The sequence below is a fragment of the Anopheles nili genome, chromosome 2 (assembly GCF_943737925.1).
Source record: "Anopheles nili chromosome 2, idAnoNiliSN_F5_01, whole genome shotgun sequence".
NCBI lineage: Eukaryota > Metazoa > Arthropoda > Insecta > Diptera > Culicidae > Anopheles > Anopheles nili.
The window spans coordinates 23104628-23240822 of NC_071291.1; the positions used below are offsets into that span (position 1 = coordinate 23104628).

General features: G+C 46.0%; 21 protein-coding genes across 22 annotated transcripts in view; 14 read left to right on the top strand and 7 right to left on the bottom strand.

The window, feature by feature from the left end:
* Positions 1-40751, bottom strand: part of LOC128732224 (histone-lysine N-methyltransferase Suv4-20) — a 53604-nt gene extending 12853 nt beyond the window's left edge. The window contains exons 1-6 of the mRNA XM_053825399.1: positions 40607-40751; positions 39881-39921; positions 30904-30979; positions 12336-12395; positions 10716-10745; positions 538-631 (exon numbers count right to left, since the gene is read on the bottom strand). Of these exons, the coding sequence (XP_053681374.1) occupies positions 538-631; positions 10716-10745; positions 12336-12395; positions 30904-30979; positions 39881-39921; positions 40607-40751 (446 nt within the window). The remainder of the gene's footprint in view (positions 1-537; positions 632-10715; positions 10746-12335; positions 12396-30903; positions 30980-39880; positions 39922-40606) is intronic.
* A 16789-nt stretch (positions 40752-57540) lies between these two features.
* LOC128730340 (opsin-1-like) lies at positions 57541-67723 on the top strand. 2 transcript variants are annotated; one of them, XM_053823385.1, is made up of 3 exons: positions 57541-58254; positions 58337-58712; positions 67692-67723. In XM_053823385.1, exons 1-3 carry the CDS (start codon positions 57541-57543, stop codon positions 67721-67723), a joined length of 1122 nt encoding a protein of 373 aa, XP_053679360.1. The 2 variants fall into 2 exon arrangements, with proteins under 2 accessions (XP_053679360.1, XP_053679359.1); XM_053823384.1 differs by lacking the exon at positions 67692-67723 and having other exon boundaries at positions 58337-58744.
* LOC128730339 (protein UBASH3A homolog) lies at positions 60669-64927 on the top strand. Its single transcript, XM_053823383.1, has 7 exons — positions 60669-60775; positions 60842-61278; positions 61426-61524; positions 61750-62253; positions 63056-63434; positions 63509-63915; positions 63974-64927. Exons 1-7 carry the CDS (start codon positions 60669-60671, stop codon positions 64246-64248), a joined length of 2208 nt encoding a protein of 735 aa, XP_053679358.1. The 3' UTR covers positions 64249-64927.
* On the bottom strand, positions 66164-67300 carry LOC128730342 (soma ferritin). The gene is made up of 3 exons (XM_053823387.1): positions 67267-67300; positions 66968-67180; positions 66164-66885 (listed from the first exon to the last, which is right to left on the bottom strand). The coding sequence occupies exons 2-3, from the start codon at positions 67062-67064 to the stop codon at positions 66284-66286; spliced, it is 699 nt and encodes a 232-aa protein (XP_053679362.1). The 5' UTR covers positions 67065-67180; positions 67267-67300; the 3' UTR covers positions 66164-66283.
* LOC128730344 (ferritin subunit-like) lies at positions 67684-69550 on the top strand. The gene is made up of 4 exons (XM_053823388.1): positions 67684-67872; positions 67993-68130; positions 68660-68916; positions 68984-69550. The coding sequence occupies exons 2-4, from the start codon at positions 68025-68027 to the stop codon at positions 69269-69271; spliced, it is 651 nt and encodes a 216-aa protein (XP_053679363.1). The 5' UTR covers positions 67684-67872; positions 67993-68024; the 3' UTR covers positions 69272-69550.
* Positions 69551-69688: 138 nt separating this feature from the next.
* On the bottom strand, positions 69689-71552 carry LOC128730345 (ferritin subunit-like). The gene is made up of 4 exons (XM_053823389.1): positions 71431-71552; positions 71179-71316; positions 70270-70526; positions 69689-70202 (listed from the first exon to the last, which is right to left on the bottom strand). The coding sequence occupies exons 2-4, from the start codon at positions 71282-71284 to the stop codon at positions 69915-69917; spliced, it is 651 nt and encodes a 216-aa protein (XP_053679364.1). The 5' UTR covers positions 71285-71316; positions 71431-71552; the 3' UTR covers positions 69689-69914.
* Positions 71553-72099: 547 nt separating this feature from the next.
* On the top strand, positions 72100-73551 carry LOC128730341 (potassium channel subfamily K member 9). Its single transcript, XM_053823386.1, has 3 exons — positions 72100-72226; positions 72287-72905; positions 72981-73551. Exons 1-3 carry the CDS (start codon positions 72100-72102, stop codon positions 73252-73254), a joined length of 1020 nt encoding a protein of 339 aa, XP_053679361.1. The 3' UTR covers positions 73255-73551.
* Positions 73552-74127: 576 nt separating this feature from the next.
* On the top strand, positions 74128-74403 carry LOC128732235 (BBSome-interacting protein 1). The gene has a single exon (XM_053825410.1). It carries the CDS (start codon positions 74128-74130, stop codon positions 74401-74403), a length of 276 nt encoding a protein of 91 aa, XP_053681385.1.
* A 29-nt stretch (positions 74404-74432) lies between these two features.
* LOC128730338 (LMBR1 domain-containing protein 2 homolog) lies at positions 74433-77174 on the top strand. Its single transcript, XM_053823382.1, has 2 exons — positions 74433-74603; positions 74680-77174. The coding sequence occupies exons 1-2, from the start codon at positions 74433-74435 to the stop codon at positions 76639-76641; spliced, it is 2133 nt and encodes a 710-aa protein (XP_053679357.1). The 3' UTR covers positions 76642-77174.
* A 313-nt stretch (positions 77175-77487) lies between these two features.
* LOC128721831 (60S ribosomal protein L26) lies at positions 77488-78226 on the top strand. The gene is made up of 2 exons (XM_053815628.1): positions 77488-77534; positions 77634-78226. The coding sequence occupies exon 2, from the start codon at positions 77646-77648 to the stop codon at positions 78099-78101; it is 456 nt and encodes a 151-aa protein (XP_053671603.1). The 5' UTR covers positions 77488-77534; positions 77634-77645; the 3' UTR covers positions 78102-78226.
* Positions 78227-78244: 18 nt separating this feature from the next.
* LOC128721833 (uncharacterized) lies at positions 78245-79559 on the bottom strand. The gene is made up of 2 exons (XM_053815629.1): positions 79430-79559; positions 78245-79347 (listed from the first exon to the last, which is right to left on the bottom strand). The coding sequence occupies exons 1-2, from the start codon at positions 79557-79559 to the stop codon at positions 78245-78247; spliced, it is 1233 nt and encodes a 410-aa protein (XP_053671604.1).
* Positions 79560-80567: 1008 nt separating this feature from the next.
* Positions 80568-83879, top strand: LOC128731711 (AP2-associated protein kinase 1). Its single transcript, XM_053824843.1, has one exon. The coding sequence runs from the start codon at positions 80568-80570 to the stop codon at positions 83877-83879; it is 3312 nt and encodes a 1103-aa protein (XP_053680818.1).
* Positions 83880-85537: 1658 nt separating this feature from the next.
* On the bottom strand, positions 85538-86237 carry LOC128730980 (39S ribosomal protein L27, mitochondrial). Its single transcript, XM_053824075.1, has 3 exons — positions 86140-86237; positions 85912-86075; positions 85538-85850 (listed from the first exon to the last, which is right to left on the bottom strand). The coding sequence occupies exons 1-3, from the start codon at positions 86195-86197 to the stop codon at positions 85647-85649; spliced, it is 426 nt and encodes a 141-aa protein (XP_053680050.1). The 5' UTR covers positions 86198-86237; the 3' UTR covers positions 85538-85646.
* Positions 86238-86416: 179 nt separating this feature from the next.
* Positions 86417-87054, top strand: LOC128720822 (ADP-ribosylation factor-like protein 16). The gene is made up of 2 exons (XM_053814519.1): positions 86417-86745; positions 86825-87054. The coding sequence occupies exons 1-2, from the start codon at positions 86421-86423 to the stop codon at positions 87052-87054; spliced, it is 555 nt and encodes a 184-aa protein (XP_053670494.1). The 5' UTR covers positions 86417-86420.
* A 356-nt stretch (positions 87055-87410) lies between these two features.
* LOC128732283 (DNA damage-binding protein 1) lies at positions 87411-91246 on the top strand. Its single transcript, XM_053825469.1, has 4 exons — positions 87411-87471; positions 87711-87859; positions 87927-90465; positions 90552-91246. The coding sequence occupies exons 1-4, from the start codon at positions 87411-87413 to the stop codon at positions 91217-91219; spliced, it is 3417 nt and encodes a 1138-aa protein (XP_053681444.1). The 3' UTR covers positions 91220-91246.
* An 80-nt stretch (positions 91247-91326) lies between these two features.
* On the bottom strand, positions 91327-92870 carry LOC128732285 (V-type proton ATPase subunit F). The gene is made up of 5 exons (XM_053825472.1): positions 92850-92870; positions 92288-92350; positions 92035-92116; positions 91755-91960; positions 91327-91697 (listed from the first exon to the last, which is right to left on the bottom strand). The coding sequence occupies exons 2-5, from the start codon at positions 92339-92341 to the stop codon at positions 91656-91658; spliced, it is 384 nt and encodes a 127-aa protein (XP_053681447.1). The 5' UTR covers positions 92342-92350; positions 92850-92870; the 3' UTR covers positions 91327-91655.
* LOC128732284 (probable cleavage and polyadenylation specificity factor subunit 2) lies at positions 92866-95381 on the top strand. Its single transcript, XM_053825471.1, has 3 exons — positions 92866-93014; positions 93113-94910; positions 95031-95381. The coding sequence occupies exons 1-3, from the start codon at positions 92866-92868 to the stop codon at positions 95304-95306; spliced, it is 2223 nt and encodes a 740-aa protein (XP_053681446.1). The 3' UTR covers positions 95307-95381.
* LOC128732246 (tudor domain-containing protein 1) lies at positions 95311-97310 on the bottom strand. Its single transcript, XM_053825421.1, has 5 exons — positions 97209-97310; positions 96904-97141; positions 95948-96847; positions 95581-95863; positions 95311-95514 (listed from the first exon to the last, which is right to left on the bottom strand). Exons 1-5 carry the CDS (start codon positions 97308-97310, stop codon positions 95379-95381), a joined length of 1659 nt encoding a protein of 552 aa, XP_053681396.1. The 3' UTR covers positions 95311-95378.
* Positions 97311-99102: 1792 nt separating this feature from the next.
* On the top strand, positions 99103-103198 carry LOC128732253 (claspin). Its single transcript, XM_053825434.1, has 6 exons — positions 99103-99717; positions 99794-99928; positions 99997-101407; positions 101452-102788; positions 102855-103010; positions 103076-103198. The coding sequence occupies exons 1-6, from the start codon at positions 99103-99105 to the stop codon at positions 103196-103198; spliced, it is 3777 nt and encodes a 1258-aa protein (XP_053681409.1).
* Positions 103199-103525: 327 nt separating this feature from the next.
* On the top strand, positions 103526-104328 carry LOC128731021 (single-stranded DNA-binding protein, mitochondrial). Its single transcript, XM_053824116.1, has 4 exons — positions 103526-103563; positions 103635-103704; positions 103843-103951; positions 104024-104328. The coding sequence occupies exons 1-4, from the start codon at positions 103549-103551 to the stop codon at positions 104235-104237; spliced, it is 408 nt and encodes a 135-aa protein (XP_053680091.1). The 5' UTR covers positions 103526-103548; the 3' UTR covers positions 104238-104328.
* Positions 104329-105281: 953 nt separating this feature from the next.
* LOC128721543 (enolase-phosphatase E1) lies at positions 105282-113585 on the top strand. Its single transcript, XM_053815305.1, has 6 exons — positions 105282-105380; positions 108004-108159; positions 108286-108422; positions 108512-108768; positions 108917-109131; positions 110551-113585. The coding sequence occupies exons 1-6, from the start codon at positions 105288-105290 to the stop codon at positions 111733-111735; spliced, it is 2043 nt and encodes a 680-aa protein (XP_053671280.1). The 5' UTR covers positions 105282-105287; the 3' UTR covers positions 111736-113585.
* The last annotated feature ends 22610 nt before the right edge of the window (positions 113586-136195 follow it).

The window sequence follows — 136195 nt, forward strand, 5'->3', positions numbered from 1 at the left end:
TAAAAGGGTATTTAACCGGAATAGGCAGCCCGTCGAAGTGGCCGCTCGATGACTGCCGTAAACATTCGCTTAAAATAGCCTTCACGGGCGGTGTTTGTAAACTATTGGTTGTAGCAGGCGTAGAAGCGAAGGCAATAGGGGCAAAAAATACCCTCAGTCTCTACATCATCAAAATCTAGCACACGCTGGGGTTGATATTTACATGAGCTGAGCAAGCGTAAAATCCCCGTCGCTTTACCTCGAACAGGCGTAACCGATGCCGTAAGATAATCGTCTGAGATGACGCTTGTTGGGGCTTTTTTTTTGTTGTTTGATGACGAATAATGAACAAGGATCCCGATCCAGTGGGGTTCGTGGTGTCTAGAGCAACAAACATACAAAACAAAAAAAAAACGTCGCCACGTAAACCTTTAACAGGTTCCGGTGCAGAGGCGAACTCGCGTCCTTGACGCGAATCATGACGAAGAGAGTGGGGAGAAGAGAAGGACTGGGGAAGGGAGGGAAGCATTAAAAAAAAACCCACCCTCGAAAACTCACCTGATCGTAACGGCGACTAAAACTATGATGAGGCCCACGAGGACCATGGCGATGACGACTCCACATATCATATACAGGACATCATTGGGAGCATCTGCAAGGAGTAAGAAATGGAGAACTAGCATGAGAACGTGGCGCTTTTTGGGGTGTGGCATATTCTCTCTCTCTCTCTCTCACTCTCCTGCTCTCTGCCCAACGGTGGGGCACTATTTTCGAGCCCAGCGAGTGATTAAATTTAGTATACGTTCGGTTCTATTTCTGCAGTTTTTGCGGTTGCAATGGACATGGGAAAAATCAGCGCAGCCTGCCGGGTAGCCGGTAAGTCGCCCCCGCGAAACACACACACACACACACACGGCCAGAGGGCGCGAAAGACGAGGATTGACTTTCTGTGTGTCTTTTATGTAAGTCCCTGCATCGCCGTTTTACGATCATGCGACCACTCGATCAGTCGGTGCAACGTCGAAGTCTCGAAGATCTCGCGCGATCGTTGTGATCCGCCTTCCAAATGTGCGGACTGATTCATCGGCCCCCAACGTCTAGGAAGCGAAATCGTAAATCCCTCTCGGTCGTGGGTGTTTCGTGGGGCCCTTCTTCGAGTACAACCCACTCGAGGCTGGCCGACACGAGGTTCACCAGGTGCAAATTGGGGGGCCGTTAAGTCGACTCGGCTAGCAAATACGGGAAGTGTGCGCAAGAAACCGGGCCCATTGGTGGGTTGTGATTGACTGGCACGATCACCTGAAGGCGGGTTGACCACTGGTCGAGCATTCCAAAGGGTGCTTGAGCGGTTCAAAATATCGCTCCCGAGGTTTGATTTTTCTCGAACTCTTCTTCCATCGCGCATAATTGTTCAATTTTTGCGCTCTACTCGATCGCGTAACAGTTGCCCTGGGTTTGCTCTAACTGCACCACATTTTACGTAACACCTTCAAATAAAATACTCCCACCCCGAAAGTGCTCCATCGCAATTTAGGGCGGTCGTTTTCTGTTTTCCATTTCATTGCGTGACGTGGGATGGAGCCACCGTACGACGATAGGGACGTGGATAGTGGAAAGTGAAAAATCTACCCTACTATTGATCCACCCACTCCAGGAGGCTGTTCAATCATTTTCATTATTTGTGAGCGATTGTCTTAGCAACGCCATTTGCCACGTTTAAAGACGTTCGGCAAAACGGTTGTTTTTTCTTCCGAAGAACAAAACGAAACCGTGTTTTTTTTTTCGCATATACGCGCCGCTGGTTGGAAATCGGCTGGGCAAACAAATGTACAAGAACAAACGCATTGTTTGTCGCCGGCTTTCTTGTCGCTGGCGTTGGTAGAAGAACAACACGCAAGCTGTTTTGAACTTCAAAACACATGTCGTTCTTGTGGGCTGAGTGGGTCATAATTCCTGTCGATCGTGACACACACACACAAACACACGCGCGTGCTACAGTAGATGCAAAGAACGGCATTCATTGCACACGAGCACGTGTCCTGCTCGTCAATAAAACCGCACATCATAGTCATCGATACGGGATGGTTAAATCCGCTCGTCATCAAAGACACGATCATCGAGAGCAAAAGTGAGCGAACACTTCCTACCATCGGGTGGGTGTTGGAAGAGATCACCCCCGGTGGATGCGCGTGTGTGCAACGAACTGCAGGAAAAATCCTCCCTCACTGTTCACTTTCGCGTAGAGTTCGCACTTACGCCACCAGCCGAGACGCCATTCATAAACGTGCGCGACGACGCAGACGGTCGCCTTGTGTGGCCGCAGACAAAAAAAAAGGACACACAAAGATCCTCACGAACCCGGTAGCGCGGGAAGAGCTGATGCACCCACACGAGCTGGCATTTGGCGCGGTTTGAGTGGACATCTGCCCCCCCACCCCCCCCCCAAACGGGGGTGGACAAACGGACTTCCCGGTTCGATGGCTTACGGCGCTGCCCGGCCAAGGATCCCTTGGGAGGTTGCGTGAATCCTTGCCACAACGTAACACATGCGAAAAGCGAACCGATCGCTGGGGGACGATTTTTTGGCGGCGCAAAGAACACCTGTGTTGTCCTTCAATGGCTCTGCTCACCGTTTGGATCATCGCACTGCGAGTAATTTGAAGGAGAAAGCGAAGGGCTTGAAAGGATGGTGTTCGCTGGGAGGAAAAGTCCCTGCTAGGGTGGGAAACTCCGCCCAAGGCTCGCGACATTTCTTGGACTACATTTCGCGGGAACGGCGCGATAGTTTTTTTGTTTTGGGTGGTGGCTAAAATTAGTTGCATCGAAGAGTAAAAATAGACCACGTGGCCCACTGCAAAGTCACTCCACTGCAGCCACTCGCATGCAGCAATGCATCGCAAAATCCACATCGAAACAAGTGGAAACGCATTTTTCTTGCATCGTGTCGGCATGATTGCAGAATAAGACAAGATTTCGGCACGTTTCGGTGTCTGCTACCCCATCTGTGAGATGTTTCGATACTTTTTCCCCTCAAATAGCTCATCACTCAAAGAGAGCGCGTTGAAGGACTATCGAGACTTTGGGTGTCGGTGTTTTACATCGAGGCGTGAAGCAGTCGTCACCAAATGGGGAGCATAATTACTTCAGCCCCGGCGTCATGTGGCCACGCGAGCTGCCACGCAATCAAGACGGACGAACCAGAGCCGAAAATAAACCACCATTTGGTGCCACGAAAAAGACAATCGGTGACGAAATCGCACCACTAAGCGATGGTAGTTAGGGGAGGTTTTTCTTTGCCCGCGTGCTTCATCTGTAACGTCGGCTTTGCTCGGCTAGCGCAAGGGGGAAAATCCTTGAGCCAAGCAGCTGACAGATAAATCATACGCGCATGCTGGACCGGGTCCGATGCACAACTGTAAGCGGGAAAACCTTCGCCATGCGCGGGAACTATTTTCGGAAAAGTCTCCCCCCGGCGCTAGCGCGTGCAGAAAAACGAGCGACACACGCGAGCGCTCGGGGGGGTGGCATTTTGAGTTGGTGGAAAATCGGGCAGACACACACGCACACACACGCACACACGTGTCCTTGTGGATCCGTTGTCGCGTTGCGCGTTGGATCGATTTACCGATTCCGTGCACCATTCCGACTGGGGGGGGGGAGAGAAAATCGATCGACTTGGGTGTTCCTTAAACACGAAAGGGCATTTGTCACGTGGCTTGTCCGCTTTTTTGATCGTCCTTGACATTCACTAACGGCAAAGCATCATCCATTATGCACCACTATGAGCTATGTTGCTTCGAAAGCACATTGGTTGGCTTTGGGTTGGCAGTTGGTGGATGGCAAAATCGAACAATTTAATCAATCGAGCTTAAAAGATGGACTCTCGTTGGGACCCGTGACGCCGGATGCAATCAGAAGCAATTACGCAGACGCACGAGGCTCTACGCCGCTGCCCAATTCGACCCAACCAATCGACCAGCAAAACGCCAATTAAAACCAATCGTCCACAATCGTGCTCCGTTCCAGCACTCGTGGCCGATTCCCACGGAATTTGGAACGTCACCTTCTGATTAAAGGACCATAAATGCACGCAGCGTTCGTATCAAACCAAGGGTGATAATGTTCGCTGCACAGCCAGCAACGGTGGAGTTTATTAATGAAAAACGCGTTGTGCCGCGATGGGGCCTGATAAGCGCGAGTCCCCTTTACAACGAATCCAAATATAGCGCTCTGTGGCGCGGTAAAAATAGTCCTGCAACAGAAAAAAAACAACGAGCCCTCGAAGGCGCCTCCCTACGCCCTATAGCACACATATGGCGGCTCAAGCCCCCTGCCTGGGTCGTAGTTGATAACCTTTTGGGAGGTTTTCCACCACCCACTTTGTGTGTGCACGGTTTTTTACACTGTTCGCGTTGGCAACCGATCGTTATCATCCCGGATTTGATTTCACGCCAGTGCCCACTCGCGCCTACTGGGATGGTAAGCGTTTGTTGCTAGGGCTAGAGTTTGAGCCCGGAGTTGGAACCCAACGATTGGCCCCGCTGGCCAGGTCAGTGTCTTTTCCTTGCGAATGGGCCAAACTTTGAGGATCGATGGTTGGGGAGAAATTCGACACTTCCCTCCCTGGGCAGGAGTGGGACACGATCGAGGGTGAGGGATTTTCTGTTTTTGCTTACCGATGAGGAACAGAACGACCCGGCGGTCACTATGTTCTAGACCCCCCGCACCCCCTTCCCAAACCTCCTCCCATCCCATCCTACACCCATCGGTGGTGTTGATGTAACGCGATCGATGTGCTTGCCGAAGCTGCCGTTCTGTTTTGCGCCGATCCGGTAAGCAAAGGGCCGCCCGTACCAAAGTCCAACCCACCTTCCTTCTCTTGCGCTCTCTCTCTCTCTCTCTCACTCCCCTCTCCACCCCCTACTCCCTGTTGCGAACAACATCGGGCGGAAGAGAAAGTGTTTCAGCAATTTCTGATTATTACCGCTATTTTTTTGTTTTTTGCATGCCCCTTTACCAAATGGCGCCCCTTTTGTAGCCCGTTGTGTGAATTGTTTGTTCTGTTGTTTAAGGTCCCCTCCCCCTCCACCCTCCCCCCTTCCTCTCCCTCCTTCCTCCACCCCTTGCAGTCGCGTTAAACACACCGTTCGATCGAGGTCGAACGCCGCTGACGCCGACGATTTTGTTGTGGGATTTTATTTTGTTTTAGTTTTCTTCTTTTTTTTCCCCCCGTCAAGCACCCCACCACCCATTTGGGGTGGCGCCCCGAGGCGGGAATGCGTTTCTTTTTCGTTGCGCCTACCCTTGAAATGGGGTACGGAGCCCCCACCCACTTGGCGCCACCAACAAGGGTGTGGCGAGGGAACACCGTCTTGGGGTAGGTTCCGATAATGAGGGCTTGAATGGCGTGCGTGTGTGTGTGTGGCTCGTGATGCAACACCTGCATGTCGTCGGAAGTCGTCAAGGTACTGCATCAGTTGCAACCGGGCTTAGAAACATAGAAACCCGTCATCATCGTCATCATCATCATCATTCGGCGTCACCATTCGGTGCCCATGTTGGTTTGCAAACGAGCCGCGTAGTTCGAAGATTGCTCAAGTAATTATGTCAATTTGTCGCAAGGCAAGGCCCTTCCCCTCTACCCCCGTACTCGTAGTGATGCACCACCGGAGTGTCGCATAACGCGATCGAGACGAATCCCCCCCCCCCCCCCCCCGGGGGGTTCCACCATTTCCACTGCCCCGCGTGCTCACAATTTCCACGATCACAATGTGCATGTGGGTTCGTATTAATAGCGCTCGAGCTGTGTGTTTGCGTTCGAGCTAGTTTGCCCAGCAAAGGGTCTCTTGGGGGCCCAGTCATCAGGCGGCAGGGTAACATAGAGCGCAAGCAGAGAGATATTTAAAACTAGGTTGCCCCTTCGCCGGCACGACAACGGTTCGAGGAGGTCACACGCAGGGTTTTCATTCGCAGGGTTTTTTTTTGCGGACGTGGCATCGCGAGAAGGGATGCAATCGCGAGAATTGAGACGAATGGCGCCAGGCTGAGTTAGCTTTGGTGGGAATGAGACAAAAACAACCCCTACGTAAAAGTACACCACTCGTCACGGACAGACGATCGACAAAACTAGAACGCATCGCACGAGCCAACGTCGACTGAGAGAAGGGCGCACACACACACACGCACACACGCGCGCGCAAGGGAGCCCTTTAGCGGGTCCTTCGGTTGTAGCCGCGTCGATTAATGCTTTGTTTTTGAAACGTCATCCGGGAGGCAAGCAACTTCGCAAATTCAGCCAGATCGAGCAGAAGGCGATAGTTTGCACCAAAACCGATCGCCACACGCACACACACCTGGAAGGGTTTTATCACACGCTCGATATCGCGATCGACAGCGCGTGATAGAGCCCTGCCCTCTTTTGCAAGCTGATTTCGCTGCGTTTGGATTAGGTTTTTATTGCAGTGCAAAAAATAGGCACATGCAAGCTGGCAAATATCATCATGCTTTAAAATCCCAACCGCTGACCTTCGCAACAACGATTACCTCACACAGCGCGCAGGCTGTATCGCGGGCACCCGTATCATCATATCGTGGGTTAAAGTGTAAATTGTAACGTTATCAGGCTCACGAACGCTCCATTGCACGCGCGCGAGATCATTTTACAAAGCGCACGACATGATGGATTCCGTGTTCCTGTTTTCGCATGGCCACCCTCCGCGAAAGGGATGCTGGAGTTGGTCCGTGCGGTGGGTGAAAGCCAAAGCCTCGTTTAGGCTTCGAAACGAGCCAGAAAAAAAAATATGGCCCCGGAGGCGAACGATCAGCTGTTTGCTGTCGGTGTGTTTGTTGTGCGCATTATCGCGAACGCGCGTTCGCACAGCCACAAACACTCGGGCTGGCGGACTTTTGCCATCGAGCCCGCGTGCTCGTTCACTCGTAAGGCGAATCACGAAATGGTGCCATCTCGTTCCCACTAACGAGCCCATCGTCAGACGGCCGCTTTTGCATGGGAAAACCAAATGTGCGCGCGCTGTTGCTAGGCGCGATCGAGCCCCACTCGCGTCGCGATCACCGAGTGATCGTGAGAGTACCGCGGACGCTAACAAACACTAACGCGCGAACTCAGCTTTGCAGCAGCTCGCACGCCGACGGCGCTACAGTGCGTACGATAATTAGCCGACACATCGTGGGGCGGCATAAGCGGGAGGGCCATAATTTATCCTCCCATCTGCGGACAAAGCGGTGCGCGCGTTATCGCGCACGGAGATGATAATCGAATTCACCTGGCGAAAGCGGCCTTGTCACTAGGCGCACTAGGTGCTGTTTACACGGCCCGGTTGACAGGCCAGCGTGTGTGTGTGTTTTTTTTTTCTTTGCTTCTGCCGGTGCCCATTGGGGCGCATCCTTGCGAGCTGGTTTTTCGCAAAGCCACCTACGCGTTCGCCATTGCGTTCGTGCGTCATTCGGGCGGTAGAACGAAGGACAAAAGGGGGGCGAAATGGGGAAGGGGGAGGCAAATAGGCAAATAAATCGATCCCGATCGCCAGTTGGAAAATTGATTCCTCACGTCTACTTTGAAGTTTTCGGAACCCATTTCAAGAGCAAAATATTTGCACCAACCGCAAACCAGGCTTCCTTATCGTCGTTGCCACCCTCGTTCGGTGTGGAATTTGGAACAATATTTGTCTTTGGCATTTAACCACACCACCGGCATGATCCATTGCGCGAATTCCTTTCCACCAGCGATTAGCGGTGGAGGCGCGGCCGTATTACAAATTTGGCTAATTTGTTCGTGCGGGGCGCTTTTTTTTCTCTCTCATATTATTCAACCCACCATCAAACGAACAGTCCGGTGGCGTACCTGACGGCAGCTCGGAAAAACGAACGGGTATACATAATTATCATCATTCCACATTGGTTTCGCGCTAACGCAGACAAAATCCGACCACAAACCGTCCAGGAATTGGCTCCCGCACCAGATGGAACCGGCGTGTTTGTTTGTAATGCTGCGTTCCACGACTGTTTACGCGCAACCGGTGCAAAAATGAGTTGTGGCATCACGTTTGGGTCCATCCGTCTCACGTCGGCAGGCCAGCTTTACGAGCGCAATTAAATGCAACTGGCAGAGACGCCCCGACGAACGACCGCGACCGTTGGCCATTTTTTTTTGTTTTGTACAATCTTTAATTTCCCTTTCCGTTTAGTGGTGTTTTTTTTATTCGTTCACGCTTTCCTCGAAGGTTAGGCCGACTTGTAGTCCTATTTTTAATCCTTCTACTATTCTGGCACGCGCTCAAACAACCACCTGAAACTGGCGCGAATGCGAGTACTTTCGCTTCCCGGTGTCGTCGGGTTCATGACACCCCCGTAGGGCACGGTACCGTCACTGTGAGCAGAGAACGCATTAATCGATTCACGCCACCCTTCGAGCGGTTTTCCATACTCTCACCCTCGCAACCCCGATGTGGGGAGTAGATAATAATTACGCCAGTGCCATTGGTGTCGCCGCCGACGTGTCTACCGGACAGACGAAATGAGTGGTTCTATTTCTGTACATCGCTTCCCACACATGTCCCCAACGTTAAGGGTGTGCGGATGTGAAATCAAACGCCACCCCTCGTTTGCGTTCGCTTTTCCGCTCGTAAACACCGTTCCAGATTCAACACCAAACCCGTCGGTTCATCCTATTCGCGAGACGAGTAATATGACGTCAATTATTAACCGGGAGTTTCGGGCGTTTGAATGTTCTACGTTGCTGGCTGCACACGAGTGGATGGTGTAATATTTTCCCCAGGATTAGATTGCTTAACGAGCAAAATGTACGCACCCCTGTGATGAGGGCCAATGCATTCGGATTTCGGCCCATCCTGAGGTGGAAATTTTCAAGAGGTCGTCCGAGGGCTGATAACTGACAAATCGCCTGTCTATTGTGGGTATTACTGACCACTTTCGCTTTCGATGGTTTGCTTCGAGGTCACGCTTCCGGATCGATCGATAAGAGCAAACCGCTTCGGTTTACGCTCTCATGCGATAAGCCCGCGATTCGAAGCCGTAACGCAGCATTTAGTGCGTCCGGTTCGGTCCGCTCCAATTATCACGGGTCGGTTTTCGAATCCCTCCTGAAACGTGTGGCCCGTGTTCCATTGGGGTTAAAAATAAAACCTCTCATGTCGCTAGCGCGTCTCTTCCTCGCTCGTACGCAACATTGTGTGCAACGCAAAAAGGGGGAAATTAAAATGCGTGTGAAAAACAAAAACAAAAAGAGCTGGCCCCGAAAGTGGTTCTTGGAAGAGACCAGCAGCAGAGCTGCATCATCCGAAGCTAGAAACTCTAGATGATACTCTTAGTACGCTCGCTAGTAATTGATTCCATCCGTATCTGGAGCGTGAATCAGGGATCTGCGGCTTCTCCGGTGATTCATACAATTAACCGTTTTTTCGCGGGTGCTCTTGCATCATAGTTATACTTTGAGGTCGTTCCGTTTGCTAACACTATTGAGTTTATCTTCTCCAGACCGTGGAGTGCGCATTTGCGTCGTGTTGCTTGCCACATTGCTCGTTCCAAAAGGTCCCTGGTGTTCGTTGACATCGTAACGATGCGTCCTTGATTGGTACCACATTTCAGGGCCAATCACCGCGCGGTTTCTGATAATCAGCCAAGTTATAGGGCACTTTTGAAAAACTATATGACAGATAACAATCTCTTGAACCCGAAATACATCATTTGAAATGGTTCCGCTTACTTCCAAGGTTTTAGGGATAACGTAAAATCATGAGTGTCATTTTTTCTGCGCTGCACATTAGCTCATCGATTCATGCTACGTAAGAAAATTTCTTTTTTTCGTTCGCATGCATAACAGCGACAGTGTTGAAGTAAACAAACGCAACCGCCTCCAACTCACTAAATGTGTCACATTTGTTTACTCCATGGCTCTTCGATTGCAGCTCGCAATCACGTGATTCCGTCGTGGTTCCGGAAGCCGACAAAATTTAATGCAATCGCGCCAGCTGGCTAATCAATTAAAGTTTTGTTCTCCAAGGGCGGTTGTCTTGTGGTTTTCTTATGCTACTTCACACTGTCACTTTCTTCATTTCCAGTGTACAATCAACGAACGAGTTTTATCTTACGATTTTCTAATATAAGTCCTTTGTATCTGGATTTATATTTGCAAAGCTGCTATCCCTCTCAAAAGGAAACCGTAAATCATTTAATTCCCAAAACCGGCTTATCGATTAGCTCCTCAAGTCGGTGGACACTTGTGGCAAAGTTTGCATTGTATTTATAGAACATCGCATACCCTCCGCTAATTCCTTAGTACAATAAAATATTTCAAACACCTGATTTCCGTTGTGCGATATTTATCAGCTCGTTGGTACAAAAATACTGTAAGCCTCCAATCAAAGATAATGCTTTGTATAAATTCCATGTTGATCCGCTCTTATCCGCTCTTGTAGACTTTCAAACATATTAACTCAAGTGCGACTCAAATAGACTAGACACGCTTTTTGTAGAGCGTGGATCAATTTTACCAACCGAGTAGCTCTTCAAAACTTCTCTCACTAACGACAAACTGTAGAATGTAATTTTTTTGTCTCATATTCCCCACAACCGAAGTAACGTTGTATTTCTAACATTTAGAAAACATTTAAATTCCAAAGACAAAGCGTTTTCTGACAAATGAAAAACATTACAATGCAATATTGCAAGCCTATTAAGCCGAAATATATCAAACTTACCAAGATGGGACAGAGAAGAAAGCTCGGAATCTGCAACGAATGATGGAAAAAACCATGATGAGTGCGATAGTGATAATGAATGATAATTTATGCTATACGTAAGCGTTGCAAAAAGCCTTATATGAAATGACAAATGATAAACAATGACTAATGACTAACATTAATGACTAACAAACAAAAACTTTTCTAGAATAACGTATTCTTTTTCATACAGTCAGGGGATAATTTTCCAAAGTCACTTTATGGCTACGGCTAAATATTCCGATATTCTAAATCAATAAACCGGTCACGGAAATTTGCACGTGAAGAATTCAAGAAGCATGCCAATGCACGCACGAACCAATGTATTTATTGACCACAATTAACTCGTCGGTGCATGTGCATTGCATTGCATTGTATGGAGCATTCATTGAGGAAAAACAATCGCGTTTGGTATGCACCACAACTCAATTAATCCTTTTAATACACAAGCAAAGATCAATGTAACTACAACTTTTAAACCATTGTGCATTGACCATGAGATGAATGAGTGGTATTTTATGAAAGTGGCTGCGGAATTTGGATTATCGTTATCAGTATTAAAGAATCAATATTATTGCCCCAATTCCAACAATTATTCTATAAGTCGATGAAAGAGTGTTGAAAAAGATAGTAATGAAGTATATTGTAATCTTATTATAATATGAATGACCAGAAATTATATCGCGGATGCTATACAAAATTTACAATTAGTTAATATAGCCATCTTATTAAATTATCTTCCTGTAAATGATAACTGTTGCAATTTAGTGCACAACTTCTTGATAAATTTTAACACCATGCATTTTCATAAAATAAAAATATATCAAAGTTTTAAAACATCAAATTAATTATTCTGCGTATTAGTAGATATGACTATTTTTCTTTGATATTTTTTAGTAAACTTTCATTTCGTAAATCGTACACTGCACGTAGGTTGACGATAGCTGGAAAAAAGCGTTTACATCAACTTTGCTATGAGAGCTTTCAACCGAAAAGCTTGAAATGAAATCGAAAGCTTCGTACAGTCCGTTTGACTCAGTGATCCATACTATAGCACTTCATAGAGAGAGCTTTGGGTCGTTGAAAAGCTTCATTTATGAGAGCTTTTAAGCTTCCAAGACAGCATAAAAGTATGAATTAAGCTTTTTCCATGTTGCTGACAGCATATTCGTATGTAACGGCAAAAATGATTTAAGAAATCAGTTTTGATCAAATAAATATCAATTTTACTTTGGAATGTTGAATTAAGTGCTTGTTACTTTACATATCGATGTCGAACAATCTCATCGATTTTCAGTTCATGAGTTGCACATTAGATTTGAATATCATTTAAGCCGGTTGAGCGAGTTAGCTCTCAACTATATCAAGCCCGAAATACATTCCTAGTTTTTTTTTAAATTTTCATGCATTTTTCAATCATGCTTCCATGCTGGTTTATGTTAATAGCTAAGCTAAATGAGCTAAGCAACTTTAATACGCATAGCAATAAAAATAGATGCCTTGATAACCTTTTAAAACAGCAAGCACCATATGTTATCGATTTAGTTCAATCGGAATCCAAAAGATCTGAGAATGTAACTGAATTTGAACAGTACTCACCGGTATCGTTAAGCAAATCTTGAATGTTTCCATTGTCTACGTCACTCCCTTCTCCAGCGGCTGTAATTAAAGAAAAGCAAACAGAAAATTACGAACGTGTTACAGCTTTCAGATATACTTTTTAATTCATCATAGCGTTTAAAATATCTCATCCCTTGAAACGGTATCAATTACACTCCGGAACTAGCTTCAACTCGTAATCAACATCCATCTTCACGCTGTCCTGTTAACCAATCGCTAATGATAATTGCAAATAATGACCAAATGTCGCTTTCAACAGCATTGTAAACTTTCCGGACGAGCGCATCGACGAGAGATTGCCTGTTTGCCGCTCATCAACACATCCCACAACTCACAGCCCTCACACCAAAGGGCTCTTCACATTTTCCCGATGAATTATCCATCGGCGAATTTATTTACCAGCTCACCGATCGGACGGCAAGGGCTCGCGAGTAGTACGTAAAGCAACGATCATCAGCTTTATCCAGCACGCCCCCAGAGGTTCGTCAACTTGAGCGATCGTTTGCATCCGTCGAACGGAACCGCGACTCGCTTGATCGCGATCTCGTGCAGTCACTGATTTATGCATTGTCGTGCCCCGCAGTGGAACGGTTGGCCAGTCCCCTTTTGCCGTATCTATGACTAAGCGATCGGGCCAAATATTGCGAATCCAGATGCGATTATGCAATATCCACCCTCCTTTTTCGCGCTTCCCATCAAGGAGTCCCACCCTCCCGTGTGCCCATCCATGGCTCCCTGTGGCCTTTTTTCCATGCATCGGATGTGACGAACCGCTCCGATTGTTTGCGTTCCATCTCGCTTACTCCATCAAGCGCCACCTGACGTAAACTTTCTCGATTTTCCTCCTCACGAGTCGTCGCAATATTCACACACACGCGTTCACGACCGCCGGGACAATGTCGCGGGAAAGCCGGTAACCGAGCAAAAGCCTTTCGAAATCGAAACCATGTGCTCATGTTTCGATTACTACCGCACCGTTACACCATCCACCGAACCACCACGTGCCCTGGTGGCGGTCTCCATCCAACGATCTACCGTGTGAAAGTGTGAAGCACGCGAACGAAAACCTACAGCCGCGTAACGCGTGGGCTTCCTTACTATACCCCTGGTGGTGGCCGCCATGGTGTCTCGTCCGATAGTTTGGGGCCACTTTTAGGGGCGGAAGCGACATTGCTGACCAACTGACTGAGCAACCGGCTGAGGGTGTGACTTATGCAACTTGCCGTCAATGTTCGATCGTACTAAAGCGAGCTGAATGTCAACCATTGTTGGTGGAACCATTGAGTGCACTAACGCTTCCGATGCTCGATCGGAACGGATCGTTGAAGTGAAAGAAAGCGACTTTCCTCGGATCGGGTGTTGGCCAGAAGTAGCCACAAGAGAGCCGGCCTTACGTAAGGAGCCTTCCGAAATCTTCCTGTCTGAATGTCGTAAAGCTACCGAGCAGCGAAACGGAGGATGGATGTTCCTCGTGACGCAATATAGAGGGAAGCATAAACAAAAACCCGAAACCCACCCAGAGTCACGAAATACAACGCCCAGCTGGTGGTTTTCCGAGTTCCCGATCGGCGTCACGCTTACTTCCGGCTAACCTTCACGGGCGAGTCATGACTTTCGGACGTGAATGGAATGCGTGGAATCGTGTGTTCCGAAACAGTCGAACCGCCAGGTTTCGATGGTGAAAACCTTCCGGGCACGTGCGTCGCGCCACCGCGTGGCATTATTACCTGTTAGCAGTTCGGCGTGGGTTCCGTTGTCAACGGACGATGACCGCGGTGACTGGAATAGTGATAGCAATTGTGGCAACTGTTGCTGCTGCTGTTGCTGCTGTTGCTGATGATGATTCGCAGCGGCAAGACTCGGATCGCCAAGGATCGTCATCGTCACGATGGCAGTGGCCTTCCACACGATCACCTGAAGGTTCGCTTCCGCAAGAGGTTTCCAGACGATGGCGGGATGGTCCAACGGACACTTAACGGCGGTTTTGCGTACACTGATGACACTGATTGTCTTTCAACATGGTAAACCAATCATGTCGGCGTCCGCAACTCGTAAGCGGGCTTAGCACGCGCACGAGTAACTGCACTTTGATGCACCGATGCGCGGTTGGTGCATGTTGGTACGGGCTATTTTTATCGCTCGATGGTTTTTTTTAAACCTACCACAGGGATCGGGAAATGGTCATAAATGAACACAACTTCTGACGCTTGGCGCTTGGGGTGAAACAATTGATACACTACTTAACCGAAGCCCGTGTTCGAGTGGACGTTAACAAGCACGATGGTTTGTGTTATCATGTCACGAACGGACTTCGGTTTACGTTGTAAAAGTCCCCAAAGAACGCCAAAAACGCGTACTACAACGCTCCCTTAATAAGCGCTGACTCGCAACAATATCGATCTATCATTGCCATTTCGACGCCTTCTTCGATGAACGCGAAAGTAACAAGGGATGGGGGTTTGGGTCGGTTCAGACGTTTTGCTTCGCTCCGTTAGAGCGCAAATAACCCGCGGTGCTCTTCGGTGGCTTAGCCATGCACTTAGCACGAGGTTCCATCTTCGTGGGACCACTTCACGTCACCGGTAGACCTGCAGACAATCCCCGGTTTACCGAGAATCCTGACTCGTCCAGCCCACGTGAGCAACATCTTGTCGACAGCAATTGACGTAGCAGTATAGAACCGTATCAATGCGCGATACGGCCAACCGTTGTCTGGCCAATTTGTGCCGACATGCTTATCGGGCCCACTCGCGGTGAAGCCTCGTATCATTTCGAGGGAACCAATTTATCGCGATATACGCAGCTCGATGGCTGTCGTGTTCATCTCGCGAAGGGGGTTGCGCTATTTGCGCACTGAATTATCACCATTCCCAGCGGGCCTGACCGATAGTGGGTCTCCCAACCATCACCAGCCCTTCATGTGTTCCACCGTTGTTTACCTATCGGTCACATCACCCTCACCCTCCCTCCGGTAGAACAATGGGTGGGTGTGGGGGTGAACCTTTTGCCAATGTTCAATTAGTCGTTTGCCTCCAGTAGGGCAACCCAAGAGGCAAACGCGCACGTGATCGCAAAACGCGGGGAAGATGTTTGCTTCAACAAATGAGCTTCCGAATTCCGTAGTTGCAGGAGCGAGCACTCCACAACACTGCTGTGCACACAAAAACACCGCTTCCACTAAACCGATCACTTAAATCGTCCGGCAATGACTAGAACTGGAGGCAAGCGAACAAACGTCGTCAGAGTCGTTAAGACGGGTGAAACCGAGTGTTTCGAATTGGTTTCGTTTATTGCATCCGTCACTTCCTGCAGCGCTGGTTGTGAAGAACCCCGGCACCAGATGCCTCCATTCGCCGTGGTTCTGCAGTTCCTCGATCGGGGGCGACATTTTTGCGGGCCTGCTCCTTTGGCGACTCGGTGTGACCGCTTCCGTTCTGCTCGGTCGTTCAGCTCCACAGGTGATTGGTTTCGGGCTCGGTCCGTGCGCGTGATTCCTTGCCATTTGAAGCTCACTCCGGAACGTCCTTGACCGTGGGTGTATTGCTCGTAGAGGACGGCACCGGACCGGAACGATCAGTGGACAGTCCGGGCTTTGAAGCAGGCAAGTTTGTGAGTGAAGGTTGGAAGAAAAAAAAACCCCACCCCACCAAGGAGCGCTGGCTGCGATACCAAACTCAGGCAAAACGTAACATCTATCAAATGCACACGCCGTGTGAGTTAGCCAGAAGTTCCTCAACGATGGAGGCGCGTTCTGTCGTACGGCCGTGAGCTTTTGTGTCACATCGAGCGTTTTTTTTTTGTGAATGTGAACGAGACCCGCGGCCCTGCACCAGTGTCAAGGATGTCGGCCATGGTCAGACGGAAGCCAACGGAACTGAACCAATCGATAGGCCACCGCACCCTCGGAGACAACGCAACACCGATTCGATTCGTTGACGATAGTTGTGGAACCGATGTTGGTCTATGTATAGGTCTCGGGTAGGTGTAATGCCGGTAGATTGCTGTACGGCAGTTCATCATTTCTCGATCAAACTGTACAGCGCGTCTGGTAGGTTTGGGCTTCCCACCAGTAACAGCAAAGCTGGAGTGGAACGCCCTATCTATCGCTACCGGAATGTGGGGAAGGTCTCAAAAGCCGCAAACAAACACATTGTGCTACACACGCTGGCCAACACAAATTACAAGTGTTGTGTCAAGAGGATCCGTTGGTGGTAATATTTGACCAATGATATGCAGGTTTGGCCTTTGCAACTGCAACCGAAACGGACTACACCGACCCATAAGGGTTGATTTTGCAGCACACATTTGGGCGCGTCCTGACATTAGCCGACGACGGAGCCACCTGAGGCAGACAGCTCGTTTGCCATCATTAGCCGGAAAAGCATTCCTTCCGTGCCATCACGGTTGGTTTGAAATGGACGAAACTGGCGCTGCATCACGTTCGTTCTGCGTCGCTATGCACCATGTTGATGGCGTAACAGGCGCACGGTGGCTTTTAGAAGAGAGAGAGAGAGAGAGAGCGACAGAGAGAGAGAGAGAGAGAGCGAGAAAAAGCGACTGAACAAAAAAAGCACAGTTTCCTTCGATCGTCACATTTGAATCACACGATCGATCGCACAGTGAAATAGCTTAACTGCAGCATGGCACTCTACGATGGCACTCGATCAAAAGAAACGTTTTGGAATTTTGCTCGATTGTTTCACTGAAAAGCACCCTCAAAAGCACACGAACTACACTTCACTTGGGACGTCTTCCTACAAAAAAAACCCAAATTCAGCTGGCACTCACAATCGAATCGACAACTTCGCGATCACGCACTCAGCGCAAAGCCCGGCTTAGCCAAACAAAAACAACCGCACAACTGCACCGTTCACCGATGGCGAATCAACTCGCAACCGGAGCGAATCAACAAAACCGGCCGTTTCGCAAGGACTCTCGCTCCAGAACTGATTCCACGGTACCGAGCGGCACTCGTTCTGGGTTCACGTTCGCTCGCAAACGATGCGCGATTGTCGCTCACCGATCCGGTCATCGTTTGGCGGCTGGGGAGATTACAATCGAAACGTCCGTCACCACCAACACCGGTACCGCGGTACGCATCCGTATCGAACGGAAAAACGTGGTGTGGGTTTCTGGGCGCCAACAACAACGGCGCTGGCGTCGTCGATGCGCTTCGCGAGCTCCCCTTTGCGCACCTGGTAATCAACGGCGGCGCGACAACACCGTCATCATCATCATCATCGCCGCTCATTCGCGTGCGGTAGCTCTCTTCTTTGGTCTGGCTTATGCTGCAACGTATGAGCACGCACTGGATCCCTGCGGCACACCGGAAATCGGTACGTGCGTTGCCGTGTGTCCCTGGATGTGGCTGATTCCGATAACGTGAAGCGTAGCGTCACGAACTCACAACCCCATGCGAGCCAGCTGCCTTTATCAGCTGGATACGATGCAAATCAACATGCGGTTCTGCAGCCACTGGATCACGAATGAACGGATGGTCGGTTTGATGGATGTTGGAGTTTTGGAACTTCACGCCATCGGTACTCAACTTCCAGAGTTCATGAAGATGGCAGCGATAAGCCAGCACGTGGATAGACGATTACGTGCTGCACGTGTGATGGCAAAAGGATAACTGACACTGCACGGGACCAACCCATTACCCTCATTCGAGATGTAATTTTGCGTGCAATTTTGTTCTCAAATCGACGCCACGTAGTTGTGCCCCATTGTCACGATGATCGCATTCCATCGATGATGACGTGCCGTGCGGCAACCGGCACATAAACACCTGCAGGAGTGGTACTCCACCACAAGCGGAATTCGGAAACTCACCCCCAATTTACGCGGCCTATTGTTCACTGCAAATTTGTCAACAAAACGGTCCGTCACAGAGCGGTTAGGTGAGACGGTTCCAACCCAACCTACTTGTTGGTTTGGAATTTTATTTGCGTGCATTACTCACGCTTGTTTCGCTTTCAGCTCGAGCTTGGCTTTCAGAACGGGGCTCGTTTTTGTTGCACAGCCCGGGCCACAACCCGTGTTCAGCATCCGTACCCCGTGCGTTCTTTTACATTGTGACTTTACAAATAATAAAAATCGAAATGATGAAGGAAAAAAAAAACAACATATTGAAAGGACCCCATTATACAATTTTATTGTTGTTGATCGTGTGTCGGAAGGTTTTTCCAGATTTGTTTTTTTTTATTTCGGTTCGCGTCCCGACAAATTGACCCAACCGAATGGCAAAAACAACTTAGCGACCGATTAGCGGTCGTTTCGACAATTCGATTCTAATTTGTTTTCGTCGTGACTCACGTTCACGCTGGCGGCGAGCAGGTCTACTAGTAAAGGCAAGTGAATCATTCCGAGGCGGAAATCAATTTCAAGGCAACTCCTTCCTGTACTCGATAAGCCCCAGAGTGACGCAGACGCAGATAGGGCGCTGGTAGGTTTTTCGGGTGTCAGGACAGCAACACCTCCTGACAAAAGTCATCAAAATAGAGCAATCTTTTTTCGGTGTTGGCACGATATGAGCTGCTGCACCTGCGATTCCACAGAGCCAACATTTTCGGCGATGCATTCAACGTAACGAGCGAACGTCATCGAAAGCCACGAAATTAAATGGTAGTGCCGTTTCTTCACCACGACAATGTGCCTCCAATAGATTGGCCCACTATCGACCCTGGTGAAATCGGCAGCGTGTGAGGATGCAATCCTACGCAAAAAGGGGGTTTGGCTAATGGCGGTGGGAGGCGTACATCTTGCTCAAGCCCACACGGTGCATTTATCGAGGCCCGTACGAGAAGGCCTGCCGTACTTAGAGGAGAAGGTATGATCGAGATCGAGAAATGAAACCCGCAATCACGCTGGCAGTGTTGAGAAAAAAATGCCCCCACTGTGAGGGCGACCCCTGGCGGATCAATACCGAATCGTTGGGCGATCACGTGAGGCTGGTGGAAGGGTCCAATTATCGCCTTGCACCAGCTCGATCGTTTCGTAATTAGTCAAGACGCTTAGGAAAAGCGACCGACCAGCAGGAGGTCCCTTGACGAAGACAAACGGTGGGAAAGCTCGAGAGTAACGTCAAGAAAAGCGTAGCCGGCGATCGTCAACGGTGTCGACGGAGCAGCAAAGAAAGAGATGGCTGAAAAAGAGTACATTTTCTCCTGAGCTACATATGTTACCACATCGTTGTCGTGACAACTTGCACAATGCCCTGTGAAGGAGGCTTTCGTGAGCTGTAAGAATTCCTACCATGTGAACAACTATTGGAGAAACAAATATAGTTTTCTATCCATTCTTGCCAATGCTTATTTGATGAAGTATGTATTTCAATTTCAATATAAGTGATAATATGATAATAAGAAATAGAAACGATATCGATTCATAACATGTATTACATTTCATAAAAAGCATTATTTTTTTAGGGTTCCCCGCATCAGACTCCAGTGTTTTGTTGATCGCGTTTACGAAACTCGAATCCCGCCACAACGACGGTGTCACAACATCAACGAAAAACGTGAGCCTCAAATGCTCATTAAAGACGGGGTTTTCCCCGTTTCACACATACCACAGGTCGAGTTTGTCTGCCGCTGTTGGTAAACAAGATTTATAATATTTCTTTGCACAACGCAACCCAATATTCGCGAACGTCCTCCCTCCGTTTTTGGCCGAAAAATCAACAAGCCGATCCCCATCGACATTCCAAAGTCTGCGTCAAAGTGAAGGCGGAAGATAAACAACGCCACAACGATGGAACTAAATAACGAAAATAAAAAAAAAACACCCGTATCGATGTAGAAAAAGCGGGTTTTTACGGGGCAACGGCGAGCAATGGTACTGTATTGCGATATCCAGGATGGCGATATCCACGGACTAGAGGAAAAAAATGAAACCCCAAGTCTGCGACGGGGTTTTGCGTTTGTTTGGTTTTCTTTCCACAATGCCCGCTCGTTCGAGCCACTCCTGACCGCCTCGCTGTCCACGCTTCGACTCTTTCACGAGACACCCTGTGCCGGAGGCTCCACTTTCCAGCCGGTCCATGCGTTCCGTGGCGAAGATCATGAACCCCGCTGGCAGATAATAGCATTATTAATGATTTGCTTTGATTGGGAGCGTACGTGGTGCGATTCCCCAAAGAACTCCACCGGTCCCGGTATGGTTGACGTACGCCCGGGTTGCACGGATCAATTGAATTTGCTTCAATTAACATGGCGCAACTCTTCGTTCCACGCCAATGACGACCATTATGATCGACCATGTGACGCTATTGAGTTGACTCCTGATGTTACGGATCGTGAGAAGTGCTGCGACCGAATGTGCGACCCATGAACGTGCTTTATTTATGCACCCACACCACTCTGTAGAAGAAAACAAAACCAACCATCGGCCATCGTCGTATCTTTGATGACAGTTTGACACCGCAGACGTCACAGAATGGCGCTGATAAAGGACACCGGGACAGATACGGGCGCCATTTGCACGGTGTTGTGAAATTACTTAACCTTCAATCCCTGTCGCTCCGGAACCGATCTGTAAATGGAGTCCGGTGTGACCTTGAGCGATGAAGGCACGTACGCGATCGCGTATTAGAAGCCACACTTAGAACTGGCCGTTTTGCACGTCGAGAATGAAGTTGTGTTCGGTGGTTGATGAGCTGACGGACAAAAATTTACCAAAGTTTACTGCAAACGAAGCCGCACCCGATAATGAAACAATGAATTATTAATGAAAAACGTCCGCTCGTCCGCTAGTCAAATCGTAACTGAACCGCGAAAAAACCCATCGATCAATCGTGATCCGCTCGATCATCGCCAATTTCGCTTTGTGAGTTTTTTCTTCTTCCTCCATCCACGTTCATTAGTCTTATCCATCTGGATAAGGACCCACGAGGCGAAGCCGTACAGGATGGTTGATGATTTTCTTTCGATAAAATATTCATTCAACCCTTAATCGGGCGTTAAACTTGATTCGTTTTCTTCGCCCCGTTTGGGCTCGACCGGTTTTGGGCATGTTTGGCTTTTCTGAAGCAAAATCCGCTTCGTCGTCGTGCCGAGGAGATGCAAATCAAGCGAACCGAATTGTATGCTTGTTTTCGAGATGCTTCTCTAGTCACCGGTTGCGAGGCAAATATTTACCGTACCTATCGGGGCTAAATTTGAGCAAACACCCATCTACGTGGGTCACAAAATTGCGTATTGGCAGCAGCACATTCGGTGCAATCCTCCCCCCTGGGTCCGGAATGAAGGTGCACCCAGCCCAGCCTACGTGCTTGGGTTCGGAATATCAATTGTCAAGTGGCCTAGTTTTGGAAGTGCCACGTTTTGGGGCCACCAGCCGGTCATTGCCAACCTGACGTGAGGACCAGGGTCACTCTGCGTGGGTCCCATTTCGCTCGTAAAGGCGCTGAGCCTGAAAGTGAACAACAGAAGAATAATGGGGAATCGAAAAAAAACGTCTCGTGTGCATCTTCCAACCTCTTCATTGCCGCACGGTGGAGGTTGTTGCTCAAGGAAAATGGCACCCGAAATTACACTTTCTAATTGGATGCCACGAGTGGCCGCAAGAGTCGCAGTTTCTGCTAGCACCGAGAACGAGCGACTGTTGATGCGCCATTAAATCATACATTCGCTCGGCTTAACCAAATTGGGGCCGTGCTTGATCACACCGGTTCGGAGTAAGCCATCAACAGCAAAAAAAAGCACCCAATAAAAGCGCTTCATCAGCAACACAGACGAAGGCGAAGGACTTCGGGCACCCACGCGACCGGTGGCGAATGTTGAAGATGGGCCTGTTGTGATTTTGGACCCCCGCGGATCCGCGGTTTGGAGCTTGAAAATAGACGTCCTTGAGGGGAGTTTGTGGTTTTTTTTCCTGGCTTTTAATGTCAATGTCGGCCATCTAGACAGCAGATTGACCGCGTAGAAGGTCCTTCAGAAAGCGCCCGCGAGATACAGTTCCTGGTGCGTGGATCTTCCATCCTGATAGCCCAAACAGAGGCCTCGGAAGTGTCGATCCCGTGCGTGATCGTCTTATCGCACTCACGGGGAAAACACGGACACGATCGTGGAATTGAGATCCTCATCAACCACCAGACACCAGAACAGGTGCAACAGTTCCTAATGCCGTGGGACCATATCAACACCGGCATCAACAGTCCTGTTCCGAGTGGCGTTGGCGCGATCCCGTGCGCTCCTGACCAGTTCGCGATCGAGATTAATCGAGGTCAGGCACGAGTCGATCGGTTGCATAATGCATGATCGCACACGGCACGATTTGCCGGCTTCTAATGCCGTACGTTCGAACTCGAGCCAGACAGGGTTGAGGTGGCATGGTTCTACTTTTTTTTGCGACATCCACCGGAATGACGTGTGCGTCTTCCACAGCTGGCTAAATGACTCACACAACCGGGCTAATCGGGAATTGCATCTAAGTGGTATCGCGACATGCAGTGGCAACATCTGGCGGCTCTAATCCGAGCGATCGTGGTGTAATATAGATTGCATAAATTAATCACTTCTCGGGCATGCCACCATTTAACCTTGCTACGAGGGTCACGCCAATGAATCGCTACCCCGTTTTGTGTGAGTGTGTGGGTTCACTTCATAAAACAAGTGATTTGCGTCCCTCTACATGATTCATGGTGACGGCGATATGAGAAGAAATTATTCTCGAACATTGGTCATAGACCGCCGCAGCTCACACGTATCTTGGCGAGCAGCAGTTTGATCTAAAAGTAGCATTCAACGACCTCACTCGCGTCGCTATCTTGCATCGTGCCTTTTATTATTAACCTCGATCTCGTTCTAGGATTTTCCCAATCACACCAGCACCCCACGAAGCATACCGGCCACCGGCCACATGGAACCGGTACCGGTTCTGCTCCTTTTAGCAATCCTGCTGCGTCCCTCGAAATCGGCTCCAATGGCCTGTTTTACTGCGCCTCTCGAAGCATCGCTCAAAACCTGCTCCATGCGATCGATCGGTACAAAGAACCTGCCATTGGGGCAACGCTTCTTACGCTGCGTGGTATGCCACTCGAACGAAACCTGATTGCAGTCTTCGGCTTACCACGGCCTAGCAACAAAATCCCACCATCCCAAGCAGGTCCTCAAACCGCTCCGAAAAGGGATCCCGCTTGCAAAGGGACGCCGTTGGTTGGCACGAAGCTGCAAAACATATGCGCCAGTTCAATGTCGTTGCATCTTCCTTCGGTGGTTCGCGATCGTCACGAAAGTGAAAGGCTGCTAAAGGATACGCCGCCGTTAGGAGTTGCCTTCCGGCTGACGTCTTGCTCCACAGCAAACGGGCAAGGGTTCGTCACCCAAACCCCACGTTCGACACGGTACTTGGTGTGGCCTCAAGGCGATCAGGTTCTCCCTCCAAGTGGCGTTCGATTCCAGCTGCTAAACTGCACGCACTCGACTGCACCGATGACGTCACTAATTACTGCAGTTACTGCACTCGCGCCGGTGTAGTATGACGATGGCGGAAATCGCCCCTCGACAGCTCATTAGCCACCCGGTGGTAGGTGGTTCCGTGGACGGAAGTGCTTTACATCGCATCAATTTAATCAACCACCCGGGTCAGGTTGTCGTCAGCAGTACCGAGAGCGAGACCTTCCAGTAGTTGAGCTGAATAGCAACAGATGAAACGCTGCTGAGCTGCCCGATTCCGTTCTAAGCGATCACGAGATTCGAACGTGACAGTTTGTTCGTATCTCATTTTCCCGGGGGCGCAGGATGCAATTGCAACAGTGCACCTGATCGCTGTTTCCAGCGACCGAGCGAGTCAACAAACTGTGCCATTTTAATTTGTTATTCTCACCGGTGGCTTGGTGGAGTGTGAGGCGTTCCCGAATTTGCATATTGTTTAGAGCCAATTTGCGTACCGAACTCGTGTTGCAAAACCTCACGCTTGCTCGTGTCAGGCTTTGCGTCAGGCGACAGGTTGATGTGCTCATGTGTGCTGGTCGGCAAATGGGTTCAACAACTTATCGGGGAGCAAACAAGCGCGGGTTGTTTGTCGCATTTCCGTCACGGGATGGATGGCGTCCATTGCACTAACGCTGCCTTTTGTAGATAAACTTAAATAGCACCCATTTTTAGCGGTGCCCGTCACTTCGAACGTTCGGTTTGAGATGTAACGCGATTGTTGGTGGAAACGGCATATTTCTTCGGTTTCTCTAATGCCGCAAATATGGCAGGCTCTGCGCATAAATGCAACTCTGAGTTCGAGCACCCTTCAGACTTCCGAAAAGTCGGCGGCTTCCTTGGCTTACGTTTGTCTGGTGACCTCATTTCGAACAGTGGAGGCGTGGTTCGAAGGGCCGCATTACTACATTAGTTAAACGCTTCCTGTGCCCTTGACAGTGGCAGACACCGTGCATTTTTGGGCGTTGCGTAACATCAGGGCATGCTTTGTCACATGTTTCGGTTCAGCTACGGTTCTAACTGTACATGTTGACTTATATTTTTTGAGTTTCTAAAGCGAAAGCAGGCCCAATTCTATGAATGCCTGTAGTTAATCCAATTAGCAGTACAAGGTGCAATATTGTTTAGTAATAGTAATCATTAGAGACTGTTTCCACTTGTCATATCGAAGGCAAGTACAGACAGGATGGAACGACGAAGGCCACCAATGGAAACGCATTCCGGCGATCCATATTTGTTCAAATGATTTTTACATTCCTCCCGGCAACGCCAGGTGGTGCTATGATGTGACGAGAATTTTCTTTCATATAGCTAAGAAAACCCGTGTACACTTCGTTGGAGCTACAATCGGAAAACCTCTGACATAACCACGCCAAGACCTCAGTCCATTTAGTCTCAAAATGCATCGCCCGCAGCATATCGCACACGGTTAGCCCTCTGAAAGAGACCCTGTCTCGGCACCGATCATGGCGATCGTTAAGTCAACGACTTCTGAAGCTCGCTGCTCAATCGCCCCGACAGGGTTGCGCGATTTTGTGCGCGTACATAAACGGAAATCGTTTAAGTGGTGTGTACCGTTCATACCACTCAACGATGCTAAGGCTTTAATTAGCGGTCCATCAACCCCTAGCGACAATATGCCAGCCGACCTCCGGCCGGAGAAGGATACGATGGTGTGGTGTATTTTGTAGCCGCTTTTTTGAGTGTATTGTTTTCAACACCTCAATCGTCGTCTCCCTTCGACCGCTAACGATGCACCAAAGCCAGCAAGATCATTAAGTTCATGTCTTGTTTGCTGCTCTCCGTCTCAAATGAGGTGCGTTTTTTTTTCGTCAAGCTTCTCCCCAAGCCCCAAACCGTACCACACGCAAAGGTACAGGGCTAAACACAATGGAAAAACATGACCATCTTCCTCTCGATCAGTGGTTTAATCGATCGAAATCATCCTCTCCGAAAAAAAACTTCGACCCGTGCGGCGACCCGAGGGTCCTTGACATCTATTCATGTGGCACCGGTGACTGGGTTGGGGGCAACCATGAAGGGGCAACCATCGCTCGTGCCCGTCGATAGAATATACCCAAATTGGAAAAGGTTAAAGGTCAGCGGAAATGCGAGCCGACGCAAACAGCGAACGACGTTTCACAACGGCTTCGAACGGCTCGAGCGGCTCGATACCTTACGTAGCCTTGTGTTGGATGGGGAATTAGCGAGGATTTTTTTTTCTGTTCCTTGAGATAGATGAAGCAGATTGTCCGTGCTGTTGGCACGTTCGTGTGTTGCGTATCTACCACCAAAACATACTACGTTTCCGTTAAAATCACCCCATCACGAGCAGTGTCGCTTTCATCAACCATCCAGCCACGTTGTGAGCGCAAATAAAACCCACCGATCGTATAATTGCAGCCTGCAAACATAAATGCCAACAGTGACTGCTATTAAATATTTGAACGTCGCTTCGCACAACGACGCTGATCTGATCCACCGATCCGGTACCAGACTTGTTCCCCAGGAAGAGAACGAACGTCCACCGAGAGGACGCATCCCAAACCTATCTCCGGCGCCGAGCAGCACGACGTTTGCATTGCAAATTCCACCCCGTGTAGGCTTCCAGTGGCTCGTTTAAGGCGACGACTTGCGAAATGACAAATGGTCACCCTTTTGGCGCGTCATATCGATCGCGCCACGATACAACGCCACCACGACAGATGACAGATCGCGTTGACTGCGAGCTCGATTACGATCGGCACACGATCGTCTGGGATTTTGACATTTGGACCGATGCGCGCAACCTTGCACGCACGTAATTGAGTTCCCGCGAAATGATCTCGCAGGCGCCACTAGAGTGTTGCAAACGAAACCGCCCCCTTTCCAACAGATGGAGAGAGAGAGAGAAAGTGAAAGTGTACTCGCGCATTTCTCGACGCGCTAAATGTCACTCGTTCGAGTCACTCGCTCAGAACGAAGTGCTTTAACCACCCAGCCAGCCAGCTAGCCTGCATCGGGTGGCATCATTAATCGAGTCACGTTGAGCCGCCATTGCTCGTGTACGTTCTACGCGGTGAAGATCACGTGATGTTCCCCTGTCCACACGCCACCACACACGCCCCGAAACGATTATGCAGCGTACATCGTTTTGGGTTTCAATCGCCCTTTCAGCAGCACGTTCGTCGGTTTTTACTTCTGCCTTATTTTTTTTTTTGGTGTGTGCTTCGCATTTTCGAACGTAAAAAAACACCGTTCCGGCGCGTCCGAGAGACGTCGCGGGACCAACGGTGGGTTCATCGAACGCATTATTCGGCGCGGAGGTCTGTCATTAACGGGCTCGCAACCACCCTGTCCCGTTCCTCGGTCGCCTCGCAAGCCCCACAGGACATGAACACAGATCGCCCCCGGTGCGGTTGCAGTGCGGAAGAAAATGCAACCCCCCTGAACCGGCTTTTGGCGTCCTTAGCGATCCAACCGAGGCGAAGAAGCGATGCAAGGAAGAAGCACCGTTCGATTTGGGAGCCTTCCTCACGGGGCGAGGAGCTGAAGAGGTGCGGCATGTCCTGCGTGGAACCATCCATCCATCCATCGCGCAAGTTCCTCCATTATGGCAGTGGGCTACCTACTGCACTTCATGTAGTCCGGTTGCCGGTGGGACTCGTTCTTCGAGCGCCCGATCCAACCGCTCTCCATCGAGATCCGTACTCGCGGTTCATGGCCGGACCGTCCTGTTTCAAGGATACGCTCGCGAGAGCTCTACCTCAAGCCGGTTTCATTTAGCGACGCACGCAGAACGTTCACGTTTATTCGAGCCAGCATGAATCCTACCGTGACGGGGAAGCTGATCTGATTCCAAGCCTCCATTCCCGCGATCGTCACTAAATTGGTGCTCCCAGAATCCGGCCACTCGACCTGGAGCGGTTCTTCGATCGCAGCTTTCGATGATAAATCACTACACACACGGGACGGCCAGTTGATCCTGATGACGCGCGCGTTCGTCGATCCAACACGGAAGCCTTCATGGGTGTGCTCGAAACAACGCCGGCACGAAACGATGCAGCAAAACCTGCAATTAATACCCGCCTAATTGTTCCGACGTTTGGCTTTGTGCACATCGGGAGCGCACCTTCGTGCCCTGTTCGCCAAGGTCGCCCGTTTCACCTAGGGAGCTCCCTCAGGGCGGCGATAACGATCGATGCAATTAAAAAAGGGAACCGTGAACAGCCGCCCGAAGGGAGACGACTCTGATACCGAGCTGCCAGACCCGGGCGTCGAGTAAAGGATCGTCGTAATGGCTAAACATCGATGGCCCACACGCAAATGGACCAGCAGCAAAGCGGAGCGACTCCGCACGCCACACGAGCCAGAGAACAGGTTCGGTTAGGCGGCAGCAGTTTGGTGGCAAGAATTTGGAGGTCAGGTCCGTCAGGTTTAATATTCGGGTCACGATTTTCGTTCGCTCGCTCGCACGCTGCGTTCTGAAAGTGATTGTTTTGCCCATTTTGGCTGCAGCGATCGGTGGCGTTTTGGAATTGACGCCCGTTTCATGTACCGTAACATGCATCTAGACGGCAGCTCAACATAATGATGCCCTTGTGCGTGTGTATGTCAGTCGCACGTCACCATACGGCCAACAACACCAAACTGTCCACAGTTTGTCCAACTAATTTCGGCCTCGAAAGATGGCCCTCGGCACAGAATGATGGCCAGCAACGTGTGCGGAAGGTTCGAATACGCATCATGTTTGGTTCGTGCCATGGCATGCATCACATTTGGGCTTTAAATCGTTAAACGCACATGGCTCAGCAATCATCGGTAGCAACGTGAACGCATGCAGCGCCCTCTAGCGGCTAATGGAGAGGGTTCCCGGCTTATACCACCGTTGTAGTCTTTCATTTCCCAATCGCTGCAGGCAATGTAAATAAATCTCACCGCACCGTCTCGTGCGCTCGTAAAACTAAGGGCCATTGTGAAATTAAATTAAGCGAAACGTCCCCCTGCCCGTGGCTCGTCCCCGCAACTGCCGAATGCCTCCAAAATACGAGAGTGAAAACTCATTTACGGGCGGCAATTAATTGTGCCTCCCTGTGGCGTGTTCGCGCGAGGGGCAGGGAAAATGGGGTGCCCTCGTGCCGCTGGAGGCGGTCCACGTGCACGGAAAATGTCCGTTTCCGTGACTGTCGCGTTTTCCAACCCCTCTCACTCACCTTCCGCCCCATCCGTCGGTTCGAGTCTATTTGCTTGTTCCGTAAATACACCGCACCAAGCGAACGTTCTGCCACACGTGAACTGTATCGGGCGCAATTTATCTTATCCTCCCTTCCTCCTGAACCCTATCTTCTATTTCCAATCTACCGCACCCCTCACCATCCGGTCCACCCGGTGGACTTTCCTCCCCAGTAACACAGTGCCCGAGTGGATCGAGTGAAAATTGCTTCCATTATTTTGTTTGAAGCACCATTTTATTTTTCCTCTGTCCCTCTCTCTCTCATTCTCTCTCTCTCTCTCTCTCGGTCACCAGCTTTCCTTCCGTCCAGCTCAACCGGTGGCAGGTCGCCTGACCGTCCAGGAGAGCTTCGTCGACGATGACGATGAGTAGCGATTATCCATTTTTAGTACGGTGATTGTTCCGTCGCAATAAATTACCATTGCCATAAGCACACACACACACATCCGCGCGAGTGTACAAAACGTAATTTACATCCCAATCGGGCGGCTACTAAATTGTGCCGGCGGGCACAGGAATCGTTTACCGGACAAAAAGATTGCCTTTGACGACAACGGCTTTGACTCTGCTGAGGTGCTCTTTCGATCGTTCCCATAACGCTGGTTACAAAGCACCGATCATTTCTTTATTCGCACAGCGCTGGTTCGCTGGATTTGGTAGCGCGGTTTGATTGGCTTAATGTCACTCGATGCCAGATTTGGCATATGAAAGGAAATTCCTTCTCCATCGCTCCTCTGCTGCTGATGTAATACCGGAAGCAGAGGCTCATTTCGGTATGCTAATGCGACGGCTCGCGAGCGAGCCGAATCGATCTTGCTATATAAAGTATAAAAAAAAAACAAATCAAAGTACCATGGAAGATGTTGGTTTTTTTTCCTCGCTAAAAGCGAGAGTCGTCCATTTCAAGTGCGTAAGCATTCCAACGTTCGTTATTTCGTTGTAAAGTTCTGGATTACTTGAAGCAGCTTATGAAACGGGTCGAAAAAAAGCGAATTACTAGCTGATAACACATACGAACCACGTCACCACGATTTTGGGTCGGTTTTGTAAATGTCGCAATAAATGCTGCACCAACTCACAGCCACGAGTGAGGTCATACTTTCAATCGTTCTTTCCTCGCAACGACGTTGATTCACGCGTGATAAGTAATCCAAAAAATGAGCCTTTTTAACGTCCACCAAGGAATCAGACGAGATGAGGCACAAAAAAAAACAAAAAAAAGAACAACAAAAGGAAGAAAGAAACCGCCTCTTTTTACGTGCCGCGTACGCGAGATACGTGCCAGCACAATGTTATCAGCAATCTGTGAGCGAATATGCTCCCTTCCCAAGCGCAGTATGATGGATGCTAGCGATCGTTGGCTGGCGCGAAATATGGCTCACGCGTACGCGAGACTCCACCATCGACGAAGGCTGCGCCACCAGGCGGGGTGAAGGTCACGATATTGAAAATGATCAACCAGAAACTGACCCAACCATCTCACCTGGGGCTCGAGCTGGACCAAACAGAAGCGATCGTGCCCGGTGATCGATGCCGGGAATGGGTTGAGGCCGGCCTCAGTTGAGTTTTGAAATTATTTCCTCGTTTTCGCGCACTCGATCGCGCCTTCACGCACCACCCGATAGGGCTCGCCTTCACCCCCACTCCACGACCTCCTCCTACCACCTCCTCCTCCCCCACCTTGTGTGATGCGTAAGCGAGTGCATTAATTGCGCAAAGGTGCAAAGAGCGCAAAGTAGCACACACGGCGCAAGCGCAGCTGTTGCATTTGACCCTGACCGAAGACGCACTGGTTTTGCGTGCGTTGGGGGTTTGGTAGGACGAAAGCACCCTCTCTCTCTCTTTCTCTCTCTCTCTCTCTGTCCTGTGTCACACTAATTGGAGCTCGATCAGAACCGCTTACCTGTGCTCGACGCCACCGCGGGCTGATGGCTGGTGGTGGGCAGCTCGTTGACGACATTATATCCGAAGTAATCCAGCTTGAACTCGTAGCCGTAGCCGCGACGGTTTCACGCACGATCCGCACACCACTACCGGCTAACGCACATCCACACACTTTACTGTCTTTCCTTGTCCCTGCGGCTTCCCTTCCCCTCCCTTGGGGGACGTTTTCCGACGTCGAACAGAGTGGCGATGGCCCGTGAAAACCTGCCTGCCTGATGCGTCTACAGCTGTCAATAAACGTCAAACTTTACCACGCTGGCCAGCGCACAAACTCGGTGAGCTTTTTGCGTCTTGGTCAGTTTCTCCTCCGTGTGTCCTGCACTCGGTCAGACGGAGGATGCACACCCATCCCCCCTCCCTCTCACCACATACACCCTTGGGAGTCGTTTTACGATCGTGCATCGTGCAGTGTAGATCGCGTTGTCACTTTCACGCTCCCGATGCGAGTGGAAAAGCGGGACGAGGATGTAGCGGGAAGCAGCAAGATGGGCAGCAAGAAGGAGAGCGAAAATGAAGAAGTCACAGGGGGTGGGTAGCGTATGGAGGAAGTAAATTCAAAATGGCACACACCCGCGTGGCTATGGTCGCGCCCGCCTGACCGGGCATGCTCTATTAAATTTGGACACATTTTAATTACGCCTCAGCTTTCGTAAGATTTCATACATTTTCATGGACCTCGTGGGTGTACGCGTGCACGATCGGAACTAACCACCTCGGCATTCAGTGAGAGTGAAGAAACGAGTTTTTCGTGTTTTCACAGCTCGCTAGCCGGCATTAAAAATCGGTAAAAAGTGAAAGAGTATCGTTTGATTGGCTTTTGCTTGGGCAAACATAAACGCTTATGCTGTAAAGGAAAGCATTGAGCGTTGGGCGCCCAAGCGAGGGCGAGAATGCTGCTTTTTGTGACCTCCGAAAACCTAAAATCCAAAACAAATCCACCCCACAACCGGGCTGCGGACAACGTGCAGGCGAATATAATGAACTCGAAAAGCGCAGGCGCTAACAAGGTGATCAAACATCCGCCCGACGAGCTTTCCGACATGTGTCGAGCTATGAAATCATCGGCAAACATTTTCTCCCGCATCTTCCCTGCCGGTATTCGGCAGCATCCTCCAGCCTGGCCCAAACCAGGCGACAATACGTGCCTGCGTGAACAAATGTGTTCGTTGTGATTACGCCCCAAAACGGGGCGAAAACGCGACGCCTTTGTTTGTCAGCCGAATGTATCATTCATCAATTACGATTAACACCTCACGTCACGGAGGCCGCTCGTGGGGTTACATTCGACACAAAACACACCCGACGAATCCCCATGACACCGTTTGACGCTCGAAATTCTAAGCAAACCAGTTGAACAAACACCAGAACCTTTTCACACCTTCGCACCGCTTGCCGGCTAGCCGATTGCCCTCCAAATTTGCGGTCCTTTCACGCTTTTACTCGTGATCCTTGCGTGCGGTGAGTTTTGGGAGCTTTAGCTTTCTCAGCAGACCTGAGCGAAATTAAGCACCGTTCTGTTCACTTCTGCCTCAACGCGGGATGTCGACTGAACTCGATCGATCGATCGCACGGAAAGTTGTTGACTGCCGACGTGTGAGCGTTGAGGGCGAGCAAAACGCGCAGTTCGCGCCCGATTGGACGATGACGGTGCACGATCATCCTAATTGCGCACACGAAAACGCTGTCCTGCGCCCGAAAAGCCTTCCAAATTTCCCAAAACACCCCAGTGAGGTCCGGTTAAATCCAGACGGCCGCGCGTCATGCTGCTTATTTTCGATGAAACGACATGTTTTTTCTGTACCGATTGATTGGTTGCATCAATGCAACGCCCGTCTGTACGCTTGTCTGAGGACAGAAAATGGGAACGATCGACACGCACAGGGACACGCCCGTTGACGAGGCTTTTGGTTAAATATCTCTGCTTCGTCTCAGTTTGAGCACTCATTTTCGACGGCCACCAGTACATCTCGAACCCGTGGTTGCCTTCAGATCATCTTCCCTTGTTCACCGGCAAGACATCCGCATCACGTGAGCTTAAACGACCCTGAGCACCCCTAACTAACGTGGCCATCATGGGCATATCACAAAATCACACAACCTTATCACACTGCGGCTCGTTTTATCACGTTTACTCACTTATCCACACCCAGGGGTGACCCAGTCTCCCACAATCACGATGGTTGTCCTTGCACTTGGCAAGGAGCGCGAACTAAACGGGGCTGCTGCCAGCAACAAGGACTCGCACATGTACCACGTGCTACACGTCCCTCAGGAATCTAGCGCTTTCGTATCGATCGTACCAGCGGAACTGCTCGAACAGGCGTCTCTTTAGGTGGGCGAGCTGCGCGAAGTTCAGCGCCACCGTTTCGCGTTACCGTATCGTTGCGCGGTCTGCGTCAACTGATAATCCCGAGCCCGACCGAAACCGTGCGACGAGTACCGCTCCGTGTGCGTACGCGTGTGTTGGCGGTTTAGCCATACCGCCGTCACCGCGATCTGTACCGTCTCGTTGGATCAACCGCTCTCGATCGCGCCACCGGCACTGCACGGTGCGCTGGTGCTGGCTCTCTCACACCACAGGAAGCATCGTTCCGCTCGAGTGGCGCTATCTCTAGCGTGGGGCTTTGATGCCAGCATTCTTATTCGCTTGTACGCGCCTGATCGTGCCCGAAAGCAGCGATACGATCGTTGTCCACCGATTAGCCAGAGCCATGGATGGTGCCCGAGATGACGAGCTAAGAACCCAGAACAGCAGGCCACGGGAACGGCCACTTAATCCGCCGCACATGCTGAGGACGCAAACACGATCGCGATCCTCTCGCACACCTTCGCGGATGTGTCAACGCAAAATGCCACGGCGCTCGGGTGTCCATAAACCAACGGGGACCCAAAATGACAGGTAGATAAATAATAAACAATAACACTTCGTCTTAAATGATACACGGTGCACAGACACACGCGATCGCCCGCATAATCTCGAGAGGGGCTGATAATGAATTCATCCCCACCCGTGGTGGGTGGGATGGAAAGCGAGATGGGCCCCGAAGAAGGCCCTTCGACGACGTGACCGAGGAAAAAGTGACGAAGCGTGCCGTTCGTGATCGCGAGTAAGTCACGCTAGCACACACACACACACGTTTGCACTAGCGCTCGCTTGGTGGCGCTAGTGTTCCGTTGGCGCTCCCTATTGGGCTCGCGTTGTCCGCCCAATTAGCGACCGCTTTTGATGGCCATTGTGTTGGAGCTTCTTTTTTTTGGTTTTTTTGCTCGATCTACGTTTCAACGCTATTTTTGCACCTCACCAGAGAAAATGCTAATCGCGCGTTTCGGACACGTTTCCCGTGCGGTGAAAACCGGTTTCCGTTTTTCTTTTCCACCCTCCAGAACAGAACCGTGCGCCCAAAGATGGAAATATGGAAACACCAAACACTGGTCCAATGGTCCGTTGCAGACCCACCCAAGCGAACCGTGAAGCGTTCGCTCAAGGATTCCGTGAGTGCGTGCCTATCGTGTAGCACGCGCACGTTTCGAACGGCCAAACGAAAGATGCATTTCGTGGATGATGCTCGTGATTGTGTTTCCCAACGGCAACCAATTGCTGGCATACCGCGGTGAAGGAAACCGATTGTTCCACTTTGGCCGCCCAAGACGGGCTGCAATTATGTCACAATGCCCGAATCGAGTGTGAACGAAGCACTTAAAAAGGGATTTCGATTGCCGCTCGTTCGCGCTTTCGCGAGCTCGCTAAATTTAACCAGAAACGGCTTACCATCGGCTGGGCGCAATTTTTCCGCCTCCCGAGGTTGCGAGCCAATGAACTGGAGCACCTTGTAATATATTGCCACCCGTTCGAAGAGCCTTGCATAGCTTCCTCTCGATGTTCTCTTATTTCGTGGGTCCTTCAAGCGCCGCGAAGGCTCTCGCCGTTTAGTAAAAGAATTTATGCGCAACCCGAACCAGTCAGGACATTCGGTAACACCCTCCGCTGGGATAAATGGCACGATCGATAAAGAACGCAATCAACGCTAATGAGAGCTGCGGCATGTTTCGCCTCGCGAAGAATGTAGTCCTTCAACTTACGGCGACATTTTACGGCCACTTTCCAACCACAGGGTGAGCGTTTCGGATCTGATCTCGAGCTTCAACTCCTCAAGCCGGAACGCGGGGATGGCCTTCCCGTGCCCGAAGGCCGTGGAGCATTTTTAATGAAGCTGTAAAGTACATTCCTGAAGAAGGGATCTCCCTTTCGATCGTCAGGCTGTTCCTCTCTATACACAGGGAGGAACAGCACAGCACGCCACCGAACGGTGACTCCAACGTTCGATCTACGAAACGAGGACCGGCTGGACATCCGGACGAAGGTCTTCGCTACCCTAGCCTTCAGCTCACCGTTCTGGAACGTTCCGAACAGGAACTTCAAGGTGCCTTCCTTTGTGAAGGTACAGTTCAACATGCTTTCGCATTCGCTCCCACAACCCGGCACGAACGAGAAGGGCTATCACTCGATCGGTTCTGCTCACACCTGGTGCGCATGGAGCGTCCATTGTGCGGGTTTGTTTTTGATTAATCGTGGCGGCGTTAACGGCAAGCCGGAAGAAAGCAAACCCTATATGCACCAGGGCCCTTCACACGCGGTACATCAGCCTAATGGTGTTGTAAGCTCCCACCGAAGCTCCCACGCGTTACACGACCGCCCATCCCCGGGTGCATTTCGCGTGCTGCGTGTTTTTCAAGGTTACGAAAGCGCTTCCGTTTGATTGATAAACGCGCTGCTACGGTTCACCTCGCGACCTGTGTTCGCGATCTTACTTCCGTTCGCTTCCGCTCCTCGAGGCGGTGTTGCACTTTCTGGCTTACCCAAGCGATCGTATGCACGCGAAAACACCACGAAACTCCACGTGTTCCGTTCTCACCGGCTGTAAGTGCACTGGCAAGCTTACCGATCGGATTGTGCTAGCTTTCGATCGAACCATGGTGTCAGGTCTTTGGTTGCCCACTGCCCACGGCACCTTTGGCGACCTTTTGCGGATGTTCTAGAAATCACACACACACACGCATGCTAGTCCCGGTCCAGCGAACTTCCTGCCCTGGCATGATGTCAGTCGATCTGCGATGCTGCACACACCATCATCGGCCAGGATCAACCCGCGTGACCGATCTTGTACGGGGTACAAACGGACGTTTGACCTACACGCCACCACAACACGCGTAGTACGCAGGAACGGGCGCGACACGCGGCACACCTGCGTACGAATGGCGCAACGCGTACTCCACGCGGTGGTGAACGGCGTAACGAGACATTTGCTCCGACTCGCCGCAGGTCTTGGCAGGTCTCGTGACATCGAGCGTTAATCGCACGTCCCGTAGACCGCTTGGTTGCGCCATTCCAAGCGCGGAGGTGCCTATAGGTGACCGAGTCAACGCTGATGTGATCTTGAACGAGCCCCGCCTCGGTTTCGCACCACACACGCACCACCCATGTCCCTGTGTGGCTAGTAATGGCCGCGCGAGGACGTCCAGTTCCGCTGCCCCGTTGTGGCGAGACGTCACTGGGTGCACTGATTAACATGTGCGTGCCCGATTCTGACAGCGATCAGAAGCGTGAAGGTAAATTTAGAAAGACGCCTAAGCTCGGCTCCAGAGTTGCAGTTCGATTTTTTGAGGGATCTAAAAGGGTCTTACCGTTGCTTCGTACGGCGGTCGAGAACCAAAATGTCGCTCCAGAGTGTCAAAAAACGCTGAGCAGGACCTTCCGAGCCTAGCGCAGCCTTAGGGAGTCCTTCAGGCGCAACAGAGGCGAAAGGACCTTGCAGAGAAATTGCCGTACACAAGCGTGCCAGAGGTCACGTGTAAAGCTTTAACAGCGGCACGCTTTGACAAATGGCACCGTGTCAGCGTAGGCCTGAGGGGGAAAATTTCGAAACCAGCACAATCCACACATTGTGTTGCTGATGAGAGACGCGAAAGCACCATTCTCGATCCGTTTAAACCTTTAAGCCGAGGGCCAGCCTTGGTTGTTCGACGGTGCGATGCAAAAGGATCTGATCCTGATCGTTTCGCGCGCCCCAAGCGCTCATTTGTTTGACTACGCGAAGAGAAACAAACCCGAAATAAAAAAAAAGCGAGTGTCACCGGGGGCGGCAAAACCACAAAGCGGCAGTTGGAAATTAATTGTCTTCTCGAACCGACCGACCGTGCCGTTTTCGTCGTACTGTCTTTTCTGTTTTTTTTTTTGAGACGTTACGCAACCCAGGCGTAACGCCATTTCAATCGCACAAAAGGAATGTCAATTTTGTAATTTCTACAAACTAGTGACCGCCCGAAGGGGAACTTGTCTTTCCTGTTCGGGGCTGCTGCAAGGCTGGTCGATCGTTAATCGAAGCGTTTTGCAATCTAACTAGGTCCTTGATCGATCCTATCACCCTTTCACAGGAGACAGGTGTTGCGGTGTTCCTGAGAAATATGATTAGTTTGTAAATTCCTTTAAACCCTTCCCAGGAGCATACATCTGTCAGCGTGTTGGTTGAGTTGAACTGCGCTTTCCTCTTCACCGATCACATCTCGACGAACGCGTCACGCCCCACATTGCCCATAATTAGACGTTACGCTTCATCCACCTGCGGTTTGTTTGCGTTTCAAGCCCCATTCGGAAGTGTACCGATCTCGTAGGTGCCCGTTCAACCTGTACCACGTCTCCTTGAACCTGCACCGGGATGATGGCCAAAGTCAACGCGGCAGGCGTGATTCGTTTATCGCGATCAGCTAGCCGGTCTAGTCCGGGTGCTGCTATCTGCGGATCACCCTGTACGCTGACATGTTTGCATGCCGTCCAGCAGAGATGAGATAAAAGAGAAGCAACCAACGTGTTTGAAGAAGAGCCACCATGCGTGCGTGTGTGTGTGACTGTACTCGAGCCAACACGGGAGGCTTTTCATTGCCACGTTTTGTTTGCTCCTAATGGTGAACTCGCCAAGGGCAGTCGGTGAGATATCAAGTTCACCGAGCACCACCGTGTATTGTGCGACTGATCGTAGCCTAGTGTTGTGAATGTGCACGTGTCCATTTTGGATTCAAAGCCACCCAGAGGCAAAAACGACCCCTAGGCTCAGGGGTGATCTATAATACGAAGAAAAACGGTCTGGTCTGACACAGTCAAGGTCTCTTTCTTGTGTCGAATGTTAGAAAAACCTGCCTCCCAAAATGTGCTCAGGCACAGAGTATGCCCCATTGTCAAGTCCAGCCGTCCAGAAAAGCCCAAAGCAATCTGAACCTGATCCAATACAAAGTTGCTTCCTTTTCTGAACGCAACATTCCAGCATTTCGGACGCCCCAGATCGAGCACGAGCTACATCCACCATCGACGACGTATTGGTTTTAGTGGTTTGCGACCCCGCTTCTCCCGGAACCAGTCCCCCCTCTCCCCCCGCACTCCCTTACCGAGGGTATCTGCTTTCGATGTCTGCACCGCAGGAGCACACAGTCGCACTTCCGCTTCCCCCAAAACTTCAACCAAAACCGGTGCTGGCGGACGAATTTCGCAACCCGGATGGTGAGGCCGATCGGCGGAACTAATCCCCTGGCAGGGGGGCAGGTTTCAGAACGTAACCGCGTGCGATCGGTTGTTAGGAAACGTGCCGCATAAAAAAAAACGCGATCTCGAAGGCCATTGCAAACTGCGCGAGAATGCCGCAAACCGGCACACATTTGGCAATCTGGCGATCGTGAACGAGATGTGCAAATGGCCTATTGCCTGGTGGCGCATTGCAGCAGTGTTCCGTGTGATGCAAAGTGATCAAGTTCCGGCTTGCTAGCCTAGCGAGCATGCACCGATTATCGTGGTCTCATTTTGGGTGGAAACAACGACCATCCGTGCCTTAAACTGGGCGCGTTTCATTAGACACTGTCTTGCTAAAAAAAAAAAGAAAAAAACCATCGCGATTGGGGACGTGTTACTCAATCGCGAGTGTTCCTCTCTCGCTCGCCTTTTTGCGTTCGCTTTCTTTCTGTCGCTCGCGACCACCCCACGGCCCTACGGGCAAATGCACCATTCGAAACGACAGTTCATCTGGGTCACCGAATGACCGGCTAGTCATTAACCTTATTTCGTTCCGCTTCGCCTGTTCGACGCACGGGTCTGCAACGTTTGCAGATCGTCACAGCTTGCTGGACCACACCCGGTTGGGCTCGGTCTCAGAATTTGACCCCCAACGTGCCCTCGGGCGTTTCATTTCGCTGCTGATAGTGACATTTTGGCACTGGCAGCAGCTAGGGACCGATCGAAACGATCGGCAGGACGTCGCCTTCCAGCTTCCCGAGACCGGTTCGGTTGCGTAATGGTGGTCGCGTTATCGCCCTCCGTTGTGGTTCAAATTTAAGCTGAAACAAAGGAAGCGAGGGAGAGCAAAAAAACACAACACCTAAAGACAACGATCTAGCTCGGATCGGGCAGGTTGCGGACGTTAAAATCGAAAGTCTACCGTTGGTTTCAAGTGCCCAGAGTGGCCGACCACAGATAGGTGAGCCTGGCGCGATGGAATTGGCAGTGTAATCTTGGCAAAACCATGGACCAAGCGGCACCATTTGCTTTGAAACAGTAATACACCGCAATTAAAGCCACAGTGATAGCTTAGGGATGTAACCGAGCCGCGGGCGGAACAAGGGCCCTCGAGGAAGCATTTAGAAACATGCTACATTCCACTCCACAGGAGTAAGCTTATCGGTAATCTAGATAGAGGGACTTTTTCTTTCCGCCACAGGGAAGTAATTAATTTCTAAATTAACCCGCATACAGCAGTTTCCGTTCTAAGAGCGCTTATCTGGTGGGAATGTGCTGCTAGCGACGGTCGTCAGTTGGCAAAAGGTTTAGAAAGCTTAGTCCCCATTAGCCGCACTTAAACTATAAACGGACAATCAGCGGACAATGGAGCCAAACTTACGGCTAATGGGCCTTCAATCTCACCACCTGGCTGATTCCGAACTGCACATGAAGCATCACCGAAGTGAAAATCAAGCTCTCACGCTGTACTTTGCTAGGGTTTCGCTTCGCGCCCGGTGGAATATCTCTTTGTTTCGGCACACATTGACACAATGTGCAGGGCGGTTTTACATAAGCCACACACCACCGTACAATACCGTGCTTCGAGTGCACGACCTGCATCTAGCAGCAGCAACATTTACGGAGCATAAAAACCCCGACCCTGGATGGCATTGTGAGAGCGGCACATACTGGCACAAGTGCATCATAAAATGGTTTGCGTCTACCACAAGCTTCTCGCTGGTTGTTGGCTGTTAAAGCTAATGAAAAACCCTCTAATACCATCCTTAAAGCATAGCCGTAGCAAAGAGACGAGCTCTTGGCGTCCTGTTCGCCATCGTTCACCGTCTTATCAACGTTTAAGTTCCAATTCAGGCGCTATCTTCGCTTAACGGCGGCACCCAGCGACGGCGTACACGGTTGAATGTGAAAATTATTGAAATTTTGCCACACGCGCACAATCGCGATGCTAATTTTCCTAATCCCAAACCACCGCACCAGTCCACTGGCGGCACATTCTCGCAAGAACCCATTAACCTTTGCCGCCATTCATGGACAGGTTTTGTTACTTTATGCGCCTCCCCAGCTGAGGCACGCTGTTGGGAAGCTGACTAAAAATGGCACCTACCTGCTTCATGGTGGTGATCGTGACTCTCGTGCCCGTGGTGCCCATGGTGATCGTGGTCATCCTGCAGATGGTGCTTCAGGTGGTGCAGATGGGCATAGAAATGGTGATGATGCAGCACGCAGGCGAGATCGGTACAGTTTAACATAATTCCGTGTTGGTGGGACCGAGTGTGCCGCTCGGTAACCGGTCCGTGGGCGAGTGAAGTTTTGCGAATCCGTGTCCTGGTGGAGCACGGTTTTGACCTTCCCGAATGTCACTGCTTTTTGTACAGGAACAGCTCTCTAGCCAGCACAGGAAGCAGCACCTGAAAAGACATGGATGGCAAATGCATGAGCAATAGTGATTCCCCGGAGGCCTACTCCGAGATGTAGATTTTCTTTCATCCGTGAGCATGCTTTGCGGAAATCGAGAATGCTGAAAATACCCCGTTAACGTGCGAGCTCGCAAGCAACGGTTACACGAGCTGGCACTTCCTGCAATATACACTTGCTTGACGCCTCGGCAAGATGGATTCCATGGTAGCAAGGTAGTTTCTAGCGCTGCTGCTGACTAGAACCACGTTCCACGTGTCCTTGACGAGTTTGAAATGTCGAAGAGGCACTGCGAAAGATTGCGCCCGGCAACGGAAGCGACACTAGCGCTGGGTGCTTTGCATAGATGTGCTGAGTGCAGGAGCGGGCGAGATATAGCTAGTGGAAGGTCGCTTCTTCCAGATGACTCCAGTGACTTGAACGAGCGTATGAACACGAACCGGGCACAAGGCTCACGGATTGTGAGGCAGTTAACGATGACACATCAATCAGCAGACCGCCACTGCGAGCTGTGGTGGGCGTTGGAGCATACCAACAACAACTCATAATATGCAAATTTCACTTTAGAAAATAGAAAAATAATGCCTCAATCAATCTCATGGTTGGATTTATTTCTTCTTATACAACTCATACCGAAGGGGAAACGTAACCGCCCACAGTATGAGCTGACATGGCCTAATCACCTCACGAAGGCGAAATCAGTAAAGACCTAGGATGTCCCTTTGTTATAGGTTTAGTAGTCGCCCGACAAAGACCCAAAACCCCGTGCAATTGATAGCGTCGGGGCAACATAAAATGTAAAAACCGACCCAGTTCCCACATGTCCCGATTCGATGTAGCGCCTGTAGAAGCCGATTTCGGTCCTGCTAAAGCCATCACGTAACCAGCGCGTGTCATTATGCAACTCGAAGCAGCAGCAGCAGCAGCAGCAGTTGCAAAGCAGCACAATCGACCACGGACGATAATTTGGTGACGTCGCACGTCTCACCGAAGCAATGGGTTGAAAATAAATCATACCTCGCCCGGTGGCGAGCTCCGACGCCAGCCAGGATGCACAATCACAAAGGGGCTCGATCTCGGTAGACGAATGCCCAACTTGTGGGCTAGAGTGGGCAACAACTCCACGAGCCACTAAGTGAGCACTCGCGCTTATCAGCGTCGGCGTATCTGCGATCGATTCGCACGTGCGTCATGCTAACAATCGAATCCACCGAACAGCGATGCACCGATTAAACCCTACCAAAGCACATGCGCTAACAGGTGAACAGGGTGGGAGTTTGGACAACATAGCTCGACCGGCTGCGACGACTGCGTTACGTTCAACGGTACACCAGACAGGTCGTCTTGTTCGGACCGCTTGTCAGTACATCGTCGGTGCGGACTTGCGCAAGCGTTTGTGTCATCAGGATTAACGTCCGAACTTCGCTTTAGCACGACGTGTTCTCTTGCAGTAGTTTAGCGGTAAGCGCAGAAGGCAAAAAATCGCCTATCGATCACCGTTGTTGCGCCAGACGGGGTGAGCAAAACCCACCATTCCGTGGGAGCTGCCAACGCACTGGCGACAACAACGGATCAGTGGGGCAGATCTCTGATCGACACTGGGTTAGCGTGTGCTGCAACTCCTCGAAGCCAGGCCCGTAATTATAGTCGACGAAAATCGCTCCACAATTGCCGGCGTCTGACAATTCTTTCGCATCGCTTGAGCTTCGCCTTAGACGTCCTCCAGACGTCGTGGGTACTCGGAATGCAAAAAAAACCAGCCATTTCAAAGTTTCCATAGAAACGGTGCAATTTTCTGGCCCCACCTCGCGCACACGGCCGATGATGCGAGAGAACCAGCCTTCTCTGATGACTTTGGTTGGTCGTTAACCTCTGGCGAGGATGAAAGTGAGGGATTGCATTGTGTGCCGGAATTCCCAAAACCCACTTTGAGGTCCTTGAAATGGTCGTTCGATTCGTGCTGGTGGAAAAGCGAGTGGTCCGAATTTGTCATGCCGCTACAGGTGGTTTCGAAAGCCACTCCTTCGCTGGAAGCGGCATAGAAGGTGTAAGGAAAACTTTGGCAACACTTATAAACGTGTAAGACAGCAAATGCTTACACTCCAAACAAATGTACCTCCTGAGCTACATTTACGGAAATAGCAAGCCTGAAACAAAGATTGACATTCTATTCTCTATCATTAACGGCTCACATCTAAGCAACAGCTGGGCTATCAATTTCGCTTTTTTTTGCGGAAATACGTCTCCCAAGAATCGCGGCCAATTTTTCAACGAGTCGTGCGAATCCACATGGAGGATAAACACTGACATACACGCCTGTTCCTAGCGCTCCATAATCACCATCATTACCCGTGGGTGGCGATTTCAACGACACGAACTGAGTGATGAACACCGCGTGCCCAGCCACTAATAGGTGTTCGATCTCGACTACTCGCCTCGTCACGATCGTCTGCTCTATCGCAAAGCAACACCCCATCGGTGAGCTATTACGATGCACCCTGCGAAGGTGCATCCCTCGGCGAGTCAGAACAACACCACACAATAACGATGGCCTCCTCAATCAATGGAAGGCCCTTGCGATGCGATGACGAACTTACTTCCTGCTCGTCGTCTGACGCTTGGAAGTGCAGTTTTTCCTTCGCTCTAAACGTCAGCCTCGGCGTGTGAAGCCACCAGCGATCCTTCCGGCCATCTAAACCGCTCACATCTCGTGGCGTGGGCCTTTCCAAAGACCTATACCCGACCAGCCATTCACCGTCCGTACCAGCGTCTAATGCGGCACAAAACCGGTATCTGGCCACAATTTCACAACCATCCGACAGCACCGGCTTGGATGCTGGGTCTCGTCGTCGTTGACTGCTCTGCTCGCACCACAAACTTGATTGACGATGCGAAAACAATCTCAGCCTTGAACTCGTCGGCTCTTCGGTTTACCGTCAAACCGGAAACGTTTGCTGGGGGCTCAATCGGCCGCACCAAGTGGACCGCATTGTGAGTGGTCCTAGGTGGCGACATCACGGTTCCACAACCCTATTGCTCAACCTGCCACAGGTTCGACCCGTTCGTGGGATGGGCGAAAGGATGGAAAGCCCTAATCGGAACGGGTTATGAGTTTGTTTTCGTTTTCTGATTTTCATTCGCTCATGCAAATGCACCCCACGTGGCTGGGGCTTAGCAGTAGCGGAAAACCAAAAAAAACGTCGGGTTGGAAGGGAAGCATTTTATGAGCGTGTGTTGTTGGGGGGTGGGTTTTCCCAATCACGAGAAGCACGGAGTTTTTGGTTTGTTTTTTTTTGTTTGTAGCGCATACATATTCATTCGTAAGTTGGCCGGTGTAAAATGACCACAACAAGCCATCGAACTGTGTGAGTCTGCTAACGCATATTGCTTTTGATTTATTGTTTTACTCACATTAGCATGTTTAGTTAGCAACACCCGACATAAGTTTATTATTCTTTTTCATCCGTCTACGCAGCAGCGTTATGTAAAACACCGAAACATTATTACGGAGCACGCTACTCCTCGCAACAAAATGTGAATCATTATCAATATTGCATATCGCTTTTTCAAGAAGACATAGGTTTTCTTACTTTTCGAGGATTGTGTGATGAAACAATTCGTTTCATGACCTGTATCAATCAAAAAGCCTTTGTCTATTGTTTCGATATTTTGTTAGAACACGATTTTTGGCTTGAATATGTAAGCAAAACATTAATATTCCAAATTTAGAGTCAACGTAGAATTAAGACTCCAACTCCATTTGTTCCCCCGCAGCAGCACCTGTATTTGTTCGTGAGATTATACGCAGTACATCACAGGTTAATTTGGTTGAACCTATAGTTGATAGCCCCTGCCGTCCTATCCCTTCTCACATGCACTTTCGCATCCGAAAGTGAAACAAAAGCTGACCCCATTCAACTTCTACACTCGCGATTCTAGCGGCACACTTTTCGGCCCTGTTTTTCCCTGTCACCCAAATCTTCCTTTCGCTGCCAAGTGACGCTTCCATTTCACAGCCCTTTTCCGGTCACCTTCGCTGCACACGTGCCAAAAGCAATAACAGGTGCAAAAGGCACCCCGGCGCTACCGGAAATGGCCGGCGTGGTGAAATCACTTTCGAAAATATGAAAATTGCGCCACAAAACCCAAAGCGCACCACAGCGGTGGTTGTGTTACGCGTACGCATGCATCGGTACCACGCTTCCTACGAGCGGTAGGTTGTAAAAAAATAAAATGCAGGCCACCAACGGCCGGGTCCGGCGTGCTCGATTCAAATTCGATCACGCGCGTTGGAACGGAGCGCAAAAAAAACCACGCACCAAAGACGCTGGTGCAACGGCACAGGCGCCCATTAACGGTGGCGGTAGTGTTACAACGTGCGGTGCGGTTCGGTTTAGTGATTAAACCTTTCTTTCTTCTCTCACACACCGCCGGTGTCGTGATCGCGCCACCAGCTACTTGTTCCCGCACGGCCACAAGCTTCCACCGAAGGGTCGGCGCCGATAAGCGAACGATCGTTTCGAGGAGAGAGGGCTTCAAGAGCTGCAGCAGTTCCACAGTTCAGCTGTCAAAACAATTACGGGAAAGCTTGGAAGCGAGTTCCTTCCCCGGGGGTTGTACTGACCCACCCTGACAGACGGGGAGGCGCGATCGGTGTTACAGGTCGGTTATTTCGTTTTTTTTTTTCATCCCCCAGCACCCCTACTCAGAGACAGGCCTTTCGGCCACACGGTCGAGAGTTTCATTAGCGCATGCACTGGCCGAGACGCACATCGCATAACCATACGCGTGGTGCGTAACGTCGATGCGTAGTGCACGCGCGACAAACCCGCGCGTGCAGTTCAAACTGACGACATAATCTCGCCTTATCTGGTGCCCGCCTTCCATACCGATGGCCGTCAGAAGATTAGAGCGCATTATTTAACTCCTCGCGGTGGTTGTTTGTCCGTCAAACCGTCGACACAAGGATCGATCAATTAGCGGGAAGCGAGGGTCTCGTGGTCGAAGGGCGTCCGGGGCCTTGTGGCTTTATGAGAACGCTAAATATAGACGCTTCTGTTTGGGATGAACGGGTGCTTGATTAAACAGCGCCTTCCTCGTGTCCTGCATGTGGATTTCTTGTGCGGGTTTCACGTGACGATCCGTAACCCCATTCGATGTGAGACACAAAAACACCCTCAAAATTGTGATTGCATCACCCTGGTAGTGACTGGTGAAACAACTTGAGCCCTTGGGTGAACTTCAACGATCACTACCTGGACCGGGTTTGCTCTTACTTTCGTCTCGGGCCTCTTATCGCATCCAATTTTCCCTGGCCCCATACTTACCGGCTATCGGGCGATCTCTTACACCAGCAGTGAAGTTCACCGATGCAGCCGCAACTTCCGGTCACTTTCCAAGCTTTAAAGAGACCCTTGACGTACCGACCAATCCCGGGACGGCCGGAAGTATTTTGTTCCTCTTTCAAAAGGGCAACTCGCGATCGATCGGCTGCTGGAGCAAGATTCGTCAAGGAGGCTACGAACACGTGCTGATGGGACGTACCACGTGAGCAACGATAAAACAAACAACACAACACTTCAACCCAAACAGGTACACGTACACACATACACACACAAAGCGCACACACACGCACTCGCGCACATACACTAGCACACACACCACGACTTGGCGGGGCTTGGACACGCGGTTCGATGGGAAGCCCAGGCAGAGGGATTCCACTTTCATTCACGTCTGCGCGTCTTAGGCTGCAATTTCCCGTACCACCTGCACTGCACTTTCTTTTTCTTCCGCTTTTTCCAACGCCGCTTCCTATTTTCACCACACGCTCGCGTCGACTGACCTGCGTAATGCCGCAGGTTCCCTGGCTCAAGCCACTCAAGCCGTTCGAATCCACTGATAACGGCTCTGTCCCATCAACACGCTGTTGATAGCACGCGGGGCTCGACCAAAGTAAATCGATCACCGTCGAGTTGAGGTCGAGTTTTCGTCGAGAAAGACTGTTTTCAACCGACCAAAGGCTCTCGACGCTTTCTGCGCCTGTTTGTGTTTGTGCGTCTGGCTCGACGCCTCGACACACGGCGTCTGTCAAATGGCACGGGTAGCAACGGCAGGCACCGGTTGCTGATAGCACACCATCTTTGCTCCCGTTTCACTCAGGATCCACACCAAACCACACACGCACACACTCACTCGCGTACGCACGCACGCTCGATCGATCGATCGATCAAACAAAATTTGACAGCTCACCACGACGCACGTCACCCGAACCGCATCCGGTGAACACTTCCCACACACTGACCAATCAACCCGACCGACGAGGAACGATCCTCGATCGTGCTACGGGCGCCTTTTGTTTGTCGCTTTTGTGTCAGATCACAGCACAATAGACTGCACTACGGATGAGCTACAGCCTCCGATCGGCCCAGCCCTTCGAACGCACACTCGCACGCCACCAAGTACGCTCATTCAGCTAATTTACTAGAGCACATCAAACGCGCACCCGAACGCATTCCAACATGGGCGCACACGTTCTAGCGCATCCGCCACGCCGACCGGTAGTTGCGCTGTGCCGAAACGCAACCTAATTACCGCCACACCTGGCCTCGAACAGGAAAGGTTGGCTGATTGTTTGGTGTGTTGCGAGACCGGCGAGGGTGATTCTGGTGAATGTGGGATTTCAATCGATTTCCCACACCAAGCCTATTGTGTGTGCCCACCCTGTGGAATGTCAGTCGATTGCCCGGTTAGCGCTGCTTGTTCGACGTCGGCGAGTTGATGAGTTCCTCCGGCGTAGAAATCCTGCGATCCAGGTTGGTTTTGATCCTTTCTTGGCCACCTCGGGCTGTAACGAAAGCGACAACGAAAGCACGTGCCTGATGAGCGGAATGAAGAAGCAACACAAATTCGTTAATCTATGGAGCTATCTAAGTTTGGGTCAGTGCATCAGGGAGCACCAAGTTATCGGATGTCCCATCGACGGTTCGTGGCCCTTGCAGCGGGTGCTCGAACACCAAGCAGAACCACTTGAGGGACGCGTTTGGAACGATTGTGCCCTTGGGTCCAATAACAGCGTCTTGATTAAACGCCTGATAGTGGAACGCCACTCGAGATGGCGTCCCCGAAATGGCTGGTTTAATGATCCCATCCAGTTATCGCCTGCGCTGGGGACGGGTAGCAAAACATAATCTAACACAATAATCTCCCTGCTCTGGGACCGTGTCGCACACATTTCGTTGAAAGTATGAACCAACGAAACCGTAACTGGTAGTGAAAGCTGACCGCTTAAGACCAATAAAGAACGACTCACTGCACTGTTGGTCGCCGCCGTGCGATGACGAGTTCGGCTCGAGAATCCCAACATAGACATGCAATCATGTCCGGCCTAAACTATAAACAAGTGTTGGATGTAACGCTCGAGCCACCCGGAGATGTGAACAGTTATTTTTAGACTGTTGCAGCCACCGTGGAGCAAAATTTCCTGACGTACGTTGACGGATTTAATAACAATTTTTCATTACCTCGTTGCTTGGGACGCATGAAGTAAACAATTCCTCCGATAATCAGGGCAGAGATTTTATGACAAAGTCAAAGGGCAAAATCGACATAATCAAGGCGTCATGTTTTTTGTGTGTGTGTGTGAAAACATCGAGAGAACATTTCATCAAGATGAGCACAAGGCCACAAAGCGAAATGACAGCGGATTCGTCGAGTATTGGGACTTTAGCGTGGCACTTTTCAACGAAATGAAATCGTTACCACGAACGAACATTAGGCATACCTGCAGGATGAGAGCTAGCGGTCAAAGGATGTGTGGTGCCCGCCCCAAGGTTAAGAGAAAATTTCCGTCAGCCTTCTCCTGCGCACACTGCTAGCGTGTGGTATCGAAATCCTTGTGCCAGATTTCACTAATTTCGTTCGTCAGTTTTAATAGCGGCATTAATTGCCCATACGTAAAGTCTGCCGTCGAAATCAATTAAGCGTAACCGTGAGCTCTACCAATAAGCAGCCTGCCGAGATCGGGCGTCACAAACGAAGGCTCCTCAAAAAAGGGTGGAAGCGAACGGCACAAGGACTCCACTTGCGTGATTCGTCAAATGGAGCAGTTATGTAGCTGGCCTGCAGCCGGGAGCCGTTTCTTGGCAGGAAAAGTCCGCCTTCCGGGAACGCGGTTACAGCGCTACAGTGTGTCTAAGGAAGGCCGCACGCTTCCTTCGCACCTGGGTGGGTGGAAAATGCGCTCAAGAAAATCCCCTTACGTGTGTTTGCTGCTTTGCTGCCAATCATAAACGCAACGGTTCCGTCTGGCGAACCGTCCAAGCATAATCCGTGCCACCGCGTGCCGACGTGCGTTCGTGTGAAATCGAAAGTACGGCAAATATTGGATGTCGCTTCCGCCTTTGTGTAAAAAAAACACACCGGCTGGCCCTGCCGAGGGCCACTCGCCCCATTGCATCACTCCTCCGGCGGTCAGGTTCCTTCAAAGTCCAGCTCTACGACGTTCAAGCTCGGGCTGTAATTGTGCGAATTCACACCTTCGCCGGTAGGTCGACGGTGTACTTTCGCGCCATTTCTCTCGAGAGCTAGTGAGAATTTGTCTCACAAAACTCATGCACCAAGTGCGGTGCATCAGTCGACCCACCAGACTCACCCTAAGTGCATACCGAATGCATGAATGCAACCATGGTAGGGGCGTAATTATTTTGCGCACAAAAGCACATGACTCGGCTTAACACCACACAGACGACACGTGCACGTTGACACCGTGAAGCGAAAATCGGGTGGGTGAGCTTATCGTGGAAATCACCGACGACATTACCGTTTTTCCGGTGGCAAAAGCACCATTGGTGACCGCAATAACCTCACGAACCGCAACAAAGCTTCTCAACCGCGTAAAGTGAGACGGCGAGTGGGGAACGCGAGAGAAAAAAAAGCGTAACACACCTGAGGAATTGAGTAAGAGGTGTTTGCTTTTTTTCTGTTTGTTTCTATATTAACACCACCCGAGCGAGGCTGGGTTGCGTTTGATTATAGATATTTTCACTCTAATCTCTCGCTTTCGTAATTCGTGGTTCGTAAACTCTTCGCAGTATGAGCGAGTGTTGGGGAAAATGTCTCATTACGCAGTGGTCTCCTCAGGGAGGCATATAATTTGTTCGATTGTCGGGAGTTATTTAATCGCCACATGTACAAAAAAAGATGAGCCTTAAGGGGCTTAAAGGTATCAATTAGAAGAGGAAAAATGAAAAACTACACTGAGGTAGCATCAACGATCGAATTTTTAGGTATGATGGACGGAAAACGTCTATTTTCTTCGCCCGGTCAAAAGCTCCACGACCTTTTACTTACGCTGGCAAAAAATTGCGTTTGCATTTAAGCCGGTGTTCGTCCAACAGGTCGGGAGCGTACTTTTACCTTTTCCCAGCTGCAAATGCGTTAAATTTGTGCATGTACCTTTTTTACCACCCATTGTTTCTCTCTCTCTCTCTCTCTCTCTTTCTCTCTCTCTCTCTTTTCCATCGCTCCTTGATGAAATGACAATCACAGCACCATGAAGTGCTACGTAATGTTTGTCGGATAGCGCGACCACACGTTCGTTACGTTACGCGGCGACTTTCGGAAAAATTGCACTCACCATAATGCCATGCAGCGGCCGGAAAAGCTCGGTCGAACAATTCGATCGAAATTCGATTGGATAACCGGCCACCGGCCCACTCGCCTTCCGATCCCGGGCCAACGGTTTGATGATCGAACCACCGGAATCGATCGAAAAGTGTGCCCGAGCGAATCATTGTGACTTGAGCGTCTCACGTGGACTAATAGCTCGCTGGCATGCCCAGAAATGGTGCGCATGGGTCGGATGGTAATGTTGCCAAAATTACGAAAGCGGCCCACCCATTATTGGTGGGTCACCACTGGTTCAGTTTTCCTCGGGAAGAAAGCTCACTTTTCTTCCGACATAAATGCCCACATGCTGCCATGCTGCGAAGAAATCCGCAAACGGACTGTTCACTTACTTCACACCCACGGTTCGTGTTGATTGCAACGAGCAATAAAAAAAAAAAAGCTCAACCACAACATTAGCGGATGCGGAATAGCCCGGCCGTGCATACATCGCGAGGGCATACATTGATTCATACACACGCAGACCGATAAGGTTGCAAGAAAAAATCGCCAAATCCCAAGCCAGGCCCTCAAGCTTCCCTGCGTTGCTTTGCGATGCGGTGAAGCTTCTTGGCGTGGCGAAATGAAGCAGAAATTAAAACAAAAAAAAACCAACACAACACATTATCAATCCAACCCCCGTACGCATTCACCCCCAACGCGCACAAGCGCACGCCCACGAACACATGCAACCGAACGGGCCGATTCGTTCAGCGTGTTGTTGGCTCTCTGAGCGGCCAATGTGTATCGGTGTGAAATTAGAAAGTGTTTTCTAACCACCGCAAGCCCGCAAACCGGCACCGTAAGCCTTTTTCCTTCAGCTCCAACCAACCCCCTTTGGGAGAGGACACCGCCTGATTACGGAGCCCGAAAGCTCGCTCGCGCATTTACGCACCAATGTATGTGTTTGGTAGGAATGCGAAGGAATTCCATTCGCATTCGTTCTCCAGCGTAACGCTCCATCGCTGACTGTTGACCGAACACAGAGCAGCAGAGGTACACCGGACCCGCAAAGCTTCACACCTGGGCGGAGGATGTCGCAGTTTCGTCCTTCTCCGCCAATAAATTCACCCTCCCCGATTGGTGCCATTTTGATTCGGTTACTGTATGATTTTTTTTTTTAGTTTCGCTCGCGCTTTGTTTCGCAAATCTCTTCCCTGGGACGCGTGGATGACAAAACAAAAACCCGTTGGAAAGAGGCGAAGAAAGTGCCCCTTGGGCCGAGGGTACCGCACGCGTGTAGCATACCACGCAACCCTCCGCACCCTGCAAAGGGGGTGAGTATACGCCAACGAACCGTGCGTGGGACGTGGGAGGCGTGATCGGAGGCGCGGAGACGACGCTTATGCTAAGTTGGCGCGAAGACGGGTTAACGGGTTTCGATTTTGAAACCTGTGCAGCCCGTAGGTCTGGTTCCATTTTCTATGAGTATGCTCCCCCTTTTTCACTCATTCGCTTTTGCTTCTTTGGGTTGTTTTTTTTTCATTTTTTTTATGTTCTCACCATATCTCGACATTATGCGAACCTACATTAGCGACAGCAACCTAAAGGTGGAGAAGCACGCGAAACATCCATGGATCGAGGCGTTCTTCGCTGCTAGGCGAGGAAGTCACAAATCACCGAAACTAGGACTGCATTAAACGGCGTCGCGTTCGAATCCGGACAGCACTGTGGCAGACCTCAAAAGATGTGCCTAATTGGGAGGACTCAAAAAATCTCTTGTGGCCACTGCAACCAAATGTCAGCGGGGTTTGGAACCGAATCAACGCTCATTACCAGAGCCGTTTGTTTTGTTTCGCCACCTTTGCACCAGGGGATGTATTTATACCTCACAGCTAGTGACGCGAACATGCGAATAAAAGCCACCCCAACGAGCCACGAGGGGGTGGTGTAAATTAACTCTAGGAAGTTAATCCGCAATTAACTGTCTCAAGAGGGTAAATCGACGAGCGATTTCAGCCTCATTACGGTGCGGTGCCATAAAATTGCTCCACTTTTGTCCGAGTACGCAGCTTTTTTGCACTCGAGCCGCTGATGCGTCTGACGTCAAGCACGAACACCTGCGATTCCTGCGTCTCCTTCGAGTCTGTGAGGCCGTATCGGTTTGCAATGCCAACTAAAATATGTATTTTTTTTAAATGTCCCCTGCTCGGGCGGAGATGAAATTTATTCGCAACCGTATCAACGATTCCAGAGCGGCTCGGTGGCTCGAGCTGATCGAGCTTAATACTCGCTCCCCATGGCCATTCGCCATGGCAGACCGCGAGGTTCACTCACACCCGCGCCCTCCCCCACCGGAACCGGTGTCGAAATGTCAACTCGTCCTTCGGCCACCGAAACGGACGGATTTAATTGGCCCCGGGGTGGTGCATTTTCGGTTTCGTTTCGCCGCAGGATCCGGACGTCATTTCGTGCACCGGCGATCGGTGGGGCATTTGCCACACACACACACACATCCGCAGCGGCTCACACGGCCATCCGAAAAGCTCGCACGGCCTCAACCGTCCAAGCTACCCCTTCCGAGAGGGGTGTAATTGCCTCGTAACGAGCTACGGGGAGGCAACGATCACGCGTTGATCAGATTTTTACGCCTCACCGTTTTGTCGCGTTTTTTTTTGTGTTTGTGTAAGCAATTCTGTGCCTCCTTATTTTATCGACATCACCAACAGGTGTGTGTGTGCGTCGGTGCCTTTCGTTGGCTAGTGAGCTACGCCGCGAGTCCTTGAGCCTGTGCCGTCCTACGCCGAATGAATGGCATCACGTACCGCTCGAGATCGATCCTCATCACGGATCGTGTGCTGATGCAACGGCGTAGAGCACCCGCATTGGCAAGGTTCGGTAAGGACGGGTTCTTTAATTGGACGCGCCGGTTCCAGCAGAAACCTCGAGTACTCCGTAAAAAGCCATTCCAATCGTACCGACCGAGCCATTTCGTAGCCATCACACATCGATTGTGGCAGATCCTGTGTGGTCCCCTACGCGCCCTACGCCCTTCTTACGGCGCTTATCAAGCAAGCTCAGTGAGCCAAATGAGAGAAGTGCACCCAGACACAGCATTTTCGCGCATCATGCTGGCACCCGGTTGGATGGTTGATCTTGAGAGCCTCCGTTATCAACACTTGACCGTTCGCAACGTGCGGTAAAAGTGAAGGGCTTTGGTGGCGAGAAAACACACCAGCACCCCCCAGCGGGCCATGGGATGGAAATATGAAACACCGATCGATTCGGGCCATTCTCCGATCGCTGCGCTGCGGTGAGGAAATAAAGCACAACCACTTCCATCGCGTTGGGCGTGTTGAACGCAAAAATGCTGCTTAATTCGTGCAGACCGTGTGCAACAACCGCGCGTGCGTGTGCAGTAATGTTTTCTCTTTTTTTCCTGCATTCGCACTCGGTTTCGCGTGCTTGTTTCAAGTGAATTCCTTTGAGCCTACCTCTTCACGCACTTACGCAGTTCTCACCCGTTTGCACACGCACGAAAGGCACGGAAGGCCAAAACCCTTACGCCGTATCATCAATACTCGATTGCGCGCTTGTTCCTGCGGTGATGTTGTTGATCGCACCGTTCTCATGTTATCGAAGTGCCCTCGAAAACAAAAAAACCCCATCCGCACACACCAAATGTCCACTTTCTACCGAAAGGAAGCACCGCACGCACACTCTCGCAGGCACAGTGCCCCACAAAGCGCGCGCGTGCGCTTCCCCAGCAGTCGGACAGCGATATGACAATGGAGAACACTTTGGGTAGATTTTGTTTGCGTGCCGCATGTCATTACCCATACTTACGCTGGTGGCGCTGATGAGATGCTCTTGCTACGCGAGTTACACGTTTGACAGGTCACACGGTGATAAAGCAAAACCCGCTCGGACGCATACCACGCACCACGGGACGTCCTCCGCGATCGTCCTTTAACGGTAAACGCACGCACACCCGATCGCCACGGTGGCCGCACGGCCGTACGGTCGTCGAACTGTGGTAGCTTCAAAACATAAACACACCACCGGCCACGGAGCCCGCGCTCAAACCCAGTAACACTCACGGTCCCGGTCCGTGCGTGCGTTCACACACGCGCAAAGTGAAGCACTCCAAAACGCGGCCCGGCCAGGCCGCCAACGAGACGCGCGACGAAAAATGTTAATCCACCGAAGGCTTGCCGAACATTGAGCCAAGCTCGGCCACATAATGATGTCGAAAGCTGCACGGCAAGCGAAAGGCGAGACTCCCCCACCACCGGCCGCGACCATCGTCGGTCGTCGACGGTGGTTCGGTGCGAGAGCGAAGCGTACCCGAGATGCTCAGCATCCCGGTGTCGCGCGAGAGTGAGCAGCAGAAAGAAAGCGCCCTCCGGTCGGACAGGTAGAGCTTGCGATCGAGCGGTTGAGCGCGAAAAGCTCTCGTGGTTTGAAAGCGCTCGATGCACCTTTCTCGCGCGTCAAAAGAACTGCAACGCCGCGGTATGGCGTGAAGCGACGAACCCCATGCGCGGCATGCGCTTGGAAGAAGTTTTGGCGCTCGCGCAAACGCAATGGCGTGGCCCCAATTGGTAGCAAGAGAGAGAGAGAGAGAGATAGACGCGAGTGCATACACAAAAAATAATAAAGCTAATTCGACGCGAACCACTCGCACACTTTTTGGGGTTGGGAAGGGGAAACCGCTTACCTGTTGCAGTCGGCCAATTCCGGTCGCGTAGTGTACGCGTTCGAAACAAAACGAACGTCTGGCCGCGTCTCGATATCCTCCATGTGCGTCGGGCAAGGCAAAAGAAACGTGCTGGGAAGGTCGTCCATGAAAGAAGCAATTGCAAGGCACTGTAAAAGGGTCGTAAACAGAAACATGGAACCCTCGACGACGAATGAGTTGTATACCGGCCGGGGCGTGGGCGGGAATGCTAAAAACCTACCGGCAAAGCGAAAATGTAAAAAAGAAATTATTTCATTTTTCTTAACAACTGCAACAATGCTGAACGAAAATTTTCGAAAGGAAAATTAAAGCTGGAAAAATGTTTCAGAGGGGAAAAGCAACAGGATACGTTTGTTTCTTCCTGGGGGTCGTTCTGCGTCCAATTTAAATGGATTTCGTAAACAGTTTCGAAACCAAAGACAAAATTACTGAAGACAGACGTTCAGCAAACGGACCCGCCTCGGGTGAGGATCACCGTGGGAAGCAAACATGCAGAAATATATTTGCAAACGGATGCGAGGAGCTGTGCCAAGGTAAGCAACTTGCAGACAAGGGTTCGTTTTTGAGGGTTGCATCCTAGGGGAATCCCTATTGTCACGAGAAATTAGCCTGTCTGGGACGAATATGTTTCATTTATGTTGAGGAAGGAATGTGAGGAAGCTTGTGTACGTAATTGTAATTTTTGTTTTAAGTTTCACTCATTTATGATTATAATTTTAGTGTTAGGTTAGTAAAAAATCTCAAGAAGAACTCATATTACAATGTTTAAAAGCGATGCTTCTAATGAATTGATATTCAACCCTACTCGTTAATTTGTTTCTTAGCGGTGTAATTGTGGTCATCGAATTTATTTATTAAGTCGTCTAAATTTTTACGTTAGTGACAAACGCAAGCAAATAGTTATATTGCAAGCTTATGATGTAGCACTCACACTCACAAATTGACTAATTTCATTTGCACACCCGCGTAAAATATGGATTTCACTTTCTCTACTTCCTGAACATCCTCAACATCTTCTATTCTATTCTGAACCCCTTTCTTTAACCGTAGGACCCTCTCGGTCAGTACGATGCCACAGTGACTTAAAAAAATGAAAACGATGTGAACCCTACGACCGGTTCAAAGCCTACCTTTCGCTTGCAATGCCCAGCGAGCCACTAACCGATATAATTGCGACGGATACGATAAATCGTTCCATATTTTGTCACCGTTCAGAGGTTCAGAACATTTTTCCTGAACCAGCTAATGCTTAGTCCTTCAAGCATTCAGGCCGCTTCAGTCACGGTTGGACTCCGAGTTTCGGCAAACCCACTACGTAACGTGTCCACCTGCGTCACACGGAATGGACGTATTGTGCCTAGAGCTAACATAGGTGAAGGCGGAAAATCGAATATCCTACGGTGTAAGGCGATATCATACAATAATTATCCCCACAATCGGCTTATCTTTTCGAACATAACGGCAAGGTACGTAATTTCTGTAAATGGTATTTCGACGCTGCGAAACGTACCATTTCAAGAAACACTCTCATACGTCCAATACTGCTAATATTGATCCTCCTAACGTTGATAATCAATGGAAACATTATTTTTTTTCGTTTCCACCAATATGTTGAATCATATTTTTCCTCAAGGCAGTAAAATTTTGTTTTAGTTTTCCTCAAAAGACCCAAAATTTGTTTCCAATACAGTTCATCAATTTTGGTACAATTGCAAGAGGTGAAAAGCTCATCACTCACCATCAAAGGTGCATAATGTTGAGTACAGCTAATTAGTCGCAAATTATATGTAACATGTTTGAGAAGCTCATTAGTGAAACGCTATTATAGCTGATGGTACCAGAACGTGGCTATTGTAGCGAGCTTCCTGGACAACCAGGTGTTGGGATGAAACATGAAACCCCGCGCAACCGTTTCCTGGCACACGAAGAAAGAGACTCAAAACATGATGTTCTTTGTACGGTTTTTTTTTCAAAAGGCTAACTAGCATTGCCTGTCGACGAAGACGTTGCAAGCATATTTGCTCGGTGCATTAATCTATGGAGCACAAACCATGAAGGCGAATGTGGTTCCAGCCTTTCCGCAAGTAATTTGATTAGGCTTATTCTATGAAATAAATATCTGGAGCACCGCTAAGGACTGCACAAGTCTTATATTTGACTTCGGCGCAAGCAGTTCCTAGCAAACAGGAGCCAACAGAGTGCGTTCTCTCCATAGTTTAGAAGACTATTTGACCGAAACTCTAGTTATAGACCAAGTGCTCGGTAGGCTTCTATCCAAGATGCCTTATTACGGACCAGTGCAGCAGCCCGGTTTGTGGGGTCAACCGATGATCAATCTTACCGTAGTGGATAAGGTGCCACCGGAAATTCTGCACCTGGTGGATCCCCATTGGCATCAGTTTCCACCGATGAACCCGTTGTGGCATTCGATCATCGGTTTCGTCATTTTTGTGCTCGGCGTGATTTCGATAATCGGCAACGGAATGGTGATCTACATTTTCTCTACCGCTAAATCTCTGCGCACACCGTCGAACCTTTTCGTCGTCAATCTAGCCCTGTCGGACTTTCTAATGATGGGCACGAACGCCTTTACCATGGTGTACAACTGTTGGTTCGAGACATGGTCCCTAGGGGTGCTCATGTGTGATCTGTACGCATTCTTTGGATCGTTCTTTGGGTGTTGTTCCATCTGGACCATGACGATGATCGCGCTGGATCGGTACAACGTGATTGTGAAGGGATTGGCAGGCAAACCGCTTACTAACACGGGTGCAATACTGCGAATCCTGGTGTGCTGGTTGATTGGTGTGTTTTGGGGAATTCTTCCCATATTCGGTTGGAATCGTTACGTTCCTGAAGGAAACATGACCGCCTGCGGAACGGACTATCTCACTGATGATTGGTTCCACAAATCGTACATACTGGTCTACTCTGTGTTCGTCTATTACATTCCTCTATTTACCATCATATATGCCTACACTTACATTCTGAAGGTAAGATCGCTTGGTTTCAAACCCATCAACCATTTCAAACTACATTGTAATTGGAACCGTCCGTGTCCGGTGTTGCTTGCAGGCTGTATCTGCTCACGAGAAAAATATGCGGGAACAAGCCAAGCGCATGAACATACAGTCACTGCGGTCTTCGGATGATGGTAAAAGCACCGAGATGAAACTGGCCAAGGTTGCGCTTGTGACCATTTCCTTGTGGTTCATGGCTTGGACTCCATACACTGTCATTAACTACACAGGCGTTTTCAAAACAGCCAATATATCACCTCTAGCTACCATTTGGGGATCGGTTTTTGCAAAAGCTAATGCGGTCTATAACCCGATCGTATACGGCATTAGCCATCCGAGATACCGTGCCGCACTTATGCGTAGATTCCCATCTCTAGCTTGCAACGATGGTCCTACAACAGATGATAAATCAGTCGCTTCAGAAGCATCCGGTGTCACGTCTGACGCTAATTCAACCACGTAAAAAAATCCTATGAAAGTGGATCTGTAAATGCTAATTGAAAAATAGCCTTTGTTATCTGATCAGGAACAAATCAAGTAAGGTAAATTTTAAATCTTTTTATCAGCATTAAATGGTATCAATAAACTGGAGACTGTATCGATTATTTTGTAGCCCAAATTTATTGTGTTCCAATTCGTGTTTTCATACATTTTACGTTCTTAACGAGCAACTTTGCGTGAGAAAACCTGAATGATTGTTAAACGCTACGATGGAGCGATAAGAGAGCCCATTACGATGGGATTCGATACGCAAGGGAAGCAGTTGTGAACTATATCAATCAATATTTCAAATTTTAATTGTGTAAATTACTCCAATGCGTTGTTTGCAGCCGAAAGAGCAAATATTTAATATTCAAACGGTATTACCTATTAATTTGTTCTTAATTATAAACTCACTAACTTTACTACATAAGCGTCGCTGACGAAACTATAAAGTTTCCCCGAACCAGAATTTTTTCATAGCCTAACAGTGAAGAATCGTGAAGCAGGCACACGTGCGATTCATTTCAAATCTTCTTTGAACTAGCTTACAAGGTAGTGTCAATACCATTTTCATTACATAATCATATTTAAGCCCTATGTATTCTTTTTTGATAATAGTTCATCATCTTAACATTTTTCATATAATTTGCTTGTTTTTAACAATTTTGCATTAAGAATACCATCTTAATAGTCCAAATAACATGTCTAGTGTCTACCATGCGACTGTTGAGGTTCTCGATTTATGTCCATTTGTTTCATAGTTCATGTTGCATTTGACAGTAACAGCTCAGCGTCTAATTAATAAGTGATTTTCCAACACTTCCATTTAAATTCATTTAATAATCGTTGCTTTTTCAAAATTATCAAATATTTCATGTTGATGCTTCAGTTTTCTTGTCCATACATGTCATTATAAAAATGTTTAAATAAATACCTATGAGTGAAATTATATTTGAAATCGTATCTGCAGTCGAAATTTGACAGCCGTTTTGTTGACAAGTGACGTTCTTTTCTACTGAATGTGTGAGTGTGCGTTTGTAATTGTTTTGATTGATGCGATTAGTTTAGTTGGTGAAAAACTTGCGTGCGTTTATTTACATAAACTTGAATTTGCACCCTTCATACTAAAAGTATTTTCTGTATAATAAGAATAGAAAGGAGCGTCAGTAGCAATGCTTTAAAGTTGTAATGTATTAGGGTACAATTCACATGTCAGTTTTGTTGTAGGTATACACTACGAAAAACGCGAAAAAAATGTTTACAAATCGCTATTAATTTTCAAATACTTTAGGAGAAACCACAATAATGTCATAATGTTGTAGGCAATCCCCGCAAAACGAGAGAGAATCTCATTAGTTCCAGACGCTCTTAAGTAAAAAGTGGTTTTCATTAGATACATAGGTAAATAAGGAATAGCTTAGCTATCATTATTCCTCACTCAAAACGTTAAACTTAACAAAAGAAGAAGAGAAGTTAGCCAACACGCACTTACGCAGTAACAAATAATTTTTTTTAATTTGGTAGCTTAGCTTATTTATTCCTTGATTAGTGTTTGCATTTCTATAAATATTGCTTTAAAATTCTAGTTGTGCTACCGGCTATCAACGTAAAAGAATTCGTGTTTTGCGCAGCACAACAATTTTGAGTTTAATAACAGTATATTAATGAAGATTTTAGATCTCCAGCTACAAGAAAGTGTTTATTGTATATCATTTTACTAATCACACATACAGTGTATTTTGTACAAATCCTATTGAACAATATGGTTGCATTTGTGAATTGTAGTCCATTGATTTGCAATATCAATTAGGCCAAATTATCTCATAAATATCACCTGTTTGACGTGTTACCAAATAATTATAAATTAGTTCGGACAAATTATCGTACGTTGACCTTGAAGAATCATGGCTGCGTTACCGCCACGAAAAAATCCTACCCCTACCAAAATTTCTAAACAGCATTTAACGCCATTGCAAATTTTACTCCAGATGGGCTTCCCAAAGCACAGAGCGTAAGTAGGCTCAGAAGAAGGCATAATTCGTTGAAAAGTATAACGAAAATACCCGATTTATTTTAGGGAGAAAGCTTTGGCAGCGACCGGAAATCGTGGAGTTCAATTGGCTTCGGACTGGTTACTGGCACATGTCAACGATCCATTTCTAGATGAATGTTCACCCCGCGAGTATATACTGTATGCTTGTCCTACAGGACCGTTTTTACAACAACTCGAAAATTTTTGGGCGCAATCGAAAGACACATGTGGCTGGAACGGTGCTCATAATTTTACGCCACACATTACCCTTGTATCATTCTTCAAAGCCCCGGACGAATGCGCCCCACAACTATCCAAAGCATTGAAGGATCTCATGAATCTTCCAGGCGCCCGAATCGATCGACCGATCGGGCTAGAGTTGTATACAAGTCCAAATTTCATGGGATTTTTTGTTGCTGAAGACGATGCTAACTATCTCAAACGGCTAGCTCTTCAATACGTTAAAGAAGTATCGCACTCAAGTGAGCATCTCCATCTTGTTTGATGATCGTAGCCTGAACCTACACTAATCCTTGGCTGGTGGTGTTTCATTTATCTCTCTTTTCTTACGCATCGAATCTCCACTTTCTGTCCTTGCGGGATCCGGTTGGAAACGTTGAAAACAATAGTAATTAGTGACACCTATGAGCAGCTAGATGCATTGGTAACCTGTTTTCCGTGGTGCGGGGGAGTAACTTCGGCCCGATGTATACCGCGTAGCAGTCGATGTAAGCAGCTGGTGCCATCACTGACCCAGTGTTCACCAATGCTTTCAGTTTGCGTTTAGTTTTGTCACTTTGGTTATGTTAGTATATTTATATCTCAATCCTATTTTACTTCATCGAAGGGTTTTCTTTTAGTTGACGCCAATAGAGCATGTGACTTTATTAACGAATCTTTGAAGCAGGTCCTTTTTTCGGTGAAAAACGATTACATGAGATTATTATTTGCAGCTATCTCGCTGGAACCGCACGTTAAATCGTTGCATTTAACATTGGCTTACCAATTTCCACCTGGCCAATTCAATGCTCTGAAAACTTTGGTAGAAAAATTGGACGCTACCAGTGCGGAAGCGAACTGGGAGTTGCGGCTATTTTCACGTGATCCCCGACTAGTCACGAAACAAGTACATAAAGTGCTCTATCCACATACACCACGTGAAACGGACGAATTGGAATTACGGATCGGAGATTATATTTACCTAAATCCGGAAGCAATTCAAACCTCTTCTGACGGCTGGGTGGAAGGGATATCTTGGTTGACCGGTACTACCGGCTTTTTGCCTGAAAATTACACAGAACGTACAGCGGAATCGGATGCTTGGACAATGCACCGCACTGTGCCGCTGTGTGACACTAGGACATTGGAAGAAATGTCAGACATGGTGGATGGAGTACACCCTGCAACCTCGCAAAACGTTCTTTCACAAGGCAGCGATCCAATATCGGAAGTATTGGGTGAGTTTCTATTTCGTATTTGTTTCAAGTGATTTTATGTTATTCAATATTGTTTGAAATGTATCATCATTTAAATTATTTGAAATGGATGCACTTCATGAAACGTTCACTGTCACAACCCGCAAAAAATCGAATCCAATTCGTTGCAAAATTGCCATTCGTTTAAAGATAAGACGATTTGTGATAAGGTTTGACATAGTCATCAATGCTCGTATCTCGTATACGTATCTTTTAAGAAGCCTGTTGACTGTTGAACTATTCTAAATCACAATCATCTAACTGCAACATTATTACTGGTGAATCAAAAAGTAAATGGTTAGTTAATGCGGGACATTTTTGTAAAAAAAAAACCGGTTTGAAAATCGCCTATTCATAGAAACAAGAATCGTAACTTTTTCAGAGAAAAAGAATTACTGAAACGATTAATTTACTGTTTGCAAATGAGCTACAATGAGATTCGCTTTACCTCATTCAATCAAACTTCAAATTCATTTCACCGAATCACTTGTAACGGAAAACTAACGCTGAACAAAATTTCAAAAAGTGTAATCCATTGCTCCATTCACCGTTGCTTAATGAATGATTTCAGAACATGCTGGCATTATCTTTATTTCATGACCATATAGTCTATCTATGAGTAACGCTTCAAACACTTAGTGATGTTGATATTGTTGAATCCATTGTGTGTATGGTCATGTTGGGCCGAATACATAAGAGAATGCAAGCAAATAAAGTAGAAATGTGATACCAGTCCAATTAACAAAAGAGGAATTCAATCTCTACTGGTTGGCTCTTATTTCAGTATCTGTAGGTCAGAGTAAATCGCAACTTGAATCGGTCCCTATCTCGTCGAACATACCACAACCTACTACTGAGCAGGCTACTACGGACGATCTGAACTCAAGCAGAATGTTTGGTGGAACTAAATCGTTGGAAGAGTTTCCATTGGAAAAATTACACGAGCTGGTTCAAAAACGTACTACGATGCAAGTGATTCCTGGTGACGACGACACGTGTACGCAAGATATTCAATCCCCTGAAATTGGCAGTCGTAAAGTGTTTATAATGCGTCATGGAGAACGTATCGATTTTACGTTCGGGTCGTGGGTTCCATACTGCTTCGACGATGCAGGCAACTACATGAGAAAAGATTTGAATATGCCAAAAACATTGCCTCCTCGGTAACACATTAATTACGATTTCGTTTGTGAACAGGCTATATTACGATCTACTTATTCTGGTTTTGTCTTTACAGTAAGCCAAACCTCTGGCAGAAGGATACACCACTTACAAATGTTGGACGCTATCAGGCACAGCTTGTGGGCGAAGGTTTGAAGGATGCCGGTATTCAGATTGAAAAAGTCTTTTGTTCACCCGCATTTCGATGCATTCAGACAGCCACTTCAGTAGTAGAAGGGCTTGGATTAAAATCTACGCTTCCTCTTTGCATTGAGCCAGGTCTGTTCGAGTGGCTGGCTTGGTACCACGATGGAATTCCAGAATGGCTCTCAAAAGAAGAGCTTAAAGCGGCTGATTACAACATCGCCACAGAATATGTTCCTACGAGAACATTTGAAGATCTTAAGGAATGCCTTCAGGAAAAACTAGAAGAGTTTTACAATCGTAACTCTAGCGCTACGGAATCTATCATAAATAGTACAGGTATGATTTGCCATTAGAGGCACTTATATTCAACATTGACGTAATCTTCTTTTTTCAGAAGGGAATATTTTGATAGTTGGTCATGCCACCAATTTAGACACATGTTCGCGATTCATAACTGGCGAAAAACTTCGTTCAACCACTGACATGGGCAGAATAATGCAAAAAATTTCGTACTGCAGTTTGGCTGTGATGGAATCAGTCAAAATAGGCATGGGTGAAGGTGATTCGGATAAAACAACTGGAAGCTGGAAACTTACCATGCCACCTTGTGATCCAGTAACTCACACAAACAATAATCGATTTGATTATAAAATTCTCTTGCCTCAGTAGTAAAGCGAAATTCAGTGCCAGGGTATTATTGAATTAACAGTTCAATATACTCTTACTTACAAGAGCACTCTTACTTTTTTGCAAAGAATTGTTAAATAAACTATTTGTTAAGCTCGTTGTACTACTATCAGAATCATACAGCAAGAATGTTCAGCTTGGTATTGGTATAAATTAGCAAAAAAATTTAGTTATGTTGTGAAGCAAATGTGCACTTATGTACCTATAAAAAATAATTATAATAATGATGCTGTACGCGAAGAATTCTTCATGCTTTCTAATCGACAATAATGCAGAAAAGGGTATGATCTCAATTGCTTTCAACGCAGACTATATATACTTAAATATATAAATCTAAATGGTCTTATTGACAATCCGCGTTAAGTTATTTTATTGCTTGCCTATACACATCAATTCGAGACCCTTGTGAAGTAAACTAACCATTATAACCAAATCTGTCCTTTCCATACTTTGTGGGTCAACACTTAACTATTGTATTTTTTTTTTTTTTGTAATTTTAAATTTGATCCACAGTAAAGCGCGTCTGATAGAATAAGACTATTATAAATATATCGTACAAAGCATATGCAAGAAAAAATTTAATTTATGTTTATTGTAGCTTGTACATGCTAGCGAAAACCATGTATAAATCGCGTTGTAATAAACCACTATTCTACATCCATGTGCTCGTCATTGGCCATTGGCATTCTTGTTTACAGTTGCAGATAAGATAAGACGTAGCTAGTCGTCATATGCACCCGTACCAATGCCACCACTATTGCACACTCCAACCACACGACTCAGCACTCAGATGGTTTGGCAAGTGTGAGTTCTAGTGAGTGTCATACCATTTTGCACACGAAACCATCTTAAACCATTTTCCTCACTTTCCTCCTTCTTCTCCTGGTTTTGTTATCTGCTGCCACTTATTGACTGGCAACCATGTGGTGATTCATATTATTAGTTGGCCTGTTTTGAGAACAAAGAAATGTTTTCTACGCATTGGTGTATGAACACTTTATATGATAAAAATTTAACACATTACAAGCATTTGAATGACAATTGAATTTAACACGTTGTACAAAAATAACCATAGAACGATAGTCAATATTCTATAAATAGAGCATGTTTATAGACAAGACCATCGTCAAGAAAGTGCAACATCATTCGATCGTCGCAACCGCAAACAATATGGTGCAATATCCTACATTTACCGTGCAACTAACTTAAACTAAAAAAAACAAAATTATTCATTCTTATAAGAAGCTGTTCAATAGCTTCTATTCGTTTGCATGAGTAAGAAAAAATATCACTATGTGACCACGTGATGTCATGGTAAAAACCATTTTATGGTTGAGAAGCTGCCATGATGGTTTTGAGCGCCATCACAGAACCATCCATAAATCCTTCGTGAGAAAGGCACTCACAGATCAAACTCAACCATCAACCATACGCAAACCATGGTTGCGTTGGATAAGGCTTTCATTTATGTAGTGGTTTGCTTGATACAAAGAGCAAAGAAAGGAAACAAGGTTTTGTTATGGGCGCATGAGTAATGTCCCTTATATCATAAGAAATTTCTCGCTCTGTACAAAATCATACAACAAGTTAAAAAATATTCACATGCAGAGAAATATCGGGAAATTTATAATTCTTTGTTTATTTTTGCTACCGATAATGAGCTGTCTGATACAAATATGACCGAGGTGATCAAACTCGATCGCTTTACGGGATTAAATTACGGCGTGCATTTTTATACATGTAAGGGCACACTGATAACGCCCACTTTCTTGCAGTAGAAAAGGCGTTGAAATGATGGTACAACGTCCATCTAGTATTCCTTTGAGGCTTGATCAGCATGACCGACATGTTACCATAACAAACAATTGTGTTTAAACGTATACTGTAAAGAAATCTATTTCGAATCACATATTTGATTTTCTGTTTATTGCAACCATTATAGAGGAAAATAAATCACAGGGAGTGTAGCGGACCTAATGGAATACATCAATGCTTGGCTCCCTTATACTATTGATTTTTATACAGTTTTCTCCAAGTATTCATCAAACAAGTGGTTGCCCAAATCTCCAGCCTTGTCCTGCTGGCTGGTAAAGTGTTTCAGGTTATGAATGTAACCAGCCAGATCACGAACGACACCGGACTGATCCTCGATAAGCTTTTCGTCCAAGTAGTGAGCTGCATCCGGATCGTAGTAGTAAACATCGTCGGATCCATTTGAACCAGCCTTCGAGTGGGCATGAGAGATCTTACGATGGATGGCATGAGCTTCCTTGGCCATGGTCTTTTCATAGTCCAGAGCGAACTGCAACGAGCTGAGCTCCTGCACGTCCAAAACTTTACCGTAATTCTCACCCTTGCTAGGTTGAACTAGATGTCCGAATGAACCACGGCGACTCTGATACTTAATCAAATCAATAGCATCCTCCCATGCTTTGTCGCTTATTTTGCGGTACAATTTCTCAAAACCGGGTCGGTCCAGGCTGTGCTTGTTAAACGCTGACGACATCATCAAAAAGTGGAAAGATTTGTCCACTAGTTGGCTGGCGTAAAGCTTCAGGTCATTCTCAATCGTTTTTCCCGCTCGCGATAGGAAGCTGGAATACGTCGGAGAACATTCTTCTGCAATGTCAGGAAAGGATATCCTACATTTAGTTCCACGCATTGTAAGGTTATTATCTTGCACATCAAGAACAATACGTACCAATGTTAACTTCACAATCGTTAGCACTGTGGTCCGTCGCAACAGCTGATGCCACAAGCACAAATCCCAGCACGACCGCAATGTTCATTTTAGCCATCGCAAACAAAATCCGTTCGTTCTTCTGTCAATTACGCAGCTCTAGGGTGATTGGTAGCTGACTGCGAATATGCTCCTACTATAATGCACTTACAAAACCTAGATTTCGTGAACCTTCTAGATTCGACGAAAACCTTTCCGTTAATGTATGTTTAATTCTGCGACAGCTAGCGAAAGATTCGCTGGAAATTGACGAATTTTACCCGACACGAAACACGATTTACGTCTTACTTCCTCGAAAACTTCAGACCAATTGTGAGTGACTGGACGGACGCGATGTGAGTTTTGTTCTGTCCAAATGCGTTAGTAGTGGTAACTGGGACTGACATGAAACAGTATTGACACGATGGTGTTTGTTTTAATGTCATTGTCACAATTAACGATAGGGAATAATAGAGATCAATATCAGGTGCTACGTGAAAACGAGCAAGTCTTCTCTAAATCTAGATTTGATCAATTGTTTGGTTTAAATTGATCAGGTACGTGCGCAAAGTCTCAAACCATCTGCAACCATCAGAACCATTTCGGGCACTCAGGCGATTGTTATCGCTGTGTACGTGTGAGCAACAGCTAAACCACCCAATAAATTGACCAGACGACTCCTTTGATGAGAACAAATCGCAGTAAGCAAGTAGAGAGCGCGCATCAGCGGAGCAGTAAAGAAACGTCAAATTGTTCAAAGGAAAGTACAACTAATCCAAATCTACAAATTTGCCAGCGACGGTGTCGTCCTTCTGTGCCAGTGCGTATAAAGGCTGACAACCTACGTGTTTAATCAATTTAACCACGAAACGAGTTCACGCTCAGTTGTGAGTAGTGTTATAAGCGGAAACAGGCTCCAAAAGCAACCGAGCTTTTCCAGCGAGCGTCCGTCACTTCCGAAAGTGCACTTCATGATCAAGTTGTAATCTTCGTTTTGGTATTTGCAGTTTGCACCCGGTATTACTACGATCACTAGGAAATGATGAAATCGATTTTTTTCGCAATCGTTGCCCTGATGTTCGCGGCAGTGTTCATGCAGCAGGAGCAAGCATCAGCCCAGCTGACTGACTCGGATGCTGTGTCAAGTAAGTACATTTATTTGCCTACATTTTTGTAAAATTTGTTTGAAAATCGACGGTAAATTGTGACAAAGATGATCGTACGACGTAATTGTACAGTAAATAGATTTCTACGTTGAACAGTCCTACAGTTCCGGAGCAATTCCGTCTACCAGGCACTCACACATATCCCGGCACTCAGAACGCATATCACTCGGCTGTGTACGTGCTGAGCTACAACCATGTGAGCTCTTTGTTTTGATTCCCTCGCGGTTCACGTCTCACCGGCTAACACTCTCACAGCTGATGATTGCGATGCAATGGGAAAATGAAAAAGAAAACGAAACACCAGACGCATCCCGCTGTGATAACGAAGTTTAAAAAAGTTATGGGCCATTATGATACGGTCTTTTGTGCTGTGATTATGCTTGTCAGAATTTTTTTTCTCATGCCTCAAGGGTACATTTTGCGGCAACGCCCAAAGCCATTACTCATGCTTATACGTCGCGGAGTCGATACAGTATCCTCAATTTTTATCTTTTCTTATTCCCTGCAGGCACTGATGAATGGAACTACATGAATAGAAGTTGTTCAGCTAAGCTCCATGATCAAATCAACAAGGAATTCGATGCGGCGATCTTTTACATGCAGTATGCCGCATATTTTGCGCAGTACCAGGTCAATCTGCCAGGATTTGAAAAATTCTTCTTCAATGCTGCCTCCGAGGAACGAGAACATGGAATGAAGTTGATCGACTACGCCCTTATGCGCGGTCAAAAGCCCATCGACCGGAACACCTTCACATTGCACTATGTAAGTTACGGCATATATTATTTCGATCTTTGAGTGTATTTTACTGAACTGAAACATCTTCCAATAGGGAAACCAAATTCAACGTCCGGCTCCGGAACAAGGATCGGTGGCTCTGACTGCTTTGAGAGCAGCACTCGCTAAGGAGCAGGAAGTGACTAAGAGCATTCGCGAACTTATCAAAATCTGTGAGGAAGATCATAATGATTATCACCTGGTGGATTACTTGACTGGGGAATTCCTTGAAGAGCAACACCAAGGACAACGTGATCTTGCAGGAAAAATAACCATGTTGAGTAAAATGCTGAAAACGAATCCCAATTTGGGCGAGTTCCTTTTCGATAAGCAAAATATGTAAAAATGTACCATAAACTACCTCTTCAAATCGTTATTGAAATTCGATTCCCGTGTTTAAATGGCAGTGCAAACATTCAATATACTTCCAAATAAGTTCTACCAATAAACAAAAACTTTGTAATAAAACAGAAGCATCTTACAAGATGTGGAAAGGAGTATTTGAAATGTGATATCATGCACTGAGTGTAATTCTTATTGTCATTTTAACACAAGAAAAATATACAGAGAGGTGTGTCATTTTTCGATAAAATAAAAATATAGATCACTTTTTGAGTATTTACATTGCTGTAGAAAATGAAAATGTTTAATATAAGAAAGAAAGAGCGATCTTGTGAATCAACCACACATTCGTCATTAAATTGATTTAAAATAACGTTTAAAACATTTAAGTATTTTGTTTTTGTATTTATTTAGCTACGTAAAATAATTAAAATTTATTTGACCGGGTTATGATGCCGTGTATTTAACCGTTTGACTACATTTTGTTGTCCTGATTTTGCTTTCCATTGATTTCACATCAATATACAGAGCATAGTATTAGGACCAATGTGTTTCATTCATAATTAAATTTGTAAAAAATGGGAAATATTTTTGTGTTTTCCATCCAAAGCGAACTGGAGATGGTTATTTACTCATATTGCTTTTTACATATTTTGCTTATCGAAGATAAATTCACCCAATTTAGGGTTAGTCTGGAGTACTTTTTTCAACATACTAATTTTTCCTGCAAGATCACGTTGTCCTTGGTGTTGCTCTTCAAGAAATACACCTGCCAAGTAATCCACCAGGTGATAATCATTATGATCTTCCTCACAGATTTTGATAAGTTCGCGAATGCTCTTAGTCACTTCCTGCTCCTTAGCGAGTGCTGCTCTCAAAGCAGTCAGAGCCACCGATCCTTGTTCCGGAGTCGGACGTTGAATTTGGTTTCCCTATTGAAAGATGTTTCAGTTCAGTAAAATACACTCAAAGATCGAAATAATATATGCCGTAACTTACATAGTGCAATGTGAAGGTGTTCCGGTCGATGGGCTTTTGACCGCGCATAAGGGCGTAGTCAATCAACTTCATTCCATGTTCTCGTTCCTCGGAGGCAGCATTGAAGAAGAATTTTTCAAATCCTGGCAGATTGACCTGGTACTGCGCAAAATATGCGGCATACTGCATGTAAAAGATCGCCGCATCGAATTCCTTGTTGATTTGATCATGAAGCTTAGCAGAACAACTTCTGTTCATGTAGTTCCATTCATCAATGCCTGCGGGTCATGAGAAACGATAAAAATTTAGGAGACTGTATCTTCTTCGCGACGTACGAGCATGAGTAATGGCTTTGGGTATTGCTGCAGAATGTGACATGATGTCTAGTCAAACCCGTGGTAGGCGGATAAAATATCGCTGGCAAGCATAATCACAGCACAATAGGCTGATAACTTCTTAAGACTTCGTTGTGTCTGAGGGATGTGTCTGGTGTGTAGTTTTCTTTTTCATTTTCCAACCAAGTCAGCCCGGGATAAGGATCACAATGGGTGTTTGAAGGAAATGCCTTTCAGCTTACAAATAGCTATACAAAACTAAATACGCCCTGGCCGTCCATAAATAATAATAATAATAATAATAATAATAATTTTTCATTTTCCCATTGCATCGCAATCATCAGCTGTGAAAGTGTTTGTCGATGAAACGTGAACCGCGAGTGATTCAAAACAAAGAGCTCAGATGGTTGTAGCCCAGCACCTAACGCAACCATCTCTTTCGGTGGTATGCGTTCAGAGTGCAGGGATATGTGTGAGTGGTCTGGTAGACGGAAATGCACCGGAACTGAAAGGTCATTCCCGGCAAAAGGCGATTTACTGTACTATTACGTCGTACGATCATCTTTGTCACAATCCAACATCGATTTTAACTTACTTGACACAGCATCCGAGTCAGTCAGCTGGGCTGATGCTTGCTCCTGCTGCATGAACACTGCCGCGAACATCAGGGCAACGATTGCGAAAAAAATCGATTTCATCATTTCCTAGTGATCGTAGTAATACCGGGTGCAAACTGCAAATACCAAAGCGATTACTACTTGAGCATAGAGTGTATCCTGACGTGCGGATGCTCGCTAGAAAAGCTCGGTTATTTTCAGAGTCTGTTTCCGCTTATGACACTACTCACAACTGGACGTGAACTCGTTTCGTAGTACACAGAAGTGATAAGATTATGCAGACAGATTTGATGATGGATTGCACTTTCCTTTTACAAATGCTAACGTTACTTCTCGGGTCCCTGCCTTTTCCTAGATCCTATGTGTTTATTTCCTTGGTGGCTTATGCGTAGTTACATTACCCTTTCGTGTACTCATAGTCTGCCAAACGATGAAGCTGTTTTGGCGGTATACTTGTACGCAGACGCGTAATCAAGAGAGTGTAATTGTTTTTACTCCGTATTCTCATGGTCTCTCTACGAATCCTATCCTCTCTGGAAATTCATCAATTCCTTTCTTGCAGTGGAAAAATAAACAGCATCCTTTCTGGTATACTATTCTTAGCATACTCAAGTGTTTCTGTAAAGACATTTGTAGTACTCAGTGATGATAACGAAAATTTTCTAGTGTATATTTTATATGTCTTGTTGAGGCCAAGCCAAAATTATAATTCCAAAGTTTTCAATGAACTTTTCTTTCCTAGCCACATTCCGTCTGACCGCAGAGCGCTGAAAATGAAAACCCATGAGCATGACACTTGCAGGACGTTCGAATCGTGATAACAAGGATATCTCTGAAAAATCTAACCCATCAGGAAAAACCACAATTCGTACAAACCGCCAAGTGTTACAATTTTCACTATGAAACGGCAAAACATTCGTACGTTGTCGTTAGTTGTATGTACTTTTACTTATCTGCTAATAGGAGCAGCCGTGTTTGATGCCCTAGAATCGGAAACAGAAGCAAGACGATGGGAATTTCTGAAAAGTAATGTCATCCATGTAAGAATGGGACGTGCCGCATAATGCGTATGAACTTTCTTTTTAGGTGTGAAAGCAAACTTTGTGGCCAAGTACAACATCACTCCGGAGGATTACCATATGATTGAGATTGTGATAACGGAGAACAAGCCACACAAAGCAGGTCCTCAATGGAAGTTTGCCGGAGCATTCTATTTTGCCACAGTTGTCCTGGCAATGATAGGTTATGGCCATTCCACGCCAGTTACGATTGGCGGGAAGGCTTTTTGCATGGCCTACGCCATGGTGGGTATTCCGTTGGGGCTCGTCATGTTCCAAAGCATTGGCGAACGTTTGAACAAGTTTGCATCGGTTGTAATTCGCCGAGCGAAAAAATATCTGCGCTGCCAGCAAACGGAAGCTACCGAGATGAATCTGATGCTTGCAACGGGATTACTTTCGTCGGTTATTATTACGACCGGAGCAGCTGTGTTTTCACGATACGAAGGATGGAGCTATTTCGACAGCTTTTACTACTGCTTTGTAACACTGACAACGATCGGGTTCGGAGATTATGTGGCTCTGCAGAATGATCAGGCACTGATAAATAAGCCAGGCTATGTTGCGTTAAGCTTAGTTTTTATTTTATTTGGACTAGCAGTGGTTGCTGCCAGCATTAATCTTCTGGTATTAAGGTTTATGACTATGTATGTACACAACTGTCCACAATCGTCCTTATGGTGCGCGTAAAATCATTTATTTTATTCCTTTTTTATTTTTAGGAATGCAGAAGATATTCGTCGAGAAGAAGCGGAGATGCAATCTTCAGTCGACGGTCTCACAACGTATGAATGTGAATCAACAGGAAAATTACTTTCTTGCGCTAATTTGAATTACTGTTCAGAGATGGAAGAAGATGATACATCAGTTTGTTCTTGCACTTGTCTCGGAGGTAACAGTTACACCACCCACGAACATGAATTTCTTCTTGACCAAGGATACCATCCAGCTGATATAATAACAAGTACTATAAGTCTCAAGCGTATGTCAATTTAGTTCATCTATTGCAGCAGGAGTGCGGATTCTGAGTAAAATTAGCTAGAATATAATCGACAGGATTTTGGAAGATATATAATTCTATTTATTATTTTTTCAGTCGTCCATAAATCAATATTTTCCTGTAGCTAGACTTATATTTATGAACATTCGGTCGTGCCAAAAATATCCATGATGATTATCAGCCGTTTTATAGATTTTGTAATCACAGTTCTTCAAATGTTTAAGTGCTAGATATCAAATTGTACATATTGAAAAGTATTTTTATCTTGTGTGTTCTTACCTATTTATGTTGTACACTCACTATACTCTATCTAATTTGATAAATCAGAATGGAAGTAAATGAATGCAAAGTAATACTTAAAAACCCTTTTTAATTTAAAAATTTGATTCATTGCATATGAAATTGCAATTTAAAATTGTTTACATCGCCGAGTTCATTTCGATTGATTGTTCACTTGGACGAAAGATCCCGGACCGTGAACGAGAAAAGAAGTCAACCTTATGTTATATCTGACTTTTATGACGGTATCTATCCAAAACACCGCCGTACTGTAGAAATCTCACTCATTCCATTTCAATAATCTACCGTCTTAGTGTTAGATTATTCCCAAGCAAAATCGGCGCAGTTTACTCTCGTTATTTGTTTTTTGATATACTGGAAACATTGTCTGCTTCCTGTGTTAAACCAAAGTAACACGGCCATTAGGATTGCTTACTTCGTTCGTGGTAAGAAAAATCGATAATTTCTCAAACCCACTCCCCTTTCGATTACCCCATAGGTACAATTAATATTTTCGCAATCTTTTTTGCATTTAGTTGGGACCTCGCGGCGGTATTGCGGGCGCCTTACCATGTGTTGCAATGTCCCTAATGGTGAACGATATTCCTGCACCTACTGAAACGTTTTCATCTTCCACCGAAGAAAAGGGCAAAAACGTAAAACAACAACCGATTACACTTATTTTGCCCACCAGCGGTAAGTTGTTTTTCGAGAAAAAACAAGAGTTTCAGCTTTGCAAACCACAACTACTTCCACTGAAGTCGTTCAGTTTGGAGAAGCTGGAAAGAATGCACAAAGAGGCCCAGCGACAGCTGCAAGAAACTCGAATCCGCACTGCAGCAAATAAGAGCAGCAATAACTTTTGAACACACGGTTCTATAAATCGACCGGTGAAATGGCCTACCTACTAGTGTTTTCGATCTGTTTGGCACTGCTGTTGGCTTCCATATCATTGTATCGCTATGGTTGCATTCAGCGGCAACATCCGATAGTGACTTTCTCTGTTTTGACGGCGTGGAGTTTTTCGTTCCTGATAGTATTCACCATTCCACTAGATGTCACCTCGGTGAGTAATTTTGCCTTTCTGCAGGTCAGACTTAGTATTATCCATTCTCACACTATTGGTATAATTTATTTTCCAGACTGTATATCGACAATGTCTGCAGGAGCATAACATTACCAGCAATGGATCCAATAATAACGGGCCTGATGTAATCTGTCAGCGACCGTGGGGCATGGTAGAGGAGGAAGTATTTCCGAATTTATGGCGTATTATCTACTGGTCGTCACAATTCTTAACGTGGTTGATTATGCCCTTAATGCAGTCATATCTGAAAGCAGGAGATTTCACTATCAAGGGTAAACTGCGATCGGCACTTGTAGATAACGCTATATATTATGGCACGTATCTGTTTATCTGTGGCATCCTGCTGATATACCTTGCCTTACAACCAGGCATTTCTCTGGACTGGCAAAAGTTAAAAGCGATCGCCTCATCTGCCTCCAACACGTGGGGGCTGTTTCTGCTTGTGTTGCTGCTGGGTTACGCATTGGTGGAAGTTCCACGAAGCCTATGGAATAATTCAAAACCGGGCTTCACCCTCCAATATGCATACTTCAAGCTTTCAAAATTAAGCTCGGAAAAGGCAGAGGCCGAAGAAAATGTTGACGACGTGTTGGAAAGTTTGCAGTCGGCTAGTCGCGCAATACCACCCCGGCATGAACTACGACCCGCATTGGAAACAATTATACGGAAAGTACCGACTGAGCTAATGGAAAGAGCGAATCGTATCAGCCGGGAAGATGGCTCTCCCAAGGCCATTCCATCTGAAAAAGCCCTGGTACGACTGCACCGCCAGGTTATAAAATCCCTGCAAACGCTTCAGCGTACTGAAGCTCTATGGAGTGTGCAAGTCAACAAAGTACTACACCTTGAAGACGTAGCCAAGAACGCCGTTTCACTAGATCACCGATTTAAGAGGGAGTTTCCGAAGCATCGTGTCGGACTTGCGCGCGTTATTTACAGCCCGACTGTTGATTGGTATTGGGAGTGTGTCGTTAAAGCACCGTTTTTGAAAGCCTTGGCAGTTATAACAGCTTTCCTTTCGTTCACAGTTGTTTGGAGTGAGCTTACATTTTTCAACCGTAAACCAGTCCTTTCCATCTTTGCTAACGTGCTGAACGTAGCCAAAGGCAGCTATGATTTTGTTACAATTGAACTATTTTCTATGCTCACCCTCTGCTATCTATGCTACTGTGCTTATTCCACCGTATTTCGCATCAAATTCTTGAATCTCTATTACCTGGCCGCGCACCACCAAACAAATGAATATAGCTTGATCTTTAGTGGTATGCTGCTGTGTCGACTAACGCCGCCCATGTGCCTCAATTTTCTCGGCATGATACATATGGATTCTCACATTATAAAAGAACGTGTTCTCGAGACGCATTACACTCAGATCATGGGACACATGGATGTACTCGGTATAATTTCGGATGGATTCAATATATATTTTCCAATGGTAATGCTTGCGTTCTGCTTGGCCACCTGGTTCTCATTGGGAAGCCGTGCATTGAACGCTCTTGGATTTCAACAGTTTATGCTAAATGAAACCATAGCCGATGAACTGGTTCAGGAAGGTAAAGATTTAATTGTGCGCGAAAAACGTAAACGCCAGCGAGCAGAAGACGCGTTGGCTCGGCGACGTGATAACGTTCTTGGACAGATCAGCCGTGACGGAGGATCCAGCAGCACAGGACACGGCAGTTCTAATGCGAATATAGGAGGCATGGGTAGTAATGGCGGTGGAGGCAGTAACATAGTATCCAAGTTTAAATCACGCAATCTCGATAACGTTGGCCCGAACGACGATCTAGTGGGGCATGGCGATAGGCTGGATTATAGCACCAACGGCAATAACGCAAGAGGAGTGGACGACATAAATCGATCGTTATCCCAGGAAATTAATGAACGGTTCGGTGTGAGCACGGGTGTATCCGTTGGCTTTAAGGGTTATGGTACAACGTTTGAAGACGACGATTACCGTTCGGAGAGCGCAGGACGTTCTAGCTCTAAGCCGAAAGGACTATTTGATGATGTTTAGTGTAGTGCTAGTACAATTGTAAGTAGTATGTTAAACTTCATGCTATTCATTCCGTTGGTTTAAACAGTTCTTTTTTATGTTCTTGAATTTTGCAAGAATATTCAATTTTAATCCGTTCGGTGTTCTCGGTGTGCAATTTTACGAATTTATGTTATAATATTTCAAACAATGCTGATAATGAAATGGACTTGTAATGCAATATTAAAAAAACAAATTCCTGCCTCTTTGCAAAGTATACTAACAATGCAATGCATAAAGGTATCAGAAAATTTAGAGTTTAATAAATATGTTTCTTTTAATTAGCAACATAAGTAATGCTTTATTAAAATGAAACAAAAATCACTCAACTAATGTGCTGCTACTGTAAAAACGATACTTAAGCAAATGATTAAGAATCTATGAAAAATGTATGAAATATGCTTGCACTTAAGCGTAAAAAATAATAAAAAAAGTGTAATAATCGCTTCTAAAAAACAAACGGCAAATAAATGTAATAACGTGATTAAACAATAAATGTAATTTAAATTAAAATGTACAAATCTTGAGTTTCAATAAAAATACTCCTTAATTCAATCCCATCTTGTTGGAGGTAATAATGGGCTGATAACTGTAATGCTCGGAATTTTAAAAATAGTCACTTAAATTATTTATTGAAATCTAAAAACAATTTCTATTAAAATGGTTAAATAATAATAGAATTCATAGCTCATGGATAACAACACAAAAGGAACGTTGAAAACCATAGCATCCTACCCCCGTATGTTTTGATGGCAGGCATACCTTGATTTGTAACAACCCTGCCACCTTGTCATGAACGTCTACCTAAAATTCTTTCCTTCCGACATCTTGAACTACGTGAAGCACGCGTTTTTCGGGTGTACGAGTATATTATTGTAAGTAGTGATAAAATTCGCTCATAACCGGCCCGTGCTATGTTCGATTGTGCGGCATCAGTAGCTGATTAAAAAATCATTCGTGTTTTTCGTTTCCAGCCGCGGAGAAAGATGAAACTAAACAAACACGTTTCTTCGTCGCGACGCAAGAGCCGCAAGCGGCACTTCCAGGCTCCATCGCACATCCGTAGGAAGATAATGTCAGCTCCACTGTCAAAGGAGCTGAAGCAGAAGTACAATGTCCGCTCCATGCCGATCCGCAAGGACGATGAAGTGCAGGTAGTGCGAGGACACTACAAAGGCAATCAAGTTGGCAAGGTAGTGCAGGTGTACCGTAAGAAGTATGTCGTGTACATTGAACGTATCCAGCGTGAGAAGGCGAACGGATCGAATGTTTATGTCGGTGTACACCCGTCGAAGTGTGTGATCGTCAAGCTGAAGATGGATAAGGATCGTAAGAAGATTCTAGATCGCCGAGCGAAGGGACGTCTGGCCGCCCTCAACAAGGACAAGGGCAAGTACACCGAGGAAACTGCTACCGCCACCGCGATGGAAACTGCATCTTAAGTTTAAAAACAAATCCCGCTTGTTTGTTGTGAGTCGGACTGAATGTATCCGTCAGAATTAACAAGATTGTGTGTGCGGTCGTGGAAAGCAGAAGAATAAAATGAAAGTAAGGAGAGAAAGTTATATTCCGGTACTATGTGTATTTATTTCGTGACTGTATGCAAGGGACATATCTTCACTCCAGTGAGATACACTATTTTATTGTAAGCAGTTTGATGAGGCGCATATTGCTTATCTAGTTCTAGTGCGACTTCCATTCCTGCGCGTATTCGTTGCAGTTGTTTATCTTGTTGATCCATGAAGACAACATATTCTATCCGCTCGTCCCTGTTGTTGTCAACTTTCGTCATTCGGTAAAACGTAAGCATAATTCGGCCGAATGACCGCTCAATAGCATGCACTTTAACGATTAGCTCCGGTTGGATCATCCCAGAAAGTATCGTATGCTGCCAATAATTTCTTTTTGTTTTTTGGTCGTTAAGTATGGTGCCTATAGTTCCTAGAAACGACGCTTTGGGATGATTGAGATTCATGGCTTTATTCCTGGGCGATTTACCGTGAACGGAGCTTGATCCCGTGAATGCAAACGATAACGGCGAGGTAATGGCTCTTGTGCTATCTTCTGCGGACGATGGTAGTTCTTCTATATTGTACAACTCTAGTTTCCCAGATTCGTCGGCGATTTCCGGCGAAGAATTTATGTCTTCAATGGAATCTAGTTCCTGTTCCGAAAACGATTTATCAAATAGTTTCCAGCTCGATGCTTGTTTGGGCTCGCTAGTCGTTGTTTGTTCTAATGCCATGGAGTTCTCGTTTGCGATGCGTTGTTTCAAAGGAACAATTTTGAATCGTTTCGGGCTTACGACCATTTCCGGTTTTTTGAACCCGGTTGTTTGAGCAACAACAGTTACATCCATGTCATCCGTAATTCGGCGACGCTTTCGATTCTGTTTACCGGGTAAATTTAGACGAGTCATTCTCGTCTTTGTACACCGTATTTCCTGGCAATCGTCTGATACACTGCAATCTGAGCTATCGTCGCCTTGTTGTAGGCAAGATTCATCTTCAGAAATATGTTCGTCGTCTGAATCTGTCTGGTTTTTCAGATTAATCGTGTCTTCTGCCGGGTCCAAAGATCGCGGCATGGATGAGATATACTGTGTACACAAGGAATCATTTCCAGCTCGTGGGCAGACAGATACATCATCATCCGAGGTATCGTCAATGTTAAGTTCGTCTTCATTTACTTTACATCGTTGAACCTTGAATCAAATATCAATACTATGGGTAATTTTTACACTTCCAAAGAAGTAAACATTTACTCACACTGGCTCCTTGAATAAGACTTTCAAGAAACTTTCCTCTCCTAGTAATATTTTGAACGCGCGATTTTCTGTGCAATATCGCGGGAGAAAAACGCAGTTGATCAAAGGTTTTCCAAGAATTCCCCTTACTCATTTTAAAAACCAATCTCCTTTCAAAACACCAAATCAACTTCAGAGGTTCGAGCTACGTTTTCAATAGCAACAATGGCTACGTCAGTTTGGCACCACTTCTCTCCGCTCCAGCTGTCAAAAGAATGCATCGAAAATGCCAGCTACACACGCATTCACGCATGCCACAATCGTGTTGCCCTCTGTGTGTCCAAATAGAAGTTCGCGTATCGTACAAGGAGGAGCCCACTAAATTTGTATGGAGCAGCGATAAGTAGTTTCCCCGTTGCTTAAGTCTGCTGTTGCATACCGCCTACGCTCCAATGGCTGCAAAGTTCATCACACTGCTGTACATCGCACGATAAATCGTGGATTAAAATTCTTATTTGTTAGCCAGAAAAGTGTATACAAATAAGGGATAAAGTGGTGCAAAAAGAGGCCGAGCTCTAGATAAAGAGCAATCGATGGTAGTTTCTAAGTGTTGCTGATTTGAACACGTAGTATCTTACCTGTTACTATTGGGGTGAATATAACAGACGAATCGCTTGAGTACCATCGTAAAATAGCATTTGCGCAATTGAACAACCTTGGATAAGCGATCCAACCAGTACCACCCCAAATCCGATGTTTCCCACATTGATTATTGTGATTCATGCTTTGCAGCGGAAGTGATAAAATAACGACAGAGAGCATACATGCAAAAAACGGATCGCAAAGCAAGGCAAAATTAATCAAAAGTACTTTTGTCCAACACAGTTCACAGAAGTATAGGTGGTGATAGAAAAATTATGGTATAAGTCAGTATTTTTGTTATCTCATGCTATCACCATCGTTATAGCTCCTCCGTTTCGTAGCTTCTTTTATCTGTGGAATACATTATAGAAACTGCGTGAGTCGACTCATTCGGATTTACTATTTGGCTAGGTTCCTATTGGCGACAAGTGATACCGTTACCCAACGGTGACCGAGCAAGTCGATTGGAAAATAGATAAGCCCAGCCAGGTGCCAGGGAAAAATAGCAAAGAGCAAAAGGATGAAAAAATTCATATCAAAATTTGAAACAAAAAATGAACTCACATCTACCAGCAGCAGCAGCCGTGAGACGAACAGTTTCGTCGGCAAAACGTTTAAACTCAGCAAGGACAATGTAGTAACCGTCGAGGAGGTGCTAGCCGAGGGAGGGTTTGCCGTTGTATTTCTAGTCAAAGGAGCCAAAGGAGAACGTTACGCATTGAAGCGACTGTACGTCAATAATGAGTATGATTTGGGTGTGTGCAACCGCGAGATTAAAATTGCCAGTAATCTCAGCGGGCACAAAAATATCATCGGCTACATTGATCATAGCATCAACGCGAAAGGCAACGGTGTACACGAGATTCTGCTGTTGATGCCCTACTGCAAAACAAACTTGCTCACGTTGATGAACGCCCGCATCGGGACCGGTTTCAGTGAGACGGAAGTGCTACAGATATTCTGCGACGTCGCCGAAGCCGTTGCTCGCCTACACCAATGCCAGACACCGATCATTCATCGGGATTTGAAGGTGGAAAACGTTCTTCAGAACGAGCTGGGAAACTTCGTGCTGTGTGATTTTGGCTCCGCAACAGCACGGGTGCTCAATCCCAACAGCCACGGGCGCACAGTTGTTGAGGAGGAAATTCAAAAGTACACCACACTCTCTTATCGCGCACCGGAAATGATCGATCTCTTCAATGGACAAGACATCACTGTGAAGGCGGACATATGGGCGCTAGGATGTCTGCTGTATAAGGTTTGTTTCTTTACGCTTCCTTTCGGCGAGAGCGCTTTAGCTATCCAAAGCGGCCAATTCACCATTCCGGATGGTTCGAAGTATTCTCGAGAGGTTCATCAGTTGATTCGCTTCATGCTGGAACCTGACGCAGACAAACGGCCAAATGTGTACCAGGTGTGCGAGGTGGCGTTTGGTATCGCTGGACGAACAAATCCCGTTCGCAACCTCACGAAATGCAATGTTCCGCCGTTGACCACCTTGGTCGTGCCCCCATTTGAATCAGAAACTAAGAGGCTGCCACCGGTGACAGCTGTGGGACAGGCGAGCTCAACACCGAAGGCAAACAAACCAACCGGTCATCTGCCAATGGAAGGTGGTACCAGCGTAGCACCGCGGCAGAGACCGAAAGCGTCACAAGTAGCAACACCAAATGTAGGAGCAAACAGCTTCTCGCTTGGACTGCCACCAAATCCTTCACCCAAAAATATTCTCTCCTCTCCTACTCCCGGTACCGCACCTACTTCCGGTGTTGGGAGCAGTGTTCCCGCTGGATCGGATCCTCCGGAGGCGTTCGTTGCAAAGTTCGCTGCCAATTTTCCACCATCAGTGGCTGCCACCCCATCAACTGTGAGCGGGATCGAGCATTCTGTTGCGGACGTAGCTGGTACACATGCACCGGCCGCATTACCTTCGCAGCCTGTTGCAGTAGCCGCACTCTTTCAGACCACCTACCCGGACCCGTTCCGAGAGGAAGAATTACCTCCAGCAGCAAGCGGTGAGATGATGGCTGGTCCAGGATCTGTCCACAACTCACCGTCCTCGTCGTTATCGCTTCTTCAATCTCCTGGTCACGTTGCACCGCAGGATCCGTCCAATTGTAGCCAAAACCACTCCATTGGTGGATCGGTTAACTCTCCTTCGGCAAACAGCGGGGTTACAGGGACCATTTTAGCTCCCCCCAAAGCATCGGGACACAGACGAAATGTGAGTGATACATCTGCCTTTAATAAAGCGTTTGCTACGGAAACTTCCCAGTTCCTGGCACCGTATGACCAATCGAACAACAATTATCAGCCGCCCACAACGAACGCACTCGGGCACACGTCCACGTCCGCTGGAATGTCAACAACGAACGGCTCCAACGGTTCGCTGCACAAGCTGCAGGGGTCTACCATCGGCTCCTATTTTGAGTCCAGAGCCACCAGTTTGGCGACCAGTTCCAATCCACAGCTGAGCCAGCAACGTTCTTCATCTTCCGCGGGCGGAGGGTCTAATTGGAATCCGTTTGGCGACCCCACCCCATTCTCTCAAATGACTGAGGATCACATCTTTGGCGAGGAATTTGATAAGATACGGGAGCAGGGCAGTCAGGGCAGTTTGAAAACTCCTCCTGAAGTCCCGAGACACTCGTCGCTGCCATTAATTCAAATGGTCGCCAACGTAGGATCGACTTTTTCGACAGTTCAACAGGCAGCCCCATTTTCTCCCGAAAACATTCCAGATTCCCTAGGCGACGATGATGATCCCTTCAAATGTGCCCCATTCTCGATGCCGGTGCGCGGCGATAAGAGCAAATCATTCAAACTATCCTCACGCAAGGTGATTGTTATTGATGGCGGTTTCAGTGCACAGCTTTCGGAACACGTGGTGCTGGGCCCAAAGCTGGATAAAGACCCCCTGTGGACGTCTCGCTTCAACGCCACAAATCCTGCGGCGGTCCTCGATACCCACTTGGATTATTTGAAGGCGGGTGCGGATTGCATTCTGACCAACACCTACCAAGCGTCCATCGAAGGCTACATGGATTTTCTCGATCTCAACGAGGACGAGTCAATACAACTCATCAAATCCAGCGTCGAGTTGGCTAAGCGCGCGCGGACGCGCTATCTAGGAGAGAAGCTAGAGAACAAATCACACAAAATACCGTGGGTGGTGGGCTCTATTGGACCGTATGGAGCGTATCTTCACGATGGATCGGAGTACACGGGGGCGTATGCAGACCAAGTTCCAGCGAACCGTTTGCAGAAGTGGCACCGTTCACGAATCAACGCTATCGTAGAGGCCGGCGTCGACGCGCTTGCAATAGAAACCATACCATGTCGAATGGAGGCGGAAGCACTGCTGGAATTGCTTACGGCTGAACATCCAAATGTTCGATTTTGGATATCTTTCCAGTGCCGCGACGGTTCGGTCACTGCACACGGGGAAAGCTTTGCCGATACGGTCATAGCGCTATGGAATAAGGCAAAGCAACTTGCTAATCCCAATCTACTGGCGATCGGCGTTAATTGTGTTAATCCTGAGTACGTTCTACCCTTGCTTAAATCAGTTCATGAACGACGAGTCGTGGGTACGGCAGACCACGATCGCATACCGTTGATTGTGTATCCAAATTCTGGAGAACTATGGGACGTGGCTGCCGGATGCTGGCGAGGCGCGGAAAATCTGACCCCACTGGAAACCTACATACCGCAGTGGGTAGAAATGGGCGTCAAATTTATCGGAGGCTGTTGTCGCACGAATGCACGAGACATCAAGCGGATAAAGAAAACCGTCATCGGGTTGTACGGAAGCCGCAGTATTGAAAATTAAATGAAGGGGGCGTTTAAAGGCACGTGCAAAGGATGTATATTAGAATACCATTGCGTTTCGTTTAAGGATAGCTGTGATTTAGTTCGAAACAGATTTTGATTCGTTGACGGAGATTAAATATCGAAAAGCAATCGTTATGAATCGTTGTTGAGGTTTCCGTCGCGTGATTAAATTTAACAAGCTAGTAAAATCCGTAAATACCGTTCGAGTAATTAAGCATAGTTCGGAATCAATGAAACGCGCAAGCTGAAGTTGTTACACCACATTTGCAGAATGTCCCTTGTGGCAATATTAATCCGTATGCGATACCCCTAATATTAACTACACACAATGGTTCCTTGTCACCGGATTGACCAGCAATATTTGGTATTTAGCTATGATGCTTTGAACGAATAATGCCACATGCAGTCGAGAAACGAACTAACAACGAGTTTTTCTATGTCGGACGGTAATACATATCCGACGAATTACACAGTAATCAAAAACAATGTATCAACTATCTATTCCAATTTGGCTACATGTTACGTCTAATTCTAGTCTAGCTTAATTTTTGCAAAATGAGTAATATATCGTAAATGTTGGAACGAATCATGCGGCGCTAAATGAAAACATTGTCTATATGCGTAACATTTAGCCGAAGTGAGTTAGGAACAAGAAATTCCGCAAAAAATGTTGTTCTTTTTCCCCTTCATTGCTTGTCTCTAAAAACCTATTCACATCGGGAATACGACATTTGAAATACCCAAAATGGCAAATATTCTAAGCATTTACAATGGAGTATATTTGTATGAGCCTTTATGTGTTTTTGCATAGCAATTTACGTATAGATTATGTTGTGGTTATTTTTGTTTCGTTAGTTCAATTATTTGCACGAAATAGTGATGTATCAATACAAGAGTTTTCATATACATGCTACCAGAGCATATTATAGCTGCATACCCAAGCATAGTGAACAAATTAAACCTTCCTCCAGTCTTTTAAACAGCGCTGTAGTAGATATGCTGAAAAACGTGTTATAGAAAAGGAATGGCTCACGAAACACAAGTAATATAATGGGTACCATTATTATTATCTGGAGATTGGTTAAATAGTTGCATGAGTGTGGTTAAGGTTTCGATTTGTTTTCAAACGATTATAGCGAAGAAAAACATATGCTTGAATCATTCACAACTTATTTATTTTTATTATTTACTAATCGTGACTCGTTGGCAAATCGTTTGATGAATTCTGGAAGAAGTAAATGGAAAAAATATGAGAAACTAATCTCCATATGCAAAACAAATAAAAAGACAGGAAACCACGAATGGGATGTGATGGACTAAGGATTTAAGTAGTAGAATATTGCATTACTTTGTGTATTAGCAAAGTTCGCTTATTTGTTCGTCCTTCATCCCCCGCCGTAATTCATCAATACCTTTACAAAAGAATGAGGAAAAAAATCCGCAAAATGTTAGGCATTATCTACAATAGCTTTTAATCGTGGCTCATTTCTAAACATTGCTTTGGAACACGTTTTGCCTCAATGGTATAAGTTACAAGCAAGATTTACTGCAATGACAATTAAAGTGAAAAAGTAGAGGGAAGAGCCTGCTGCGCAGCATTGTTTCTTTCGCTAAAATAATTGACGAACCAAATTGTAACGTAAAATATATTGAATTGAAGCAAAAAGAAATTACGTTCATTCCAATTTATATGCTATCCGATTGTTAGCAATATAGAACTAAAACTTGCACTCAATAATAATTGCTAAATGTCTATCGGTTTAATTTACATCTCATCTATTAATTTGAACCGTTGATGCTGAGGCTCTGGTACAACGTTAAAAAACTTTTTATAAATAGTTTGTCCTTCGCGGCCAGCGTAGCAACGTTGCACCCAAGTGTGTTCCCAGTTTGGATCAATCTTTTCACAGGTAACATACACTTTTCCATGCTCCATAGCGAAAAGTGTGCCATTCTTGCCGAAACCAACCTACAAAGCGACAATCAACTGAATAACATTTTTACTAACTTTATTCAACTGTTTAACTTACATTCAATCCAGGATGGAACCGGGTCGTTCGTTGAGTTGCAAGAATAGTTCCAGCTGACACATGATGTCCATCTTGCACCTTCCAACCACGATGTTTAGGACGGGGATGTTTGGGAGAATTTCTAGAACTACCACCAGTTTTCTTCGATGCATTTCGGATAGTAACTGGAACAAATAGAGGGTTCATATATAATGCCTACTATAGCGTATGAATAATGTAGAATTTTACCTAGTAATGGACTATGTGAAAGCCCTTGATGGAGACGAGAAAAAATGTTGAAATTCATTTTGTGCCGCCAAATCACAACAAGAACCGCAAAAATCCTAAGCTCCTATTTCTTCAGACGTGCCTTTACGTAAACATTGCACTGTCAATTGCCGGTCACCTTCAGTAACGGCCTTACCAATTCTAAACCGTTGAATCTATGCTCATGGCAACGCTTAGCATTATCGATCAAATAAAATAAATCAGTTGAATGTTGAAATGTGTTCAAATAGATATCGAGAATAATGTCCTATCTGTGCCTGGGTCCAATGAGTGCAGGAAAAACACTCCTATTGACTTGTTTGCAAAATCCTGATTCAGTTAATTTCACCTCTCACTCTGTACCTAGTGTAGGAACAAATTTGTACACTATCAAAATTCCACCAATCGTTATAGATGAAAAGGATGTAAATCAAAAAATTCCACCTCCGGGTAAACGTAAAGAATTAGTACAGGTTCGGGAAGTGGGAGGTTGCTTGGCACCAATATGGCGTGATTATCTGCTAAATCACATCGAGAAACTAATTTACGTTGTAGATACGTCGAATTTGTGTCAAATATCTGCCGCAGGTAAGTGCTGTCGTTTTTTTTATTTTTCGCTAATAAATTGATATCTAAACCAACGAACTATTTTTCTTTCTTGGCGCAGGTGTTCTCTTGTACTCTATGCTAGCCGAACCAAGGTTACAGAAAACCAAATTTTTACTTGTGCTATCCAAAATGGATCTCGCATATCGACAGATGCGAAACGAAGCGCTCCTCATGCTGCAAATGGAGAAATTTCAAAAACAAATACCCCAAAATATAACAATTGTCCAGTTTAGTGCCATTACTAAGGAAGGAATTGATGAAATTTTCGATTGGTTGGCAATGAATTAACAAATGTAGCAACATTGATAGAATTCCATTCAAATAAAGATGTAACAAATGGGATGCACTTTGTGTATTATGATTTTACTATCACATTATTTATTACATTCTATTATCAAATTACTCAATATTGAAATAGATAATTTACTTTCAAATTTGAAACGCTTTCGCCCTTTAGTAACAGTCATGTGTCGCTCTGCCATAAGCTGTCATGATGAATAGCTTCAATGCGTGTCAAAGCGCGTTTCGTGCGCTTCGCATAACAAAGTATCTGATCCAAAATTGAGCATTATTTTATTGTTTTCTAGCGTAATCGATTCGAATTAGTTATATTCGACCGATAAAAACTTGTTAGGCAGGCTAAAATGTCATACAATTACATTGTGACTGCCCAGAAACCCACAGCGGTTACCGCTTGTGTTACCGGTACGTGCATGAAGAAGCAAGGCTTCTCGGTAGCGACTCTGCAGTATGAATTGCATTGTTCACTTTGAGTGTAAAACTGCCGGTCTAGTCTGAAGTGGGAATCAAAACATATTCCAGTTTCACACAAGTTGAAATAGACCGGTGTTTTGTTGTAACACGAAGCACGATTGAAATACGCGCTTCTTAAGGTTATGTGTATTCCTCTCCATTCTATATTCATTTGATTCGTCTTCTTTCAGGTAATTTCACTTCACCCAACGATCTTAATTTGATTGTGGCTAAGAGTTCCCGACTGGAAACTTACTTAGTAACACCGGAAGGACTACGACCAATAAAAGAAATTGGTATCAATGGGAAAATCGCGGTTATGAAACTCTTCCGCCCAGCAGTAAGTGTTGAAATTCCTAAAAAATGATCCAAACGAGGACTACTACATTGAATATTTCTTGCTGCAGGGTGAAACAAAAGATTTGATTTTTATCTTAACACATCGGTACAACGCCATGATCCTACAATGCGCAGTGCAGGGAGATGATATCGAAATTATTACTAAAGCACATGGTAATGTCGCAGATCGTGTTGGTAAGCCGGCAGAAACAGGTATTCTTGCGGTAATAGATCCGAAGGCTCGTGTTATCGGAATGCGATTGTACGAGGGTCTGTTCAAGATCATTCCCTTGGATAAGGACACAAACGAGCTAAAAGCGACCAGTTTGCGCATGGAAGAAATGCACGTGCAAGATGTAGAGTTTTTGTACGGTACGGCGCATCCGACGCTCATTGTGATTCATCAGGACATAAATGGGCGTCATATAAAAACTCACGAAATAAGCTTAAAGGATAAAGAGTTTACTAAGATCGCTTGGAAACAGGATAACGTTGAAACGGAGGCGACCATGCTGATTGCTGTACCGATGCCGCTGGGTGGGGCCATTGTGATTGGCCAAGAATCGATTGTGTATCATGACGGTGACAGTTACGTAGCGGTCGCACCAGCAATTATAAAGCAGAGTACGATTAACTGCTACGCGCGAATCGACAGTAAAGGTCTTCGATATTTGCTAGGAAATATGGCCGGCAATTTGTTCATGATGTTCCTCGAGACGGAGGAGAATACGAAAGGCCAGACAACTGTGCGGGATATCAAGGTAGAACTACTGGGTGAAATAACTATCCCAGAATGTATCACTTACCTGGACAATGGTGTCCTCTTTATTGGATCGCGCCATGGTGATTCGCAGCTGGTGAAATTGAACACCACCGCCGGTGAAAATGGCGCTTACGTGATGCTAATGGAAACATTCACCAATCTCGCACCGATCGTGGACATGTGTGTTGTCGACTTGGAGCGCCAAGGCCAGGGACAAATGATCACTTGCTCTGGTAGTTTCAAAGAGGGTTCACTGCGTATCATTCGAAATGGTATCGGCATCCAAGAGCACGCGTGCATTGATCTTCCTGGCATCAAGGGAATGTGGGCGCTGCGCGTTGGCATCGATGACTCGCCGTACGACAATACACTTATCCTATCCTTCGTGGGCCACACACGTGTTTTAACATTGTCGGGCGATGAAGTCGAGGAGACAGAAATTGCTGGATTTATCGGCGAACAGCAAACATTCTACTGTGCGAATGTATCTCACGGGCAGATCCTTCAGGTAACGCCTAGCTCGGCACGATTGATTTCAGTCGATAACAAGTCCATGACCTATGAATGGAAGCCACCAGATAACAAGCGAATTGGCGTCGTTTCCGCTAATTCGACTCAATTAGTCTGTGCTTCGGCGCAGGATGTGTACTACATTGAGATACATGAAGGCCAGCTGCTATATCAGAGTCAGACAACGCTTAACTTCGAGGTAGCATGTTTAGATGTGTCACCGCTGGATGATAATGCAAGCCGTTCGGAGTTTGTGGCCGTTGGTCTGTGGACGGACATTGCGGCTTGCGTACTAAAGGTGCCGACATTGGAATTGTTGCACAAAGAGAAACTCGGAGGAGAAATCATCCCTCGATCGATCTTAATGGCTGCATTCGAGGGGATAAATTATCTCCTGTGCGCACTTGGGGATGGTTCAATGTACTATTTTGTGCTAAACAAGAACACTGGATCACTGTCGGAACAAAAGAAGGTGACCCTCGGTACACAGCCCACCATCCTGAAGACCTTCCGGTCGCTTTCCACGACAAACGTGTTTGCTTGTTCGGATCGACCGACAGTGATCTACAGTTCGAACCACAAGCTAGTATTTTCGAACGTCAATTTGAAGGAGGTCAATCACATGTGTTCGCTTAATGCGGAAGCGTACCAAGATTCTTTGGCACTTGCAACTAGAAATTCCGTCATCTTTGGCACAATAGACGAAATTCAAAAGCTGCACATTCGAACGGTGCCACTCGGAGAATCGCCGAGGCGTATTGCGTATCAGGAGGCATCGCAGACGTTTGGTGTTATAACGTTCCGGATGGACATACAGGACTCAAGCGGCCTCACACCCGCGCGACAGAGTGCCTCGACCCAAACAAACAACATCACGCAATCGAGCAGCATGGGCTTGTTGAAACCTGGTGCTAGTAGCACTGAATTTGGACAGGAAGTGGAAGTCCATAATTTGCTTGTCATTGACCAAAACACATTTGAGGTACTGCATGCGCACCAGTTTATGCAAGCGGAGTACGCACTCTCATTGATGTCCGCCAAATTAGGCAACGATCCTAATACATACTACGTTGTTGGAACTGGATTGGTCAATCCAGAGGAGCCCGAACCGAAAATAGGACGTATCATTATCTACCGCTACGCGGACAATGAACTAAAATTAGTCAGCGAGAAGGAAATCAAGGGCGCCTGCTACTCACTAGTAGAGTTCAATGGACGCGTACTGGCGTGCATAAACTCAACTGTGCGATTATTTGAATGGACCGATGACAAAGATCTTCGATTGGAGTGCAGCCATTTCAACAACGTACTAGCTCTATTTTGTAAAACGAAAGGTATGTTTGCGCAACTTCTATATTTCCCACTGGGAGAAAGTATTCCCAACAGAGAATGAACGTACCTTACATTGATACATTTTTAGGTGACTTCATTTTGGTTGGAGACTTGATGCGCTCTATCACATTGCTGCAATATAAACAGATGGAAGGTAGCTTTGAGGAAATAGCGCGCGATTATCAACCAAACTGGATGACGGCAGTTGAGATCCTGGACGACGACGCTTTTCTCGGTGCGGACAACAGCAACAATCTGTTCGTTTGTCTTAAGGACAGCGCGGCAACGACAGATGAAGAGCGTCAACAGATGCCAGAGGTGGCCCAGTTCCATCTAGGAGATATGGTGAACGTGTTCCGCCACGGATCTTTGGTAATGCAAAACATTAGCGAACGCACAACGCCCACGACTGGTTGTGTCCTGTTTGGTACGGTAAACGGAGCGATCGGGCTGGTCACTCAAATTCAGAGTGATTTTTACGAGTTTCTAAGAAAATTGCAAGAAAATCTTACGAACACTATCAAATCCGTCGGCAAAATTGACCCATCATACTGGCGTAGTTTTCATACCGAGATGAAGACAGAACGCTGCGAGGGTTTCATCGATGGAGATTTGGTGGAAAGTTTCCTCGACTTGAACAGGGAAAAAATGCGTGAAGCCTCGTTGGGACTTGAAATCGACGTCGAAGGTTCAAAGCGTAATGCCACGGTTGATGATATAATCAAAATTGTGGAGGACCTTACCAGAATACATTAGAGTAAAGGGACGTTGGTGGAGGGCAAGCGTGAATATACGGATTTTGTGAGGAGAGCTTCTACTATTTCACTGATTGGCCTAGACATTTATTACATTATCAAAGAACGATAAAATAATAAATAGCGTTATATATGAACTACAAAATTGATTGGAAAGAGTAAATTACAAACAAAAATATGCGAAATATTCGTACTTTTACCACTTATTATAAAATCAAGAATTTGTGTGGCGCAATTTTCTTTGCTGTAAATAAAATAACTTGAATTCAGGAGAACTATTCTATTATCCTTGGAATGCAAACGATGTAACCATGCGATAAATTACACACACGCCAATGTTCAACGGGTAGTTTGAAGCGCCAATAATTTTACATTACTTCTGCGAGAAATTGCATATAAGGGATCACGACACGGGCAACAATTAATACGCAAACTTCTTAACCACGATTCGCTATCATATCCTCTGGGTTGAACATTCCCTGCGGAAACAAGACAGTTGTTACACAAAATTCAGGTTAAACAATTTTATAACATACCTTGGCACGGCGCAGAATAGAATCTTTGCTAGCATCATAAGGATGATCCTTGGAAGGAATCTCCAAAACTGCTGGTGTAGGAGCAGTGTGTGCATCGATCACGTGACGAATCAACTCGGCGTAATTCTGATTGATAAGGATGATATCAATATCGTCGCGCTTAATGAATCGCTTGAAACAGTCCTCAATTTCACTAACGGCCGTATCTAAAAAACATTGAAACTTGTTACAAAATTATATAGAAAACATTTCCATAAGATTCTATTATTGGCGCACGTACTTTTGTCAACAACCATGAAGTTTGGGTGACGATTCTTGTTAATCTCTCCAACTCCTCCAAGCAGAAATCCGACACAAGTGTCCTGCAATATATACCATATTGAATAACTATGATTAGAGATACAAATTAATTCAAATAAGCATGAATTATTTGATTAAATAAGGATGATTTGTTGGTGTAGTGGAAAGATGTTGTGAATGCAATTAGGTAAGGCAGTGTAATTTCATTTTTATGTGAGAAGTAGCACAATTACCTCATCTCCAATAACGGAAATCAGCTTGCCTTTAGCTGCTGATAGAAGAGCCATCTTAGCTTTCTGCGAAATTCAAGCACCGACGATGAATCTAAATAAAAATCTTTTCTCACTCGAGTGAAAAACTGTTTTGGTTGGAAATGCAAAACTCGGATGTCACCTGACTGCAATAGATCCCGTGAGCTATGCTATCAGGTGAGGGCATTGTCAATGTCAATTTAATTTGAGCGCCACAGTACATTGAGCTAAAAGTTGTATTAAATGTTTTTGAAATTTTTAATAATATTTGAGAACCATTATTGCTTGAGGACATTTAATGAAATTGAGCTTCACTTTCTACTTTCGTTTATTACGATTTATGTTTTGTTTCGAATCATTCTTGATTATCGCTTGACGATCATTTTGAGCCAAATCCTGTTTGTACAAAGCGTCATTTTTGACTGCGAGCCAACTTATCTGTCATAACATAGTGAATCGCGGCGCGTCTAAAAAATCCGTGTTTCTATACGATTCCCGGCGCACAACGTGAAAAAGAAATCATTTCAATTAATGTGTAACTTACTTTGTATCACAGCGTCATGACTTCAATCATAAAACTACACGCTATATCGGGAGCAATGGACGAATCTCCTCCATGCTATATACTGCAAGTGGACGATGTTCGAATTTTGCTCGATTGCGGATGGGACGAAAAATTTGATCAGGGGTTTATTAAAGAAATAAAAAAGTAAGCAGTGCATGATAAAAAAGTATCTGCGTAATCTTGTTACAAGTACACCAAATAATATACGTTACTTTGCTTCTTTGTTTTCGTTTGGTTATTAGGTATGTTCATACCATAGACGCCGTACTGCTGTCTTATCCAGATGGTAGTCATTTAGGTGCATTGCCGTATTTAGTAGGAAAACTTGGTCTTAACTGTCCTATATATGCGACGATTCCTGTATACAAGATGGGGCAGATGTTTATGTACGACATGTTTATGTCCCACTATAATATGCACGATTTCGATCTATTTTCACTGGACGACATAGATGCAGCATTCGATAAAATAGTTCAATTAAAATATAATCAAAGCGTGTCGATGAAGGGCAAGGGTTACGGGATTACGGTTACGCCCTTACCCGCTGGGCATCTGATTGGTGGAACTATCTGGAAAATTGTAAAAGTAGGCGAGGAAGACATAGTGTACGCGACGGATTTCAATCATAAGAAGGAAAGGCACCTCAATGGATGTGAACTGGAGAAACTGCAACGTCCTTCACTACTTATAACGGACGCATATAATGCACGGTATCAACAAGCCCGTCGTCGAGCACGTGATGAGAAGTTTATGACCAACATTCTACAAACGCTCCGGAACAATGGCAACGTCCTAGTGACAGTAGATACTGCCGGCCGAGTTTTGGAACTCGCGCACATGCTCGATCAATTATGGAAGAATAAGGAATCCGGCCTAATGGCTTACTCGCTTGCTCTATTGAATAATCAAAGCTATAATGTGGTGGAGTTTGCCAAAAGTCAGATAGAATGGATGAGCGATAAACTTATGAAAAGCTTTGAAGGGGCTCGAAATAATCCATTTACATTCAAGCATCTTCGTCTATGTCACACGATGGCGGATCTAGCAAAAGTTCCCAGCCCAAAAGTTGTGCTCGCTAGTTCCCCCGATATGGAAAGCGGATTTTCACGCGAACTATTTATACAGTGGGCACCGAATGCCAGCAATAGCATTATTATTACAAGTAGATCATCACCAGGCACTATGGCTCGCGATCTTATAGAAAACGGGGGCAACGGACGCAAAATTGAAATGGATATTCGGCGTCGAGTAGAGCTGGAGGGTGCGGAACTGGAGGAGTATATGCGAACGGAAGGGGAAAAGTTGAGTAGATCAATCAAAAAACGTGACCTCGATGAAAGCAGTTCCGATTCAGAAGATGAATTGGAAATGAATATCATTACTGGAAAGCATGATATCGTCGTGCGGCCAGAAGGTCGTTCTCATACCGGATTTTTTAAATCGAGCAAGAAAAACTATGCCATGTTTCCCTTCCATGAGGAGAAAATCAAATACGATGAGTATGGAGAAATCATTCAGCCGGAGGATTATCGAATGGCCGACCTTGGACCGGAAACGAACGGAGGAGATGACAGTAAGGAGAATTACATAAAAACGGAAGAAATAAAAAAAGAAAAAGATGACGAAGTTACACTGCTGGACAAACCGACAAAATGCGTTCAATCACGCAAACCGATCGAGATTAACGCACAGGTACAGTTTATCGATTTTGAGGGGCGCTCTGACGGAGAATCGCTTCTGAAGATTCTTTCTCAGCTGCGACCTCGTCGAGTAGTGGTAGTTCGTGGATCACCGGCCAACACAGCACATATCGAGGAACACTGTCAGCAAAACATAGGTGCCCGCGTGTTTACACCGAATCGCGGCGAGATAATCGATGCCACAACAGAAACGCACATCTATCAGGTGCGATTAACGGAAGCGTTAGTTTCCCAGCTAGAGTTCCAGAAAGGCAAAGACGCTGAGGTAGCCTGGGTGAATGCTCAGATCGTAATACGTAACAAACGAATAGATACCATGGCAGAAAAGGACACTGTAGCAGCAAACACGCTCAACGGCACTGGTTCGGCAAATCCTGCAGTTGCTGGTACAGGCACGAATTCAGAAGGAACGGGGGATACACCAATGGATGTTGATGATTTAGATTTAGTCGATGATAAGATAGACAAACAAATTCTAACGCTCGAGCCCTTGCCTCCGGAAGATTTGCAGCCTCACAATCCCGTTTTTATCAACGAACTGAAGCTGATCGACTTCAAGCAGATCCTCATGAAGAGTAACATTGCATCCGAGTTTTCAGGTGGCGTGCTCTGGTGTAGTAATGGAACAGTAGCTCTGCGTCGAGTGGACACTGGTCGAGTTACTATCGAGGGTTGTATTTCGGAGGATTATTATAAAATCAGGGAACTGCTTTACGAACAGTATGCTATAATTTGAAATGTTACTTGTCTGGATGTATTTTTGAAAATATTTTCAATAAACGGATCGTTCCCAGTTCACTTTTTACGTTTATCCAGGAATATATGCATTTTCATCAAACTTGCATGGGATGCGGGGAAGTGCTAGTTTTGTCATTACCATTGCTTTACCTATGTCGAAGCCTTCATTGTCGAAAAGTTGCACCTCCCACGGATATTTATTGTCACTGAAAACGGAAATGAATCGCCGCGATAATTAAATTGTCACTGCATGATATCTAGCTCATACTCACATGACTAGTGCTCTCAATGATTTGTCCAGTATTGAATAGTTAAGCTGCTGAATTGCTTCTATATGATATGGTTTAATGTGACGGATATTTGCGATACGGCAACAAATTGCTTGGTACGGTAAAAATTTGAAACGATCTTCCCAACGTCGGACATCGTGCGCACTCACAATGGCTGTATTGCCATAATCTACGTAAAACACGCTCACATCATCCTCGAATATGTCACACACTGTGGCCCGATACCACACATCTTCATATTTTGCTATGACTAATTCTCCGAGAGCTTATTTGAAGTAACGAAAAAGTTCAAAGTTAAAATATGTTTATAATGTACATAGTAATTTATATAAGTAGATGTTTCACTTACATGGCATCAGTTTCAGCGGTTTGTATTCAGCTATTATTTCTGGATCGTTCATAGTACCAACTAGCAACGCAAAAGCTTTGCTATTATTCGAGTTTGAAATTAACTGTGCATAAAATTTTTCAACATCCACGATGAATGTTGGTTGCAACTGCACATAACTATTCGGCAAAGGAAATTCCATTTGCGCTGGGATAGCCACCGAAACCGTATCCTTGTCAAGAGTCCATCCTTCAGGATCTTTTTCTTCGTGCCTCAGTTTGCAATTGCTTCCTTTGAAACACCGCTTTGTTCGTGGATCATAATGCTTACATATTTCGATATCATCTCTCGGTACATAGCCAAGCACAGCTTTCATGGCATTTGTTGTTCCTTCTGGTGAGTCATCTAACTGTTTCAATTCTTCTTCAGTAAAATTATCTCTAGTAATAGCGACTATTTTTTCTTGACTCATTTCCACTACCATATGTTCATTTTCTGTCGCAACCACTTTACACGATATCGTATCATATAAGTTAAATAGAATTTGGCAATCACTAGACGCCAGCCGGCACTTTATTGCATATGCCGGAACTTTGCTCAGCTCTATGGAAAGTTCAGCTATAGGAATTTCTTCTTCATAGGTCAATATTTCTCCAAGATCTACCAGAAAAACTGCAGCTAAGTTGGGCTGGCCTCCAGTGGTATCAGTGCGTACAGCTCGGTGCCATATTCCATCTAGTTTAAGGATAAACATTGTCCCGGCTGATGGTAGCCTAGTGAGCAGAACCTTGGGTATCTGTTGTAGCGGTGTTAGTTGATTAGCAAATTCCTCTGTTTTAGATTTATCCATTGCATAAAAATATCCTTGTTGTGAATTCAAAATGTACGTAACCATAAGCTGAATTTTTTGATTCAAGTTATCTAAAATTAAACGCAAATTAGCCGTTTTTATATTTATCAGTGAATGTTATACTAACACTCCAATTTCGGTTTACTACAATCCAATGTTAACTTATTGCGGGGAACTGAACATTGGCGAGCTATTTCTGTAATTGAATTCACTGTTTCCATTCCAAACAAACTGTGCCATTCGCCTACAAATGCTTGCAATGATTTGGTCATATGCTGAAGTTCAATATGTGCTTTTTCGAAGTCCGATGCGAATGTGCTATTCTCCCTGGCTTCGGAAATCAATTGGTTGCGTAAATAACTCGCCTTTCAAATCAAAAGGACATGTCGTAAGATTAAACGAGAAGTAAGTAAGTAAATTACACATGCTCACCCTTTCCAGCATCAGTTTAGTAACGGAATGTACAAAAGTGACATGTTTTGTAAGAAACTCGTGGGAAGTATCCCAAAGTTGCTCGTATGCTTCTAACGTCATGCTGGGCTATTTAACGTAGCGATGATATTCTTCGCAAGAACGTTGAAACTGGAATAATAATGGACAACAATAGGCAATTATTTACAATCATGGTACCGAACTCGGCTGAATTGATTAACTTACATCGTATGGTTAGCGCAGCGTTTCAACTAATGTGGAATTGTTTATAGCTGATGAATTTTAAGACCGTCGTGGTTTATACTTCAGAATTCAGTGGTTCGGCTTACCTTGTTAAGTCCACGCGTTGCGGATAAGTTGTCCAGAAAATGGAATGAATTAGAAAGTGAAAATTCAATCGTTAGTAGGTTCAAGGAAGTGGGTGTAAAATAGATGAAAGTCATCTGACTGCACTCTTGGGTAGCCAACGCTAAGTTGGGAGCTTGATGGCCGGATCTTTAGCGTGCGGCAAAAACACAAGATGATTTTCGGGTTTAAATCTCGATTGGGAGGACCCTGAGTCACGCATAAATTGTCCCGCCAATGGGTAGAATGGTGTATGTTATTATGATGTAATGATGATATTCTGATTGAATTGAATTATCCTTACAATTCAGTTCTTCGCACTTCTCAGCAAACGATTCATTAGAACGGGTTGAATTCCACAGTAAGTAAAGTTTGTCATTAGATCTCAAGCTTTATCTTCTTGGTTGCGCATCAAGTAAAAAGGAGATGGGAAAAGATAGTGAAACATATTTTGAAATAAATTAATTTTTCGAAGCATCATCAAAGAAGCAACCACTTCGCCCACTGCCATCTGCTGTTCTCTCATGCTCTCACATGCTTTCCAGAGTCGTACCTTTTCTTTTAACAATTCTTTTAAGATATTGAATTAAATTAATGGTATAGATTACATAGTTTTATGTAAAATGTAGTAAAGGCATATTAATCATATCACATGTTAACGTTATGTTAATTACAACTTGTTGTTTATCCATGAAGCTTTTCTCTTTAGACTGCAACTGCTACTGATGTGATGTGCAGCTAAGTGATCTAATAAATAAAACGCTCACTCGATCACGTATACCACTAGGATTCAAATATCCAAGAGTCGATTATATTATGTAGGTTTCACTACCTGTTCTCGAATCGTTTTTTGACCTGCGTGTGGTACCGGGCTAAAACACTATGTGTTGAAAGTAGGGAGGTAGGTACAATTTTTTTTAAATTAGAAAAGTGTTCAATAGTAGTTATCCCTTTAAATGCAGTGAAGTAACCCTCGTGTTCCAATATTGTAGGAGGATATACTCCTTTCGCTTAAGAAGAAAAATAACTTGTGGGATATGGTCACAGAGGTTTCCACTCCTTAGATTCTAACACACAGTCTAACGCAGAGATGAAGAAAAGACAGGATAGCAAATACACCTGGTCTAGTCCCTTGGTGACAGTAACGGTTATAGATTGCTTTTTATCCACCATGGAAAATTTAAAGAGTATGATAAATTTAGCCGGGATTCCAGAAAAGTTTATTGCATTGTATTACTTTTGACGCTGCCTATATTGCCATATGAGATTTTCAATAATATATATCGATGAGAAACCCTTGAACAATCCAATATAAATTATCCAAATCGTTTGACAACACGTTTTTTAAATTGAATATGACAGTGTCTTACTTATGGCGGGAAAGTGCTACTGCGTTCATGCACAATAGTTATCTAAAAAATAGTGTTTTGTACACAGCAGATTACATTCTGTTATTGTTCTTTCTCTGCGACCACACTTAATCAGTGATTATATTGTTTTGTGTTCAACAACTGCATTGTGATTGTTACAAACATATATTTTGAAAGAAATGGATTACGATTCCGATTCGGAGCTTCGATTAACAGATACTCTTCGCATTGATTCAGATTCGGAAGATGATATTCCGGCAAAAAATAAGGACATAGTTTCCGAAGAAAACTATATTGCGGAACATGAATTAACAACGAACAACGAGGCTCAAAAAGGCAAAGATTTGGTACATAACGACAACAAATCGGAGTCGCAAAATGATACAAACATTGCCATATCTCCAAAATTCGTTCGTAAAACGAAATTATCAAATATCATAGATAGTGACTCTGAAGACGAGCAAATTTCATTACCACAGAAAGCGCAGCTTGAAAGTGACCCAGTTGCATATGCGACTACCGTGAATCGACTAAAGAATTTGTTGGATTCGGACTCGGATAGTTCAAGTGAGGATCAACATGCTAGAAAGAACCAGAAATCCAAAAAAATCACGAAAAAAAAGTCTAAAAAAGAATCTGTTGTATTGGATAAAGTAACGGAATCCGATAACAAAAAATATAATAAAAATGAACCTGCTGTACAACAAAAATCAAATCGTAAACATAAAAACGCTTCCAAGAACGTAAAACCACCACCCATGGAAATCAAATCAGCGCGGGAAATACTGGCCAGCGTAAGTATATATATATTTTAGCTTACAGCTTACGAATAATTTTTATTTATTTATCTTTTCTTGGATATTTTTAAAGCTCAATCTATTTTTCGATGACGACGAAGAAAAGTCGAATAGTCCATTGAAAATTAAAGCCGATAAGGCTGCCTATTCCTCATCTGATGACGAATGTAATGAAGCCTATCCACGGAGGCGGATTCGCAATGGAAAAGTGGGTGTTGAGTAATTAAAAAAATGGCCAAAACAATGAAGCAATTCTTTTGCAATCATATTTTTCAGATACCGTTGACAAGCAAACAGGCAACGAAAGACAAACAGGTGATTCAAAGTGAATCACAGCGCATGGCTCGGGAAATGTACATAGATGTTCCGTATCATCGTACAAAAGCATTCTCTTTTAAACAATTCCATGCTAGAAAAACAATATGTAAACCGGATCCCAAGCGTGATTGCGTCGGAAAATCTGCTTCTATGAGCATGTCGATTAAGATGAATCGTGAAGAGCTGGAGGTTTTTGAGAGGCAATTAAAAGAACGAGAGCTAGAATCGCAAATATTTTTCAAATCAGAAAGTGAGTCGGAAGTGAGTGAAAGCGAACCCAGTAAAAAAGATGCTGATACGAAGCAATGTGAGCCAATGGATGAATCGATGCCATTCTGCAAGGAACCTGTTTCCCAATCAATTGATGAATCTGAGAATGTTGCGTCAGAACCATCGAAGGATTTCAGCTCGTCTGGTGAAATTCCTCTAGGAACAGATCCATCCAACACACCGAGTAATGTCAATTCTTTAGATGAAATGGAGCATGACACTACAGTTAATATGGAAAATATTACATCTACTTCAAAAGGTGATGAAACATCAAAGTCGGAATTTACTGACACTATAATAAATTACGATCTGATTTCGCAAGATTCGCGAGGCTCAACGGTATCAGCAAAAAAAGCTGCACTATTAGCGAAACTAAATGTTCCGCTATGTCCAAAACTGAGTGGAAACCCAGACGTCATGATTGATTTAGAAAGCGGAACACTTCAACCTAAGGAGTCGGGGCTATCCGGAGTTGATATACTTTTTCACAGACTTGCAAAGTGCAGTGCACCGAAAGTTACCTCTTCTATTAAGCCCCTGAGCATTTTGAGCATTGATGACGGTGTCGTGAAATTCAACACAGTTTCTCTCTTTAGTGATGAGGAACGACCAGTTACTCAAAAAGACCCAACTCCCGGTGCTGCTTTTATAGCGCTTAAAAAAGCTCTGAAAGAAAAGATAGATAACAACCGTCGAGAGTCCATTAGGAAACGAGAAGCAGAATTTATCAAAAAACAGGAAATAGAAAAAGCTGCAAATGGCAATGAATCGGATAACGAAGAGGAAGAACTGACGGAAGACGATTGTTCTGAATCAGAAACTGAACAAAACGAAGAAAATTGCGCTGCTGGACAGTTGGACAGATTCTTAAACGTAGAAGCTATACAAAAAGAAAATTCGGAAGATGAAAATGTGATGGAAGATGAATATTTGGAAAGAAGCGATAGCTCAGCTTCGGAGGAAGAGACTGAACTAGAAATTGATAAACGGGAAAAAAAGAAGGGAAGAATTATCAAAGCTTTTGAGGATTCGGATGATGATGTTATACTTGAAAATGATAACCCTTCTGAAAACCCCGAGGATACTAAGTTACTGGACGGTAAGTGTTTCCGAAAATGTATGACAATTGTTTTTTTTCTCAAGTTCATATTTTTACAGATCAAAATCAGTCTATCAAACCCAACTCAAGCAACGAGAACAACGAAGAAAACAATATCCCGATCTGGAAAGCAGATGCCAGCGACAGCCATGAAGAAATGAAAGATGATGATCTAATGGCACTGTGTTCAGGGCGATTTGACACGCAGCTTGAAGGACAAAATTCGCGAACTGAGATGCAAAATACGCTTACTAGAAACCAATGTAATGGAGATCCTCTTTACACGCAAGGTGAAGATCTCTTGGGAGATTCACAGCTGATGAACCTCTGTTCTGGTAACTTTGAAACTCAAAGTGAGCTTAATGAACGAGAAGACACAAACCTAACTGACGGTGCAAAAACAAAGCATTGTGATGAAGCTATTGGATTAGAAGAGAGTGATGGAGGCTTAGGTGGAAGACTTCGTCTTGATTCAAGTGATGATGAAACTGAACCTGGTGACAAGAATACAAAGGCTAAATGTAAAAATCGCAAACGTAAATTACTAAGCGTCTCTGATGATGAAAATGATAACGATTCGAATGCAAAGTCAAATGATGAAGAAGAGGATTCCGATATTGAAGAAAACCTCGAGAAAAATGAAGTAAGTGAAGATGAGCCTGAAAATGAAAATGAACGATATGTGGATTATGACTCAGAAGAAAACGAAGTTGAAATTACGCTGACAAAAAAGGAAAAGCAACGGATCGGTGCGAAATTCGTGGAAAATGAAGCTGAGCTCTCCGAGTCGGATTGGGGTAGCGCTGATGAAGATGAAAAGGGTCTGGATCGATACGATATCGAGGTGGGAGATGAGGAACAATACGACCAAAAGCAGCTGCAACAGGAATTGGAAAAAATACATAATCGTCAAATGCTGGATCGTGACCACCGTGAGTTGGAGCAATTAAAAGAAATTTTCCTTGAGGACGAAGAAAATGACGGATTTGGTCGGGAAAGGCAATTTCGTTGGAAAAATGTTGAAAAAACCTTTAGCTTGGATTACGATAAGCGCACGAATGATGCAAATTTAACTGAAAACAATGGAGAGGGAAGTGATGAAGAAACAGAATTACAATGGCGGAAAATGAGACATGAGCGAAATTTGTTACTAAAGGAAAAAAATGTTGATCTTAATGCAGCAGACCTAACTGCAACAACACTGTTGAACCCGATGGAACCCACATGCATGAGTGAAGGACCAGAAAATAATACATCTTCCATCAACAATACCAGCTTAACTGGAAAGAAAAAAATTACAATTGTTAAAAAAACCAACACAACAACTTCAGCTGCAAAGAAGGAAAATCCTTTCTTGATTCCAAGCCCTTCTGTTGTACAGGTAATGATACAAATGATTTCGGCTAAAGGCCGTGTACATTAATATCATTATTTTCACTTTTCGTAGAGTCACAAGGCATCATTTCTATCGCGTGATCAAGAAACGCTTAACAGATTGGCCAATTTGGTAAAATCTAACCCTGAAACCGAAGGAAGCAACACGGTTTTAGCAGCAAAGGCGCGTAATTTTGTTTTCACAACTCTCAGCCCAGCAGTTCAAAAGGTAACTTGTCAGGTATATGTTTCTTAACTTTAACTACTTACTGCTTTTTTATGCACATGTTCCAGGTTTCCTCCAAACGTTCTCTAGACCCAGAAAATGATGAGGAGAATTCAAACACAAAAAAAGCAAAAACATCCAAAAAGGAATCAAATAGTTCCCGAAAATTGATGCTTGATACCCTGGTGTAAGATTGATACACGAGCCCATCTGCTACGCAATCAACGTCCATAAATGAGCTTATCAGAAAATCAAACGGCGGTGTAAATCTATCAATAGTATTACAAATCGAACCTTTTCATTCTAGAAAGAACTAGTCACGGGTATAACAGTAATACATTATTTAATGATTCTACAACACTTCAAATCATTTAATAGCTTCCAACGGATTAGTTTGATCCCCAAAATGTCATACTATGTGAGTAAATTAAGCTGTCTCTTCATTTTTTGACGTTGTTTTTGACGTTCTCAACGACTGGCTTTTCGGCGGCCACTTTGTTTTCATGTTTATTTGGAAAGGTGGAGATAGCCGTTTTTTGATATGAATTTTGCACGAGTGAGTGTCTTTAAGTAAAACTTTAATAAATTTCACACGGAACTATAATGCTTATTTACCATGGTTTATAGGTTACCAAGTTGCTGGGTTGCAGTACGCTTCAACGCGCATATTGCACCGATCCTACACGCATAGAAAAAAGTGAGTATAGTTGCTAGGTTATCGTTGATTTTTACATAAAAATTTGTAATATAACTCATTGTGGCTATAAAGAGGATATTCTGTTTATCTTTTTATGCTGTGCCAATGAATAATGCCATGTAATTTGCATATCAACAGCTGTAAATACGGTTACGTTGTTGGGTCGTGTTGGTGCTGATCCGCAAAGGCGAGGAAACGATGAACATCCCGTCGTAATGTTTTCTGTCGCAACACACTCTAACTACAAGTATTATTTGCTAAATATCTTTTATTTTTTTCTGAAAATCGTTATAAACCGTGTAATGACTTATCATTGTAGATATGACTCGGGTGATTGGATGCAGAAGACAGATTGGCACCGAGTCGTAGTTTTTAAGCCGGGTCTTCGCGATTCGGTGATGTCGTATTTGAAGAAGGGCCAAAGAACGATGGTTACCGGCAAGATAACGTATGGTGAAATAACGGATCAGGAAGGAAAACAACGAGGTACAACAAGCATCATAGCGGATGATGTAATCTTTCTTCAGAGCTAAAGCTCTTGGTGAAATATTTGTTAGATATTTAACTCATCAACAGTGTAAACAATTTAGGAGTTCATAATAATATGCATTTCAAATCTTTAACATACCATATTTATATTGTTTTTATATTCGATATTGATCGTATATTATTTATTGTGTTGTATATATGTATAACAATTTATATATTGGGCCATGCGTTTAGTAGAATAAAAATATGGCACGGTTAATATAACAAAATAGGAAGTGTAGTATAGAATCATAATCTGATTTGAATGTTCATCACTTTCAAATACGAAATAGCTTTATAGTGTAGTTTTGATGAGATAAATGTTCGTACAATTCCTATTAACAACTATTAGAAGAACATTTACTTTTTTTCCATTTGTCATAGCAAAATTTTGGTCCAACCTATGCCTTGCAGTCTTCAAAGTAGACCAATACAATCTCGGATTGCAACTGTCATGTGCAGTCCCGTGAAACTCGTTCAACCTGTGAGAATATTATATTAAATATATTTTGAATATTAAAATGTTATACTTGACAATCAATATATTCGGTGTCCTGCAGCAATGTTTCTTAATTGATATAAAAACTATTTTCAATTGATAGACTGCCCGGCAGGACAAACATATCCTCGAGACAAAAGTTTGACATCTCTGATCTGGAGTAAAGACCGCACATACCGGCCTACGGAAGCTGCGCTGTCGCCGTCGCACACACACAATTCGTAGCTTGCAAAGCGTGAAGTCTAGCTTTTTCGGTCTCAGGCGATTTTCTAGCATACCGTTAGCTGTGCGGCTGCTGAGTGTGAAGAAATCTAAAATATTGGATTACTTGTCCTCTTGCATTGCTAATCGCTAGCCAAGGCTGTCTAATCGCTGCGCTGTTGCAGCTAACGTGTGTGAAAACGTTCTTCCAACTTGGTTCACGTTCCTCCCTATCGCCGCGTGTGCGTTCCCGGAGCATCTTCCCCTTTGTCTGGCTACGGCAGCTGCATAGTCGTTCGTTTTCTTGTGAATTTCGTGTGCTTTTTTGTGAGCATATATTGTACTTGTCGCGAAAATGGCAGCCGTTGCATTAAGTGAAAAGATTCTCTCGGCTAAAACGATCATTTGTGACATCGAAGGGACCACCACGTCGATTTCCTTTGTAAAGGTATGTAACAGGCTCATCTACACTTTTTCACTCCATTTTCTCCACCCTCTTTCTAATCACCGGTTTTTCACCTTGCCGGCATTGTACGCCATGAAGAATGGGCCATGTTGGGCATCTAATAGTTCATTACAATGCACTTTTCTCTTGCCGACATCATTGCAATGGCGCTCAGTTGAAATAATGTGATATTTTAAACATTATCCTACAAAATGCAATGGTGGTATTTTTTTTATTTCGTAGTCTTTTCCTCTACCTCGTTGCCATCGATCGATGTCAGGAGTTCGCTTACTAATACCATTACAAAACTCTCTTGGTTTAGTTTCTAGAGAACGGTAGAAACTACTAGCTTAAGAGAGAAGACAGATCGAGAGAGAGATGTGAATAGAGTATGCAACATGAAAATAAAATTCAGTTAAAAACGGTGCATTTCAAAATTTTTGAATGTCGGTACCATGCTGCTGGTCACGTTGCAAATTCATCGCTAAAGCTATCTTTTTGCAGGCGAAAAGCTTTCCGTCACTTGTGTGGTTAGTTGTTTAGGGTCGGTATTTCTTTACTAATAGTTTCACGGCTTAACGGGTACAAAATTTGAACTAGATGGTCGCTCATGCCTGATTCTTATTCTCTGGTCTTTCTGCTCGTTCCTCAGAAGAGAGTATTGTTGGTATTGAATGAGAATGAAGAGCTAGAGAGTTGGAGTCGATGGTGAGAAATTTGCAAAGAATGGTTGCGATTTCAAAATGACCGGAATCCAGAATTCCAAGCGGGTGCAACTCTGGAATGCAGAAATGCAATATGCAATTTTTAGCTGTAATTTTAAAAATCTACGTCTACTAGCACTTTGTGAATTTAAGTTTAAGTAACATTGAACAAAATTACAGTTCGATAGCAAATTTGTGATGTGTCTCGTCTGGCATGGGATGTTTCCAGCAGTTTTTTGGTGTTGGAGAGATGCATCCTACTCACCGGGTTGAATTTTTATGCTGGTGTACGTGAACAGACTCAAATGTGACTAGTAAACGCGGCCAATGCCATCTATGAGAGAGCATCGGCAAAAAAGATATGAGTGCAGTAACCGGAACTAGCATTCGGTTGGGGCATTTTTATTATTATTTTAAAATAAATATCTAACATTTAATCTTCGTTGCCATAGTAAATTTGTTGATTCATAAATTCCTGCATCGGCATGTGTCTAATGGATAAATTCGATTATTGTACATCCTTCAATTTTCTAGGTAATATTAACCGACAAGGCTGCAAATGGCTGAAGTTTGTAACATGTATAGCAAGCTTTTAAATCATATTGCTATTTCAAACAACACATAAATGTCAGTTTTCTCATTTTGGCACACACAAGATAGCTGCATCTTGACATAGATAGATTATTGGTCTGTTTGAGAATTGACTCCAAATTCACACAAAGCTTGAGTTTTTTTATTGTCACAGTTAAAAAAGAGGTTTTGCGAAAATGGAGGATAATTTTTACGTTTCAGCACAATCTTCAATTTTCGTTTTTCGTCCATCATTCAAAGCTCTATGTTGACGAAGGAAGGAAAGCGAAGGAGATGCGATAATCCGGAAAACTATTGTATGCGAAAAGGGAATGAAAAATGGCGTTCTATAAATAGAAATAACAGCTATGAATCTCATCGACCTACCTTCAGGTCTAAGCAGTTCGCTTCTTTAATCATGCTTTCTTGCTTCGCGAAAACTAGTTCTTTGGTCGCGTATACCTTCTCAATACTAAACGGAAACACATGCATCGTATATGCTCCGCTATTGGGGTGCCCTTAAACTGACTCGTCGCCTCTCTTGGACACAGCAGCAACGGATGAAAAAGAATCCAATGCAAGCGTAAGGCAGTCTCTGATCGTTAGGATAGGACAAGAAGCATGGCCATAAAATGGCCTGCTGTGCCGCCTGTTCATTTTGCCGGTACATATATGCATCGCGTTGCCGGACTAAGAAAAGCCGGGCGAAAAGAAACTCAGAACTTATTTCACAACCGTCAATGACCACCGGCCGGCCGGCAGATTCAGGGCCGGTTGTGTTTAGGTATATCTGTTGCAGTCACAAGCTTGTTGCTACGTGTAGCAGCAAACCTTGTTTATCATTTCATGCTAGTGTGGTAGTTCGATGTATACACATATCTCCAGTTTGTCTGCACAGGGATTTTGTAACTCAAAACCAGGTTAACTAGCACATGGCCAAATGTCATAAAATTCTTTACCTGGTCCGATATAGTTTAGGTCGAAATGAAGCTGCTCTCATAAAACGTAATTCTGACAAAAATGCTGTCTACTGGGTACCATAACCAATGTGTTATAAGTAGGAACGGGTTACCAGAGGCAGAAAGTAGACAGGGTAATACTTTCCGATCCATCAAAGAATTGACGCCATTTTTTTTAAGTTTTACAGCACAACCCTATTACAATTACAATGCATTCGGCCTTACCGGTCGTCCAACATTAGCGATAGTACTACCTCCGTTAATGCAGTATTGCATTGGATTGCATTTTTAACTACATTTTAGGTGTTATTGTACCTCACAGATAAGAGTTTTCAATATGATCTTCAAATAAAAAAAATCAACACTCTGATTATAATTATAATTTTTTTTCAGGATACTCTGTTTCCCTATGCACTGAAATATGTGGAAGAATTTTTGAAGAACAATTGGAATGAGGATTCTACAAAAACTGTGGTAACTGCTTTGCGTGAGCAGGCAGAAGAAGATAAGAAATCTAATATAGAAGGAGTTGTGACAATTTCGGCTGGGGTATGTATTTCATTGGTGTGATGAGTACCCTCAGAATGATTTACGTTATTTGTTTGTTTTCGATAGAATACTGTTAGATGTAATATCTAAATCCACTAACTTTCTTAAATTTTGACATTTTTACAGGATTCGGAAGACATAATTCCGGAAATAGTGAAGAACGTCGAATGGCAAATGTCCCTGGATCGTAAAACGGGCTCTCTAAAGACATTGCAGGGATTGATCTGGGCTAAGGGGTATAAGGATGGAACTATCAAAGGACAGTAAGTTGTGAAAGAGGAAAAATATCGATATATAATTACTCATTGTAACAAATTGAATTAAAATCCTATTTTTTTTACTTTAAAAACAGTGTTTACGATGATGTGCAGAAGGCGTTCGAGCAGTGGACTGAAAGTGGACGAAAGATCTATATCTATTCAAGTGGCAGCGTCGACGCACAAAAGCTGCTTTTTGAACACAGTGAGCAAGGAAATCTTCTTAAGTATCTTACAGGACACTATGACACGAAGATCGGCGCAAAACAAGAAAAAGAAAGTTATGATTCGATTTTGAAAAATATTGATGCCGTTGCTGAAGAAGTTTTGTTTCTTACCGACGTTTTCGCGGGTGAGTACAAAAAAAAAGACTGATAGAGTGTATATTATGTCTTACTTAGATCTTAAGTATTATATGAGATGTTATTTTAATATTATTATCCTGACTTTGTTTTGCTTACTTTCCATATTTATTTGTGTATCTGTTTTACGATACACAGAAGCTAAAGCTGCCAATGAGGCCGGTTTAAGTGTAGTTCTGCTCGAACGTCCTGGCAATTCCGAATTGTCAGAGGAAGAGCGCAATCAATTTTCTGTAATAACCACGTTTTCGGATCTGACTTTTGAAAACTTAAAGGACGAAAACGGTGCAGTCATCAATGGGAAGCGTAAGATTGAAGAAACAACTGATGTCACCGAGGAAGACAAAGCACAGGTATATCCTAACAAAAAATAATTTTACTTTTCTTTTTCTCATAATCTTATTTATAACCCAATACACACTAATCTTATATTCCTTCTAATATTCTAACTTTAAAATTTCTTAACTCATCGGAGTTTAAATGAACACAGTAAAATCCATATGTTTGAATGACAATCATAAAGTATAGCAGAGTAGTATCGTAAAATGAAAATATCCAATTTACATTAAATATGATACATCATCCCGCAGAGAGATTTTCGTATGGTATAGAAATAGATATCTCATTTATATTTAATGCATGTTTTTTGGGCTCTTTATTCTTTTAAGAAATCAATTGCCAGTGTTCATGTTCAATATGTTACAAAAAAATAAAGTTAAAAATGTTAGTTTCCAAAAATAAAAAGTTCAAAAATTAAAATACAATTTACAGTCGAAATTAAGCGAAAGGTAATAATTAAGCTATATCAGGCATTCAAAAAAATTATAGGGTAGCAGGTACCAAAAATAATTTTTTCAATTGTCAGAACTATTATAGTCTGCATTATTTTATTAAAAACACTAGGATATCTATAAACTATTAAGCGATAGGATAAAGTCTTCCAAACATGCAATTAAAGGAATCGGTAAACATTATGGTAAACATTCGTCTTTTTTATCTATTGTATTGGTTATAGTTAATAATCTTGCTGGAGAAAATTTAGACAATTGTATGGTGAAGGTTGGTTACATTGATTAGTGACAATTCTAGAAGTAATTTATGTATACTCGCCCATTTCCTCTAATATTAGTCGTTATTCACATTTTTTGCTCGTATTCGTTGAATATTTTGGGCTCTTTTGATATGAGTCTACGGTCTATTACGAAAGAAACAACAGTTGGCAATAATTTGCAAACCTGTGTTTTGTAATTTAGACAGGTCGAAGTAAATAAAACAAAAATTGAACCACAAGATTACACCAAGGCTGTGATCGCCACATTTTTTACATTTTGCTTTCATTAATTCATTCTATGATCAGTTAGATAATATAAGACAAAAAGAAATATAATTAGTATATTTTTTTTAACCTTAATCTATTTTTTCCAGAGCGAATAAAATAAAACTTTTATGTAAACACACTTAGTCTGCAATTTGAGTTTTTATAAATGTGTATTGTTTCGGTAACTGAAATACGAACGTAGTAGATGTTACGAATATTTTAAGGGTATTGCGCGGTTGTAGTCTAAGATAAAAGGCACGCTCCTGCCGTCTATTGTCGATTTTAGAAGCTTTTTTTAGCATAGCACGGAACCGTGTGGATTGAACATTAAAACAGTTTGATAGTTAGGCAGTGGGAAGTATTAAAACCAAGTATTTTAAATATGATATTTTTAATTATTTACTAAATGAGTTTGTGCCATAAATTAAAAATTTATATGTATCTTTAATTTTAGGAACCACCCACCAAAGTAGTGAAAGTCGAAGAAATAAAAAAAACCGAATCTTCTGGTGCTGGTTCCACAGATGATACAGAGATGGTTGAGGAGGAACCCTCAGCTACAAAGACTAAGACTGATGAGACGAATCAGTCCTCTACGAAGGAACCGGAAGACAAAATGGAAGTAGACGGAACAGATGCTGCTCCGGTTTCCGAAGATAAAAAAAATATTGACAAAATAGAAAATGACGAAAAATCAGCTCAACAAAGTATCACAGAAAAAGTTGTAGCAGGAGAAAATAAGGATGATGAGAAGACTGATCAAAAAGACGGTAATGAGAAGGTGAGCAGCGACGATAAAGAAGAGATCAGCAAAGTTGAGAATGTGCCAGAAAATCGTGATGAAAAAAAAGATTCGCCTAAAAATAATGATGTAGAGATGGCTGCCGGGGAAAAAGATACTGTAGAACAAAAGGAGGAAAATAAGGAAAGCCATGATACTGAACAAATTAAAAACGATAAAGATGGAGAAAATAAAACAGACGAGACTGAAATGGTTGATTCCGCGGAATCTAAGCAAGATTCGAAAAGCGACGATGTTCAAACAAATTCATCTGCCATTCTGGAACCTAAGGCCTCCATGAAGGAGAATCAAAGTGAAGAAGCAACAACTAACGCTGAATCTAACATTAAGAAAACTGATGTCGAGGTTTCTGAGGGTGTCGAAACTAAATCTAACATTCCCGCAGATGAGGTTGGCACAGAAGTTAAGGAAGATACGCAAAACGGACAGGAAACCAAAGAGAGCGTCGATGCAACAGAAAAAGAAACACCAAATGATGAAGTAACTTCGACGGAAAATGGTAAAGAAGATGGAACAGCAAAAAGTCTCAATGGAGAGGAAGCTGAGACAAAAGCACCCACAAATGTGAATGGAGCAACAACAGATGAAAATGTTACTACTAACGGCGGAAGCAGTGTGGGTGACGAAGAGAAAAATGGTGATAGTGACAAAGAGAACGATACTTCCCTGACCAACTGCGATACTGATGAAACTGTGGCGGAGAAATCCAACGGAAATACTGCCGAAACCACGAACGCTGACGAAGTAACATCCACAGAAATTAAGACTAAAAAGATAATTGAAGTTGCACCGACACCTGCTGTAACTCCATCTCCTACAATTGAGGCGGATGCGTAAATCAAATTCGTTCTTTTCCAAAAACACGTTGGTGCGGGCTGTCGAGATGCCTTCAGACAACTCTTCAAGAACTGCTGCTTACGATGGAACAAACACGACACTTTTAATTTAAATATGAGTTTGAAAAGAAAAGAGATATTACTAACAATCTCATAAGCACCACCATTAATAACGTTTACGTGAAATTATGACTAGATGAACAGGCTGGGAGGAGCTGTAAGTAGTTACAAGAAGAAAGAATTACATTTACATCTGTCACAGGGACTACACCCACTTTTAGTGATTACAATTTTTATAAACATATTTATATCATTTGATGCCGAGATTTGCTAGGTAAAATACTTAAACGAAAAAGAACTTAGCGGAGAAAACGGTTAGAGAAGCAACGTAAGGATGTTAGCAGTTATGATTTATGTTGATGGTCCGTATTGATAGCACATCAGTCCGTCAAACGAAATCTCGTCAACATGAAATAGAACTGTACAACGTAACAACGATCGGATTTTTTCTTAGTGTCCATGAGGTCACATAATACCATACAAACAATAATATCATTTTGTAACGACACTGCGCAAATCAGAATAGCCATTTAATAGTATAAGTGACGATTTTGGTTGGCGTTGCTAAAAGACAAAATACAACTCATGATTCGATTGCACCACAGAATCAACCGTAAAATTGAAAGTTACTCGTTGGTCTTGTCGTTTTACAACAAGAGAACGATATAATGCACTCAGCATTCATTCAAAATCCATTCCAATGTGTTTGATGAAAGACTGAAAATTGGTTCGTTTGCGATGAAAGTAATAAGCAAAAATTGATAAAATACTTAAAGATCAGCATCAATTCTGATGTCGCAGCAATGTTCGAGGGAAAACTTATCAGGACTGTTAATTTTTAACACGTGTGCTGCTCCTCATTGAGTGTTCCTTGCATGCTGTGTCACAACAGTGTTGTAAGTTCTTGGGATCGCACATAGGTTTACTCGCATTTATCCTGACTATCTGGTTTCCACCGGTTGCAGGCATCTTCTTAGTTTCCTATTTTTTTATTTATTTGTTGAAAGTGGTTGCCCTATCAAACAAAAAGGTTATGACGTGTTATATGCTGAAATTAACGGCATCTGTGTTACGGGTCATGTGGTGTTACGTACACTGATATTACCACGATAAAGCAGTATTGAAACCTGAGATCTGATTTTATACATGCAAATGACGCACCGTTTCTCCGATTCGTTCGATGTGATTTCCTAAATAAATTATATAATCCTCGCGTCAATCTCACAAGATAGTATTATATTAGATGCTACTGCAGCATATTGAAACATACGGCCGAATTGTGATGAGAGAGGCAAAACATTTTTCCTATGCTTTTTACACAGCTCAACACTGCTGTAATGGTAACTGACGGTATGGAAATGTAATACGTAGATTATGATATGATCACGATAAGGAAGGGAAAACATGCGATAAATCAATGCAACAAATATCACAAACTGATTTAAGAAAAAAACACTAGCAAGAAACACCTGGTAAACTAACATCTCATGTCCTCCATGTATGAGTAAAGAAACGCACACAAAAGTCTACGCGGACCCATGTTTCAGAATAAAGAATAAACTTTGACAAAGCCGGACGTGTCATTGTTTAGTAGTAATGCAAAAAGGAAAAAAAAATATATATATATATGAAAATGTCTGCCCACAGACTGTCATCAAAAGATGACGCCAAATGAGGAGAAATGGTCATCGAAGTGAACTGAAAATACGCGGTTGAGATACTACATGGATATATGCAAAGAACACAGGAGTTAAGAAATAAACTAATCGATAATATTTTAAAGTTCCAGAAACGGAGGAAACAAAGTATCGGTTACAATGTGTTGATTATTTTTTTATTTGAAACTGAGAAATGGTCAGATTGAAAATTAATTTCCCATTTTTTTGCCTACTACACTAGGATGAAAGCACTGTTTTAAATGGAGGCGCCTGGTTATTTGTTAAGCGACGTGGGATAGCTGAAGATATGCCTGTTACTTAATTTTTTTCCTGTTCCAAAACAAATTTTACCCTTTTCTTAGTTTAATCAATACTTCTACAAACAGTGCATACACCCCAGTATAAATGAAATCAATTTCATTCATTTTTTTTACTATTGCTAGCTAAATGTATAAATTCCAGCCCACATTAGTTTTGTCGAATATTTCTACTTTTCATGTGTATATTGTAACGTTCCGGGAACACTTTGGCGCCTATGAAGCTTTAAACACATGAAAAATAAACGAACTAAGTCGCATGACCAGTACTGAGCTCTGTGCCTTGGTCAAAGTATGGTTTGCGAAGGAACGAGCGCCTCGCAACCGTTCGCAGTGAACGAAAAGGATGAAACGAACATTGTTCTGTACAGCAGGATGGAAGGGAGTGATAATGAAATTGACGTAGAACAGAATCGACGAACGATGGAGCGCTCGACTGCGGTAGGAAAGTTGCCAAACAGCATTGGCCGCGTCACTAGATTTTGCAAAAGGAAGAAAAAGGACACACCACCGACATGATGCCGTCGCTGTCCCTTTGCTGTTTGCCGATGATAGGTTGCCATTATCCGTAGGATACGCTTTCGGGATACGCTATACCTGTTCGAGCTCAACTGCTTTCGTGCAGGTGGTCTTTTGTTTTCGATTATTTTTTTCCACCGTGTACGGCTTATTTTTGATGCAAAATTCCTGCATTTTATGTATTTCGGACCAGAGTTTTCGATTTTCAGATTGGCTCAAGTTTTCTCGCTTTACAACTTTACACAATGTGTGCTGCGACAGTATGCTTAGAGAGCTTGCCCAGCAACAAGCGTGAACGCTGATGCTGGTTTTAGAAAGGAAATACTTGATTTATTTTTTTTAATGACATCGCCTCTCGATCAATCCGAAACGCAACAGTTTACAAGTGAGAAAAAACTTCGAATGCTGACTCCTTATGAAATTATCTTATTTTATATTGTTCATCGAAATATATGCGTCATGGCTGCTGGCTTTTCATTTACCGTCCGGAATGAAATGATTTGCATCAAATTTATAGCTCATGAGTTCGTCACGATCGTGGATTATAATATTTCTTACATTTTTTTTATCCCCCTAAAGCTCCTTTTATTCCACCTCATCCTTTTCCCCCACTTTAGCCGACATTTTGCATTACGCACTTCTTCTTGATGGCATTGCTTCTGAAACAAATCCCAAAACCCTTCGATAGCCACCCGAAACAAGATCTGATCAGATCCAGCGAACTCGTGGCGCGCAGCAAAAACGAAAGAAATTCGATTTCAAGTTTTGCTGCCATAACCCAACAAATGATACCAGGAGATCATGCGCCCAAGAGGCTGCACTCAGCCGGACTCCGATACTCATACAGTGATCTCGTTTGCACGCATTTGCCAAACATGATTGCTAGCTTGCTCTAGCGTTATCGATATCGTCAATTCATATTGTCGCTCTTGTTGGCGCGTGATAAGCCGCATGCTGTCTCTTTCGACCTCGATCGCTTATCATTCGAAGCGCATCATGGGATCTTTGTGGCCATAAATTATGAAGTTATAATTAGGTTTACATCATTTAACCACATTAGCATGCTCAATTTTGAGCACAAAACAAAGAAGAAAGCTGTGTGCGATACATGTCTGTAAATAAATGAATTGATTCCATAGCGTTGAGTGACTTTATTATTCGAAACCACATGGAATAAAAGTGATCAATAAAAACGGTACCCTTTTGTCACACATTGCTCCATAGTGCAGCAGCGATGATCGATTGGGCCAATCGCGTCGTTCGTTCAGAACGATAAAATGGCCCCTTACGTGAACGATTAACGTGCGCAGAGATGTTAACACAAATATTCTTTCTGTAGAGTCACACAAATTGCAAAGAGTTTGAGATCGTAGCGGACAACGGTACTGCCAGGAGACCATGTATTGATCAGCTAGCCGCTTCCCACCGCAATAGTAACCCGATCGTCCTGCAGACCCGATACTTGCCGACAGTTTCCTGCTCCTCTTCCGTGTTGTGTGAAAACAAACGGGATCAAACAAGAAGAATAAGGTCACTCTAATATTTTATGCGATAGCTAGAAAAGGAAGCCTCAATGTATTCTGTGCTCCAGGGATTGCTGAATGAGACTAGCTTATCGGGAAAAGGGTGAGAAAGTAGTAGCATGTTCAGTCAGGTGCATGATTTTGCCATAAAGTTCTACGTCCTGTCATTGTAGGGGGATTGATATAATGAGAAGGATAAAGGATTCGAGCGTGCCGGTTATGTTAGCGTTTAACAACTCCACCAAGCGTGGTCATTGATCGATAATTTAAGGACATATTTACTAAATCTTTGCACTTCTAAGCCATTAAAAATTGTGCGTTTGCAAGGGAATTGCTTATCCATTCACCCTAGGGATGATATGATCAGTTGGAGACATGAACGTTGTCCCTGCAACGTGCATAAGCAATGAGCTGAGCGACAACTTCACGTTACGCCCAAATCTCACCGTGAGCAGAATGCTGCTAAAATACCACCAGCGCACCAGCGGAAACGGAGATGGAGGAACAAACTCCCAAAGCAAAAAAACAAAAAACAAAAGCCGTTCCAAAAATCGGCCCGAACTCCAGCACGGATGAGTCAAGGTTACCACCCTACTCGACAGTGACTCGACCGTACGACGAGGATTTCATCACCACACAAAACTTCATCGTCCTGTCGCCCAAATGGAAAAAGGATCCCAACATCTACCAACTCCAGCCCAACCAAAAACCGGAAGCACCGAGCGGGGGCACACGTGCCACACAGATTCGGGCGCAGCATTTCGGCGAAGATCCTTCCAACAACCCGCCCTTGCTGGAGGGTGCTCTAGCTTTGGGCATCCTCTTGCGATGGGTTCTCGTACTACCACCCGCACCACCACCGGCAGATAGCTCGCCCAAAAGACAGTGGCCAAAAGGGGACGAACGAAAATGAAATTCTACGGTGATTGTCTCGAGCTAGCGTTTCGTCCTGCGTCCTGCGATCCCACCCCGGCTGTCCTTTTTGGGTTCGGGTGCTTCTCTCCTTCTCTCTTTCTCTCTCTCTCTCTCTCTCTCTCTCTCTCTCTCACACACACACACACCCACGCAGGCTGGAGCCCTTCAAGAGCACTCCCACACAGGCGGAACCATCCGGGCCATTTCCGTTCATCCCGAGTTACGTTGTCTCGTGCCGGTGTTCGCTTCTTTGAGTGTGCCCGTACTCCGGTTCGGTTTGGGGTTTTCTTTCCACCTCCTGGGGGAGCGTTTTTCCATACACGTGGCTCAGCTTTGCGGCACTCCAATGCGGCATGGAATAAGGACACGCTGCACACACTGGCCGCTGGCTTCACGCGCGATGCGTCAAATTGTTCCAAACACTCGCAATGAGATGCATCCGCTAATCGAACGGTTGAGAAACGTTTGGGTTTTGTGGTTAAAAAAGCACAACCTTGGCTATTTGTTGTACTGTGCCTCTGTGTTGTTGCGTTACTTTTCCCCCTGCCGCTTGCAAATTAAATTTCCACACGACTCCGCACGTTACGGGTCCGGAATTTAACAGTGATCGTTAACCTTTCGGCCTACGCAAGAGGTCCTTGTGTGCGGAATCAGAAACGCGCAAAATAACACAAAAAACGGTAACATGTCTCGAGAAAAAATATTCTTTTTTCCCTTCACCAATGCGATGCGTGTGAGCTGGATGAGCTTTTCGTCTGGCTGGAACGAAAAAGAAGAACATTCCCATCCAGTCCACCACCCTTTGGCGTTGGGCTGAGCCTGGACCGGTTAGCACATCCGGCGCCAGAGGTGGTCTCGTTTCGAACCGTCCGTTCTTCGACCGAGCACTGTCTCAGGCTGGACCGAAAGACGACGTGTTTGTGTGTGGAAAACGGGGCGAAAAAAACCCACCAAGCGGTGGTGGAGCTTCTGGGTTCGTGAGTTGAGTGAACGGGACGGGACGATTCGGTGCCTTTCGGTGAGTGGGAGTGAGTGAGATGTGAGAGCAAAAAGGGCTCACAGCCTTGGGACCGTCGGCCCTTAGCATCCTTCACAGGATGCTCCCGGTGAGGGGAACTGCTTTCAGCGCTCGAACCAAGGTGGTAAACGGACCGACGAATATGGCGTAAAATTCGAAGAGAGATATTTCATTCCCTTCGACCCACACCTCTCGCTCTCGCTCGTGCGTCCTGCGAATGGCGCGCTTTTCCAGCAGCTTTCCCTTGCTTGTTAAGGCTGCCCACCTTTGTGCGCCTTTGGTGTGCGAATTTTTCTTGCCTAGCGTTTTATTTTCCCGCTTGCTTTTTTTTTGCTTGCTTGCTTGCTTGCTTGCTGCCATTCCGTGCTGGTCGCCTTCGTGTTTGGATTCCCTCGACAACCGCCGGTGTCCCTTCGATCGCTCCATCCTCCCTCAAGGGACGCTGGATTCAACTTTATTCCATCTGATGGAAAGCGTACTGGGAATCCTGTGCCACGTTGCTGCCATGAACGAACGCGCAATCTCTCGCTCTCTCTCTCTCTCTCTCTCTCTCTCTCTCTCTCTCGCTCACTCGGTGTGTTCTCGTCCTCTTTCGAGGCTTCCTTAAAGGAACCATCCAACAGGACCCCATCCGAGTGATCTAGCGAGCGTGTGAGTGCGTGTGTTGGTGTGTGGGCAAGTGGGTGGAAAGGTTGAGCTTACGTTCGAGCACCCTGGCGCACAGAAACCTTAACCTTTCTTTGTTTCTGCGAACGCTGGCGTTGGGGCGCGCTCTGAAGGCGGACGAGGCTGGATTTCATTTCGTTAAGACCATCCGAACGACGCCGGGACGCTATCCTGCTCGGAGTCAGCGTTGGAAGCTTTCGCTCTAATCAAACCGCCCGCAACCGCCTCGCACCCCGGCCGCCTGTCGCCCACGTCGGACTCGTCAGCATTCGTCTGTTGGAGGCTTCTTTGTGCGATGTTTCTTCGATGGGCGCTTGGGATGCGGTGAAACTGGAGCCACCGTTTGAGCAACCGTTGTGATCCGTTGCTATGGTGATTCGGTGACGATCGAAACTTCGACCAACGTAGCGTAGGACGTCGTGTCAAGCGCTACTGAGGCGGCGTTTGTTGGCCTCGGTTTGCTATCAACCGGAGTCTAGCGAATGGAGAATAAGCCACCTGGATTGTTGGGTGGGTTGATCCTAATGGCATTCAGTATCTCATTCGCTTCGAATAGACGAAATGGTGCCATATTTTGTACATTTTGTCCACTGCTTACTATTTGAGGATTGAGTTAAATGTCATATATAAGCTCCTATTGCTTATGTAATGAACGTTCTTTCATCTTATTCAAGCACGAATAATGTAGAAAAAACACTTAACTTGTTTTTCATCTCCACATTTCGCTCAAAAAAAGAAATTTATTGTGTTGGCTCGATCGGCCTAAGAAATGCGCACATTGCCTACATTCAGGCGCTTTTCCGTCCGAACAACAGGGATCGAGTCAAATTCCATCCGCTTCTCGCAAAAAGCGAATCGGAAAAGCGATGAAAAGCGGCCACCACAACGGTTCGCGTTCTCAGCTCCACATCCACCCCCTAGTCTTCGTGCAGAAGGCGCCCACCGGTTGGAATAATGGGGCCAGGAATCGACGAACGGCGTAGTTTGGCGCGGTGAAAGTTTAACGAGCAAATACGAAGCATGCCCGATTTCGTTCTCGAGTGAGCGTGTCCTTTCGTGTTTCGGGTGCGCTTCCTATAGCAAAAGCTACCCTATCGAGCGATCCCACCATCCACGTCCACGTGGGAGCCCGAAAGGTGCCGAGAAGGTCACGACAAAAAGTTCAAGGGCCGGTTCAGGGCGGTAAAATTGGTGACCGTTAGCGCGTTGTCCATCGTCGCCTGCCAAAGGACCGGTCACTTCGATCGGTGACGCGATCCGTGATGTTCTCAAGGTGTGTACGGATCTTGCATTGTGCGCCAGCAATAAGATGGGTATATTCTCGCTAAATCGTTGCGAACGGGGACGTCAGCCTTTCTCGTGAAAAAGGAATTTCCACGAAACTGCTTGCTGCAGTGAGCAACCGTTACACGGCGTCGAGAAGAACATTCCGGGAAAGCTCCCGTTTTCCCGCTCGAAGGGCAAACGCAATCGACGACACGATGGTAGCACTCCACACCGCCGACATCCTGCGGCCGCCCCAATTCGCCCACTGACCCGGCTCCGAGGAACTCGAACGGAAAATTCTTGCTTCTTTCCATTTCTCCTTTTTATATTACGCTCGCACTCTCCCCGGGTCCTCGCCCTAAGGGCCTACACTAGCGCGGGTCTCAGCGGTCTCCGCGAAAGCAAGGAGCTGGAAACGGAACGAGCTTTTCTTTTACGTTTATCGTCGGCCGTATATATATATATTTTTTTTTTTGTTTCGCTCCTGCTTCTTCTCTCTCATAATTTCCCGGCCCCGGCCCATTTCGACGGTTTATCGTCGGGTCGGATCTGTGCTGGTTGGGTTCGAATGGCGTCTCCATCCCGGGCGGGCTTTGTTTTCCCTCCCAAAGCCTTCCCAAGGCCCTTTGCGTTCCCCGCCATTGGTGACCTTTCGGGAGGCAGCAAAAAGCGTCGCCGTCTCTTTGTTTTGACAAATCGGAAAACGGAAGGCGTGCAAATGGATGAAGCGAAAAAGAGGAAGCTTAAGCAAAAAAAACAAAAACCGCCACACGAACGGATCGAACAACGGTTTGCCGGGTGAAGAAAAAACGGTATGGAATACGCTTTCTGCGTCGAGAGGACTTTCGCTTATGATTCGAGGTGGCTTTGGTGGAATCGCTAAGCTTCTTGCGCTTAATCGGCGCACAAACTTTAGCGGTAACGTTCGATTTGTTTGGTAATTTTATTTCCAATAGTTTTTCTGTTGCTCTAACGCTATTCGTCACCAGTTTACAATGGCTGCTTGATGTTACTACGTCCAATTAGTAACAGCTTTTCCTGCCAACCGTTACGGTAACTCTTCGTTCACGTTCTTAAGCAAGGTTGCAATACTTAGAACTTTGGTGTCACGTGCGAAAATAGCAGCAATGATGCAAAGCTTTTCCTCGTATCTAGCTCTTCCCAAAATAGTTCTTCCAGCTATACCCTCAAAGCCAATCCAGTTCAACAGCAATCCCCTTTTCCGGTAGACGCGATATAGACACAATTACGCGCGTCTATGAGGTGTCCCTACCGCCGTCTAGTTTGATCACCGGCCGATGTGACGATTTGCAATAGCCAGTCAGTCGCTAGGCGATACACCCACCTTAAGGATGCAGACGGAAGGAACAACGTGCCCCACTGAACCGTACCGATCGGGTTGACATTATACGCGCTTCGTCCCAAACGTGTGCCGTTTTTCCGCCATCAATCCGTCCAGTGCGTCCTCCCCGATGCATCTCTGCATTTTACTCACTCTTTCTCACTCTCTCTCACTCCCTCTCTCTTTCTCTTTTCTTTTTCACGCATAATCGATGGCTTCAAACGATGGATGATAAGTTTCCGGAATGGGGCTCTGCTCCAAAATCCGGCTGACAGCGTGAATGCATTGAGAATTAGGCTAATTTTGGGGTGGTCCAAAAAGAGAGCCCAGAAAATCCGTTCTACCAGGCGCCTTGCAATACGTGTGTAGGATTTGGCCGTCCTTGTGGCATCAAATGAACCCACGATTAATGCACACCCCACACCGAGCTCCAGTGACTGCTCAATCCGTTGCTGATAAGCCCGCAACCGTTCGGAGGTTGCTACCGGTGTTGCCGGCAACAACCGAAATATATGCCCCACCCTATGCCCCATGCCTCAGCACGCGGTATGTCGAGCTTTTTTTTTTGTTCTCTCATATTTTAGTTTGGCCTGTGCTTTTTTTTCGCTCTCTTTTCATTTGTTAATTCCGGGATTGCCACCAAGTGCAATGTTAAAATGAACACAGGTCGATCGGGGTCCTGGTGGGTGAAGGGGGAGGGGAGAGGGAGGAGGGGGGATTGCATGTTACTGGTCAACCACCGGACAGCGAATGCACCAGCTGTCAGGAGCGAAGAGTAGAGGCTGAGCAGGACGCTTTTGTGTCGGTGTGCGTGCGTGTGCGTGTGCGTGAGCGTGTTAATGCACCTCGGTGGTGCGGTGCATGGTGCATCAGGGCTTACGTGCCCTCCCACACCCTGCTCCACGCAGCCAGCTGTTTGCGCGACCTGCAGTTATGAAAAAGGACCTGACAAAACAATCAAACGTTGCGCGGAAAAATGAGCATGAAAACAAAGAAAGTGGGGTGAAAAAAAAAACGTCCACCAAACAGTAGCGAAGAGGAACGGCTCATGGAAAACGAAATGCTATCGAAAGCAAAAAAAAAAAAAAGAGGGAGTCCGAACATCCAAAAACTACCCCCACCCATCGCCCTGTTGCAGCCGGGCGGTCCGGGCACGAATGACGCCATTACCAAACACGCTGTTGATTGGCCGGCATCGCGGGTGGGGGGAGGAGGGGGGAATTTCATTTGCTTTTTTTTTGTTTATTTCGCACACCTCCCCTCATTCCTCCACCGCAGTATTCAGTCATCCCTTTTTGGTTTAATTTTCCCGATTTTCCGCGATGCTGCCTACCTCCGTGCACACGTTCACATTCATTCGAGGCAGCACGAGGCAGGAAAGGGGATAGTGGGCCGAACCGTGCGAATGCATTATCCCTGCGAAATGCCGAACTCCTACCGACCGCCCTCCTCCCTCTCCCCCCCCCCCCCCCGTGCCCCACCGTCGATTGGCGGTCAATCAGCGCGAGGGTACGCTTTTCCGGATGGTGCGCGGAGGGGTGCGAGAGAACCGGGGAAAAATCGCGTTGGGTGGTCGCCCTGCCCGAATGGAGTTTTGCGCAATGGGAAATTAACGAAATTTTCCCAGGGCTCAATGGGAGGATTTTCCGAACCCACCTCCCCCCCCCCCCCCCCCCCCCCCCGCACCGTTCTGCGTATGCGGGAAATGGTTTTCCACCCAGCATCCGGTTCGCGGAGCACGCGTTCATTTTATTTCATCTCCAACCTCCCTCCAATGAGTGGGAGTCGCCTTAAAGCTGTCACCTGTCAGCGTCCGCGATGGGTCTAAATGTTGAAATCGGGTTGCAAAATGGTGAAGCTTTTACAGGAAACTTTTGCAAGCGAGCCTTCGATGAGCCTGGTTTGGGGGATGCTAGTCCTTTTTGCATCTTCTGCCCGGAAATGCAGATCACACCAAGCCACACACACAAACACACACACGGCACAATTGGGTCAGGAAAGATGTAGAAGAATACAAACCCCGCTAATGATAGGGAGCTGTGCCGCACCTGTTGAGTATTTGGCTAACTCAAAAAGCTAAATTATGTTGGGTGCATCTCGGTACGATCTTGGCACTGTTCGAATCCGATTGCAGATCAGTTACATTGCGCTTGCAAGTGACGATTTGTGCCGTGTTTCGGGGTTGATTTCGAATGGATTTCAAATAAAATCCCCGTGAACGGGTTGTGTGCGAGTGCGTTGTGGTTAAGATTGCTAGGTCGCAGAAGCACCCTTCTCGATGGGATGAACCTCGCGCGATGTTGATTCACCTGCAGGATATTCTGAAAGTTTACAACTACCAACCTCGAAATAAAAAGAGAAATGGTAAAAGCTCATACTGCAATCGCTGATAAATGAGCTCGCTTCTATTGCTAAATGAAAAATCAGAACCACTAGAGATGTTGAGCTGACAGTTCCATTTTTTTTGTGAGCAACGATTTTCTGTTCCACAACTTTGCGAACTTCCAGCTGGACAACTTTCTGCATGCTACAAATAGCTGCTCCCATTTAGAACCGCGACCCAGTGACACTCTGCCACTACGTCGTTGTCTCCGATCGCACGTTGACGCATCGTGAACGCGTAAGTTTTGCGAGTGAGGCGCGCTAATGGCCTCCATCGTAGGCACGTGAAAAGGCACTCGCGCGAAACAACCCCTCCAACGCACCACGTGGCCGTGCCCGTTGGTCATCGCGACGTAATCAAATCGCCAGTGAATGACGCCAAACCGCTTCCATGTCGTCACCAAAGCGAGAGCTTGAAGTTCAAAATGATGCTACAATACCGACCAGTCCTCGTCACTAAACATGACAAACTGCCGTAGGTTCTCCGAACAAGCTATCTTCGTTAATTCTTAGTCAGTGTTGAGATCAGTTCTTAGTCGGTTAATACTTATTTCTCCCCAGTGAGTCATGGAATTATCGATCTCAGCATGTTGCCCGTAGCAACGACGCCGATGGGTCTGAGTAACGCAATTCCACTAAGTTCGACTGCTCCAACAGCATCGATCCGCAACAGAAACGATGCACAAACGATGCAGAAACGATCGACGAATCTTGAAGTTGATGGTATAGACCTAACCGTGAGGATGATAAGCGCCTCGACCACTATCAGGAAGTTGATCGGTTGAGCTCAATTGCGTCAATAAAGTGCGTCACTCTCGTCAACGCTCGATGCTCGATCTCTCTTTCATGAAGCCGCTCGCCAAAGTCGTGAAAATGCGCACCCATTCTATTAGAGTGGTCCCAACGGGACCAACCCGAGCCAGAAAAACCATTATGTCTTCGCCTGGTGGAGATCATCTCACAAGACGCCTCTCGAGACCACCGTACGATCTGAGCTCGAGGTTTTGCTGGCATTCGCAGGCACATTGGAGCTGCATGAACTGCTGCTACCGAGTGCTATGTGCACATAACCCGTCCCTGGGGTGGCTTTTGTGATGCCCCCGCAGGTTGACCCTGAGTTGCACGATGGATCGTGCACGATGAGGCCAAGAACTGTGCATCCCAGTGTGCACCACGCGCACAGTGGAAGTAGAGCACTAGTTAAGAGGATAAAATGCGATTGCAACTCAGGTATATGAAGCTCTCTACAACATCGCTTAGACTGAGGAAAGGGCCTAATTTTGCTTCCCAAACAGTTACATAATTATCGGAAACAACTCTTGCTCTATAGGGATAGTTTTCATTAACCTTTTTGCGATCTACATTGCGCAACTTTCCTTGCGTTCTTCAAGGAGTGTGGTTTGTTTGAAATCAAAATTTGCTTCCGATAGAAACCGAGTAATGCGTAACCGAAAGACTTCACCAAAGAATGAAAGAAAGCAGCCGGAGCTGTATGGTGCCATCCCAAAAAGATGCACGAAGCCATCCAGCATGGTTCGCACGAAAACGTATCTCATCCAAACCCTGCTGCAGCGGAGTGCTTTTTCCCGCAAAAACCCAACTCCAACACCCGAGACGCGATCCCGAGCCCGCACAATTTCATCCCAAGCGTTATAATTCCCCGTCCCGGTCCTAAATAGCACAGTTTTAAAATTGAATGGGAGAACTTTGCTCGTTCGAAGAGCGCTTCCATCGGCGGCAGAGCTCGGCAACCGTTTCGGCCGCTGTGTCACGGCCCGCACCACCTCTCGGGTGGGCGAGTTTTCCCAGTTTTCCCTACCCCCATTTTTCTCAGCATTCTCGCACTCGAAACCAGCCTCCGGAGCTCACCGTACGACATTGCTCGTTCGTTCGCCCGTACGTGCGGTCATACGCCCGATGCGTGTGCGCTCGAGTGTTAGTACACCGGGTTTCGACTCCTATATACCTATCCTACCTTCTCGAACCTCATTTCGCTGCCGATGGCACACAGGCACCATTGTTGGTACAGGGCTCTGCTATTGCTCTTCCAGGCCAGTTCTTGGTTTGTGACTCCCAGTGCTGCTTTTTCTGACCGCTTTTCGTTTCCACGGCTCCTTAGATTGGTGGTTTTCTCTTTCTCGCTTGCTGCCTCACTCTCTCTTTCTCTCTCTCACTCTCGCCCACTGGGTGGCTTCATTATGCCGCCTTCGCGATGAACCTGTACGCTCTCTTTTCTCGCTCATTCACTCTGTCTCTCTCTCTCTCGCTTTCGGCCACGGCCAGCAACAGTGGAGCCGTGTATTTCTCAAAGTGCGCGCGCTCCCATCAACTTGGGAAAATGAAATGTTTCATCTTAAGCCCTCGCTCGCACGCCCGTTACGACGCACTCGTTTTTTGGGGGTTGCTTGCACGTAAACATTCCGATCGCTGCCTTCACTCGCCCCACGCTGCTGTGAGGGATGCGTGGTTTCGATATTTTGAAAAATTCGTTGAAAAACGAACCGCTTACGGTTGTGTGGGTTCGATTCACGGCGGGGAAAATGGCAATTTATTTTGGTAAAACATTTTTACAATAATCGGCTCGTAGCACCAAACCAAAGTAAGGCCGAATTCATCGTTGTCACAAACAATTCCATCGGTACATAACAGCCAAAAACATGACATTGAAAAGGGATGCCATTTTAGAGGGATACTATTGTGCAACAGATATATACAAAATGCAATGCTCATAATTAGTAAAGAAATTGGAAAATGCACTGTGAAAAACTATTTGAAACTAGTAAATTGCCTTTAACACTTATAACTTTGCTTGGACGCATTGGACCATTTCCAAAACATCACTAACTTACAGTACTTTTAAGAGATTATAGTTTTAAAAATAATAACACAGATATAGTTATACTGGTGCGAATAGGAAAGTATTAAGATCTAGTACTAGGTTAATTTGGCTGTAAAAAAAAACAAATTTATCTCCAAAAATTTTTCTTACCAAACCGAGAAAACCCGGGATAAGGTGCACTGTGACTACTGGGAGGAAATGCCCATCACCATTTTTACTTTGTACATAATGTCGAGCTTCAAAATGCGTATGTTACGGCCCGTCTCTTATGATCTCTTGCTTTATTCGTCAACTTACCGAATCAACAAATTTTGGTTAATTTTGGGAACAAATTTTACACCCCCCTTTTTGCTGATAAGTTCACCTTTCCGTCCCACACCTGACCTTTAATGATTCTAGACCTTGTGGAGCGCAAAAAAAGGAGTGACATTTTCGAAACTCCTTTTACAGTGCGTAATTCCGACCGCGTGGATTCGCACCACGTTTTCCGATACTACCCGTGTCCTCTAGCCGTTTGCCAATAAAAACCATGCACCGACATCCGTGCGCCGACTCTAACGGTTTTTCTGGGCGCCCCAACCAACCGGCAACCGCATGGTCAACTCCATTTCGCATGCACAGGTCACACACGTGTCTGCCGAGTCGCGCGGAATCTGCGCATGAAATACGAGCGTGTCTCAATTGTGCTCGGATACCGCGGCTTCTAACATGCTCGACCCAGCAAAGGAGCTGCATCGACAGCAGATTCGCTCGACCGAAAGGGCCACAATCGCCACTTCGTCGCTTCCAGGCAGGTGCAGCTCCAGGAATGCATTGGAACGGAAATGACACGCATCGTCGTACCGGTTCACAAGCACCGTGTACGTCATCTTGGCTGTCAATTTGTCGATTGTACAAGCGTTTGGCTACTTTGCCGCAAACAGAGGCCTACTAGATTGTGTCGGTCTGGAGATGCGTGCGGGAAGTCTCAAACACTGGACTCCTTGTGTTGTTTGTTGCGTTCTAACCACGAAGCTAGCGCGGGCTTTCTTCCTCGATGTGGCCTCGTGCTCGATTGTGGCGCCCAACAAGGCTGGTATCGATTGGGGTGGCCGCCGTTTCGTTTGGCTCCTGGAGCACGTGGACCAACGGCGCACGGTTGGGCGAATTTATTCGTTTCTCGCCCCGTTGAGGCAGCCGATTTAACGTTGTTTGCCGCTAGAACGCTTCACGCTGCGTTCGTAAAAGAAAAACATTCACGCACGAACGCCCCACCCGTTCGCACGCACGCACGCACGTTCGTCAGAACCCGTCGAACGAAAAACAACGCGCAGGTTTTCTCAAGCACAAGCGCCACAAGCGTGTACGGTGACCCAAAATATTCGTATTAAAAACTTTCCGTGCCACGAAATCGCGCCCCAAACGCGAGCGAAGGGTGGTTGTGGCGAGGGAAAAACAAATCGCCCAAAATACGTGTGTGCTGCGTGCTGCGCACGCGTTTCCACTGGCGTGTATTCAAAAAATCAAACTGCGCCGTTTTTTTTCCTCTGTGCCCTGAATCACCGTCCAGCGCGCCATCTAGCGGCCGTCGTTCTAAACTGCCTCCTATCAGTATGTCCTTCGCTAGGATATGAGCCGCTCGATCGATCGTTCAGTACGCAAGCCATTTGACGGATGACGCGTTTTGTGCGCCGTTCTTACGATGCTACGACGGTGGGAAAATGTCAAATGCAAACCCTCGCGCAACTGGCGCTAAAGGAAGAATGACGATCCCGCAAACATGTCCTGACGAGCCAAGTCGTCTAACCGGGTGCATCACAGCCTCGCGAAAACACCACTAGCAAGCGATCGAACCCATCCCGAAATGTGGCGCAACGAGAGATAGGAAACGAATAAAACTTCATTTGCGGCTAAGTTCGTTCGCCAGTTTGACGTTTCTCCCGTGGCCGTGGGTGAAAATGCGATTTGCTTTTTAAATGCGGACAACCAACGGCCGCACAACCTGCACACGAGCAGCCGCGAAACTTTCAAACGGCCCCACATTCCCAGGATGGATGGATATCCCACCCTGGCAGCCCTGACAGCCCCGATTGTGCCCATTTGGCAGCACTGCGCGCGTGGTTCGGTTTTGCCTAGGATTTGGCCGGCGTGCGGAACCGCCGTACGCGTATTATAAAACGCATTTTCGAACCACTCCGTTGTCCGTTGCCTCCAATGTTGGCAATGGTTCGAACGGGCGCGAGCGTACACACTCAACAACGCGAAGAAGAATAAAAAAAAGCGTTCATTTCGCGCGATACAACTTGCGCGAGTGAGCGCAATGGCGCGAGGGGTGCGAAAAGGACACACGCACGCGTGCGCCCGTGTGTGAGCGAGCCAGCACGAGCGTCCTTGTGAAGCGGACAGACACGAACGGGACGTTCGAACTAAACGCACACGTACCATCGAGGCGTATTTTTCCATCGCTGACGCGCTGCTTTGTTGCCAACCCCTCCGGTGGCGTAGAGCGGTGGCGTGTTGCGTTCGAATTTCGCCCTGTGTGTGCCACCCTTACGGCACACCCCCTCCCTCTCGTCGCTCCCTTCTTTAGCTAGAGATGGGCTCCACCATCGCTTTCGCGTTATTTGCCGCGTTGCGAAGCCAACCGCACACACAGCCTCGCAACTTTGCCTTCCTCACTAGGCTGCGTTCGCCCGTGTTTGATCGCACGAACGAACGAACGGTGCCCGCCTCTGGGGCCACCATCTACCCCCACCCTCTCCTGGTTCCATCATCAACCAACCACCCACCCACCCAACCCACCCAACACCAGCCGCCCTTCCTTCCTGTGCCGCTCTTAACAAACGGCAAAAACCAACGCGCGCCCTAATGGAAATCCATTCGTTTGTCGGTGATTATACTTCTTCGTATATCGGCACGGAGCGGCCAACGGAGACGGGACGAGCGTACCGGGCGAGCGTGTGTGTGTATGTGTGGCTGTGTGAGCGAGAAAGGGGCTGTGACCGAGCAGGGGCGACGCAGATAGTAGGAACGCCTAGCATCAGCACACCAATCGACACTGAGCACCGAGAGTCCCGCGACCGACGGAAACGGCACGGTGGGTTGCGAGTCGTGTTTGTCGGTGGTCAACTTTTACCAGCACGCAGCCCATTCATGTCCTGGAAGGATGTCTACTCTGTGTCCGAGTTGACAGCAGTAGGCTGGAATTTGGGGGAGCATAAAAGAGACATCCCGTTTCCAAAGAATGGGGAGAAATACTATTCATGCAGCAAAAGCTAGCGAAACGCAGTCGAAGGCAGAACAAATACTGCACCGTTTTTCGCTACCCACAGGTGTCCATTTTGAAACGCTGTAATCCGTCCTCAATTGCGGTGCACCTGCGAACAATACCGTACGGCGCAATTCGTACACTACGAAAGACATCCATCATGGCCGCCAGTGGAGTCGGCCTTAGCTCCACCTTCGCAAATGAAGCGTATTTTGGTGTGAAAGTTGGCAACAGGGCGATGCACTGATTTTTGACACGATATGCATTTTTAGACGGGTGTAAACGTTGATTCCTTGATTGAGTTCGCTCTAAATGCAAGCTTTTGTGGGGTTTTCGTATTGAACGCAATGTCTTTCGTGAAACATTGAAAGTATCTTAACAAGAAAGAACTTAAACGATGAGACCCAATCGGGCTGCATTATACATGCCTGAAACGTGATCAATATCTCAGTTTCATCCTAGTAACCAGTATTACTTAAATAATATGCATATTGTTGCATGTTTTCATAAGCATTTCTTAGGTTAGGGTTCGAGATGTGTTATTTCTCAGCTTTAATGCAACAGTCTCATTGATTAGTTTTATTTATGCAATTTACGAACATACCCCCCCATTTTCAGGTTTTGTTCGTACGCAGCTGCCTTAATGTATCTCAGTGATATGTTATTTTTTTGGTTTTGATGTCTCATCGGTGTGACTTATATTATTTGAATAATTTACAAATTTTTCCAAATGTTCATAAACATCTCCCGTTTTTTATCAGATTAAGCGCGTATGTATCTCCGTGCTGCGGTATTTCTTCTCCCACATCCATGGAAAATGTGGCCACAACTCACCCAGCTCAAATATGGCCATTTTGTTAGCAAACACCGGGCTTGATTCCAGTGTGCCAGTGCCCTCCGAGTCGGTGCCGTGCTCGTCACTGCTATCGTCGCTACGGCGTGCACAAACAGCACACCGAGTGCCCCGAGTGTGTCCCGGGACCGAGAAACATCGAGCACCGCATTACGTACGAGTGGTAAAAACCCGCACAAAGCAATAGCAGCAGCAGCAACATCACCAGCAACACCACCATCATCATCAACAGCAACAGCAAGAGCAGCAGCAGCAGCAGCAGCAGCAGCAGCGGCAGCCAGCTCCCGAGCACATCGAGTACGGGCCCAAACGGCACCGATTCGCCGAACGAGCGAACGAACAAAATGGGGAATCGAGACCGTCACTTTTTCGAAACCCTCTTTCGCACTCAACGCACACCAGCGCAGTGTACCGGGGCAAAACTTCTTCGTTGCTTTTTCCGCTCAACGTTGCGCACCACCATCGCTTGCTAGAGCTCGGTCACCCTTCGCCGGTGTTCGAATGTCAAAATCCCATCGCTCTTTCTCGCTCGTGTGCTCTTGCTTTCTCCCTCTCTCTCTCTCTCTCTCTCTCTCTCTCGCACACATTCACACACGCTTTTGCTCCCTCTGCCGGTTGCGTTCGCCGTAGATTAAGCGCGCCCGTTCCCTTGTCGACCCGACGTGAACAGCAGGCTTTCCTTCCTTGCCGGTTTTCCCGCCCGGCTTCTTCCACGTCCCGTTTTCCCACACCCTTCACCCAAGACCTTCCCAGTGTGTGGCAAGAGACTGTGCCGCCCCGGCCTGATGAGGCCGGCAGATTTCTCATTCGAACGCGGCTGCCAAACGACCCGAAAGCGGCGCATTTCGAGCGGCGAAACCGGGAACGAAGGCGAACGATGGAAGATACAAAACGTCAGGGGGAGAAGCACAACAGCAACAAAAAAAAATACCAGCCACCAGGGCAGATAGATCCGTACACTCGTCGGTACAAAAGTAGCAGCACGCCTGGAAGAATGTCCTTACGGTGAGGGTCTGCGATGGTTTTGGTAACTCGGCCTTTTTGCTGGATGAAATTCGTATAGAAGTTGGCATACATTTCTGAGGTTGGCAAGCGATCAGCGCCTACTTGGGGTTACATTAGTTGATTTTTTACATATTTAAGAAACTTGATATTCACAACACTCAAATGGATATCGCTTGAAATTTAGCTTAAGAAAAGATGCTACGCGCATTTTAGACCACGTCAGAAAGTGTGGTTAGAATTGGTGACACGTCATTTGCTTCCATCGCTTCCTAAAATCATGATATTTATACAACCCATTTGCACGATACGAGCGTTGGAAGTATCGTAAGTGAATCAGCACATCAGTACTCTGCAACACCTAACCTCACCGATGTACGATCGAACGAGTCTATTATCGGTTATCGATCGTTTCGCAGACAGCTTAGTATTCGCTCACGTCACACCAGCGCCATCTGACGGCATCCAATTGACATCCCGGCCACCAAACCGATGCTAAAATGGCGTACACGGATGTAAAGCAGTACCGATCGAAGCGCTCATTTTTTCCTCGCAACCGCCGCGACCAAGTCGTCAATCGTGGCCGTCGTCATCGTCGCGTACGGTCGTCGCAGGGGCGGCAAACAATGCTAGTGCCTGAAGGTGACTTTTCTTCTGCTGATGCGTTGGCTGCTTGCTCGTTCGCCTGCTAGCTCGTTATCTTTCCCTCCATCTCGCCACACGATGCTCCATCTCGCTCTTGCACCCACTGGCGACGACCGACGACGACGACGACCGACGAAGGCTGACTCACGCGCGCTCACGTCCTTCCTGCGAATGGGGCAAGAAGCTTGGCCTCGATGGCCGCCATTGGGGGTGCCCCACCCGGACTCACCCCACCCACGTACGCCGTCTCACCCGTTTTACGCCCTGCTTTGACTCACCTCGGTGGCCTCGTCCTCGCCTCGAAGCCGCCATCGTTGTCATCTTTTGTCGGGGCGATGCTGCTTCCGTTCCCCGTTTGCCATCGTTCCCCGTTTGCCCACCCAATACCCGTCAACCCGACGACACCGGGTAAGGGTGGGATGGACGGTTTGCGAAGGAAATGGATGGAATTTTTCCATTCTGACTCCATCTAACGAAACTGTCACGCCGAACCGTTGGGGTTCGAAGCTTTGCTAAACCCTTTTTGATCGGGCACACGGATCGGTCCCGGGTAAGGCTGAAGGGCCGCGGTGAACGGGCGTTTATGTGCTCTACTCGAGTCCTGCCCGTAGTAGCGGATAGCGCGCACCATCGTCTACAAAAGCCCGGCTCGCTGGAAACGGGAATGCGTATTTTTGGACCCCTTTTGGCGGCCTTTCCCGAAGGGCGTTTGGTGCGGGTTCGCTGCATCGGACGGATCACGTCTGCAAACTAGAACCTGCGGACCATCGGGCTAACTGACGAGCGGGTGCGCACGTGGAACGATCGCTAATGGCGGCAAACTAGCAGCACCGCATGTGCACCGTCGACGTGTGTGTCAAATTCAAAATTTTGCAACTGTCTCGCGCGCCATTTTCGTGGCCGTTATTTTACCCTCGAGTGTGGTTTATGCACTCTTCGATTGCGCACCGATCGGTGTCATTTTGAGATGCCTGATCAGCACCGGAGATCTGCTGTTGATCGAATGATCGTTCGACAGAGTGTGACCCATCTTGTTGTTGGTTGTGAAATTCGTGGACCAGCGGCTTGGGTATTGCCGTATCTTTTGAGGGTGAACAGAAGAAGAATTTCTGTTTAATGCTTTCTTACTTAAAGCACGAAATATATTACGTAAAATGTACTGAATTGCTTTCCATAAGATTGCTCGTACGGTTGTCAAAAATTTTCAATTGTAGAATGGATTTTTGTTGTTGTAAAAATGAATGCAGATTATACGAAACTTTTCTACAAAACTATCTACATCTTTTCAGCTAGATAAGATTGATACATGGCAGTCGTGACCTTAAAAACTGAAAAGCAATTTGTCGCTATTTTTTTTCAATAAAGTCAAATGTGCGTAATGCTGCTGGAGTTACTCAGTCAATTGTAGCGTGCAGTTTTACAGGCGCAAATTCAACGCATCGATTTTCGCCTCCAACAAACAGAGCCACTCGGATGGTAACAACAACAAGTAACCTGCCCATCGTACGTTTCCTTGAACGGGCGGCCTCCTGGCGAACGCTTGCAGGACTGCCGCGTCACGCACTTGCAACGACGGCTCGAGAGCGAATGAACGGGGACAAAACCGCCGCCAGAAAGGGCGGAATCGTCGATTCCGATTCATCAATGCAGCCTGGCTATGCACGTACGCAAGTATTTAAAACATACATAAACTCCCCTGCAAGCAGGTTGAAGGCGAATCCGTCCGTTTCCGCCTGTCACGGTTCGATCCGGCGAAAGGATTGTGCGAGAGCACCGGAAAAAGACCGGAACCATGCGGAAAGGACACTCGAGGACGCGCCTCGCGAGAGTCCTGCTCACCCTGAATTTGGTAAGAGAGAGAGAGAGAGAGCAAAAAAAAAGAAAATTCCCCCCAATTTAATGCCACCCGATTGCGGTGAGCGAGAGAGCGAGAGAGCTGCTCATTATCAGCGTGGGTTGATGGAAAAGCGCTGGAAAAGCGCTCCTAGCCTACGGTAAGAGAGAGACACTTCCTGCGTGTGCGAAATGTGGTTCGATTATCGGCAGAATAACAAAGTAGCGTGGGGCATTAGACACCGAGCGCTAGGCGCGTCAGATCGATGCGAATGTTCGCAACGAAAGAGAGAGAGAGACAGTGAGAGAGGACACGGACTTTCCACGCATCCTAGAAAATCCTTTCCAAAGAGCGGCCGGCGAGAGTGGACGCCAACGATGGTACGCCGTGAGAGAATTCAATATTTAATCGTTCTTTTTAACGTCTCTGCGGCGAGTCAGCCCGCGACGGGAAACGTCAGAATCATTTCGATCGCAGAAGGCTCCGCATAAGCGTACAATGCCATTAGTTAGCATCGAGGAAGCGTCGAGGAAGCGTTCGTCGTTCGTAGCAACCCTCCTAGACCGGACCCTTCAAAGGGCAGAGCCAGAGCGCACAGTCCCAAAGCAACCCAAGTCGCCGTAACAGCGGGCCGTTTCCGAAGGGGACTGAACCGGGCACCCTCGAAGCGAACGGAATGGAATGCTGCCACGGTAGACGGAGGGGTGACAAAGAGAGGGGGATGAGAGGAAGAAGGGTGGAAGGACGCAGGCGAAGGGAACAATAAGAAGGAAACCGGTGGGAACGAATGAATCCACGCCGTCGTTGTCGTTGCCTGTGCTCGCTCAGTACGGCTTGGTTGGCGTTTTTCTTGCCTGCGTTTATCTCCCTTTTCGCTCGCTACCATCCTTCTCTCCCTCTCTCTCTCTCTCACACACACACGCACACTCCATCTCCCTCTCTATCACTCTATCACTCTCTGACCTGCGGCCTCCGAGCGGGAAGCAGATAAACGTCAAGCGCTACGCTGGGAATGTGAACGGTGAAACAGGAAGCAGCGACGGTCGGTAGGGGTTGTTTTTTTGTGCCTTTCGTTGCTTTTCGAAACACGGCGAGTGTGGCGATGGCCTGCGTGTCTCGGTCTCTGCGACCTGACAGCTAATCGCCGCACGCACACCACCACACGAGCGCAGGCTGTGTGCTTTGTTGTTGGCTCACCGTGTGAGGGAAAAATCCCTTCGTTTAGGGGTTGCTTTCGTACAAAGCGCCTTAGCCAAGGCGCTGCTGCGGTGTAACCCTTGAGTGCGCCGGCCTGCAGGATGTGCAGGGTGAATGATGAGCTTTCGAGCGGCGTTTCGTGAGTTGCTTGGTTGGGCTATTTCGAAGGGTATTTAACTGAGGTTGGCTCGTTCAAGATTGGAAGTATTTCCTACTCAGGATGCGTTAAGTTAATCCATTCTTCATTTTTCGTGCATTGCTGCTCGTTTTTGGAAGCATTTGTTTTACTATGCGTCGGTTTTTGATACAGTTCCAGCTCTTTATTAATGATCTTATTAATCAAATTCCTTAAAAGATTGACCAACTGGCCTCGGTTGGCACGCTTGATGTTTCAAAGGAGAATTTTATATAGAGGTTGATAAAACATGTGAGTGTTAAGTAGCTGGTCCGATTTCAAGCAAATTTTCTCATTGCTTTTCAACATACTCTTACTAAATTGACATAAATTTTACTCGCAACCTTTTTCCCACCAACACGCACGAAACAGAACGCATTTGAGCGCGTTTTCAAACCAATGTCAGTTATCAAAGCCATCCTTTACCACGGCAAGTGCAACAACCGTCCATTTCGCATCGAAGGGTGCACACCCTATTGGAACGGATTCGTCCTCGAACCACGCGCTTGCACACACACACACACGCTCTGACAAACACGCGCACACTTCCCTGCGAGAAATGACAGCGCACTCGAGCTGTGAGGGGTGGTGTAGCGAGTGGCGCGCAGAAAACAGAGGGGGTGAAAATATAAAAACAACCCCCAACATAAAATGCCTCGAAAGCTTCCACACCGCGCAGCAGGCGAATGTACGCGATTTGACAGCTCGCGGAGAGAGACAGCAAGAGAGAAAATGAGAGAAACAAAAAAAGGCAAAGATACCGCTGCTGCTCGAAGGCAGGTTGGCTCAGAAGTGGATGCAAGGATACGGGGGGGGGGGAGTAGAGGACTGTACCGCGTGGAATAATGCTTCATCGGCACAGCGGCCGGTGGGTGGGATGGGTGGATGGAGGGAGGTCGTGTGGGTGGGTGGGTGGGTGGATGGGTGGTCTTGGTGGGATATTTTTTCCTCTCTGACAGCAGCGCACCGGGTCCGGGTCCGGGTCGATCGTCACCCGTACACG

Bases quoted from the DNA above. Each gene is read 5' to 3' on its own strand.
- LOC128730340 (XM_053823385.1), top strand. From the start codon at position 57,541: ATGCCTTATTACGGACCAGTGCAGCAGCCCGGTTTGTGGGGTCAACCG. The intron at 58,255-58,336 runs GTAAGATCGCTT...TGTTGCTTGCAG, and splicing joins CCTACACTTACATTCTGAAG to GCTGTATCTGCTCACGAGAA. The intron at 58,713-67,691 runs GTGTCACGTCTG...AATCGCAGTAAG, and splicing joins AGTCGCTTCAGAAGCATCCG to CAAGTAGAGAGCGCGCATCA.
- LOC128730339 (XM_053823383.1), top strand. From the start codon at position 60,669: ATGGCTGCGTTACCGCCACGAAAAAATCCTACCCCTACCAAAATTTCT. The intron at 60,776-60,841 runs GTAAGTAGGCTC...GATTTATTTTAG, and splicing joins GGCTTCCCAAAGCACAGAGC to GGAGAAAGCTTTGGCAGCGA. The intron at 62,254-63,055 runs GTGAGTTTCTAT...CTCTTATTTCAG, and splicing joins TCCAATATCGGAAGTATTGG to TATCTGTAGGTCAGAGTAAA.
- LOC128730342 (XM_053823387.1), bottom strand. From the start codon at position 67,064: ATGGCTAAAATGAACATTGCGGTCGTGCTGGGATTTGTGCTTGTGGCA. The intron at 66,886-66,967 runs GTACGTATTGTT...CTGACATTGCAG, and splicing joins CGATTGTGAAGTTAACATTG to AAGAATGTTCTCCGACGTAT.
- LOC128730344 (XM_053823388.1), top strand. From the start codon at position 68,025: ATGATGAAATCGATTTTTTTCGCAATCGTTGCCCTGATGTTCGCGGCA. The intron at 68,131-68,659 runs GTAAGTACATTT...TATTCCCTGCAG, and splicing joins TGACTCGGATGCTGTGTCAA to GCACTGATGAATGGAACTAC. The intron at 68,917-68,983 runs GTAAGTTACGGC...ATCTTCCAATAG, and splicing joins ACACCTTCACATTGCACTAT to GGAAACCAAATTCAACGTCC.
- LOC128730345 (XM_053823389.1), bottom strand. From the start codon at position 71,284: ATGATGAAATCGATTTTTTTCGCAATCGTTGCCCTGATGTTCGCGGCA. The intron at 70,527-71,178 runs GTAAGTTAAAAT...CATGACCCGCAG, and splicing joins TGACTCGGATGCTGTGTCAA to GCATTGATGAATGGAACTAC. The intron at 70,203-70,269 runs GTAAGTTACGGC...ATCTTTCAATAG, and splicing joins ACACCTTCACATTGCACTAT to GGAAACCAAATTCAACGTCC.
- LOC128730341 (XM_053823386.1), top strand. From the start codon at position 72,100: ATGAAACGGCAAAACATTCGTACGTTGTCGTTAGTTGTATGTACTTTT. The intron at 72,227-72,286 runs GTAATGTCATCC...CTTTCTTTTTAG, and splicing joins ACGATGGGAATTTCTGAAAA to GTGTGAAAGCAAACTTTGTG. The intron at 72,906-72,980 runs GTATGTACACAA...TTTTATTTTTAG, and splicing joins GTATTAAGGTTTATGACTAT to GAATGCAGAAGATATTCGTC.
- LOC128732235 (XM_053825410.1), top strand. From the start codon at position 74,128: ATGGTGAACGATATTCCTGCACCTACTGAAACGTTTTCATCTTCCACC.
- LOC128730338 (XM_053823382.1), top strand. From the start codon at position 74,433: ATGGCCTACCTACTAGTGTTTTCGATCTGTTTGGCACTGCTGTTGGCT. The intron at 74,604-74,679 runs GTGAGTAATTTT...TTTATTTTCCAG, and splicing joins TTCCACTAGATGTCACCTCG to ACTGTATATCGACAATGTCT.
- LOC128721831 (XM_053815628.1), top strand. From the start codon at position 77,646: ATGAAACTAAACAAACACGTTTCTTCGTCGCGACGCAAGAGCCGCAAG.
- LOC128721833 (XM_053815629.1), bottom strand. From the start codon at position 79,559: ATGAGTAAGGGGAATTCTTGGAAAACCTTTGATCAACTGCGTTTTTCT. The intron at 79,348-79,429 runs GTGTGAGTAAAT...AACGATGTAAAG, and splicing joins AAGTCTTATTCAAGGAGCCA to TAAATGAAGACGAACTTAAC.
- LOC128731711 (XM_053824843.1), top strand. From the start codon at position 80,568: ATGAAAAAATTCATATCAAAATTTGAAACAAAAAATGAACTCACATCT.
- LOC128730980 (XM_053824075.1), bottom strand. From the start codon at position 86,197: ATGAATTTCAACATTTTTTCTCGTCTCCATCAAGGGCTTTCACATAGT. The intron at 86,076-86,139 runs GTAAAATTCTAC...TATTTGTTCCAG, and splicing joins TTCACATAGTCCATTACTAG to TTACTATCCGAAATGCATCG. The intron at 85,851-85,911 runs GTAAGTTAAACA...GTCGCTTTGTAG, and splicing joins GGTTCCATCCTGGATTGAAT to GTTGGTTTCGGCAAGAATGG.
- LOC128720822 (XM_053814519.1), top strand. From the start codon at position 86,421: ATGTCCTATCTGTGCCTGGGTCCAATGAGTGCAGGAAAAACACTCCTA. The intron at 86,746-86,824 runs GTAAGTGCTGTC...TTCTTGGCGCAG, and splicing joins GTGTCAAATATCTGCCGCAG to GTGTTCTCTTGTACTCTATG.
- LOC128732283 (XM_053825469.1), top strand. From the start codon at position 87,411: ATGTCATACAATTACATTGTGACTGCCCAGAAACCCACAGCGGTTACC. The intron at 87,472-87,710 runs GTACGTGCATGA...GTCTTCTTTCAG, and splicing joins GGTTACCGCTTGTGTTACCG to GTAATTTCACTTCACCCAAC. The intron at 87,860-87,926 runs GTAAGTGTTGAA...TTCTTGCTGCAG, and splicing joins TGAAACTCTTCCGCCCAGCA to GGTGAAACAAAAGATTTGAT.
- LOC128732285 (XM_053825472.1), bottom strand. From the start codon at position 92,341: ATGGCTCTTCTATCAGCAGCTAAAGGCAAGCTGATTTCCGTTATTGGA. The intron at 92,117-92,287 runs GTAATTGTGCTA...TATATATTGCAG, and splicing joins TTTCCGTTATTGGAGATGAG to GACACTTGTGTCGGATTTCT. The intron at 91,961-92,034 runs GTACGTGCGCCA...AATGTTTTTTAG, and splicing joins CTTCATGGTTGTTGACAAAA to ATACGGCCGTTAGTGAAATT.
- LOC128732284 (XM_053825471.1), top strand. From the start codon at position 92,866: ATGACTTCAATCATAAAACTACACGCTATATCGGGAGCAATGGACGAA. The intron at 93,015-93,112 runs GTAAGCAGTGCA...TTTGGTTATTAG, and splicing joins TTTATTAAAGAAATAAAAAA to GTATGTTCATACCATAGACG. The intron at 94,911-95,030 runs GCAAACACGCTC...GTCGATGATAAG, and splicing joins CAGAAAAGGACACTGTAGCA to ATAGACAAACAAATTCTAAC.
- LOC128732246 (XM_053825421.1), bottom strand. From the start codon at position 97,310: ATGACGTTAGAAGCATACGAGCAACTTTGGGATACTTCCCACGAGTTT. The intron at 95,864-95,947 runs GTAAGTGAAACA...ACTTCAAATAAG, and splicing joins ACCGCTGAAACTGATGCCAT to CTCTCGGAGAATTAGTCATA. The intron at 95,515-95,580 runs GTGAGTATGAGC...TTCCGTTTTCAG, and splicing joins TCATTGAGAGCACTAGTCAT to TGACAATAAATATCCGTGGG.
- LOC128732253 (XM_053825434.1), top strand. From the start codon at position 99,103: ATGGATTACGATTCCGATTCGGAGCTTCGATTAACAGATACTCTTCGC. The intron at 99,718-99,793 runs GTAAGTATATAT...ATATTTTTAAAG, and splicing joins CGCGGGAAATACTGGCCAGC to CTCAATCTATTTTTCGATGA. The intron at 99,929-99,996 runs GTGGGTGTTGAG...CATATTTTTCAG, and splicing joins GGCGGATTCGCAATGGAAAA to ATACCGTTGACAAGCAAACA.
- LOC128731021 (XM_053824116.1), top strand. The intron at 103,705-103,842 runs GTGAGTATAGTT...GCATATCAACAG, and splicing joins TCCTACACGCATAGAAAAAA to CTGTAAATACGGTTACGTTG. The intron at 103,952-104,023 runs GTATTATTTGCT...TTATCATTGTAG, and splicing joins GCAACACACTCTAACTACAA to ATATGACTCGGGTGATTGGA.
- LOC128721543 (XM_053815305.1), top strand. From the start codon at position 105,288: ATGGCAGCCGTTGCATTAAGTGAAAAGATTCTCTCGGCTAAAACGATC. The intron at 108,769-108,916 runs GTGAGTACAAAA...TACGATACACAG, and splicing joins TCTTACCGACGTTTTCGCGG to AAGCTAAAGCTGCCAATGAG. The intron at 109,132-110,550 runs GTATATCCTAAC...CTTTAATTTTAG, and splicing joins CCGAGGAAGACAAAGCACAG to GAACCACCCACCAAAGTAGT.